At 39.1% G+C, this 144179-nt stretch overlaps 1 long non-coding RNA gene and 2 pseudogenes across 2 annotated transcripts; 1 reads left to right on the top strand and 2 right to left on the bottom strand.

The window, feature by feature from the left end:
* Window positions 1-34605: 34605 nt before the first annotated feature.
* LOC112136016 (small nucleolar RNA U13) lies at window positions 34606-34701 on the top strand (annotated as a pseudogene).
* A 13287-nt stretch (window positions 34702-47988) lies between these two features.
* On the bottom strand, window positions 47989-49164 carry LOC100435563 (mitochondrial carrier homolog 2-like; annotated as a pseudogene).
* An 18084-nt stretch (window positions 49165-67248) lies between these two features.
* On the bottom strand, window positions 67249-113259 carry LOC100936134 (uncharacterized). 2 transcript variants are annotated; one of them, XR_008512042.1, is made up of 6 exons: window positions 112731-113259; window positions 90175-97770; window positions 83530-83623; window positions 71458-71673; window positions 69153-69258; window positions 67251-68265 (listed from the first exon to the last, which is right to left on the bottom strand). It is a non-coding gene; the product is annotated as an uncharacterized LOC100936134 (long non-coding RNA). The 2 variants fall into 2 exon arrangements; XR_150774.5 differs by having other exon boundaries at window positions 67249-69258.
* Window positions 113260-144179: the final 30920 nt, after the last annotated feature.

The raw sequence follows: 144179 nt of genomic DNA, 5'->3' as shown, positions 1-144179 counted from the left end.
CTATTGTTAAATTGAAGATAAGTTATAGAATCAAAGTGTCTTAGAATTGAGGAAACACAGGTACTATTTTTAAAATTTCTTCAGAAAAATGTTTTGTATAGAATCGAGTCTTAATCTGGGATCAAAAAAAGAAATGTTTAAAGTTGTTACAGAGAAGTATTATAAATGTTTTAAGGCATATATAAAAGGAGACTGTCTTGGGGAAGCTTTCCAGAAACTGGTAGGTTATGAGATTGGGAAGCTTTGTGTGTCTCCTATTTAGTCTCTTGTACAATAATTTTTTTTTTTTTTGAGATGGAGTCTTGCTCTGTTGCCCTGGCTGGAGTGCAGTGGTGCAATCTCCGGCTCACTGCAAGCTCCATCTCCAGGGTTCACACCATTCTCCTGCCTCAGCCTCCTGAGTAGCTGGGACTACAGGTGCCCGCCACCACGCCCGGATAATTTTTTTTTGTATTTTTAGTAGAGACGGGGTTTCACCGTGTTAGCCAGGATGGTCTCGATCTCCTGTCCTCATGATCTGCCTGCCTCGGCCTCCCAAAGTGCAGGGATTACAAGCGTGAGCCACCACGCCTGGCTGTCTCTTGTACAACAATTTTTTAAGAAACATGAGATGCGTTTCAGGCCATAGGCATGGGCAAGGACCTCATGACTAAAACACCAAAAGCAATGGCAACAAAAGCCAAAATTGACAAATGGGATCTAATTAAACTAAAGAACTTCTGCACAGCAAAAGAAATTACCATCAGAGTGAACAGGCAACCTACAGAATTGGAGAAAATTTTTACAATCTATCCATCTGACAAAGGGCTAATATCCAGAATCTACAAAGAACTTAAACAAATTTACAAGAAAAAATCAAACAACCCCATCAAAAAGTGGGCAAAGGATATGAACAGACACTTCTCAAAAGAAGACATTTATGCAGCCAACAGACACATGAAAAAATGCTCATCATCACTGGCCATCAGAGAAATGCAAATCAAAACCACAATGAGATACCATCTCACACCAGTTAGAATGGCGATCATTAAAAAGTCAGGAAACAATAGGTGCTGGAGAGGATGTGGAGAAATAGGAACACTTTTACACTGTTGGTGGGACTGTAAACTAACCATTGTGGAACACAGTGTGGCAATTCCTCAAGGATCTAGAACTAGAAATACCATTTGACCCAGCCATCCCATTACTGGGTATATATCCAAAGGATTATAAATCATGCTGCTATAAAGATACAAGCACACATGTGTTTATTGTGGCACTATTCACAATAGCAAAGACTTGGAACCAACCCAAATGTCCACCAATGATACACTGGATTAAGAAAATGTGGCACATATGCACCATGGAATACTATGCAGCCATAAAAAATGATGAGTTCATGTCCTTTGTAGGGACATAGATGAAGCTGAAAACCATCATTCTCAGCAAACTATCGCAAGGACAAAAAACCAAACGCTGCATGTTCTCACTCATACGTGGGAATTGAACAATGAGAACACATGGACATTGGAAGGGGAACATCACACACCAGGGACTGTTGTGGGGTGTAGGGAGGGGGGAGGGATAGCATTAGGAGATATACCTAATGCTAAATGACGAGTTAATGGGTGCAGCACACCAACGTGGCACATGTATACATATGTAACAAACCTGCAGGTTGTGCACATGTATCCTAAAACTTAAAGTATAATAATAATAAAAAAAAAGAAAGAAAGAAAAAAAAAAGAATCGAGGGAAAAACTTAAATCCAAATTTAAGTGTATTTTTCTGCTATATAATTTACTTGGTAGAAAACCATTTTACTGTTTAAAATTGTATATATTTCCCAGAAGATAGCTGGTTTAGGGATTATTTACTTTCTTATTGCAAATTCTTTTTCATCTATCTCTACTTAGCTCAAGGTAAATGTGTTACCCCAAAAATTACAAATACATTTCACCTGGAAAAAAAAAGAAAATGTGGCACATATACACCATGGAATACTATGCAGCCATAAAAAACGATGAGTTCATGTCCTGTACACGGACACGGATGAAGCTGGAAACCACCATTCTGAGCAAACTATCGTAAGGAAAGAAAACCAAACACTGCAGGTTCTCACTCATAGGTGGGAACTGAACAATGAGAACACTTGGACACAGGGTGGGGAACACCACACATTGGGGCCTGTCGTGGTGTGGGGGTAGGGGGAGGGATAGCATTAGGAGATATACCTAATGTAAATGACGAGTTAATGGGTGCAGCACACCAACATGGCACATGTATACATAGGTAACGAATCTGCACGTTGTGTACATGTACCCTAGAACTTAAAGTACAAAAAAAAAAGAAACATGAGATGCCTTAAGCTGTACGATGGCTGGAAACAAAAGAAAAAAGAAAAAAAAAATGATAAATGTACTTAAATAGCCCAGGAACCCATAGGCTGAAATTCTTTTTATAAAGTACCCGTCTTCAAGGAGTTCAAAGTGCTTGGCAGATAGTTTCTAAGAAACTTACAAAATCTGGTGCAATATTAGGCCAAGGGTGCAGGAGTGTAGAAATGCAGGGGTCATTTCTATTTCTCTGTTTTATGGAACACTTAAGTAACTCCTCAAAGGCCAGCAAATCAGTGACAAAGCTGGGAACAAACTCTAAATTTCCTAATGCCAAAGTTATTTGTCTGCTTACTGAATGCAATTATCATTTCATATAGTATTTTTAGATTTTTCTTTCCTTCTGTTTGCTTGGACAAATTTTCAGTTTTTGATTATTAATAATTTCTGATTTGTTAACTAGTGGGTGAGCAGCAAATATGATTGACAGTCTGTTTATCTCATGAGCTAGGTTAAAACCTAAGCATCAGACAGTCATATGTATATACACACACACACATATATATACATACATACATATATACACATACACACACACACATATACATATATACATATATATACACACACACACACATATATACACACATATATATATATATATATATTTTTTTTTTTTTTTAAGATGGAGTCTCACTCTGTTTCCCAGGCTGGAGTGCAGTGGTGCCATCTTGGCTCACTGCAACCTCCACCTCCCGGGTTCAAGCAATTCTCTGCCTCAGCCTCCCGAGTAGCTGGGATTACAGGCACCCACCACCGTGCCCGGCTAATTTTTTGTATTTTTAGTAGAGATAGGGTTTCACCATCTTGGCCAGGCTGGTCTTAAACCCCTGACCTCGTGATCCACCCACCTTTGCCTCCCAAAGTGTTGGGATTACAGGCGTGAGCCACCGTGCCCGGCCCCAGACAGTCATATTAATATCAACTTTTATTATTAAAAACCTATTTTATAAATCTAAAATTGGACACTAATCATAATGTATTCTCAGATATAATTTTTAGACCAGTATTTTCAAAGTGTCTATGTTAACCAATGTTATAAATACAGAAAAAATTTAGTTAGCAATTAGCAGAATTATGTGGGTTATTTAAACCATGAATGTTTCCTTTGAAATATTTAAAAATAACACCATGCATCATTTCCACTATTAAAGGTTACAGTTACACAGTGTCGGTCAAAAGAAGAGTCACTCTTATCCTCATATAGAACCTGGAACATAGAAATGCTTATAGTCATTCTGGAAGGTAATGTGGCAATGTGCATATTGTTGCAAATGTAAAAACTATTTGATCTAGTGATACCATTTTTAGAAATCTATCATAGGTAAGTAATCATGAATGTACTTTAAGTTTTAGCTAAGGATGTTCATTGCAACATTGTTTACAATAGCATGAAAGGTAGCCTATCTGTGCCAATGCATGTGAGGGATAGAGGGAAGTCTTCCCTTGGCCACTGGTAGCCGCCTCCGTACTCCGGGTCTCAGCCCAATACCTGGCTGAACTGGGAGTACCAAAGGCCAGTCGCCTTATCTCCAGGTGGGGCTAACTGCAGGGTAATTTATGCTTCAGAGTTTCCTTGCCTGACCTTTTTTTTTTTCTCCCCTAACCTGCTCTCCCCATTCCTCTTCTCCCAAGGGCACTCCCCCAGTAATTCATTTGAACAAAAAATCCCCATCTCAGGCTCTGCTCCTGGGGAACCTGACAAAACACCTCTTATTTTACAAATGAAGAATCTGGAGCTCAAAATGATTGTACAAATCACACATCAGAGGAGGAACAAAAAGTTCAGTTCTCCCTGACTCTGTCCAGTTATTACCCAATAGTTCCTCCCAATGCTAATCTTGATTGAGTTTGCCCCCTCAAAATGGGTGTGGAATTCTGTCAAGATGGGCAGGTAGCTGAGTTCAAGTCCAGAGTGCAGAGTAGGAAGGAGTCACCCAACTAAGGAGCAACCCAGGATGAATGGGAGCAGTCTTTATAAAGCAGGGCTTCTCCACCGGGGATCTTCCTCCCATGACCATAGAAAAGTCTTAACCTTTAATGAGCATGGCCAGAGATGTTAAAAAGTCCTGCAACACATAGGGCAGTTCAGCTTCACTAAGAATTGTTCTGCACCAATGCCCCTGTTGAGAAACACTGCAAAGCGCTCAGGGTCAAAAAGTAAGCGAGCCAAATGCAGTCAGCAGGTCCAAAGGGCAAGGGGGTGATGGGAAGAAGACAAAGCCAAAGAACAGGGAAGCCAGGCAGCTCTGGGGCTCTGGCCAAGCAATCAGGCTGGAGAAGGGGTTCGAGTGTGGCTGGTGTGCCTACAGCGTGCTGTTCTCAGCATCCACTCTGTGGGGCTGAGCAAGTCTAAGTCTGGGCGCTTTAGAAGTTTAGGACAACGCGGAGAATCAAAGTGGATGTCATGGGACCCAGAGGAAAAGAAACTCAGTGGCATTAGATTCACTGTTGTTTTTTTTAATTCTAATTCCAACAAACAGATATTGAGCACTGTCATTTTTAGCTGCTGTAGTGAGCCCTAAGAAAACCAAATATCACACAGTTTGGACTCCAGTCAATGCTCAGAAGTAGGTATAGTAATGATTGGCTGTGTGATAATTCTGGTTGCCCAGCATTTGAACCCTGTCGCATGGAGAAACTCTTTACCTTGTAAGTCTTTCTGGGCAAGAGGCCATCTCCTGGTAGAAGCTGATAGTGCTAGATATCCACATTTCCATTTTCCCTTGCAGGTAGGCCTGGGCACATGCCCTGGATTTTTAATTGGGAGGTAGGTAGTACAGAGCAGAGGGGGAAGAGAAAAGGCTGTTTCTTGCAGCAGCAACAGCTGGCTCTTGAGGACAGTCAAGGCAGCTGAGGAGGTGACGGTGGTGTTGGTGGTGCTAGGGCAGCATCTGTTGTGCAGGGGTGACCCCAGTCGGCGCTATTTGGGGCCTTGTTTTTGGCCACAGAGATCTAACTTCCTGGAGACTCTGGGAATCACCCAACATCCTTTGAATAAATTCCTGTCTGATAAATCAGCCACAAATAGTCCCTTTTGTGGGCAGATACAAGCAAGCATCTTCTATGTTCCAATTTCTGGGAAAACGAAGATAAATCTGACTATGGTTTTGTGTTCCCATGGTCAGGAAGACCAACAGGTACCCGGGTCAGACTCAGGGCATGCTGCCACATGGGTATAACTGAGAATTGTGGATGCTCTCCACTGGGAGCAATGGATGATTATCTGTATTGTGCTCAATTTGAGGGGGAGGCTAAGGGCTGGGGAAGCTGGTGTGAGGTCTCTGGGATCATGAAGACATTGGAAAAGAAAAAAGAAAATGGTGAAAGACGGGACTCATGGACATTTTGTTACAAAGTGGTCCAGATTTGTGTCACAGGATGAACCTGGTACCAACCTGATCTTAGAATGTAAATGCTGGAAACAGCCACTATGTGGTAGGTTAGTGACTATAGTTGGCTGGTTTCCCTGCCAGACTTCCAGAGAAGCACTACGGGTGAGGTCAGACTTCTCCTTGCTTTTCGGTGGAAGGAGAGGACAAACGGTTGTATATAATGGGTAAATTTCTGGCCCAGTTTATCCGTGATCCTAAATGTCTCAAAGATGGTCTCATTTCTTCCATAATAAGTTTGAAATCTTATGATTTACAGTATACAACCCAGCCTGCGGTGGTTTGTACTATTCTGTGTGGACTAAATAGAATTTTATTTGGGGGAAGTGGTGGTGGGCAATGAGTTCAATGCTCAAATCCCCCTTGGTTATGCAGGTATCATTCATCGAGCACCTCTTCCATGTGCCAGGCTCTCTTCCACACACTCTCTTCCATCTTGAAAAAAACCCTCCCAGCAGGTTTTATGAGCCTAGTTTTACCTGCAAGGCCTAATGATTTGGCCAAGACTACAGAGCTGAGGTGACAAAAAACATGAGCCCAGGTGAGCCTGGCTCCAATGCCGTGACTCACACCTAGTGCCTCCTTCCCAGACATCCTACGTCGGAGAATCACATGGTTTACCTCAGGGATAATATGCCGATTGTTCTATCTTAGTTTGTAACTCTCTCTTGGCAGGTTGTGGGGCCTAAGATAAATATTCCATGTTATTAGGGGATTGATTTAGATCACTTACACACTCAGGAAAGATATCGGTGGTGAATAAATCTTTCTGACTTAAAAAAAAATTCTATGATTAAAACACTGGATTGTAAGACCTCTTCCAGGCCTGATTTCCTGAATACAGAGTCCAGATATTCATGTCTAGTTATTAGTTGGGAGAATGCTCTTCTGACGTCAAAAGCATGGAAATGGGACTATTATTTCAGATCTGTCAAACTCTCACCACTGGGACCAGATGGGATGTGGGCGAGTCAATGTGAGTAGACTATTAATATTAAAGGTAATGATAATAATAATAATTAGCATTTATTGAACAACTACTAGGTGTTAGTACTGTAAAAGTATTTAGGTATGTCCTCAGCACAAATCTGAGGTCCATTTTTTTTAGATGAGGAGACAAATTCTGGGAGGGTCAGCAACTTACTCAGACAGTAAGTAGGCTGTTTAAGATTCAAACTCAGACCTTCCCACCTCCACTGCCCAAATCTAAGGGTTCCTGTGATATTAACCACAGATGAATAGCTCCAGATATGCGTGTGAAGAGCTACTTTAAAGTTATTAACCATTCATTTAGCAATTATTTACCAATACCTCCTTTATTATAGGCAATGTGCTGCTAAACAACAGAGACATGGCCTCTGACCTCATGGTGGAGGAGAAAAAAAATCAAATTATACAAATAAACATATAATTACAAACTGTGCTATGTGCTATGATGAAAAGATGCAGAAAAGTGGGAGATCATATCACAAGGGGGCCTAACCTAATCTAGCAAATCAGAAAAGACTTCCTGGAGGCAGTGGCAATTGAGTCAATACCAGAGGGATGAGTGTAGTTAACTAGGAGGAAGGCAGGGGGAATGAGAGAAGAAAATTACTGGAAGAATAATGAGCATGTACAAAGGTCCTGAGGCAGAAAGAAAGAACTTTGAGTCTGTGGTAGTTGGACACTGCTGGCCCATGGGATAAGTTTAGTTTGTAAATATTTTTCTGTTTTGGCTCACAGACTCTTTTGTGAAGATTTGAGCCCCAAAGAGTAAATATTCTGATTTTAAGCTCCTCTTGAATCATCAAATGATGTGGCAACCCTGGGCCCTGTGGGCTTCATGGCTGCAATGACAAGTGCTAAGTATCTGGCCAGTTTTTTTGTTTGTTTTGGTTTTGAGACGGAGTCTCACTCTGTTGCCAGGCTGGAGTACAGTGGCGTGATCTCGGCTCACTGCAACCTCTGCCTCTCGGGTTCAAGCAATTCTCCTGCCTCAGCCTCTTGAGTAGCTGAGACTACAGGCATATGCCACCACGCCCAGCTAATTCTTTGTATTTTTACTAGAGACGAGGTTTCACCATGTTAGCCAGGATAGTCTTGATCTCCTGACCTCAAGTGATCCGCCCACCTCAGCCTCCCAAATTGCTGGGATTACAGACGTGAGCTACCACATCCGGCGGTATCTGGGCAGTTTAAGTGAGGCACACACTCTCCATTTCATCAGTCTTCCTACTCCTAATTGTCTCCCTAACATCAAAGCAAGGCTTCAGTTATTGTTTATCATCATATTTGCACTGTTGCTTTTCTTATAGTGGATAATTGTTTCTTGATATTGTTGTCTCCATCAAAAATTAAAGATAGACCAAGAGGATCATGTGCTTTTCCTCAAACTCAGTGTGTGCCATTCATGTACTTTATGGCTTGGTGACTGTGGGCATTTAAATTTCCCCCGCTCTTACTTTGGAGGAAACAGAATAAAGGCCTGTAGGGTGTCTCACTGTGTAACTGTCTAAAATCTGTTGACTGTTTTCTCTGCTACCAACGCTTAGTGAGAATGGGAAGTGAACTCCACCCCCTGGGTAGGCAGGGAGAGCTGAATATCTAATTGATTTTTAGTCAAAGATATAAAAAAATCCTAGCTCTACTCTTCTAAAATGTAAGACTGCACCTGTTTTTAATTGCTACTCAATATGTTAAGAATTTATACTATATTAAGCAAAACAGATCTCCAGATCCCCTGCCCTGGAGAACATATGTTACTCATTTTTTTCTTTGTTGGAGAAATTAATCTCGCCATCTCCAAACCCTTGTTTCTTACATATTAGCAAGACATTAAAAATTAATTTTGAATGTTTCCTAAACACTTATAAACACGTCACGTAAGTGCAGGTATCTCTGGTATCATGAAGAGCCCTGGTCTGTGACCTAAGAAACAGTTTGCAGTTAGTTTTGCACAGTTAATATGTTACCCAAAGATAAAGTGTAAGTCATGCCACATATTCGGAGCACTAGAGGAACTCACAGGGGGAACTTGTGAATTATTCTGTAAAGAACTTGAAGGTAATATGCAAAGTCACTCAATACATTCTTTTTGTAAGAACGGAGTATTCTATTAGGAATTAATACAGTGCCTTTGCATTATATATGTGCTATGATGCCTAAAATATCAGTTTCCTTATATGTAACCAAAATTACTGATGGAGTTCTATTTATGTTTGCCTTATGCATCCTGGTCTACAGTTTTTCCCTCTCTTTCTTTTCTTCTTTCTGCCATGTGTCACTAAGTCCTGCTACACATCAAATCTTCAGCTTAAGCTCAACCAGCAGAGGGTACTGTTTGAGCACTTTAAATGGACTCCTCATCTTTGTCTTTCTTTTCCAAAGAGAACAATATCAGAATAATAGGCTGGGATGATATTCAATAGGCAAGATGCTGGCAAGAGAGTATGCATCAGTGATCAGGTTTCAGTATCACTTTGCAGCAAAATCCCTTTGTTCTCTGCTGCACAAAAGGACATTCTTTGCAAAATGCACATACAGTTTCTGGTGATAAACGCCATGTGTTTAAAGGTAAATGGTGATAAATGCATGTGTTTAAAGGTAGATGAAGGGGGTGCTGGTGGTAGAGTGGAATTGGCTTCTAAATTTACTAAGTACTTATATCCCTTTTAGGCTTGGTGTTCTGAATCAAGATATCAGCCCCACGTGTTCTCAGCTTGCTGGTAAATGATCATGAATAATTCCTGTAGTAGCAAATGACATAATAAAATAATCAGGCATTCCCTGCCCTTTGTAGATCAATGAGCACAGATGTCTCCAAATGGAAGGCGATACTGGAGAACACTTTACATCTTGTTGGGTTTGAACATTAGAGAATTAATGGCTGTTTATCAAAATAAAGTGAGCATCTCCCTGTTCTGAAATCATGTTCAGCATTAAATATATTGCAGAGGAATACTTTGTGGCTTAAGTTTTACATAAATTTGATCAAGTGTGTCTCACAGTGGTTTGCACATGTCTTAGCAACGTTTGTATACTTGAGTTTTTATATTAACTATTTAAAAATTTTATCAAAAAGAGAAAATTCCATATAATAACAACAATAACAAAAGACAAAAGCACTCCAGCTGAAGAGTAATCATTCCTGTCCCACTCCTCTTATCCTCAATGTCTCTCCACACATATAACTTTTAATTTTTATAGCATTTTTTGGTTAGTAACCTCTCTATCTCTGAATAATATGCTTACATTGATAACTCTTGAGTTATTAGTTTTATATATGATATTTGTTTTCCTACACTGACAGATGAGAATGTAACTTAAGTCACTCAATATCTCCCGTTAGTCATATTTCTATTTTAGATCTTTATTGGTTATCTAAGGAAAACATTTGTTCCTTTAACAGTAAGCAATTTATTGTGAGTCCTCATCTTTTCAGTCCTTTTCTTCCACTTCCATCTCCCAATAAAAAGGCATTCTTCCTTTTTCTTGAGCATCTAGTATTGCTGATGTGAAATTTAATGCCAGCTTGATCCTCATTCTTTGGCAGATAATCTGCTTTTCCTTTCTGCTTTTTTCTTGAAGCCATGATCCAAGATGGAAGTCTTCTTACAGCCACTGGCGAGCTCTTCTGATCTGAAATCTTGTATTTCAGCTATACAAACTCCCCTGTATCATTCAAATTAACAATTTGCTTCCCTCCGTTTTTGCTGTTCCTACACAATGTTGAGATTAATAAGATTTGCCTTCTGCTCTCTAATTGTAATTCCATCATCTTTGTCTGTAGCTTTGTAAATCAAGAAATAGTGTTTACATGGGGACTCAAAACAGTATTGTTTATCACAGTGTCAAGAAGTGTGCTGTTATATTTCCTGTCTTGTACAGCTTTTAATTTTTCTGAAGTTGCTAACTGGCTTTTTAAAAGTACTATTTGCCTTTGTTACGTGCTCAACTTTTTTGTCCATTGCATCAGAGATTTGGTTAAAATTTTTCCAGAAACTTCCTTCTTCTGAAGCTACTTCAGGAAGAGTGCTTCATCCTGTTACTCTTGTCTGTACCTGTTGTCTAGGCCTCCTATACAACTGTCTCTTCTTTGTTGGGTTGCTTTCCTCATTTGTGGAACTCCAGCCTTTTATTGAAAGACACACTCAACACAATTCCTAAGAAACTGTATGTGAGATGCAGCTTTTCTGATTCTTTGAATGTGTGAAAATCAGTACATGCAAATGTGATCTATGTTCACACCTGTATAGTAATTTAATTCGGTATAGAGAATATAGTTTAAAAATATGTTTTCCTCAGAATTTTAAAGGCATTATTCCTTTTTCCTGAGCATTTAGTATTGCTGATGTGAAATTTAATGCCAGCTTGATTCTCATTCTTTTGCAGATGATATGATCTGCTTTTTCCTTTCTGCTTTTTTCTTTGAGCCGTGATCATAAGTAGAAGTCATTTTACAGCCATTGGTGGGCTCTTCCCATCTGAAATCTTAAGGCTTTCAATTGAACAGAATCTCTTGTATCATTCAAATTAGCAATTTGCTTTCCTCCAGTTTTGTTACTTATTTTTCATAATTCCTATTAATTATCTGTTAGTCTTCCTGGTTTGATCTTTTTTTTTTAACAGTAAAATAGTAACCAATATTATCTATTTTTTAAAAAATACTTTAAGTTCTAGGATACACGGGCAGAACATGCAAGTTTGTTACATAGGTATACACATGCCATGGTGGTTGGCTGCACCCACCAACATGTCCTCTACATTAGGTATTTCTCCTAATGCTATCCCTCCCCCAGACCCCCACACCTCGGCAGGCTCCGGTGTGTGATGTTACCCACCCTATGTCCATGTGTTCTCATTGTTCACCTCCCACTTATGAGTGAGAACATGTGGTATTTGGTTTTCTGTTCCCGTGTTAGTTTACTGAGAATGATGGTTTCCAGCTTCATCCATGTCCCTGTACAGGACATGTACTCATCGTTTTTTATGGCTGCATAGTATTCCATGGTATATATGTAAAACATTTTCTTTATCCAATCTATCATTGATGGGCATTTGGGTTGGTTCCAAGTCTTTGCTACTGTGAACAGTGCCTCAATAAACATATGTGTGCATGTGTCTTAATGGTAGAATAATTTATAATCCTTTAGATATATACCCAGTAATGGGATTGCTGGGTCAAATGGTATTTCTAGTTCTAGATCCTTGAGGAATCGCCACACTGTCTTCCACAATGGTTGAACTAATTTACACTCCCACCAACAGTGTAAAAGCGTTCCTATTTCTCCTTATCCTCTTTAGCATCTGTTGTTTCCTGACTTTTTAATGATCGCCATTCTAACTGTTGTGAGATGGTATTTCATTGTGGTTTTGATTTGCATTTATCCAATGACCAGTGATGATGAGCTTCTTTTCATATGTTTGTTGGCCACCTTAATGTCCTTTTGAGAAGTGTCTGTTCATATCCTTCACCCACTTTTTGATTTTTTATTTTTGGGAATTTGTTTCAGTTCTTTATAGATTCTGGATATTAGTCCTTTGTCAGATGGATAGATTGCAAAAATTTTCTCCCATTCTGTAGGTTGCTTGTTCACTCTGATGATAGTTTCTTTTGCTGTGTAGAAGCTCTTTAATTAGATCCCATTTGTCAATTTTGGCTTTTGTTGCCATTGCTTTTCATTCAGGACATAGGCATGGGCAAAGACTTCATGACTGGTTTGATCTTTTTGTCTATTTTTATTTCATCTTCTGGGAGACTTTTCTGAATTTTTAAAATGTATTTATCTTTTTTATGTTGGCAATCATATTTTTAAAATCAAACCTTTTAAATTTCAGTTTGTTCATTTTTCATAGTATCCAGTTCTTGCCTAATGAAAGCATTATATTCTTGAATCTTTCTAAGGATGTTAATTTCTGCAAAAATGTCTGTTTTTTTAAATAATATGGCTTTCTATTTTGTAATCAGGTTTTCTTGTTTATTTTGATTAGAGTGTCTCATATTCAGAAGTTTTTCCAAGTGTATGGGAATATTTGGTTTTCTGTTGATATTTTAGGGCAAAGAAAATGCCATGACTGGGGTTGTAACTTATATTGTGGTGAAATCAGCTGTTTCATAAGTAGACTTTTGATGGATTTCCTCTGCATTTTAGCCTTTATGTCTCACTCCCACTTCTGTGGTATTTCAGTTTTCAGATTTCTGAGCATCTCAATGGTTCTCCTAGGCAACCTATATCCATTGCTGTCAGTAACCCTCCATCCCCTTTATTTTGCTCTAAGCTAACCCCTTTGGATGCTTTTCACCTGTTAGCATGTTTTCACTTTTCATCTGGGGTTGTTTGTTGAAAAAACAATTGTTGAAATCTTTTATCAGTTTATGTCCATTTCATTTTCTTATTTTAGTTTACAAATTTGTACCTATTTGTATTCCTTTACTAACATTTTAATAGGCTTTTGGATGGAAGAGAATATAAATACATTTGCATAATCTGCCATCTTTATCTAGAAGTCCCTGTTAATTTTTAAATATACATTTGTCTGACCTGAAATTTGTAGACACATATTTAGTATTTATTTATAGTCTACATCATTTGTAAACACGTCTTTTTAGTGCATATGTGTAAAGTGACTTTTGGCATGTACCATTTCTCTGACAATTTTCTCAATATTTTAAGGTATAAACAGGTCAAACGTTTAAAAAAATCCTTTCCAGGTTGTAACTTACCTCAATTATATTTTTTCTAAAAACAACTCTGTAAAACAGGCATTGCCACCATCTCATTTTACAGATGAGAAATGGAGATTCCAAGAGAGTCGAATGATAAGCTTAAGATAATAAAGCTGGTAAATGTTGACCTGGTTAGATCCAAACTTAGGTTCAGCGGTACATGTGCAGATTTGTTACCTAGGTAAATTGCATATGTCATGGGGGTTTGGTGTATAGATTGTTTCATCACCCAGGTAATAGGCATGGTACCTAATAGGTAGTTTTCAGTCCTGATCCTCTTCCCACCTTCCCCTCTCAAGTAGCCCCAGTGTCTATTGTTCCCTTCTTTGTGTCCATGCGTAGTCGATGTTTAGCTCCCACTTATAAGGGAGAATATATGGTATTTAGTTTTCTGTTCCTGTGTTAGTTCACTTAGAATACCAGCCTCCATCCATGTTGCTGCAAAGGACATGATCTTGTTCTTTTTTTATGACTACATAGTATTCCATGGAATACTATGTATATACATGGTATATGTACCATATTCTCTTTATCCAGTCTACCACTGATGGGCATCTAGGTTGATTCCATGTCTTTGCTATTGTGAATAGTGCTGTGATAAACATTTGTGCATGTGTCTTTATGGTAGAACGATTTATATTCCTTTGGGTATGTACCCAATAATGGGATTTTTGAGTTGCATGGTAGTTCTGTTTTAAGTTCTTTGAGAAATCACTAAACTGCTTTCTACAGTGGCTGAACTAATTTACATTCCCACCAGCACTGTATACATATTCCCTTTTCTCTGCAGCCTTACCAGCATCTGTTATTTTTTGACTTTTTAATAATAGCCATTCTGACTGGTGTGAGACAATATCTCATTGTGGTTTTAATTAGAATTTATCTAATGATCAGTGATGTTGAACATTTTTTCATATGCTTGTTGGCCACATGTATGTCTTCTTTTGAAAAGTGTCTGTTTACCTTCTTTGCCCACCTTTTAATGGGGTTGTTTGTTTTTTGCTTGTAAATTTATCTCTCATGCTACACTATGTCTCTTAGACAACACTTGATAAAACCAAATAAATACAACAGCATAAATAAATAAGTTAATCTGTTTAAAGAATAAATTTCTACTTTCACAGGGCATCATGTGCACTGCTTTAGTTTTCAGCTTGGTTTTACTTTTTAATAATATTTAAAACTGGTCCTGAATATTTGATAAGGATATGGCAGTCCTAATTTCTCTCATCAAACTCTACAGATAACTTATACTGATAAAATAAATCATGTTTCATAAAAGAAAAGCTGTTGTTTCAAAAGTAATGGAGGCAAGGCCAAGGTACAATCAGACAATTTTAATTGTCTTCAACTATTATATATCTTACTATATTTTAGGTCAGATAATTTGGCTCATAATATTCAAAACTGTATTAATTATGGGATTTTACAACAAGGTTATGTAGTGTATGTTTGCCAATTGGGAAAGAAAGATAATTATGCTTGAATGTAGGTCACATTTAAGAAACCCTCTTAGGCCTATGGGAACCATGTTTCCTTAAAAATCAAGAGTTAATGATATTAAAGAGAATGGTGCCACCTCTCATCCTGTGACCCAGTTCTTTTGGTCAGAGATGATTTTTACTTTTTTTGGTGGGTGTGCATAATTTCCCGTAGGGCAGCTTGGATCAGTTGTGGTAGCTACTGAATTGGATCATGTTGGTTATAAGAAACTGGTGGATGAAGCATTACAAATGTGGATATTTACAGGCACATTTCTAGGGCTGATGTCATAAGCAGTTAGTTCTCTTAACTCCCCCCAGAGTTGGATACAAATATTGATTTTTATCTGTGCAGATCTTTGTCTACTGTGCAGTTGTTTTATTCTTTGTCCATGAAAAATTGTTGATATGTTCAAGCTCACAGTGTTCTGTTTTGTTTTCCTGAGCTTTTTATTTTGGTTTAAGCATTACCAAATGTTAAGTCTAAAGAATTTAGATTTAAAACAAGAGTGAACTAGGAGTTCATATAAGGATCTGATATAATTTTGTAGCATCTGAGAACTCTGTTGTGACTACTTGACCATTTGAATTGAGCTCTTAAAAAATGCTCTGCTCACAAATTTCCCAACCTCTGTTTCACCTCACTCAATCCCACTGCTCACCACCAGTAAAAAAAAAGGCTGCAATGGAAAAACAGACTGTTTAAAATTCATTGCACGATACAAAAAGAAACATAAGGTTTTCTAATGCTGTAGCTCTATGTCCTGAAATTGGAGATAATTTTACAAGATATGTAGCAAAATAGATCTCAGCTCCCAATATTCAGAGCAAAGCTTTGATTTTGTCACTGCAATTTAGGTGGTTCAACTTATGTTGGGGTTGAGGCAAATTGCTTTTTAAAATACAGAGAGATAGTGAGATATAAAATTTTAATTTATAATTTTAATTGGGCTGGGATTTTTTTGTCTGAAATATGTGCGTTTTCAGTTATTATTTTCATCTTTGCCTTATCTTATTACTAATGAAATACTGTAGTTAACTAGTGAGCTGATGAAACGTTCTGAGGATGAAATTTGTAGCCTATATTTCTCTTTGTCTCTTTTCCAGTTTTAAAGAATTAAGATACTTGAATAAGCTGCTGTAAGGAACCACCAACACTAGAAGACATACTGTGCTTTAAGATGATTGGGCATTGTGCAGTGCAGACACCAATCCTTGGAAGGACATACAACACACTAAGGATATTTGGGGCCATGGAAAAATCTAGGTCCTGAAGTAACTGATGAGGGTCCCCCTTTTCCCAGCAAATACTTGGCCTGCAGGACTAATGCTTAACTAGCCATGTAGTTTAATATATATTTCTCTATTCCCCTCGTTCCCTTGACTTTTGTCAAACTAGCTTTCTCGGACTAGTATGATTATAAGCCTCTTAAAGGGAAGGAAGCCTTGTATCTTTCTCTCCATTGGCATCTCTATGAAATTCGCATGCTGGTTACTGAAGATAGCAAAGGCTCACAGCAAGCTATAGATGTCCTGGATAATGGCTTTGGTGAGTCTTACAAATTTAGACCAAAAAAAGAATACTGGAATCTAGAACTAATTATATATATATATATATATATATATATAAAATATATATTTTAATTAAAAATATATTTTAATAACATATGTATTTTAATAAAATACATATATTATATATATATATTTTTAGTCCTATACAGGTCCATTTAGCTGTTGATTTCCACTTCAGAATTCTCTTGTGATGATGTCTGAGTGGCATATGAGTTCCTCTGGGCTTTAAGGTTTATATGAGTAAGAACTCTAAGATCAACATTTACCAACAGGTGAGCTGTAGGACGGTAATCCAGCTGCTGCTTGTGTTTTGGGTGTAGTACATTTAGCTAATCCTATTGACTATAATTCTAACTGGGTGGCTCTTGCTAGAACTTTGGGGAAAAGATGCAATCTTCAGGCCAAGGGTGCATGGAGTACTCCAGCTATTCTTGAAATGACCCAGATCTCAAAGCAAGAAGTTGATTTATTTTTTAAAACGAGATTTATAAGTTGCCCAGACTGTTCTCTACTCAAAGACTATGGTTGGAACCCAACCAAGGTAGTAGAAACACTGCCTTCATCAAGCCAGACATTGCTCAAGTTTATAATGGAAGATAAAGAAGAAGTAATACATGTCCTGTTTTAAAGACATGTCTAATTGCTAGGAGAGCACTCAGGTAGCAACACAATAGATCTGCCCCAGTGGTCTAAGCAAAGGCCTTCTCAAATGTTGAGAAGAGTAAGACTTAGAATAGGGAAAGGATTGTGTTTGGCTCAGTCATCTGTAAGTCTTTTTAAAGACCTAGGATGACTTTTAGGGTGTGTACATGACAGGATAAATGCAAGTGTTTCTGAGACTTGAAGACTCTGTAAATAAGGGGATTGAGGGTAGATCTAAGAGAGTTTGAGGTAGCAGAAATGTTGGGAATTGGATAAAGAATATCACAGAATGAAAGTCTAATTCTGGTGAAATTAAGTTAAGAATTCTACCTTTTCCTGTTTGAATAACATTCACTGGCTTTAAATGATAATTGTGGAACATCTTAGAGAAAACCTCAGACTCCTGAGCAAGGTGTCTGTTTTAATAACCAACATAGCAATTTATTTCTGTGGGGAGATGAGAAAATTTTGAATGATTCTTGATTTTTAGAGCACTGCATTTGGTAACCCTATTACAAAATTTTGGATATATATTGCACCCCATAAAACAGCTACAACAGTTTAGATTTTTTAAATGGCCAGAGCCATTATGTGCTGCAGCACTTGGATTTGGTCCATAATGCTTCGCAATCCAACAGCAATCTCTAAAGCCCAGAACCCTGGGACTGTTTCCAACAAAACAGTAGGTCAGCACTGAAAGAGAAAGAAGTGGTTGCCTACATTGCCACAAATGGAAATGAGAGAAGAGACGTGCTTATCAGGGTAAATAAACTCAGTCTTATTATTAGAAAAGAGGTGGCAAGTGGGTGGAGGGAAAATAGGCACAGCACTGACATTTACTAAGCATCTACTCATTGTCTCACACATTATTAGATGCCTTAATTCATTACTTCATTTAGTCCTGGCAAAATTCTAAAGGTTTGATTATTGTCATTATTACAGATAAAGAAACTGAAGAGAGAGTGTATTAGGTCATTCTTGCATTTCTATAAAGAAATATCTGAGACTGGGTGGTTTATAAAGAAAAGATATTTAACTGCCTCACGGCTCTACAGGCTTTATGGGAAGCATGGTGCAGGCATCTGCTTGGCTTCTGGGGAGGCCTCAGGAAGCTTATAATGATGGTGGAAGGTGAAGGGGAACAGGTAAGTCACATGGCCAGAGCAGGAGCGAGAGAGAGAGTGGGGGTGAGAGGCACCACACACTTTTAAATGACCAGATCTGTGAACTTAGAGCGTGAGCTCACTTAACACCAAAGAGATGGCCCAACCCATTCATGAGGGACCGGCCCCCATGATCCAAACACCTCCCACCAGGCCCCACCCCCAGCATTGGAGATTACAATTCAACATGAGATCTGGGCAGGAACAAATATTCAAATTATATCAGAGACGTTAAGAAAATTGACCAAGGTCACACAGCAAGCATGTGGTGAATATTTTTTGTTAACCCAGGTAACTGACTCTAAAATTTATGCTCTTTTTAATCTGTCACAGTTGAGTTTTACTTTGATGACTTGTTATTAGTGACTGCTGTAAATCTATAACTGTTTAGGTCATCTCTACTGTACAATGGTCATTGGTGATTGAACCACTAATTAATCATGTGTCTTTGGGTTTATTCACTCATTAAACTATGACTTGTTGAGCCCCAATTATGTGACAGCTACTGAGTAAGGTAATTGCACTGCAGCAGGGAATAAGAGAGATGCAATTCCTGTCTTTATGAGCTTACATTATGGACACAGTAAGCAAGTAAAGAGATTAACATGTTGAAGTCTGTGAAGGGATTACTTCAGTGAGTAGAACCTTAATGCAATCCAATACTCCAGATTGCTACAGGAATGAGATGTACCAGTAAACTGAATAGTCTGGTTATTTATGTAGACTTTATCAAGAAGTGGATCTGGACTCACTTCATGGCAAATCTCCAGGCGACAATGCCCATATTGTTTCACCTACAGATTAGTTTCCATAAAACAGTGCCCCTCATTCTTCTGTGTATATGCCACTCAAACTCCTTTAATTTTTTTTCTAGTTTTTTCCTTTGGAAGACTTGCTAGGTTTCACTGTTACTAAAAGGGAAGTAGTAGACCACTTCAATAGGGTTATGCCATCTCTATTTTGGAGTGAGGGTGCTTTTAAAAAATGGGACTGGGTTTTTCTTCTTTTAAAGGTCACACAGTTCTGATTTAGAATGCTCTCAAAGACATATAGATAAATTTAAAACATGAAATTTGAACATGAGTGCTATAATAACATTTATTTTTTAAAAAATCTATCAAACTTGGCTAAAGAAAATGTGGTACCTATACAGCATGGAATACTATGCAGCCATGAAAACGAGATCATGTCCTTTTCAGGAACCTGGGTGGAGCTGGAGGCCATTATCCTTAGCAAAGTAACTCGGGGACAGAAAACCAAATGCCACATGCTCTCACTTATAAGTGGGAGCTAAATGATGAGAACACACGGATACATAGAGGGGAATAACACACACTGAGGCCTTTCAGAGAACAGAGGGTGGGAGGAGGAAGAGGGTCATGAAAAGTAACTAATGGGTACGAGGCTTAATATTTGGGTGATGAAATAATCTGTACAACAAACCTCCGTGATGCAATTCTACCTATATAACAAACTTGCACATGTACCCCTGAACTTAAAATAAAAGTCTAAAGAACTATCAAACAATACTGTATATATTTTAAAGGTACATAGATATACAGAAAAAGATCTAGGAGTAGACATACCTGATCCTGGGGAGGAACCTGGAATTGCAGCTGGTGGCCAAATGGGATTTTATCTAATTTATACTATTATTGTATTTTACAGGGAGAATGTATTCATATATTATTTTTATAATAAAAAATAATGTGAGAAGAAGTAAGATGAATGGAGACCAGCTAGGAGTCTATTGTAGTATTCCAGGAGAGATGGTCCTGACCTGAAATAAGCATGGAGGCAGTACAGCCTAGTGACTGGGAACAAAAGGCTCTGATTCCAGACTGCTTGGGCTTGAATTTCTGCTCTTACTCTCACCATCTGTGTGCCAATTGGAAACATTACTTAACCTCTTTTTGTCATGGCCATTTCATCTGTAAATGGCTATGAGCAGAATATCACCTACCTAATAGGGTTGTTGTGATAATTAAGTGATTTAGGACTTGAGAAGTGCTTAGAACAATGCTTGGTACATAGTAAGGCCTCTATAAATATTAGCTACTATTTTAGGAGGCATAAACAGCATTGGGTGGGGGGAAATGGGAAGAGTGATGAATAACTGAAGACAGTAATACAGTGGACACCAAATTGATGCTGAATATCTTGAGGGGCCTTGTGAGTCATCAGTCATCATACTTTTGACCATCTCTATGCCCTGAGGTCACAGGGTATAGAACATTATGATGACTCTACTAATTCTATGACAGATACTGGATTCCAGATACGTGAATTCCAATCTGGAATGAGATGGTCACATCCTTAGCCTCGCTGTATAGTTCTTTAATGAGTACGTTGGTAACCATGCTACTTATCTTTAGTGCTTAGATTTCTTTTGTAATTAATAAGGTGACTGTACACATTTCAGCAGATATAAAATGCCTCCTGTCCTCTTTGCTTTACTTAACTCTATTGCATTTTCAGTCACTGCTAAGTCTGCTTGTCTGAATGATGTTACGGAAAACAAGAAGAGTCAAAGGAAAAACTTACTACCTCTCGGGGTCTGTTTGTGTGAAAACACAAAGATAAATATCACTCTGGGTGAGGTGGGGAAAGGCCCTAGCAAACTGCCTCCTTCTCTGAATTATTTTAAGGATCCACTGAGGGAAAGTGTGCTTTGAGGAAATGTCCAGCACTGCACACATCAGTATTTAGTCTGCTGGCTTTCTTTCTATTTGTCCTTTAAAAAATTCCATGTGAAAACACTGGAGAAAAATTTCTAGATGGCTGCTTTCTGAATAAACAGCTTTCACCAAGTTAATATTTCTCTTAGTTTTGTCTACTTATCTTATCTTTGAATCTACTGACTATTGAGTAATTGTTGAAACCTTGGCATTTTATTCACTTCAATTTTGAGAGCACTGGTAAGACAATAGCTGAACCTTTGGAAAAAGGACAAATATTTTTAAAAAGGAAAAATATTTAATTTAGATGTTCATCTCCCTTCTCTATGAATTGTCTCACTATGCATTTTTCCCCATTATGGCCCTAAATGAAGTTTTTGTGACATCATCTTTTCAGGAAACTCTTTGGGTTTAACTGGAGGCTTTAATTTGGTTTCAGTTCACCTTAGTTTGGGTCCTAACCTAGAACAATGTGGAGCCTCTTAGGTAAATAGTCAGTAATCTACAAATGATAACCCGAATTCCATAATTCTGCCCTTTCCCTATGCTGGCCCATATTCCAGATGATCATGCCTTCCTGCTTTCTACCACAGGAAAAAGAGTCCTTTTGATACTATTCATATTCTTTTCATTTTTTATAAACAAGGAATATGACTTTACATATTTCTGTTTTTTTTTAATCTGGACTTTTCTCATTCAGATATCAGGTAATACCTTAATATGTTATAATACATTTGAAATGAAAAGTTACTGATATTTTGTGAAATTCTAAACCATGCTTTTTGAAAACATTTGTTGAGATAGAATTGGCACACAGTAAACCACACATATTTCAAGTGTACAATTTAAAATCTACTTTTGAGTAATAAACCCAATTCATTTTCTTCAGCAACTCTTATTTAGGTACCAGTGTGTCTTTCTTCTTGTCTTCAAAGCTAAGCTTCTTGAGGGCATTGTCTTAATTTGCTTTGTTTAATTACTCACCTTCCAGTAAAGTCCGTTCTTAATCCCTCTCAGCCAGGCTTCTGTTCTCATTACTTAGCTGAAATTGCTGTGGCAAGGCTCACCTGCCAAATCCTGTGGACATGTTTCTGGTCTTCCCTTACTTGGATTCTTTGTGACACTGGCCGCCATTGACCATTCTCTCTCATCTTGAAAATTTCAACTTTCTTGGCATCCTCAGTGACACACTTACCTGGTCCTCCTCCGACCACTGACAAGCTTCCTTCCTGCCTGCATCTTCTATCTGACCTTTCTTCACTCATCTGCCCTTCTTCGCTCATCTCCTCAAGCTTTCTTCCTACTTTCCCTGAGTGAGCGCATTTTCTCAACTTGTTACTCATAGTGAGCACATGTTGATGAGTTACAAATGAATGATTTTAGCTTAGACCTCTTTGCCGACATTCAGAATTATGTACATGAACTGCTTACTGGACACTTCTACCTGCATATCCTATAGACGTAAAATTCAGTATCTTAAAAACTCACTTTGTTATCATCCCCACCCCGCCTCCCGCAAAACCTTCTCTTCCTTCTCTATTTCCTGGCTTAAGACACATGCCTTCCCTGTGGGAAGCTTACAGTGTTGTCTGGGGAAACAAAATACCAATGGATAAAATAATCACAAACAAGCTTGTGTTGTTTAGGTCTGTTTGGTGTCATGAAGCAGCCAAGGGCTCAATGGTGCTACATATATGTCCAAGAACAGAACTTTAGAGAATAAAGTCTTGCAATGGAGCAGAACTGACAGGTGCAGAGTGTTCAGAAAGGCAAGAACATCAAAGTTAGAAAGGAGTGGTCAAAAAAACCTTCACAGAGCCGATGCCGCTTCATTTCTTCATCTACTCAACCGCTGCTTGTTGGGGCTTTCCACGTGCCAGGAACTCTAGGTTCTGGAGAACGATCAGTGGATGAAAGGCATGGCTCTTGCTCCCACGAGCTTATATTCTACCAGGAAGAATCAGACAGAGAATATGGAAAACATTCATAGAAATATACATTTAGATAGAAATAAATACTATGAAGAAAATAATAGAACGTAATGAACTAAAAAGTGATAGGAGGCTGGGAAGACTGTTGTAGACATCATGGTGAGGGAAAACTCTCAGAAAAGTGACATTTGAGCTGTTTGTTGAATAAATAAACGAATCTTCCTCTCTTCTGCAGCTCTGGAGAGAAAAGGTTTAACAACCAGATCAAACCATTCAAAGGATTCCACAGAACAGGTGGGCACTGAGTTTATTAGAACCTCCACAAGGCATAAGAAACAAATCTTTGTTTCACTTTCTTTCTTCAACATTTGCAATAAGATGCAGACTCAAAGAACTTTTCTTTCTGACCCAAATACTGTGGGTATGCTTGCAACACCGAGAAAATAAAAAATACTCTGAGTGAAGAAACTCCTCTCTGTAGTTTCTAATGTCAAAAATCCTTAGCAATGAAAAATAATTGATGGTATCCTCAAATCCTATGGCTTTTTCAACATATGAGGGAAAAATAGAACAGAATTGTCTTGTGAGTGGCATTCTGAAAGTTTATTCAGGGAACTGAATTCAGCATGTTGGGAATGCTACAATAACTAAGACAAATTTCATAAAGGTCTTATCTTCTAGTTGGAGGAAATAGATAATAAATTAGTAAACAGGAAAATAAAAAAGGTGTATGAGAGTGATAATTACTATTTATAAAGTAAAGGCGGCAGGGTAAGGGGATAGAAAATAGAGAAGGAGGAGCAAATTTAGAAAAAGAATCACCTCCTAGGAAGTGATTTTTTAATTTTTATTTTTTGAGATGGAGTCTTGCTTTGTCACCCAGGCTGGAGTGCAGTGGTGCGATCTCGGCTCACTGCAACCTCTGCTTCCTGGGTTCAAGAGATTCTCGTGCCTCAGCCTCTCGAGTAGCTGGGATTACAGGCACGTGTCACCATGCGTGGCTAATTTTTGTATTTTGAGTAAAGACGGGGTTTCACCATGTTGGCCAGTCTGTTCTCAAACCCCTGACCTCAGGTGATCCACTCACTTAAGCCCCCCAAAGTGCTGGGATTACAGGCATGAGCCACTGCTCCAGGTCCACGAGGTGATATCTGAGTGGAGACCTGAGAGGTGAGGAGATGCCAGTCCCATGAGGGAGGAGCCTCGGGGAGAGTGCCCCTGCAGTGGCCGCAGCATGTAGGAGAACACTGAGTTGAAAACGAGCCTGGTGGGAAGGCCATTGTGGCTGGGGTGGGGTACAGTGTGAAGGAAGTGAGTGATGAGGCCACCTGAGAAGACAGGGCCTTGTACATGGCAGGAAGGAGTTGGAAGTTGTTCTAAGTGCAGAGGGAAACCAGTGAGAGTTTGGAGCAGGAGACTGATGTGGTATAATGAAATTAACCTTTCAGCAGGATCACTGACCCTGATGCAGAAAATGGAAGCAAGGGTATATTTGGATCCTGGAATGGTTCTCGACACAAAGAAGGCATTAGAGAAATATTTCTTGAAAGAATTCATCAACCAATAATCCATTAAAAACTAAGACAGTTCTGACCTTTAAAAAGGTTGTTTTCTTATTCCCCAAGATCAATGTTATCCAGCATTTTCAATGGATCCAGCTTGTTGTTCACAAGATATAGGAACAAATGTTTCTTCACTTTGAAGAAGCAGGGAGTCAGTCGACCGGGAGTGTGGTTTATTCAGCAGAGGCATAATTTCTCACTTCTATACTTTGCTATTTACAGCACACCATTTTTATAAACACAGCATTTAGGCCAGAAAAGGAAGTCCATTTGGCCTATACAGCTCTTATATCAAGAGAAAAATTTCTCCCAAATTTTCTCATCATTCTGAATGAACTAAGGTCCTCAAAAAGTGCACACTCAGTTCTCTTGTTGGAGACAAGATTTATAAACAGTTTATGTACCACACATTTAATTTTGCCACAGTGGCAGCAGCAGGATAAATAAAACTAGGCCTTTTTGTTCAGTGATTTAAAATGTAAGAAAATGAATGTGCACTTGCATTGTTATAGGGGAGGAAGGAGAATGTCATTCCTGAAGAGTGCTGAGCAAAGTTTCATTTCCTAAGCTCATATCCCTTTGCTCCTCTTTTGGAAAGCCCATAACTCCCCTTGGGAGATATAATTTTTCTTGTGGAGTAAGGAAAAAGAACTAAGACTTACTCTCATTAGAGAAGCTGGAAGTCTTGGTTCCTGGTTTTCGTTATTTTGGGTTTCTGTTTGAAGATGTGTAATCTTGGAAAACATTTAATGGTGACCTTGGGACTTTCTGCTTGAAGTTTTCAAATGATCCAGATGACCATGTGAGACAGAAATCCTCTCTTTAAAGAGCATTTTAGGAAGACAATAGGACTTAATGTCAGAGCCTGGGAGTTGAGTCTTGTCACCATTATACTTATTGTGTGGGTTTTAGCAAGTCACAGAAGTCATCCTACAGGACAGTGAAGAGCCGATGAATCTGGTGTTTGGTGATTTCCAGGCACTTTGACAATAGTGATTACTGATCATTGTTCTGATTATCATTGTTTTTACTCTCCTGGTAGATTTATTCTTTGGGGGACTCGTTTTCCCCAACAGACTTACTTATTTGAGGTTTTTGTACCATTCTCATTTTGGAGGAGAATGTTCTAGTTACTGAATTCAATATAACAAATATTTAAATTTTAAAATAAAGAAGATTACATATTAGAAGGGGTTAACAAGATAGGTTGGTATTAACTTAATCTCACATAAATTGAGGAAAGATGCAGAAAGAGAGTGCATGCCATGAGTTAACAAAGAGTATGCAGCACGAATTCTGTCAGGGAGAGCCATGGAAAAGACTCCGTGGGGAAGTGGTGGCAGAGAAAAGAGCTCTGTTACCTGCACGGGGGTGAGACAGGCTGGAAAGGCCCTGGCCAGGAAGTAGACTGACCCCCTATGAAGGGGCGGCACAGGACACGTAGGGGTCAGGCAGGAAGTCCAGACCAGCACGTACAATATGCCTCTGGTAAGTGCGGCAGTGGCCAGCATGGGATTTTCCAGCATAGCTGTCAGCATTGGAGACCGAGAGCAGAAGGAAGGGCAAGTTTCCACAAGCCCAGTGACAGGAGCATGGGAGTGAGTGATAATAACAGCTTCTGGCAGCCAGGCAGTAGCTAATCAGGACCAGAAAATCTGGCATGAGTAGCAGGGTCTCAGAAAGCTCCCTCACCACTATCTTCTACCCCTACATACACACACACACACACACATACACACAAACCCACACACACTCGTCTCCACTCTCTCTTCTGTTATAACTATTTATTGAGCAAAGGATCTAAAATCAGAATGCCTGTTTGAGTTCTGGTTCCACCATGGAATGGCTGTGTGTCCTTGGAAGAGTTCCTCAAACCTTCTGTAGCATGAGTCTGCTGACTATGTAGGGCTCTCCAGCATCGCCGTGCTGTTAGCGGGAGGGGAATCATGTGTAGGAGGTGTGTGCCAGAGCCTGGCCCATCATACATGCTCAACAAATAGGATGAATAGGAATGAAACTAAGAGACCAGTCTTAGAGCCAAAACTGGGCTCACACATGAGAATCAAGATGGTTCTCACAACAGAGATGTAACGTGGAGCAATGGCAAGCCTTGGCTAGTCGTGGATCTCAGAGGGTGGAGTTGGTTACCTTGACATCTCTTTTGTCTGAATTGGGGTTCATTCTATAGATTGGCGTGGGTTGGGGCTTCAGATGAGGATCAAGGAGAGGGATGCAGCATCTAGAGGCCTGGCAGGTACACAGTCCCACAGTGGGTAGGGGTGTGACAGAACAGCATTCTGGGGTGGTGGCAGGGGCTGCAACAGGGAAAAAACACATAGGCAGGCTGGAAAGTCAGATGATAAAGGCTGAGGAGTGAGTGGGTCACTAGAAGGTAAAAACAGCCATCCAATCACCTCCAAGAAGTCCTGAGGTCAAATTCCAGAGAGTTGGAGGTTGGCCAAAAAGATAAGCAGGATTGAGTGAGGACTCTTGAGAAGCAGGCAGACTTCAGTAGACTGTTGGTTTAGAAATAGATGGTGGTAGTGAGGGAGAAATTAAATAAACAAGCATGATTTGTGGTACAAGTTACAGAAGAGAAAGGAAGACAGGGATCAAGTGCTGGTGTGGAGTTATTTATGGAATGAAGGAATAATGATTCTTTGATCAGGTTGGTAGTTAATGTTTGAGTATAGATAGGTGTAGGAAGGTTGCAGGAGGAAGGAAGTGTTCCTCTCCCAAAAACGGAAGGTGAAGATCTAGAGAAAGAAAGAGGTGGAAAAGGGAGAAATGAGGAAGGCTTTCTCTGATGGCCTCATTCTCAGTGAAGAATGACACAAAGTCATTCTGGAGGGGGCAGGGGAGGTGCGAGGTGGAGTCCTGAGGAAAAGGTGTCAGATAGTGACTGTGGGGAATTTTTGAGGGAGCTAACTGGAGATGAATCACTCCATGGTCGTGATTTCTGCATATCTGGAATGCACCTACTCCAGGCTCAGGCTCAAATGGAAACTGAAAGTCGCCCCAACTAATGGCCTGACATAGCAAAACCAAGCTCATCCTCCCCCACTCCAGCTCAGAGAAATCACCTGCATTGCTTATCCCCACTTCCTGCCATAAGCTGTCTCCTTAACACTCTTCTGTCGGTCTCACTCCCACTTCGCCCTAGACAGGGCTCTCAGAGGTTGCCCAGGCAACCTGGAGGCCTGTGATCTTTTCTTAGTTGCTTTTCTGGCCATCTTTGGGGAATAAACAACAACGCTTCTTTTTGAAATGTTCTTCTTCCTTACCCTCTCTCCCTACATTTTGTGTGACAGATTCCTTCTCATTTTGCAGGTCTCATTTTAAAAGTCACCAACCCCGGCTTTCATGAGACCCTAACAGAAGGTTCATTCCTGTCCTATGTTCTCACAGCATTCACCCCATCTACCCCTCTGATATGTAAACAGGAAGAAAGAGGCAATTGCTTTGCTCATTTTCTGGGTCCCAACTGTCATGTAAGCTCCTTGAAGCCAAAATCTGCCCCAGAGGGTAGCACACAGTAGGTGCTCCATATATATTTGTAGAATGAATGAATGGGCAAATAAATGAATTACCATTCATTACCCTTGTTCTTTTCCATATCTCTTACTGTGTGTATCCTTCACTGGTGTCTCTTCTTCCTCCTATGGTGAAATGTGCTACCTCAGCCTTTTCCACACAGGAGCTAAGGCCTCCACAGTCGACTTGGCTTCCCAGACCTAGAAGACTGGGACCGTCTTCTCTCCATCTGAAAAAGACAACCGAACACAGCTTCACATTAAACATCCAAATACAACCTTCATGCTGGTCAGTTCTGTTTCTTCATGGGCTCTCTTTCCTTTGGGCCCCTTTGGTGTCCTTGGTTGTCCTATGTAATCATGCCATCCAATTTAATTCTTCTTTTTTCTGGCTGACCCATTTTAAGAACCTTCCTTCACTGATGCATGCATTATCTCTTCATGAATGGTTATTCTGATGGACAAAAAAAATTCTTATAATTTCAAATTAGTTCCTGGAATAAACTCTCCAGTTTCCTGACAAACACAAATATGGGGCATAATAAAGTCTAGAAAAAGGACCTTATCCAGAGGCCAGCTCTGAAAATTGCAATCATGAAACCCAAGGCAGGAAATAATCTTAGTTGTATTTGTCAAAGTGATGAGCACTAGGTATCAGTGAAGTGGGTGGGTCATATCACAGAGAATGGTCACTGCTCATGAGTCAGGTGGTTGCTTTCTGGAACTCTTTCTCCCAGCCTCTCACTAAGCGGATAAAAAAGCTTCCTAGAGAAACATCTGCTTAATAGTGTGGACTCTGGAGCCAACTGCATGGATTCAAATCCCAACATCACCCCTTACTAGTGGAGTGAGTGGAGTGACCTCAATTAAGGCATTTGATCTCTGTGTAGCTTAGTTTTCTTGTCTGTGGACTGGTGGTAATAATCGTACTGAAATAATAGGGTGGTTGTGGCTCTTAATGACTTAGGATATAAAGCATGTAGCCATGTCCCTGGCAGATTGTAAGTGCTATCATAATTGATCTATTAGTTATGGAGGCAGAGTCCAATCATAAAGCAGAAGACTGGCAAAAGTGAAATTGGGTACAAAGCTCTGAGCTCCAGATAGTGTTGCACCTGGGGCAGGAGACTGGAGCTCTGTGAAGAAGAGTGTCTGAAATTGACACACCCAGAGCTAATTGTCTGGAGTACAGGGTCAAGGCCCTGAACATATGTATATTCTTAGAGCTAAGGTTCCCACTAATCTTTGCATGCATTCCCTGTGTATATTGATGAGTTTCCACTTGGTTTCTTCTTCTTCTTCTTCTTTTTTTTTTTGAGAGAGAGTCTTGCTTTTTTACCCAGGCTGGCCTGCAGTGGCGCAATCTTGGCTCTCTGCAACCTCTGCCTCCCGGGTTCAAGCGATTCTCCTGTCTCAGCCTCTTGAGTAGCTGGAATTGCAGGCGCCCACCACCACACCCGGCCAATTTTTTTTTTTTTTTAAGTAGAGACCAGGTTTTAGCATGTTGGTCAGGCTGGTTTCAGACTCCTGACCTCAAGTGATCCGCCTGCCTCAGCCTCTCAAAGTGTTAGGATTACAGGCATGAGCCACCGCGCCCAGCCTCCACCTAGTTTCTGATGTGCATTCTCTTTCATTCTCCCTCAGGGTTGGAGCCCTTCTTGGAGTCCTCATCCCATTGGCTGTCTACATCTTTTTTATCAAGACCATACACATAATGATAACACATGAGCCTCCTAAGGGCTTTGACAGGGTAAAGAAGGAACTTGAGTTGGGACTGAAGTCTGAACAATTCTATGGAGAAGTTAAACATTATTTTTTGCCATTTAAAATTTTCTCATGTCCTTTTGATTGCACATCTTTGTGTAATTAGGAAATCAGAAATTAGGGTTATTCTGGAACTCAGCCCACATCTACCTTTCTAGAATTTTTTTCCCATGACCATTCTACCAGTATCTTAAATGTGTCTAAAACCAGTCCATTTGCCATCCCCCAAGCATACTTAAGAAAACTGTGGGCCGGGCGCAGTGGCTCACGCGGGCGGATCATGAGGTCAGGAGATCAAGACCATCATGGCTAACACGGTGAAACCCCGTCTCTACTAAAAATACAAAAAATTAGCCACGCCTGGTGGCAGGCGCCTGTAGTCCCAGCTACTTGGGAGGCTGAGGCAGGAGAATCGCGTGAACCTGGGAGGCGGAGCTTGCAGTGAGCCGAGATCGCGCCACTGCACTCCAGCCTGGGCAACAGAGCGAGACTCCCTCTCAAAAAAAAAAAAAAAAAAAAAAAAAAAAGAAAAGAAGAAAAGAAAACCGTGGAATGATTCTCTCCTGAACTTTTGGCCATTCCTCTTCCTCTGCTCTCACATATCTCATAGTGAGACCTTAACTATCTCTGAAGCTTTCTTGTAATGTGTTAGAGGGCCTCCACGAACATGCCATTTTTGTTGTTGTTGTTTAGACCAGTGTTTCTCAAAGGTGCACACAAATCACCTACGGAATCATGGTCGAATGCACATTACGATTCTGAGGATCCTGTACAGGGCCCTACAATCTACATTTTATATCACTCCCAGCTGGTGTTGATGCTGTGGGTCCTTGTGCCAATTCCACGACTTTCCTAAATTGATCCTATATCACAGTTATCCCTAAGCCATTTCTCCAATTATGTCTTGAGCTAGTTGATAGTGGCATTAGTACATATATACATGTTTATATTCTCCCAAATGCCTGGCACGTCTTCTCCCATATTGCTGGTGCTCAGTAAATATTTGAGGAATTTGCAATAAATGCTTGAATGTTCTGTTTCGTATCAGAGTGGGCTTATAGACAGAACTTGTCTTCTCCTTTACCTCTCACCTCAACCCTGGACCCCATCTGTCACTAGAAGGATTCTCCTTCAGATTAAAATGTTAATGATTTGAAGTGTTACCCGTATCAATAATATTTGCGTAGAAAAAAAGATCACCTGAGAGGTCAGTATTCACACATATGATACACCACAGTCTTTGCAATGCTTCTCTTGTTCCCCTAGGTAATTAATTTCATAGCATCTTGCTGAGAGGCATAGCTCTCCTGGGTATATCTGAGCCAAGGGAGATGTGCTCCTACCACAGAGTGCTATTTAGAAGTCTCATAGACTAAAAATTCTTTACTATCTGGATATCAGAATTATATAGAGATTTATAATTCTTTAGCTGCCTTGGCTTCTGAGTAACCCTTCACCCCATCTGGTAACCTGGAGGTGGTATTACTTTGCAGTACGGATTTCACAATTTCCTGCTTGTCCTGGAACTTCAGTGGGCATGCTGATTTTAATCATCTCCATGTTGCACATAGCATCACATGATGTGCTCAGTCTTGGAAAAGGAAAAAAAAATCCTTCCTAATCCTTCTTGGTGGAATTGCCATCTCTGTCCTCCCTGTGCTTCTCACGAAGCTTGTGCTGTGTTCTGCTGCAGTTGCTGCTTTTGAGACCTTGTAGTCATTGCACAACCAGCTCTCTATCCATGGCTCTATGTCAGTTAATTCTGATATTGCTGGGAAGAGAGGGATGAATCAGTTCACTTTCCACAGAAGGTCACCGATTTTAATTTTCTTTATTATCTGAACTATGGCTTGCTGGAGAGATCTTTCTGGCACACCGGGGACCTTTTTCATCCAATTATCTTTCTGACCACTCAGCTCTCCAGCCTGTACTCCTCTCTGTGGTACATGGCTCTGTTACAGTCTAAACATACAAAGGAACTGGACTCTTATGATAGGATTCTGGGACCTTTAACACTTAAGCAGTAAAGACATATTTGAACAGAGGAGTCTTCCCAGGCTCTTCAGCTTACTCCATGTGGCCAAGTGTTCCCTACACCTATGACTAAGTTGCACCCTGACCAGATGAGGCCATCTGATTGAATAAATCATAACTTTGGGAGCTACTTTGTTGAGTAGCCTCATGTAGAAACATTTCCAAATGTAGTTTTTTCTCAGGTTACTTAGAGGGTCTCACCTGGAGCCACAGACCTTTAGAGCTACATGTGATACAGCATGTAGGGCAGTTTGCAAATAGACTATTACAGAGTGAGACATAGGCCTTCGGTGCACTCTTCTTTAGAGATCCCTTGCCCATCATCTCAATCCTCCTGTGTCAACCTTAGTTTTTATTCTGGCTACTTTAGTAATTATTTGCCCTCATACAAAACACATGCATTTTTGTGTTTGTGGATGAGTGGATCAATATTACACTTCGTTCTATTTTGTGGGGTAGCATTAGGCTGTCACTCAGAGTCATTTACAATGACCTGTCTTTAAAAAGGACGTGTTCAGGTTATGGGCAAAGGCTCATCTGAAACCCTAGAAATTGTAGGTGGAGACTATTTCACAGGATGTTTGAGAGAGGACACCCTGGGGTAATTATTAGAAGTCTGGAGCAATAGCTATCATGTAGGGTGTTTCAGAAATTAACTTAATGTGAGAATAGAGGTCACCTGATTGCTGAAGTGTAAGGACAGGTGGCATATGGGCCCAAATTTGGCTTCAATTTCCCTTCAAAGTTAATGAGTGTTGCAGGTGCTTATCTAATCATGTCATTTGGACCAGTATGTTTTGCACATTCAGGGCTTTGTAATGAGATGCAATGTTTATTTTCTGTACTCTTCCCCACAGACTGCAAAAATACCCTTTGCTCAACCCTGTCTAATCATTGCAAGTGTCAACAGTCAAAGCTAATGACAGAAGGTAGGTTTATGGGGCAGTAACCCTGCCTACTTGGCATAAAAGATCCATTCCCAGGAAAAAGTTTTAAGCAATCACGTGAACTTCAGTCTAACTAAAGGAGCTTCAGTGGGTTGGTGATTTTAAAATAATGATTTTTTGATCAGGTTTTGTAGTTAATGTTTGAGCGTAGATAGGTGGAGGGAGGTTGCAGTTGATGGCTATTTAATTAAGTGTATAGAACATGAGTCTTAGCCTTATCTCTTTCAAGATTAAGCATAAACCTCCTGTGTGTGTCTCTCTCCACCGAAACACTCAATGGTCAGGTTAAATTAAGTTTTCTTTATTAAACGTTTACCAAATATCTGCTAAGTTCCAGGTGGTGCATTACACCTTTGAGAGTCAAAGATAAAGAGGTATGAAATGGACCTTAACACTACTCTATTGGATTCTGAATTCCTGCATCATAGTTGGCCTTGAGCATGATTCACATACCTGGCTACTCAATGCAGGCTGTTGCAGAGTTGTCTGCATAAGAATTATCTTGAGAACTCATTAAATATACAGGTTTGGGGGCCACAATCCCAGATATTCTGGTGTAACATACCTGGAAAGAAATACAGGCATCAATATGTTTTTTTAAAAAAGGTTCAGTGGTATTTTTAAAAAATGTATTTATTTGTATCTTTATTTCATCTCCCTGGTCAGCTTGAACTATCCAAGGTCATAAGAGTTGTACTTAAATACCCTTCTAATATTATAGTTTTGTTCAATTTCCTTATTTTTTAAATAGCTTTTGCTTCACATATTTTTTTAATTTTTTTTGCAATTTTCAAGTGTACAATATACTATTATTAAATATAGTTACCATGACATAAAATAGATATCTTGAACTTACTCTTTCTGTCTAGATAAAAATTTGTATCTTTTGACCAACATTTCCCCAACCCCATCCCCACTTTCCCGAGCCTTTGGTAATCAACATTTTACTCTCTACTTCTATGAGCTCAACTTTTTTAGATTCCACATATAAGTGAGAACATACGGTATTTGTCTTTTTGTGCCTAGCTTATTTCACTTAACGTAATGTCCTTCAGGCTCATCCATGTTGTTGTAAGTGACAGGATTTTCTTATTTTTGAAGGCTGAATAGTATTCCATTGTGCATTTGGATCACATTTCTTTATCCATTCATCTGCTGAAGGACACTTAGGTTGACTCCATATCTTGGTATTATGTGTAAGCTTTTGTTAAATTAACCCTGAATGCAAGGTAGACTGTCTTTGGACAGTCTTTGGACAGTTTTTTTTTTTTTTCCTGAGACAGAGTCTCACTCTATCACCTAGGCTGGAGTGCAGTGGCATGATCTTGGCTCACTGCAACCTCTGCCTTCCAGGTTCAAGCAATTCTCCTGCCTCAGCCTCCTGAGTAGCTGGGACTGCAGGCATGTGCCACCACCCCTGGCTAATTTTTTTTTTTTTTGAGACATAGTCCCACTCTGTTGCCCAGGCTGGAGTGCAGATGTCAGCTCATTGCAACGTCCACCTCCCGGGTTCAAGTGATTCTCCTGCCTCAGCCTCCTGAGTAGCGGGGACTACAGGCATCTGCCACCATGCCTGGCTAATTGTTTTTGTATTTTTAATAGAGATGGGGTTTCACCATGTTGACCAGGCTGGTCTTGAACTCCTGGCCTCAAGTGATCCACCCGCCTCTTGGCCTCCTAAAACGCTGGGATTACAGGTGTGAGCCACCATGCCCAGCCTCTGGACAGTATTTAAAAACAGCTGATACCAGGTCTCCACTCCATAGCAATTAAATCAGAAACTGCAGACATTGGGTCCTGGGCATTGACATTTAAAAAAAAAAATTCTCCAAAGCATGATGATTGGGTTTTCATGCTAATGTGTGAAATGTGCCTCCCTCAAACCTTGTTATGACAAATAAAATTCTCCCCAGGTGATTCTAATATGAGTTGAGTTGAGAACCCCCCCCTTGGAGCAGGTGTTTGCTGTTGATGACATAAAGCAAGGGGAGCTGCTGTCTTCTGGGACCCAGCATGTGCTTTTTGACCATTTCTTCCATTTGTGTGATTATTTCAAATTTTCAAAGTGCTGTTATGTGTCTACATAACATCTTGCAAGCCCCTGGAAGAGACCTTAGAGACTGGCTACACCAGGAGTCAGGAACCCTGGAAAGGGCTAGATAGTAAATATTTTAGGCTTTGTGGACCATATGTCATAACTACCCAGCGGCCGTAGAGTGAGAGCAGCCATAGACAATATGTAAATGAATGGGCGTGGTGTGTTCCAGCAATCTTATTTACAAAACCGGTTGTGAGCTGGATTTTTACCCCTAGCTGTTGTTACTTGCTAACCCATGGTCTACACCAACACTCTGATCTCATCCATGAGGAAACTGCCGTTCACTGGGCGATGTGATTTGACTCAGATCTCAAGGCTAGGAAAGGGCAAACATGGGCTTGAAGTTCAGGTATTTCGACTTAAAACAAATAAAAAAACAACCTCTCCTCCCCTAAATCTACAATTGGTGAATAGTGTTCTTAAAAATTAAACCATTAAAAGGAGGGTCTTCTCATCTCTACCTTTTGGGTTTCTCTGGCTTTATGGTGCTGTGATGTGCTGTGTACGTTTCCAGTCTCTCCAAATTGTAAGCTCTTCCATATTAGAGCCTGGGCTTTCTTCAGTGCCACATTCCCACCAGTCTGGGGCAAAGCAGTGCCTGTACCTGTTAGCGTGCTGAATATACTGCAGCCTGAGCATGTGGAGCTCAGTTTCATGTGTTTATTTCAAGACAACAGGGCTGACTGGCTCATCGATTTCCGAAAGTATCTTTTGTTAATATCTAGCCCACTTGCTTGTGTTCTTTATAACTTCAAATAATGTTTATATAATGACAGAAAAAGTTTGGGGATTGTGGCAGTGGGGTAAAGCACAGATTAGATGTCTAATTACTTTTAAAAAGTTGACCTTCAAATTTGACCAAAAAAAAAAAAACAAAAAAAACAAAAAACTGTAAGAAATCGAGTTTGAACAGGATTCTTTGCAATATTATTTTCTCTTCACTTTTCTTCTGTGCAGGCTTGTGGGAAAGTATATATGCAATATGTTACTCTTGTCTGTCACATTCAGAAACCTGCCCCCCAACCCCCTCTTCTGTGCAGTCTCTTTAGTTTGACCTTGAGAGGTACTGTTTACAGTTCAGTGAAACTGGGTCTCTCCCTTCTTGCTTCAAGCTCAGCAAATGGACAAGAAAACCCACAGAACTCGTTCAGCAATTTCAGACTATAAACAAGCAATCCAGAGGGAATAAGGGAATGACTGCAATTAAAGTATTCTCTGCCAAGGTTGTCAACACTCTAGGTTGAGCAGTGGCCTGAGAAAGTTGCTCATTTCTCAGGCAGGCTTGCTTAATGCAAGGTGCAATGGGCTATTATCTAATGTACCTTGCTTTATCAGAACACACATTTCTCTCTGTGTCTCTGTCTCTCTGTCTCTCTGTCTCTCTCTCTCACACACACACACACACACACACACACACACACACCCCTTCCATATTCACATATAAACACACACAGTTGCTATTGTCTCAGTCTGGATATAGTGGAAGGTGGAATATTATGATCTTACAAGGGAAAAAAAGAGCTTTTAAAGGGCAATTCAGGGCCAGGCGCGGTGGCTTACGCCTGTAATCCCAGCACTTTGGGAGGCTGAGGCCGGCGGATCACAAGGTCAGGAGATCGAGACCATCCTGGCTAACACCGTGAAACCCTGTCTCTACTAAAAATACAAAAATTAGCCGGGCATGTTGGCGGAATTAGCCAGGCGTGGTGGCGGGGGCCTGTAGTCCCAGCTACCCGGGAGGCTGAGGCAGGAGAATGGGGTGAACCTGGGAGGCGGAGCTTGCAGTAAACCGAGATCACGCCACTGCACTCCAGCCTGGGCAACAGAGCGAGACTCCGTCTCAAAATAAATGAATAAATAGCAATTCAGGCCGAGCGCGGTGGCTCATGCCTGTAATCCCAGCACTTTGGGAGGCTGAGGCGGGCAGATCACAAGGTCAGGAGATCGAGGCCATCCTGGCTAACATGGTGAAACCCCATCTGTACTAAAAATACAAAATATTAGCCAGGTGTGGTGGCACTTGCCTGTAGTCCCAGCTACTTGGGAGGCTAAGTCTCAGGAGAATCACTTGAACCCGGGAGGTGGAGGTTGCAGTGAGCACACTAGCCTGGGTGACAGAGCGAGACTCCGTCTCAAAAAAAAAAAAAAAAGGCAAGGCAATTCAATCTGGGGGAGAGTGGCTCAAATGCTTGGGAAGTAAACAGAAAGGACAATTTAGTCAACAAATACAGGGTGGCTGTAATGTCATATGATATAATTTTCATATAGCACAGAGCTACATGATTTCATTTATAAATTTTGTACTATGATTCTTTCAGAGATACAAAAGAAATAGACAACATGATTTCTGCCTTCTAGTATTTGGCAATTATTTGAAGAGAAAGCACAATGAAAATGTATGTTATTGAAGGAATGGATAATGTACATATTTAAGGAAATGATGAAGACCCCAGATGGATGGAACAGATAACACCTTTTAAACTGATTCAGAGGACAGAACTTTCAGGGTAGAAGGCAATGGCGAGGAGAAGATAGTATTTGACTTAGGTCTTGAGGGATGGATTTGGATGGCAGAGTGAAAGGTGAAGACCATGCCAAGTTCAAGCCCGAACAGCAGAAGCGGGGATGAAGTGTACCAGCTGGCTGGGGTAGTGCCTTTTCCTGGGGCATGGTGGTGCCTTCATTGCAGAGTGACGTGAAAGTGTTTTGAGAAACTGAATGATGGCACGGTCAATTTTGTGGGCTTGGGTTCAAGACCTAGCTCTGCCAAGCTCTATCAGTAACTTGGGAAAATTAGCTTAATTTCCCTGAAACTCTGGTTCTTCTTCTATAAAATGGGGTAATAAAATTGTCCACCTCATAGTTATTTTGAAGATTAAACAAGATAATCCATGTTAATGTGCAATGCTTGTCACATAGTAAGCATCCAATAGGTAAGAACTATTAAATTATGGCAAATCCTGAATGTCAAAAGAAATGATAAATTTCCCAATGTATTAGCATTCATCTTTTCTAAGTATTTGCATGTCACATAAAAATTTCTTCTCAGCCTACCACTTTTTTCTCTCCTGTCCCTGGTCCAAGAAATATTGTCTACATCCTGAAGAACTGCTCCATGAGCCCACAGTAGGACACTCTGAGGCCTGGCTCACCAGACTGCATATCATGAGTGAGCACTTGGAAGTTCTAATCTGAGTGATGTGGATGACATGTTCTCTGTGCCTTTGAATATCTAGTTTCTCATCTATAACATGATCTTTGAAGCTATACAAGGAGAGAACCAATATCACCTGACCACCATCTTTTGCCCTTTGAAAGGCATAAAATTCTAAGTAAGAATACTACATATCACGCTGTGTATTTTACTGCATGCATGCTAAGGCTTTACCAAACATTTTTAAGGGAAAAGAAGAATAAATTAGGATAGGAGCATTCAAAGGAACCCATAAGATGTCCCCTTAAAGAAAGGATTTATGGATGAGGAAACAAAAGCCCAGGTGGCCGACGTGATATACTCGCGGTCACACAGAGGAGGAAGTCTCCTGAAGCAAACTCAAGGGCGCTTTGTACATCATACTAATCCTACCTGTTGATTTATAAAAGTATTAGCTACTTTATTTTCTCCTTAATTAGGACAGAGAGTAATTATCATTATTGGGTCCAGAAAGAATTATGCCAATGTTCCAAGATTATGCATGGAACATTTGTTATGCAAACTGCTGCCCTTCACACATAGAGAGGCCCCATAGGCTATGTCCTCCTCCCCGGGGCTGCCAATGTGTCTAAATTGCTGGGAGCATCTCCCCCAGGCCTATGAACACGAGCTGCTCCTTTGATGGGACTTTGATGGCCATTTGATGGCCATGAAATATGATTTAGGAGAGGGGTTAATGCCTTTTTTGTTGTTGATCTTTCACCTTCAGGGAGCATGAGCCTCTGAGAGATCTGCTTTCACGCCATATTCACAGAAAGGTTTTGCTCAGCCTGAGCCAGGCGGTTGCTGACTGCCAGGGCCAGCGTGTGCCGACTGCTGCTGTGTTTCCCAGCGCTGCCAGCAGGATCTTATTCTTCGTATCTGCACCTCCCAAGCAATTCTTCCGGGGCAGCTTTGTCTGTGCTCCTCTGCTGGGCTGAAGGGCTGGTGCTTAGGGATGCATGCTTCCCGCCCTTTGCCCTCATGTCTGAGCTGTTTGAATCTGATTTCCAGGGCAATTGCAGTTTGGCGGCTTCCCGGGGCATCCTCTTGAGTGGCTGCGCTGCTGTTACTGTTTGGGAGGCCTCGGAAACTCCCTTGGGAAGTTTGTCAGATGGTCTGATGAGAATAGCAGGAGGCTGTTTTCCATAGTCAGATTGTCATTTTCATCATCATTTTTGTTGTTGAGTTTCCCTTTTTAAAAAATAAAATCATAAAACAGACATACTCTTTTCTAAACAAGAGTAGACTTTTACCCTGAGGGCTGGAAGGGGCCTCACTGAGTAAATACCTCTTCTCTCACCCTCATGTGATGATGGCTTCTTTGTTTTGAACCTGGGTGCGCCCAAGTGGTTTTACAACCTCCCTTGGGTATCAACAGTCCTTATCTTCTCACCATCTCATCTGTCTTCCTGCTTCTGGTCCTCAGAGGGTGGTCAGACAGTGCTCCCAAGAATGGGTTGAGATTCTGAAGGTATGTGGGCACCTAAAGATCCTAAGCTGTCAAAATGACTGCTGTCCAGGAGAAACTGACCAGACCTAAGGTTCAGTCTGGGGAAACTTGACGCAATAACTATTAGCAAGTACTAGGCATTTTGCTGTGTATCGGGCCTGGAGATCAACAGTTTACATGAGTGATTTTCACACATTTCAAGAAATAGTTTCTTCCATTATTTCCATTTTACAGGTGAGAATATTGAGGCTCTGAAAGGCTAAATGACTTGGTTGAAGCCACATATTTAGTGGCAGAGTCAGAATTCAGTCTCTAAGGCTTTTGAATTCCAGAACTCATACTTTTAGCCATGATGGTATACAGATTTAGTTCTGAGGTCTGGAGACCATTGACAGTCTTGGAAATAAAATGTGTCTCAATATAAATAAAGCACAGATATGGTTGGGTTCAGTTCTTGGACACATTCCTTTTGAACTCCAAAGGACAAGGGGTTAACCTCATGACTTTGATAGGAAACAGAAGACAGGTTGTGAGGTTTCTTGGGTAATTCTGGGTATTTGGACACCTGTTCAGTTATTCTTGGATTCTGTGGTGGGGGTGGGGGGAATATGGGGAGGCTGAGGTCATTATTGCAAAAACCATTTCCTGAGCGCTTGACTTCAGGAAATGCTGTAGCATTAAAAATATCCATTGTGTGGGAGTGATAGAAGCATGACTCACGTTTAGCAATTGTGTCCATAGGTCACAAAGGATTTGGGGAACACAGGAGATATTCACACAAGACTGTGTCTGTGGGTGGTTCATTATGAAATTTTTAGTAGGTTGAGAAGCATGGTCGCATTTCAAAAGAAGTGACATTTAAGATTCTCCATGGAAGCTATGAGACTTGGCTCATCATTCATACATTGATTAACAAACATCAATTGTCCGCCTACTAAGTGCAGGGCCTTGCACTGGGTGCTTTGGGATTTTGCAAGAGGAATAAAGCGTGGCTCTTGCCCTTTAGTGCAGTGTTTATGAACTGGTGACAATGAAATAGGCTGCTTTTTAAATTTCCCTTTTTTTCCCCCATGACACTTTGACAAAAGGAAGACTATCCCTTAAAGAAAGACATTTTGTTTTATTTTCCAGGACAAATACTATAAAAAAATCAGGTTTGGTAACTCTCAGGCCTTGTGCCTAGGAAAATATGATTATCAGGATAAAAGATTCAGGGGCATGTCCTGGCTTAGGTATCTTTTGTTCACTGTAGGGCAGAGTACAGTGAACAGTGAATACAGGGTAGAGGGAATAGGATTTTTTTTTTTTTTTTTTTTTTGAGATGGAGTCTTGCCCTGTCGTCCAGGATGGAGTGCAGTGGTATGATCTCGGCTCACTGCAACCTCTCTCTCTCAGGTTTAGGCAATTCTCCGCCTCAGCCTCCTGAGTAGCTGGGATTACGGGCACCCACCACCACGCCTGGCTAATTTTTGTACTTTTAGTAGAGACGGGGTTTCACCGTCTTGGCCAGGCTGGTCTTGAACTCCTGATCTCGTGATCCACCCACCTCGGTCTCCCAAAGTGGTGAGATTACAGGTGTGAGCCACTGTGCCTGGTCAGGAATTGTTTATTAAATACTCATGGTCTTTTAAACTTGGCCAGAGGATTCTTTTTTTCGCTTTGTTTAATATTTTGTATAAAACTTGATGCATACTAAACATGACACTAAAATACATGTACATTATAAAGTCTGATAATATAATGATCACCTGTGAAACCACCACCCAACCTAAGTACCATAATAGTATCAATGACTTGCATTCCTTTTCATATTCTTCCTCTGTCCTCCCACCCCATCTCTGGCCTCCCCTCCTTAAAAATAGCCACTACCTTAGAATTTGCACTTATTGGATAGAATTTAGACATTTCTTTTTTTTTTTTTTGAGGCGGAGTCTCGCTGTGTCGCCCAGGCTAGAGTGCAATGGTGTGATCTCGGCTCACTGCAACCTCCGCCTCCCAGGTTCAAGTGATTCTCCTGCCTCAGCCTCCTGAGCAGCAGGGATTACAGGCGCCCACCAGTATGCCTGGCAATTTTGTTTTTTTTTTTTTTGTATTTTTAGTAGACACAGGATTTCACTGTGTTGGCCAGGCTGTCTAGACATGTATGGATTTCAAATCCGTACATGATGCTGTGCATGAAGGAAAGCTGGTATAGTCACAGAGAGGTAGCTTAGTTTTCAGGGTTTATTTTGTTGTGGCTAATAGACCTAGACATCTGTGGCTGTGTTTGTTTCCATACATGGGCATGGCCTACGCATAAATGGAATTCCTCCTGAAGAGGCTGCAGAGCACAGGGTTATGTGTGTGGGCCTGAAGTCAGGTAGATCTGGCTTTAAATCTCAACTCTTTTACTAGATAAAAGTAAAATGTATTGTGTCTGCCTTGAGTGCCAGGCCCTTTGCAAATGATATCTCAGTTATTCCTATGACACCATGAGATATATTAATATTCTCATCTTCATGGTGAAGAAACTGGGATTCAGGGAGGTTGTGGAATTTATTCTGGATTTCTAGCTTGTAAGAGACACCATCATCATTAAGCAACCTTCAAGTCTTATTCCAAAGCCTCCTTTTCTTCTTTCTGTTAGAAAGTTTCCCTTTCAAATCAGTAAGAAAACCAAGGTAACCATTCTCATATGGGTTTGATCAATGCATATATATATGACCACAACTTCGGAAGTTGTGGTCAATGCTAGAAAATATTTTAAAAACTCAGATGATTAATACTGGAAAACAAAATTAAAATATCATTTTTAGATGTTATGATTGTATACTTTTAAAAACTAAAAGAAATAATCTAAAAAATAAAATAACTATAGGCATCAATAAAATGGACAGATGAGTGCAATATATATAAATATATACCAGGAGTCCTTTTATTTATACCAGAATAATATAATATTATCTAAATTATTTAACAATAAGAATTCTTATGAAACAGTTGCATGTCTTATCTAACAGAAACAAAAGTATAAAACTTTACTGAATAATATTAGAGAAGAAGAATGGAAAGTTGTACTATTGTCCTTGAAAATAATGATCAATCAGAAAGCCTTCTATCTCATTCAACAAATTTATAGGTTGACTATAGTCCACCTCAAAAATCTCCATAGGATATTTGAACTTAACATAACTGTAATTTTTATTTGCAAAAATAGATATCATTTATTTAGCACTTACCACTCCCATGCTCACCTAAGAGCATTAACTAGTATTTTGCAAAGAGAACAGTAAGTGGAGGTGTATCTTCCCCCAATAAGCATATAGTTAAATGGAACAGTGCAGTTCAGAAGTAAACATATTGTATATAAGAATATAACAGATAACAAGAGGCATCTTTGAAAAAAATAAAATAAAGAATTATTTAAAACACATTGTTTAGTATTCTTATCTAGATCTCTCTTTGAAAAAATCAATTTAATACAGCAATTTAATACCTTATGATTAAAATAAATTTTATATGGCTAAAGTATTAGATAATAGAAAATATTGCAGGAAATATAAGTTATTGATTGTCAGATCTTTGGAGAAAACACTGTCTTTTTTTAAAAAAATTGTACTTTGAAGTGCCAGAAGAAATCACAAAGAAAAAGACTGACAAATGTGGCTACATAAAGGATTGCAAACATATGAGCAACAACAAGGAGAACAAAATAACTTAGGTCAGCAGATGGGAAAGAATCACATCAAACATGACAACCAGAGGCTATCATCTATGGTGAAAACTCCCACTGGAGAGCTGAAAGTAGTGGACCAGTTCTTCCCAAAGTGCAGGCTGTCGGAAGGACAGAGGAAGACCAGCTTCTAGGAGGAAGCAGGGCTGGCGTCTTGGGGACCTGCTTGGGCACAGGGAAAGGCAGGGCTGACTTCACTCCCACCTAGGTCTGGGGACTGGAGAATCACATTGATCCTAGGATATGGCAGGATGTGGTTACCCAGGACTTCTGTCTCTCTCTAGGAGGGTCCTCTACTCCAGGAGGTAGAAAGGAAGGAAACACTGAGGGAGGAAACAGCCCTGGATATAGAAAGAATTGCAAGAGTTGTCCTAGAAAATCAACCTTAGTGGCAAGGAGGGAAACTGCTTCTGCAGGTAATGGAGAAGATGGAGACAGTGTCTCCCAAAGAGCCATTGGAAAAGAGAAGGTCTCCTCATAGGGAAAACAGGATCCCATGGCAGGTGGATTTTTCTTGGCTGTGAGTACATTTTTTGCATGGTGCTTATAGAACATGGTGCTTAGGACCATCATCCTAGGACTCAGGAAGCCACATGGGAACTTGAGGGAAATATGCAGAGGAGTGTCTGGTCATAGTAGATAGTAGATACTCAATAAATATTGTTTAAATGCAAAAGATAAAACCTAGCTGTCCAATCTGTGACAAAATCTTGATAACTTTAGCTTTGCTGATGGCATGCTAAATTGCTTCAATGCTTTGGAAAAATAACATGACTATGTCTATTGTATCACTATACACAGGCAAATGTTCAAATCTTTTGAGCTTGTCAGTGTATGCTATTGGGAATTTAAGAAAATAATTGAGCATCAAAACAAAGCCATACATATGAAGTTCTGTAATAGTAGATGCTGTGGCCTGAATGTTTAGGCCCTGCCCTCTGAAATTCATCTGTTGAGATCCTAACCCCCAAGGTGATAGTATTAGGAGGTGAGGTCTTTGGGAGGTGATTAGGTGATGAGGGAGGAATCCTCATGAATGGGATTAGTGCTCTCAGAAGAGAGGTCTCAGAGGGTTCCTTGCCTCTTCCACCATGTGAGGACACAGAGAGAAGACAGCTGTCTATGAACCAAGAAGGGTGCCTTCACCAGACACTGAATCTGCCAGTACCTTGATTTTGGCTCTCCCAGTCTCCAGAACTATGAGAGATAAGTTTCTGTTGTTTATAAACCACTCAGTGTACGGTATTCTGTTATAGCAGTCCAAATTAACTCAAACAGTTAAAAAAAACAGATAAGAGGTTAATAAATATCTATACATATATCAATAAAATAGTATTTATTCATTAAAAATGACAGATAAGACCATAGAAATGGAGAGAAATGTGTAGTTTCAATGTCAAGTGAATAAAGCAGAATGTAGAGGGGCTTCCGTCTGCCTCCAACACGCTTTGCTGAGGCCCATTCCCCTGCTGAATGCCCCTGAAATCCCACCACGCTGGCACCCTCTTTAATGCCACACTTTACACAGGTCCCCGAATTGCTTTCTTGCCTCCTCAACATCTCAGAGATGTTTTTGTGTGGAGTCTATCAATTCAATTAATACAACTGTACCTGGTCCTAGAACTCAGGCATAGGGATTGGGTGGGAAAACATTAAATAGTAAGGATGTTTACCTTTTGTCTTTATGCTGTGCTTAAAATCATGCCACGCCTTTCAATACTGTTTGACCAAAAACATATGTCCAACTCTAACTAGTTTAAGATGAGATTTTCTTAGGAGGCTCCTTAGTCTTCCCTCATGCAAATCAACCCCCAGTGGGCCTGAACCCTTAGCCTCTACACGTGTCCAGACATGTCTGAATCCTATGGTGGCAGAAACTACTCAGGCGCAAATTGAGACCTCTGACATGAAAGTAATTCTTTTGTTAAGTAGTGAGATGTGATATGTGCTTTCATTTTAACAATGTTTCTATATATTATACTTATATGGAAAAATGAGAATGGATCATCGCCAATATCTGCTGCTTTCTTGACAGTTTGTGAATTATCATTTCATGCTTTAGTCTTGTATTTTTTATTCAATTTTTAAAAGTTATTAACGTGAAGCATGCTTTGAACCCAACCTAAAATTTATAGAGAAAAAGTTGACAATCTTCTCTTATCCCATCCAATCCATTTTTACTCCTTTCAAAAACAAATTTCCTGAAAGAAGATGGCAATATACAGTCCCATCAGCCATGGTTTGATCTATGGTCCTATGTCTATTTTTCTTCATGCTCATACAAAGAAACATAATTGCATGCTCCATATATGTGTGCTGATGAAATCACCCAACATACATACATTTGAAACTTGTTTTCTTTCACTTAATATTTCATCTGGATGTCTCTCCAGGTCAACTAATATAGAGCCTACCAATTATATTTATAGTAGCATAACGAAACTGCCTTTGCGAAAATTGTAACTGAGAAAATTATGATGGTAAAAGACATTTGACTTAACCGTCCCCATCTTGCTTCTAACCTCCAAGCTGTCCTTGTTCATTCTTGGGCATAGGCTGAACTAACTTTGGGAGGAACTTAGTTTATAGTTCAACTTTGAGACAAAGATAATAACAACCCTTTGCCAAAACTAACCTCCTTCCTCCCTGGGGACTAGACTGCCTTTGCAGGACTAATGAATTAGCCACAAGATGAGAAATTATGGTTTAGGAGTTACGCAGCTGGAGGCTGCAAGATTCTAAACTCCTCCAAGTGGCTCCTGGGGATAACATCACTATTGTAAAACCTAAAATCTGTGCTTGAGATATTTCGCAGACCCTGCACTCGATGGATCAGCTGGCACCACCCAGATCGCTGCGTGTGGCTCCCACCCAGAAACTGACTCAGCGCAAGAGGACAGCTTTGACTCCCTATGATTTCATCTCCGACCCAACTAATCAGTACTCCCACCCCCGGCACCCTACTCACCAAACTATCCTTAAAAACTCTGATCCCCGAATTTTCAGGGAGACTGATTTGAGTAACAGTAAAACTCTGGTCTCCTGTACAGTGGCTCTGCGTTGATTAAATGCTTTCTCTATTGCAATTTTTCTGTCTTGATAAATCGGCTCTGTCTAGGCAGTGGGCAAGGTGAACCCATTGGGTGGTCATAATAATATTCTGTTGTATAAATGTCTTGTAGCTAATTCAATTATTTCCCATTTTTGGACAATCAGACTATTTTTGTGATTTCTTTAAGAATGCTACAATAAAGATTCTTATATATATGCATTTATAAGTGTATACATACACACTTATACTTACACATACACACATAAATGCTGGTGCTTTTGTTTCTCTCAAATATGATATTGGCAATGTTTCCTCATATGTGTTTTACCCTTTAGTATATGTTGCTATTGATTTCCCAAAAGAGAATAGCAATATCCAATCCCTCACCTTCTCACTGAGATTGAACATATCCTTTAATTTTTGCCAATTTGATAGGCAAAAAATGGAATCTCATCAATATTTTAATTGGCATTTCTCTAGCTACTTGTTAGGTTGTGTATATTTTCATATATTTATTATCCTTTGAATTTCTCTTTGTGATGACATTGTTTATATGTTTGCCCATTTTCCACTGGGATGTTAGCACTTTGCTTATTGATTTGTGGGAGCTTTTTATCATATGCACTGTAGCCTGTGTTTTACCTTTTAACTTTGTTTAATGGTGTGATTTATTTGCTTTGAAAATTTTTTCAAAATGCACATAGTTACATAGTTAAATATAACTCTTTTTATGTATGATTTCTGGGCATCCTGTTTTACTTTAGGAAGACCTTTCTTCTCTAGATTATATAAATTATTTTATACATTTTCTATTTTTTTGTCTTATTGTTTAAGTCTTTAAACTGTGGAATAATAATATAATACATGTAATATAATAGTTATATACATTTTATATGTGATATGAGGTCATATTGCAGGTTTGTTCTTCCAGATGAGCATTTGGAGCCATCCATTTCCTAAAGATTCAGCTTTTCTTGGTGATATATGGTTGTCGTACCAGTTACTTGGGAGGCTGAGGTAGGAGGATTGCTTGAGTGTGGGAGGTCAAGCCTGCAGTAAGCTATGATTGTGCCATTGCACTCCAGCCCAGGCAACAAAGTGAGATCCTGTCTCAAAAAAACAAAAAAACATAAAAGCATAAAAAAAAACAAGATCCAACTTTCCCAAATCCTTAACTTTCCTGCTACATTGACTGCCCATCACACTCACCTGGCAAAAACCAATGTCTTGGTCAATCTGACTATTAATCTCCTGCATATCTGTTCCTGGGTTGCTGAAAACTGCTGGGGGGCAAAATGGCATAAGAGCATTTTTATCACTGACCATTCATGATCTCCAACTTCAACTGTGTTGTCAATGCCTCCTGAAAAGAATTATCTGGGCTCCAATCAGGGCCACTTAAAAACTTTCACTGTCATGGGGCCTTTGCCTTTCTACTTTCTTCTCACTCTCCAGATTCTTCCGTATTTCACAGAAACAATAAAGGCAAACAGAGGGAAATTATTTGAAAGTCCTGAGTCCCTCCCAACATTATAAAGCTATCCCTAAGGAAAACCTGTTCAGAAGATTCTCTGCACCCCATTCCCTCCTGTTTCCCTACAGACCTTGCTCCATCTGTTAGCCACTTTCAAATATAGGTTCTTTGTTGGATCTTCTTGTCATCATTTAAGCAAGTTCTAGCCTCTTTCATCTTTAAAAAAAAAAAAAAACCCAAATCCTCCATTAATCATACGTTCTCTTCTAGTTACTATCTCTCTCTCTCTCTCTCTCTATTTTTCCAGCTAAGCTGCTGACTTCACTTTGCACTACCGGCTCACTCATAACCCTTTGTGGTCCATTTTTTTCCCCAAGATTAAATGACAATTATAAAAGTGCATCACACTGTATGGAAATCAACATTTTCTGCCATAATTTTGTGCATCTAGGAGTATAGAAATGTCACTGTCCCTGCCCCACATCTTCAAATCACACGAATAAGTCTTCCCGAAGGGGATCTTCTGGAAAAACAAGCTATTTCCTGGGCTTATATTTCTCTGCTTTTGTAGCATGCATCAACAATCTATCCATGAAGTATATACTGGGGAGTAAGGAGGGCATCCACCAGCAAAACCACAGTTGTTGACAACCATAAGATTAGAGACAAGCACAAAGGGACAGGTCAACATGCCAGTAAAAATCTTGTGACAGCTTGAGAATAACTCTTTACTTCATTCATGGTAGAAACCCTGCCGTCCAGTGCATTAGTATTGATGAGGTAGGCCAGTGAGCTACACAGCCACAAAGAAATGATGTCACCTAGGAGGTGAGGAACCAGTCCAGGGAAAAACCCTAGGATTCCCTCTTTCTGATAGATGGTTATGAAGTCACATAATCCACAGTACTTAGGTCCTCTGCCAATGAATTGTATCACAGGTCTCAGAGTGATCACATGGAAGGGATGTGTGATGAGGACAGCAGCAGAACGAGTCATCATCTCTCAAGCTGTCTCCTTGATAACTCAGTCAAAGGAAGATAAGACTTCTTTCTGTACATTTCCAGGTCCTCATCACACTCCTGGGAATGCTGTAAAACTTTTCCATGGGCCACAGCTTGAAGGCCTCCCGAACACAGTCTTGGAGTTAAGCCTGTGAAAAACCCATACCTCTCATCAATACTGGCAATGTATTGAGTGTAACAAAAGAGACCAGGAAGCTGAAATACTTGCCATCCAAAAATATTGCATCCAATTTTGGAGGAAGAGGCTCATATGCCACGTGAGCAGCTGGGACAGGATGGTGAGACCAGAACCAAGGAGGACTTGACTGGCTGTGTCTGCCATGATGACACCTGCTGCAGTCTGGCTTTATTTTTAATCTTTCTACTGAAATTACTCTGGCCGGTGGTTCTCAACTTGGGGTGATTTGCTTTCCAAGGGACATTTGGCAATGTCTGGAGACATTTTAGGTTGGCACAAATGGGGGATGGACAGGGGAAATGGGGTTGGTCCTGTCATCTAATGTGTAGAGGCTAAGGATTTTGCTAATCATTCCATCATGCACAGGACAGCCCCCCATCATAAAGTTATTCAGCCTTATGGGTCAATGGTGCCAAGGTTGAGAAACTTGCTCTAGACAAAAAGTCACCATGGAGTTCCTCGTGGCTAAAGCCAAAGGACTGTTCCAGCTCTTATCTTCTTGACCTCTGTGAAGTGTGGGGCACCACTGTGACTCTGCCTTCTTAAAACCATATCCTCCTCTGGCTTCTCTATCACCGATTTTTTCTGGGTACCCTCTTACTTCTCTGACTGCTACTGTTCATCATCCTCATTTGTCTAAATTTTGAATATAACTGTTTTTTAGAGATCCAGCCTCAATTTTCTTCTTACCTTCCGCACTGTTCTTAGATGATTTTGTTTACTCCTATGACATTAACTTCTGAATATACACTGATGTCTTCTAAGTCCATATCAAAACTCACACAATCTCCTGCCTATTGAACATCTCACATATGCCAAACTGAACTCCTGGGTGGACTGCCCTTCCTCCCTAAACTGTATGTTTCTATTTCCCTAGCCAGGTATGGCACGACCACCAACCCAGCAGCCCACATCCAGAAACCTAGTGAGGACTCTTCAGTCCTCCTTTTCATTTAATCAGATGTTCAACAAATCTTCATCTCCTGTTATTTCTTTCTTGTTCATTTCTCTTAAATCTATCTGCTTATCTCTGTTCTCAATCCAACCATCTGTATTACTACAGCAGCCTCCCAACTACTTTTCTTAACAAATCTTTTTCCCATTCAATCTATCTTATAAGTTGTATTTATAATGATCTTTCCAAAATGCAAATCAAGTTAGATCTATATCGAAAATCCTTCAATCCTTTTACTCGTCTAAGAAAAGGCTAAATTTCTAGATGTGGCTTAAAAAGCCATTCATGATGACAACCTCTGGAGAGTTAGTCCACATCTTATTTATTTTGCTGTAGTACAGTGCTCAGTACATATTAGTGGGATACGTAAATAAATGAAAGAACAAATTTCTGGAGAAAATCTGTCACATACATGTATTTCCTTAGTGTCAAAAGCTAAAATTAATTTTATATGTCTCCTTTATAATTATGTGAGTACTTTTCTATTGAATCATAAATAAGAAACTGATGTTATACTGGATATCATGAGAAGTAGGCTCAAAATTGAGAAATGAAAATAAAATATATTTTAAACAAATGCTTACAAGTGAAATTATTATGCCAGTTTTACATCTTGAAGGTTGCGATGCATGTTTTCCAAATGGTTTTAAAAGATATGGTTCGTGTTTTAAACACCAACCATTGCAGGTTAAAATCTTTGAAGGTGAAGTATCATGATGTCTGCAACTAACTTTCAGGTGGTACAGCAAAAATGTTATATATATTTTACATATAAACACACATATTTGTATATACATAAACCCACAGATACACACACACATGCACACATGGAGTAAGGGAGAGAAAGAGAAAGAAAAGAGACAGAGAGAAAGAGAAAGAGAAAGCAAATATGACAAATATTTACAGTATAGACATATTAGGATTTGTCAGAGAAATAGAACCAATAGAATATGTATATATATACACACACATATGTGTGTGTATATTTATATTTATTTATATTTATATTTATATATATTTATATTTATTATGAGGAATTGGCTCATGCAATTATGGGGGCTAAGAGGTCTCATAATCTGCCATCTACAACCTGGAGACCCAGGAAAGCCCATGGTGTAATTCCAATCCAAGCCTGAAGGCTTGAGAACCAGAAGAGCTGATGGTGTCAATATAAGCCCAAGGGCAGAAGATCAGTGTGCAAATCAAGCAGGCAGGTAGGAAGCGAAAAGAATGAAATCCTCCTTCACTCTTTGTTCTATTCAGTAGAAAGGCAAAGGTCCTCAACTGGTTGGATGAGGCCCACCGCCACCAGGACGGGGGCAAGTCTTCTTTACTGAGGTCACTGATTCAAATATCAATCTCATCTGGAAGCCTGCTCATGGACAAACTCGGAAATAATGTTTAATCTGGGCTCCACTTGGCCCAGGGCAGTTGACACAGAATAGGTGAGGGATAGGTGGGTGTTCATTTTACTATATTTTTAGATTTTCTACTGGTTTAAAAATTATCAAAAGAAAATCTTAGTAAAAAGAACACCAACTGCGGTGTTTGAAGTTGTACAATTTTAAACAATCTCAACAACACTAACATTGTAATAATTTTGAAAAAACTTTTGCTGATTTAATAGAAAAAGTTATACATGATTTTTTGATTTCTTATGAAATTGAATCTTTTCACATTTGTTGGGGATTTTCTTTCTTTTTTTGTGAAGTCTTTGCCTATGTTTCGACTGGAGGGTTTATTTCTTAAGAGCCACATATATATAAAGTATATTTATACTTCGATTGATCAACAGGTAACCCTGAAGCATATATCTTTATGTAAGAATTTCAAATATGATAAAGAAAGTGCACAAACCAATGGAAAAGGGATGAATTGGAAAATCTGGCAAATTCTCTTTCACACACAAATATGTGAGTTTTTTTTTTACCATATTGTACACTAAGATAAATACCAAGGTTAATGTATACGATTAAAATATTGATTGCAAATAAGTGTGAAATCCTGAAAAAGTTAAAACAAATTAGATAATTATTCATTGATCTTGGGCTTGAAATCAGGACTTTGTAAAAAAAACAATGGAAGAAAAAGCAAAGAAAAAATTGGCAATATATTTGATTGCATACAAACTTAAAAAAATACATAACCATCAAAGAGTTAAAATCCTTATTATAAAGGGAACTCTTGAAATCAATACAAATAATAATGTCACAATAGAGAAATATTAAAATAAAAACCCCAAACCACAAGGAAGAGAATTCAGTAATGAAAGAAGAAATCTAAATGTCTTAAAAGCATATGAGCAGATACCTTTAAAAAGAGAATATAAGGTATCAGTTCAGCTGGCTCATGGCAGTTTGTGTGAGTGAGATTCAATCTTAGCTGTTGACAGTCCAGAAAACTGGCAATAATGCCTTCGGAAATATTAACATAATACAGATCAGTATCCCTCATCCAAAATGCTTGGGACCAGAAGTGTTTCAGACACTGGATATTTTTTCAGGTTTTGGGAATATTTTCATATGCATAATGAGATATCTTGGGCATGGGACCCAAGTCTGAACATGAAATTTATTACACACCTTATACACATAACCCGAAGGTAATTTCATACAATATTTTTTGATAATATTATGCAGAAAACAAAGTTTTGACATGAGGTTAGATGTGGAATTTTCTCCTTGTGGCATCATGTTGACCCTCAAAAAGCTTCACATTTTGGAGCATTTCAGATTTCGAATTTTCATATTAGGGATGCTCAACCTGTACTCAGCTTTCTGTTAGAAAGCACAGCCGGCAAGAACTGCAGATCATCCAGGCATACTTGGTACTGGTCAGGCCCTTAGTAGAGTAATGTGATCAATATGGGAATCCACCCTTTAAAATGCACACGTAGAAATTAAAGAGGGTTTCCTAAGGAGCACTACAAAAATAATTACGAAGAAAATCAAACCAGTGAGGGAAAATTAAGGAGATTATATTTATTTAGTCTAGAGAGGAAAAAGCTAAATCATGAATAAATAAATAGTTACCTTTAAGTATATAAGTATGTGAAAAAAGATTATCCTAAGGGAAGCTATGTCTCTATGATAGACAATAAACTAAGAGGGATGTAGTTAAATTGCACTAAGAGACTCTAATTAACTTTAGGTCTTGCAAAACTCCGGGGAAGACTAACAAAGACACAAAGGAATCCCTGTCTTTGTATATCTTTCTGAGCAATTTAGACAACTGCCTATCTTGTGGCTTCATTATAGAATAGCAGGTGGCTGGGCCCTTGATTACAATTATAGGTTTACAGAATCTTAGAGCTGAAAAATAGCCTCAGTAGATTAAAATTTCTCTTTTATATGTTTGTAGATTTCCGTTGCCACCCACCCACCAATAGTATATACAAAGGAAAGTATAAGATGTGAAGCTTTGCAGGTTAGAGTTCTATCATAGTTAAGTGACTGGAGCTTTTAAAAGTGTCTGCTCAAATAATGTGAACAGATCTTAGTTGTATGGCATGAAAAAACAAACTAGGGCAGTAAACTAGGGCAGAACAGTGTAGTATTGTTGTTCTTCAGTTGCTTTTTTCAGGTTACAGATGAAAACTAGTCTTTCATCCCAAGAAAAATGTGTATGAGTACGTGCAACCATTCATGATACCCAGATGCCCAAATTTAGCGATCAAGGTGGAGTCAGTGTGGTAGAGTTCTTAAGAGCTCTGCAGTTGGATTTCTTATATTTATATCTACACTGAAATCCTCCCTTTTCTACTTACTAGCCTGTGGTCTTAAGAATGTTAGTTAAATTCTCCAAGTCTGTTTACTCATTTCTAAAATGTGGATAGCTTATCTTATGCATGAGATTTTTCTTGGTGAAAATCAAGTGACAAGATAAAAATTTAAAGAAATTAAGAAGTAAATGACCTGACACATAGCAGAGGCTACACAAAAGTGTTTTTCCAATTGCAAGTTGTGATCCAGTGCAGGAGTTTGGTAGTAAAAATTGATTCAATAGGTCATAGTTGATGTTAAAAACTGAAATAGAATAGAAAATATTCATTGCACTTAGTAATCATAAATATTGCTTGGAATAATGTATTCTGTATGATATGTTTGTTTGTATGAGAGAGTTGTGGAACACTTCTGTACTTGGAAGCAATATAAAATACTTCTGGCTGGGCATAATGGGTCATGTGTATAATGCCAACATTTTGGGAGGCCAAGGTGGGAGAACTGCTTGAGGCCAGGAGTTCAAGACCAGTCTGGGCAGTGTAATGAGACCCCTGTCCCTACAGAACAATTAAAAATCAGCTGAGCAAGCATGATGGCTTCTGCCTGCAGTCCCAGCTACTAGGAGAGGTTGTGGCAGGAGGATTGCTTGAGCCCTGGAGTCCAAGGCTACAGTGATCTATGATCACATCACCTAAGTCCAGCCTGGGTGACAGAGCAACACTCTGTCTCCAATCAATCAATCAATCAAACAATAACTAACTAACTAAATAAAATATTTCTTGAGGATCATGGTAAAAAAAAGCTTATAGTTATTACAGTTTATTATTTTTGTGGTTTTTGTCCTAACCCTTTGTTTTATTTCCCTAGTGGTTGCTATAGGATCACAATATACATTCCACCCCTCCACTGTCTAGTCTGAAATAACATAACACTACCTCACAAAAAAGGCAACAATCCTACAACAATATGCCTCCATCCATCTTCTCTGGCCTTGGGTGCCATGATCTGCATACATTTTACTTCTGCATATATTTTACTTCTGCATACATTTTACTTCTGCATACATTTTACTTCTGCATACATTTTCCTGTTTCTACCAAATTTTGTCATCACTTTTGCTTTTAGAAGTTCACTTGCACCAAATAAGTTGAGAAAAAAGAAAAAGAAAACATTCACATTTACGATCTCTGGTGCTCATCAGTGTTTCTTCTAGGTCTGATCCTTTATCTTCCACCATCTTTACACAATCTAAAGTCCCTCTTTAACATCCTCTGCAGTATGGGTCTTCTGGCAATAAACTATCTCAGCCTTGATAATCAGAGAACATCTCTGTCTCATCCCCACAAACAAAGGGCAGCTTTTCTGGTTATAAAACTCCAGATTGACAATTTCCCTTCTTCAGCACGTCAAAGCTGTTGCTCCATTGCAGTCTGGCTTACTTTGCTTTTGATGAAAAGTCAGTGAACCTCCCCATCGTTGTTCCCTCTATGTAACGTCGCCTCTTCTCTTGTTGAACCTAAGATTTTATCTTTATACTGGGTTTTCAGCAGTTTGACCATAATGTACTTCATTGTTGTTTGGCTTGTGTTCATTCTGCTTGATTTTTATTGAGGTTTTTTCATCCTGGGGTGGCTATTTCTAATCAAATTTGAAAGTTTCTCAGCCATTACCTCTTCAAACATTTCTCTTTCTGCTTTCCTTTTGACACTTCAAATGCACTAGACTAGTTAATCTGATCCCTCAGGACATTGATCCTCCCTCCCTCCCGCTCTCCTTCCTTCCTTCTTTCCTTCCTTCCTTCCAGACAGGGTCTTGCTCTGTTGCCCAGGCTGGAGTGCAGTGGCATGTTTATAGCCCACTGCAGCCCTAAACTCCAGGATTCAAGCGATCCTCCTGCCTCAGCCTCTTGAGTAGCTATGACTACAGGTGTGCATCACCAAGCCTGGCTAATTTTCAAACTTTTTTTTTTTTGGTAGAAACGTGGTCTTGCTATGTTGCCCAGGCAGGTCTTGAACTCCTGGTCTCAAGTGATCCTCCCACCTTGGCCTACAAATGTGTTGGGATTATGGGAGTGAGCCACTGCACCTGGCCCCTTTTTTCCTTTCGATCATCTTCATCTCTGAGATTCAGGCTATAAAGTCTCTACTAATATATCTTCAAGTTCATTTTTACTGCCTTCTGTAGTGTACAATCTTCTTCTATTAGTTTGGATCCACTGAGAATCAGATGCAAAGATGGGGTTAGACTTCCAAAGGATATATTTGGGAAATGTCAGTGAAGGATAAAAGATGAGGAAACAGAAGAAAGCAGAGAGAACCTCAAGGCCATGATTAAAGTTTCATACCTATGAGAGAGAAGGGAAAGGAAGGAGGATTGTGTTGATAAAGTCTAGGAATGCTGCAAAGATCTAAAAACAGTTTTGCCAGACTGACGGGAATTTCTTAATCAAAGTCACCCACTGGCGACATCCAATAGTTCACAGGAATGGGCTTGCATTAATGGCTCTATCATCCTTAGCTACTGGCTGGATCAGCCTATAGAGGCTTGTCTTGGCGTGAATGCTACAGTAGATCCATAGAAATAATAGCTGAGCTATCAGTCAATTTTTCTCCCCAGAGTAGGAGATCTGAACAGTATGTATTTATGGCTAACCTACTGTTCTTAAGTTTCTTTAATAAATAATTTATTAGATATTGTATTCCTGTAGTCCTATAATTTTCCATTTGGCTCTTTTTTAGTGTTTCTATTTTTTTCCCCCTAAGAAAACTCTACTTCTTCATTCTTTGCATCTACTTTTCCTGTACATTTTAAAAAGATATTTATAAAAATTGTTTTAACATCTTTCTCTGCTAATTCCAACGTTGGATCATCTATTGGTTTTATTCTAGTGACCATATTTTCTCTTAAATGTAAGATCACATTTTCCTGTTTCTTTGCATGTCTTACACTTATTTAATGGTATTCTGGATATTGTATATAAAAGAATAACAGAGACTGAAGTACATTATTTTTTGTTTTGTTTATTATCCAGAGAGTGTAACTTCTGCTGAAGGAACTAATTGTTTAGCTATCTCCTAGAAGGGGGTTGAGCTGGTACTGAATCACAGCTTTAATTAAATTGAATTCAGCTGTGATTAACCACACTCCCAACCTCCTTTGCAGACTTTTTAACCATGTCAATATTTAAACTGGAAGGAGGCTGGGCTGTAGCTTCACTTCAGAATTCAATCTGACATATACCTGGAATCCAAGCATCATGAGAATGTGAGAGATGATGTGATTATGTTCTTTTTCCAGCCTGTCCTCTACTATCTCCTTCTCACTATAATTTGGAGGTTGGGGAAGAGGAGAGTACTGCTAGGCTGAGCAATTTGCTTTTCTTCTGGGACTCTATCAGACTCTAGTCTTCCCTGCCAGCATTCACTGTTGAATAAGGGCTGGTTGATTTCTCCTCCTGTATTAGTCTGTTCTTATGTTGCTAATAAAGACATACCTAACACTGGGTGATTTATAAAGGGAAGAGGTTTAATTGATTCACAGTTCCACACGGATAGGGAGGCTTCACAATTATGGTGGAAGGTAAATGAGGAGCAAAGTCATGTCTTACATGGTGGCAGGCAAAGAGGGTGTGTGTAGGGGAACTGCCCTTTATAAACCCTCAGATCTCATGAGACTTATTTACTATCATGAGAACAGCATGAGAAAAACCAGCCTCCATGATTCAATTACTTCCTACTGGGTCCCTCCCATGGCATGTGGGGATTATGGGAGCTAAAATTCAAGATGATATTTGGGTGGGGACACAGAGCCAAACAATATCACCTCCTTCACTGGAAATCTCCTGAACTACAAGAAGCTGGTTTCTCCATCCATCTAGATAGAGACTAGGTACTCACCTGCAGGAATGGGAACTTATGTACTCTTTCCTCATTTAGAAAGGGATTGATTGCTTGGCTCTGAAATTCAGTTCATCAAGGCTTACTTGCATCTGCCACTCCTTGCTATTCTCACAGAAACATATAATTTTTATTTTATGCAGGCTTTTCTTACTGGTACCATAGATGTAAAGATCTTTTGTATCTTTATATCTCTTACTCAAAAGCAGAAATTTATTACTCTTTGATACCTATTGTCAAATCTCAATGGAAAGCATTATGTTATAATCTTTGTCTTGGTTTGTTCAGGCTGCTATAACAGAATGTCATAAACTGGGTGGTTATAAACAACAGAAATTTGTTTCTCACAGTTCTAGAGGCTGGGACATCCACAATCAAGGTGCCAGCAGATTCAATGTCTGATGAGGGTCCACTTTTTGGATCATAGTTGGCTGTCTTTTTGCTGTTTTCTCCCATGGCAGAAGGGGTAAAGGAGTTCTGCTGAGTGTATTTTTTTTATAGGGGTACTAATCCCACTCATAAGGGTCCTCCTCTCATGACCTAATTACCTACCAAACACTCCACCTCCTAATACCATCACAGTGAGGATTAGGATTTCAACATAAGAATTTTGGAGTGACACAAACATTGTGTATAACAGTGTTACATCTTCAAATTTAGCTACTTTTTTTTTAGTTCATATGAAACTTTCAGTAGGTGGCAAGCCTTCAAAGTGATGACAAGAGTCTACTCTTTAGGAAATTTATTTTGTATTTGTAAAAATATTATTGCAAAATCTACAATAGGTAACATTACAAAGAACATCATCAAATGAAGAAAGTCACTTATGATTTTCTCAGAATAATTTCTTAGAACAGAAATTGCTGGGTCAAGGTTGTAGGCATTTCAAAGCCTTGATAAATACATGACCAACATACCTTCTAGAAGATTTGTACCAATATTCACCTTAACCAGTGCTGGAACAGATACGTTTTCCTCTAATCACACCCAATTAAAAAATCTTTTTAAGGTAAGTTTGATAGTTTAAAAAGATTCTTCCTTTGAACGTTTCTTTTTATAACTAGTGAGGCTGAGCATCAACGTGATGTCCACAAGTCCTTCTGTGAAAGGATTTTTCCCTCACTACTTCTTCAACCTCCTCATCCTCCACTCTTCCCTGACTTTTCAAAGCTGCAGCCACATGGGCCTTATTTCAGTGCTCAAATGGGCCAAACTCTTTCCTGCTTTGAAAATTTTACCTGTGCTCTTCCCTCTGCCTAGAACACTCCATCCCAAAATCTTTGCATAGCCAGATCCTTGTTATGATTCTAGCACAACTGCATATGTCACTTCCTGAGGTTTTCCCTGAGTTTCTATTCTAAAGAAGCCTGGTCTCTTTCTTCATGCCATTGATCAAAATTTGATAGTATCCTGCTCCATAATTTATCTGTTAATTTTCTGTCTCCTATCACTAAGAAGTAAGCCAAGGGAGAGAAGGAACCTTGTGTGTTTTGTCCACCATTGCACCCCCAAATTTAGAGGAGTGCCTGTCACATAAGAGATACTGAAAACATACATTGAATGAATAAATGTTTTTATGTTTACTGAAAGTTTGTATTTATACTTTGAGGAGCACTTTGGACTGAATTGTTTGTCTCCTAAATGTATAGGTTAAATCTCTAGCCTCCAGTGTGATCGCATTTGTTGGTGGGGCCTTTAGGAGATGATTAGATTAGACAAGATCATAAGGGTGGGCCTCATGACGGGATTAGTTCCCGCATAAGGAGAGAAAGAGACACCAGAGCTCCCTTTCTCCCTGCCAGGTGAGGATATAATGAAAAGGCGGCCATCTACAAGCCAAAATGAGAGCCCTCACCAGAAACCTTTCATGCTGGGACCCTAATCTCAGGCTTCCAGCCTCCAGGACTGTGAGAAAATCAATGTCTGTTGTTTAAGCCACCCAGTCTATAATATTTTAATATTTTGTTATGGCAGCCCAAGAAGACTAAGACATACATACATATAATGTATACATACATTATATATACATACATACATTATATATACATACATACATTATACATACATTACATACATTATACATACATTATACATACATACATACATACATACATGTATTATATATACATACATACATTATATATACATACATACATACATATAATGTATGTATAAGCACATACATTTTCCATGTTTGCTGTTGGGATCTATCTTTCTTTCTTTCTTTCTTTCTTTCTTTCTTTCTTTCTTTTCTTTCTTTCTTTCTTTCTTTCTTTCTTTCTTTCTTTCTTTCTTTCCTTCTCTTTCTTTCTTTTCTTTTTCTTCTTTCTCCTTCCTTTCTCTTTCTCTCTTTCTTTCTTTCTTTTTCTTTCTTTCCTTCTTTTTTGTAAGATACAGTTTACTCTTTTAGTTTTTCAACGGATTTTCAGAGAATTGACGAGTGAAGTCCAACTCAGAGCTGCACCTGCTGATGCATCTCCTGATTCACCAGGAAATCTTATTGCTCTATGCTGTGAAATGATGGATGAGTTTGTACTGTACATTTATCTATAGTTGAACTTGATGCTCTTTAGTGTTAATAGACTATTATTCATTAAAATTTAGCACTCAGACAGAATTAAAGGTCTGAAGTCAACAAGTTTGCTCGTTTCAAAGCATCTATGTCTGGTTCTTCCAGTTGCTCATTCCCAGTAATGCTTGGTGATCTGAGAGAGAGAGAATCACTGTCCCCTCTATATTTTCTCAGTACTGCTTGAGTAACTTTTAACATCACATGATTTTTGCTTGGCTATTGTTCTCCCTCTCCAGCATGTCGCCTTCTTCTTTTTCTACCACAGTGAACTCCACCAAAACCTACCTCATGTATCATCTCCTTTGAGAATCCTTTCCAAGACCTTTTAGACAGGAGTCAACAAACTTTTTCTGTAAAGGGCCAGATAGTAAATAATTTAGGCCTTGTGAGCCAGTGTAGTGTGAACGCTGCCATATAAGACGTAAATGAATTTGCATGGCTATGTTCTCATAAGCACTTAATTTACAAAAGCAGGTCAGATTGCAGTTTGCTGATCTCTCTTCAAAAGAATTAGTAGACCTAAATTATTGTGCTTTTGAAATTGTTAGGTATATGGTTGTTCATTTGGGCTACTTTGAACATAGTTACAGTGCATTTTGCTCTGTTTCTGGCACATGCATTGGACATGCAATAATTCTTTGCAGAAAAAAATGAAAGGAAGAAAATATAAGATAACTGTAGAAATGGAGAGACAGAAGCAAGTGAGAAAGTTACTATATTTGATAAAATACATAATGCTAATGACTATAACAGATAAAAGCCCAAACCTCCGTGTCTTAACACAACAAAGATTTATTTTTTGCTCATATCATAGTTCAGTGGTGAATGACAAGGTGAAATGATAGACTCTGCTCCACACAGTCATTCAGGAACCCAGGGCCTTCCATCTAATGGCTTTACCACATACTCTAAATCCTCGGTCCTCTCCATTCAGCTAGGGAAAGAGAACTAGGTTCACAGGTCCAAGGTTTTTATGGTCGAGGACTGGATATGGTACCCATCACTTTTGCCCACACTGTTGGTAAGATCTCAGCCACAGGTACCACCCAACCATAAGGGAGGCTGAAAAATATATTCTGGCTTGTGCCTAGGAAGAAGAGGGGAATATGGCTATTAGTAAGCCCTAGCAGTTTACTTTGGGCTGCTTTAAAAGACGGCAATGAAGGGTTAAAGCAGTCTGTATGAGAAAGCCATACCAAATTATTTGCTTCTCAGGGGGAGGAAGCAGGACTTTCAACAATGGCCTACTGGTTAATTTTCTCCATAGAACTTGGCAGCACTCGTAAGTGTTGTGATGTGCAGATAATAAACTATCTTAGATAAATACAGGTGTATGCTAACGTGGGAGGAAAAACACTGATTGGCCATACTCCAAGATACATCAAAACACTCCAGCAGATGTATGGGAATGCATCCGCTCTCAGACTGGGTGAGGTTACTGGCATAAGTTTAGTTATTTTAAAGCCCAAGGTACAATTATCAATCTCCTCAAAACAATTTAATCCTAATTTAGTTTCAATTACACTGAGTCTCTCAGTAGCTGCAATTATGTCCTTCAAAATAATCCCACTGGACATTTCTCAGAGTTATTGAGAGTAATTTCTTATTTCTCAGAGTTATTGAGAGTAATTTCTTAACAGAGTTGCTGGGAAGTAGGGGTAAGTTTGAGCAGGTAAAGATCTTATATATACTAAAGCAGTTTTAAAGTACTTCATGAAAGAAAGACATTGATAAGGCAATAGCGTGTGGTAATTATAATATTCTTATTATCATTCTTTTAGTTTATTTGTTGCAGTTGACTTGCTTATGGAGTTAAAATACCAGTAATGGTGCTTGCCTAAGGGAGATGAATCTACGAGACTTTTTCTTTATTAAGGGATTACAGGCAAGCTGTTTTCCTGGTGATGCAAAAAGGGATTGTGGGTTCCTTCCAAAATGCTACTTACTTTAAAAGTCTAGTTTTAAGTGGGCTTTCCAGTAGAGTAGATAATTTGGAGATTGATGAAATTTAGCACTCGTTCCTGGGCATTAATTCCTGTTGTCCCTGTGGTGGTTTGTGGTGCAAATTTCAGTATCTGGAATTAGACTTAGGCTCCTGAGCTGAGACTACTTGAAGAAAGCCAGAAAGAAGGTTGGAAACAAACAAACAAACAAAAAAACAACACTACCCTTTCACTTCAGAAGAAAGAAACATCTTAACCCAAGCCACATTCCTTAAATAGGCCCTCCACTTCTTCCACGACTGCTCCAGAAGTATCTAGCGCTGGTCCTACTCAATCTCCAGCAAAGTCATCAGCATTTCATAACTGCTGTCGTAACTCCGGGGAGGGTATACAATCCTCCCTATTGCCATACCATAGAGCATGTATATATTTAGCTCAATAACCAGGCTTAGAAGTTGGGCACAATGGGTTGTTATGACTTCTGGTTTCTGTCCTGTCTTTTCTCTTAAGACATGAGTTATCTTGGCTGACACTAAAAAACGAATAGAATGCAGGTGTAGTGAGAATGAGTGAGGGCTGTAAATTTGTTTTTATCATTGTTCGAGTTTTCATTTTCTTTATGTTTAAGGAATTTGTATATCTAAGAATGTAAAATTAACCATTACAAAAAATGAAAATTATGTACGTGTACTATTAAAGAATGATTGTGCTAACCAAAGAAAGAGAACACCGTCATTAAATAGCTAGTTGAGATTTGATTTTGGTTTGGAAAGTAGAAATTCACCGGAGAATTCCCAGGGAAGTGGGTGCTACATGAACTGGGCACTTGGAAACACAATAGCCTCTCAGTAAATGATAGTCATTGGTAATGACTGAGTGTTCACCATGTCCTGGGCACTGTTTTAATAACCCTACGACATGATAACTATAGTATAGGCACTATGATTCTCATTTTATAGATGAGAAAACTGAGGCACAGGGGATTTATGGATTTTGTCTAAGTTTGTAAAATAATCTCAGAGCCAGAATTCAAACCCATCCAGAATGGCTCCAGGATGCCACTCTGGATAACCTCGCTTACACTCTATTGTCACCAGCTTGGCATATGGGTCACCTTCCCTGGGTCTCTTTTCATTTTCCTGATTTTTTTTTTTTTGGTGTAGTTCTAAGAAAAGAAAGGACTATCCTTTTTCATGTAATACTCACAGCTTTTCCTCTCCTGTTCAGATAGCAGCCCCAGCTCCAGGTGGAAAGGACAGCTTACTCATCAAGGGGGTTACAGTGTCTGCAGCCTGTACTGAGTCAGAGTGTCTGAGAGAGGTTAGGAGACTCTAGCCCAGTGTCAAAAGGGGAAACAAAGGGCCTTCTCTCCTCTTCAAATGTCCCCAAAGGGCTTCAGAGCAGGTTAGCTGGGATGATTGCCTTGGAGCAGGTTGAAGAAACATTTTTATTGAGGACAATAAAACAGAGATAACTACTGTCCACCCCCTGTTCTCTCTTTCTCTCTCTCTCTGTCTTACACACACACACACACAGACACACACACACACACACAGAGTACATGATAGTCATATATGTTTGAATGTTCATAGTTCAGCATTAATAAATTGATACTTGCTAGCATTGTGGTTCCATGGAGCAAAAGAAAATTATTACAGCTTGATATGGTTTGGATCTGTGTCCCCACCCAAATCTCATGTCGAATGGTAACCCCCCAGTGTTGGAGGTGGGGCCTGGTGGGAGGTGATTGGATCATGGGCGTGGATTTCACCTTTGGTGATAGTAAGTTCTCTTGAGGTCTAGTCATTTAAAAGTGTGTGGCACCTCTCTGCCTCTCTCTCTTGGTCCTGCTCCTGCCATGTAAGATGCCTACTCCCACTTTGCCTTCTGCCATGAGTAAAAGCTCCCTGAGGATTTCCAGAAGCAGACACCACTATGTTTCCTGGAGCGAACCTGAACTTCCCCAGAAGCTGAAGCCCTAAGCTTCCTGTAGTGAAGCCTGTGAAACTGTGAGTCAATTAAACCTCTTTTCTTTATAAATTACCCAGTCTCAGGCATTTCTTTATAGCAGTGCAAGAACAGACTAATACACATCTTGAATATTTCTGCCCTTTTTGCACAAGAAATAAGAGAAGTAATAGCCTAGGACATGTAGCAGGAATTCTTTCACCTTTGGTGTCAAACCACCCTATAAGAAATGTTTAGAAATACACCTGTGGAAACATAAGTTATATGTTATAGATTATTCAAGTCAAAAAGACTGATGTATAAGAAGTGTGCCAGACGTGTTCATACTGATGAAAGTAGTCTCTTCCTGTAGTAAAGATTGGAAGGCTTTTTCCAATCTTTTTGCTTTTACCAATGTTCATGTGCTTTTTCCAATGTTCTTGCCCATAGCTAATCAAATTTTCTTTGAAATAAGAGAAAAAAATGATAAATGTTTGAGCTGATGGATATCTTAATTACCCTAATTTGATCATTACACATTGTGTGTATGTATCAAAACATCACACGTACTCCATAAATATGTACAATTACTGTGTATCAATTTTAAAAATGTAAAAAAAACTTTATTTTTTTTTCTTCTTTTTTGAGACTCTCGCTAGGTTGCCAGGCTGGAGTGCAGTGGTGCAATCTTGGCTCACTGCAACATCCGCCTCCCAGGTTCAAGCAATTCTCCTGCCTCAGCCTCCCAAGTAGCTGGGACTACAGGTGTGCACCACCACACCCAGCTAAGTTTTGTATTTTTCGTAGGGATGAGGTTTCACCATGTTGGCCAGGATGGTCTTAATCTCTTGATCTTGTGATCTACCCACCTCGGCCTCCCAAAGTGCTGGGATTACAGGTGCACCTGGCCTTCTTTGAAATATTTTATAGAGCCTGATTAATAGTATTTCCAAGTGATCTTCATTGGTAACAGATCATTGCCCTTTTAAGGTAAATTTTGTTTCTTTAATAGGAAGACATAATCAGGAGTTGAGATTAAACAAAAATATGGGCGACAAAAGTGATAAGACTTTTGGTGAAACACAGGGTGTGGCTATAATTAAATCAAATTTAATTGTGTAAACTCATTGCTCAAAAGGCAGTTTCCGAAAAGCAAATAATACATGAACAACAAACATTGTGTGGAACTGTGGCAGCACTGAGTCTGTGGCCCCTTGAGGTGGTCACTTGACCAAAAGGCAATTTTTTGTGTGTCTGAATTATTTCAAGGGCATTTATAAGAGTCAGTTTTGTGTACATATCATATACACATAAGCAATAGTTCCAGCATAATGCAGATTTTATAATAGGAAAATGAATGTATTAAAATTGATAAAAGAAAAGTCAAACGAAGTCAGCAACTCTGGTTTAGAGAAAATTTTACTATAAAGTTCTGTCTTTCTATTTTGTACCTCATGTATAATCCTTTGGCTTTAAGGATATTTTGAATGAGTGAGAGTAATACAAGGTTACTCTGAGTAGAAAATGAACTATGGAGTTCTCTTAATATTAAGCTTACTACATGAGTAGCAAGTCTTTTTTCCCCATAGCACGCGGGGAAAAAGAGCATACTTTAGGGATTTCTAGTAAGATTTCACTTTTTAAATTGCTACTAGATTGGAAACTTCAAAGGTTTATTCTGTAGTTTTGAATCTTAATTGAAAGGTTCACATTTTATGCTTGTTACTCCTGTGTTTGGTTTTGGAAAATGGTATTTATTTTCCAAGTGACATGGCAGAAAGGAAAGCTCTGGACTAGGAACCAACAGATGAGGGCAAAGTCCTTTCTATATGTTTGTTATTGCTAGATTTGTGATGTTGAACAAGTTCCTCTGTCTATCTGGTCCTCAGTGTTCATATCATTAAAATGAAAGTAATGAAATACAAGATGTCTAAAATTCCACTTAGTTCTAACCTTCAGTGACTTGGTCATCTAAAGTTACAAATTGGGTATTTGAGGTTTTTAATAGCACAGATATTCTAAGACATTGACATCTGGCTTTCAAGAAAAGAGCCAGCTCCATAATTCCATTATTTTCCCATTAATGTTTAAGCTGGGAGAGAGAATGACCTAGCCAAGCACTCACACAATCATTATTCTTATGATGAAGCAACTTAACAACCAGCTTGTGTGTTTCCTGGTTGACATACACAGGAAAATTGTCATCATTACATGCTTAGTGTATTGCTTAATTGATGAACTGTAGTATTTATGGAGGGGTACATTTTGCAATACTCCCTTTTTTGATGATTTTAAACTACAGAGCCATTATGGAAAGTCAGCTCTCTTCTGTATGTACACATAATTGACTTTGAATTTCTGTGCAGATCAACCTAATTATAAACATTTTACACTGGACTAGAGCAATTCAGAACAAAGAGTCATTCATTATATTCATAGTCATGACATTGTTAACTGTTTATATTTTTTGTTAGATTTCAAAAATATTGTATATAAAACCCTTTTAGCAATCCCTAAGTTCCTAACTCCTCACCCAGGGCTCTTTTACTATATTACAAAGCTACAAAAATAAAGTAAAATAGTTGCTGAGAGTAACTCAATACAACTCTTTAGATTACCAGAAAACCTTTGCAAATTCAGACATCATGGTACATAAATCTAACTGCTCCTACTTCTGGTTTAAATATGTTTCAGGGACTGAGCACTGATGTTTCTGCATTGTGTATCAGTGCTCAGCTTCCCAAAGGTAACTTTAGTGATTAAATAGTAAAGCTAGCTTTGCATATACACTTTTCATTGAATATTTTAGATTGAGCACATTTAGGAGGATGGCAATATTGCCTGAAAATATGGAGTAATCCTTGGTAATGTGCACCACAATTCAAATTCAAGAATATTGGGGAAGGAGGGAGCGTTTAACTGGGATTCACCTTGGAATACAAAGCTCATAGCAGAAAGGCTCTTTAGGAAGATAATTCATACCTTTAAACTGCAAATTGTACATGAAGGTGGAATTATGGTCCTAGCAAGCATCAAGGAAAGCTTATGAAACTGAATTGCAGTTGTTCATGGCCAGCTAACCCTGGGGGAAATGGAAATGCACTTTGGTATTCTTAAAAGTAAGTGTCAAAGCCCCTCAAATTTCAAGTGGTTTTCAAAGAATTTTTAAAGCTTTAGAGGTTTTCAGTTAAGCAAGTTGTTTTACTATTGTAGAGGTATGGAATGAACTCCTAGAAACATGTGTATGTTTAATTTATATTTTGCTTTGAAAATGTAAAAATTATTTATAAATATACATAAAAGAATATATTTATTTATTATACCCATATCTATCATCCTTGCATCTTCCAAAATGGCCTTGAGTAGATTTTGGGTAAGGACAAGGAAAAAAGACAAAAAAAGGAAATGAAACAGGAATGGAGAAGGTAGACTGGAGGAGGAAGGAATGTTATGCATTCAACTTTATATGCATAGCAAAAAGTTTGTATAAACTATTTTTGTCTTTAATAAGTTTCTTTTATGTTTCTCTATGAGATGTTACTATTAAAAATGATATGATGATGAGCTCTGACTATTCTTGTTTCAGTACAAATCACCAGATATAGATCTTTTTTTTTCCTTCCCAGGAAAAGAAATCCCCTTTTAGTTGGCGGGAATCTATTGTTGGTTTTCCTTCTCTAAAATAGAGCCCTCTTGGCACATCCAGCAGAGAACTGCAAGGCAAACAGACTTCGGCATGTTTCATGTCGGTGAATGCAGAAGTTAGCCCACTGGCTTCAATAGTTGAGAACTCCACTTTCTCCCTTCATGACTGCATGTGTGCCTTCCTGAAGCTGTGAACTTATAAAAATGAGGGTTGACCTATCGAAATGGGAACGGACCATTCTTTCATTCAGTGTATAGTTCAGAGTTTGAGTTCAATTAGACAGAGGTTTTGTGAAGAAAAGTGTATCGGTCATTCTTTGCTGGGCTATGCTGCAAGAACAATTGACCCTCAAATCTCAGTGCTTTTCAAGAGTAAAGCTGATATTTTCCTCATCTTCCACGATGGCTGTCCATCAGTTGTGACTTTGTCCTTCATCCTTTTCACTTTGCGATCCAGATTGACAGAATACCTCTATCTGGGGTTGTGGTGTGCCTTGTGTCAGAAGGGAAATGATGGGATCTCACCACGGCTCTCAAATCTTCTGGGCATGTCACTTCCACTCCCATGTCATTTGCCAAATGAAATCACATGGCCAACACTGACAAGAGGGTAAAATTCTCCTAAATGGAGAGACAGTGGATATTTTGAAAAATAATACAATCTATTAGAGGAAATATGAAACACAATTGTTTAATATCTTGTTCTCTGCTGGAGGACTACAATGCCAGCTTGACCCAAGTCTTGCCAGTCTTTCTCATAATTTATAGCTTTATCTTTGTGACAACAAACCAGAAAAACTGAGGAGCAAGATTTGTGGGAAAATATTTTGTTGGCACTCAGGGTATCAAATATAGTTCAAAAAAGAGGTGTCATGAAGAGACCTTCAGATTATATGTAACTCAAAGACTATCTCTTCCAGGAAGCCTCCCTGTATTGACCCAATAGTATACTACTTACTAATAAATAGCATATTGCTTACCATAAAAAGAATTGTCTTTTTATGACACTCCCTCTCAACTGCCCTTACTCCATCAATAAGCTGTTCCTCTGGTGCCGATATGAAATGATGAACACAGATTTTACTGTTTTTTTTTTTCTTTAATTAGTTTGGAAGATATCTAAGAGCAGAGGTTACAATGGAGTAGAGTAAAAGTCATTGCTTAACTGTGAAGTTCTTTAAAATTATGCCAAACACTGACTTGGTTATTCTATTCACTTCTCAGAATGAGAAGATAATTTGGTTTCAAGACCCTTTATCACTTATCTTCCCTCTCTCCAAGATATAGTAGAAAGCATGCGCAACATTCATTCATTCATTCATTCACTCAACAAAATATTGAGTGCCATTATTTTCCACGCACTAAGCCAGGTGCTGAGCTGTGTCATTAGGTGCTGAAAGTTTCTGCCCTCATGGAGCTTACCTTTTAGTGACAGTGACCCATGCAAATTAAATAATCACACAAGCATATTGGTATAAACCATGATCAACACCAGGAGAAAAACTTACAGTGCTCTAAGACCATATAGGAGATCTGACTTCTTCTGTGTCTCTGTAAAGACTTCTCTGGGAAAAGGACAGTTGAGCTGAGATCTCAAGGAAGAGTGGCAGCTAACTATATAAAAGAATAAAGGGAAGACAATTCAAAGGAGGTACAAGGCATGTTCAGAGACCCTGAGGTGGGAGGAAGGGAAAGAAAGGCCAATTGGGTAGAAGCATAAAAAGCAAAGGCACACACAGTGTGAGAAGTAGGTTGGGTTAGTGTACTCAAGGCCTTGTATGCCATGTCAAGGGTTTGGGTCTTCATGTTCTGAAAGATTTTTAGAAGAGAATGACATGAAAAAATTTTAATTTTTAGATGTCACTCTGGTTGTCATGTGAAATGGATTGGAGAGCAGCAAATGGATGGCAGGATACCAACGAAAGTCTTTTGCAGTAGTAGCGATAAGGATTTCTGCTCACTGCAAAATTGGCATCTGAAAGTTGGATGGCACACAACCGATATTCTGGATCTCGTTCATTCTAGCAATTAATTTTAAAAAATTAGACCTCAATCTAGCAGCAGATTTTAAAAAATCAGACTTAAATTGGCCCATGGTTTATGATTTATAAGACTGTTAAAAACAAATTTCTGAAATAAATAATTTCACCTACACCAAAAGTATAGGTCTATGACTCTCTAATGATCGTAACAGATGGGCTTCAGAGAATCCACGAAGCCTTTGAAATTCCATGAAGATTGTGAGTGCTTATGTTTATGTATTTTTCTAGGAAGGAGATCTGTACAGTTTTATCGGATTCATGATCCTTTAAAAGTTAAGAACCACTGATTTACATAATCACTTGACCAATTGTAGTTGCTCCATTACCGGAATGCAGCTCTGGGTAATACATTTTGAATTGGTGGAAAAGGATAGCTGACTTCCAAAGGTTTGGGCTCCTGTTTCCTCGGGAAGGGTGGTGCTGGTAAGTGCAGCCCAGCCACAGACTGTATTTCCTGGTCCTTGTGAATATATGGAAGGTCACGTGACCACTTCTGACCAATAGAATGTATGCAGATATTTTGATTGGCACTTGGTGTAAAGTTGGGTATGTGTCTGATATGACTTTTTCCATAATTTGCCACCTTCTTTAGTGACCTTGGAGACCATGTTGTAAAAATGGCAGCATCACAAGATGAAAGAATTACTGATTCGTGAGTCATGCAGGCAGCCAGGAGAGCTGTCCAACTATGAACACCTGCACTGGATTTTAGTGATTAAGAAATAAATTTTATTCTCTTACGCAATTGAAATTTATGGTTATTTGTTAGAGCAGTTAACCACCCTGGCATACAAAAATAATACCTCACACAGGAAGACAGCAAAATGGGTGTATTGGCCAGGGAAAATTTCTCTTTGGATGTCTTCCTGAAACCAAGGAACAACACTGTCTTGCAGGCCATAGTTTCTTTGTATTGTTTTTGCAATGTGGAATTTATTCTGAGCCCAAATTTCTCACAAATTCTGAGCTTGACTGCATCAGAGAATGATGACCATAGATAGCTAATGTAAACAGCTTTTAATCACATAAGAACACTTTTAATAAGGTCATAGAGAGACATGTTTTAAATGAGTGAAGATATTCATTCATTCATCTAACAGATTTTTAAAAATTGAGTTTCCTTAGTACGGTGTTTTTTTGTTTTTGTTTTGTTTTTTTGAGATAGAGTCTCGCTCCATCACCAAGGCTGGAGTGCAGTGGCACAATCTCAGTTCACTGCAACTTCCGCCTCCCGGTTCAAGTGATCCTTCTGCCTCAGCCTCCTGAGTAGCTGGGACTACAGGCGCTTGCCACCATGCCCAGATAATTTTTTTTTTTTTTTTTTTTTTTTTTTTTTTAGTAGAGATGGGGTTTTGCCATATTGGCCAGGCTGGTCTCAAACTCCTGACCTCGTGATCTGCCCACCTCAGCCTCCCAAAGTGCTGGGATTACAGGTGTGAGCCACCATGCCTGGCCCTTAATATGTTTTAAAATATACCTAGGAGTTTTGTTAAAACTAGGTATGGTAAGGTGATAGACACATAGACAACATCCTTGAAAGGAGAATTTGTTATTTATAGTTGCCAAGAGAATGGAGCACATGGGGAAGCACCAGGATTGCTTTGAGGGCAGAAAGATTGAGGGGAAAGCTTGGGCAACAGCCTTTATTTAGGGTTTTATGGGAAGGAATGGGGGAGGCAGGGTAAGCAGCTGAGCTGAGGTTTCGGATTGAAAAGTTTGGACCCTTTGGACAGGCTCTGAGCTACAAGAGTGGTCTCTAATTGTCCAGTACCTGGCTCTGGGTGCCTTAGAGCAGGAAGGTAATGTTCTGTGCTGGAGGAGCCTGATAAAAGGATGAGATGAGGGTATGGAGCCTGGATTTGTTGTCTTGCATATAAAAGGTGTGTTCTAAGCCAAGTTGTTTAGTATCTCCAGGAATTAGCCAAACCTGGGAGGGGCAGTCCATCCCTGGTCTGCAAGATGCCCCAAGATGTCAAAGCATCATGAACTATAGAAAATAAAAAAACATGGTTAATAGATAATGTACCAGACCTAAGCACAAAATGAAACACTAGGGTCTATGTAAATCAGATTGACCAAATTGTTACAAAGACACAGATCTATCCAACATTCAATAGCTTTTTCCCTATTACCCTACACCATAAAAGTCATTTTGAGCACTGCACATTTCTAATAAAATTTTTCATGTAAATATACACACTAAGTTACTTAAGATGAAAATAAAGCTATGGACGTTTCAAATTAGTAAAAAGAGGTTCTTAAAGACTTGTCCAAGTCTTCAGGATTGAAATTAGAGTTTATCTTGAAATATGAACCTGAAAACTATGCAGAGTCCGTTGCGGTTCTGGACAATAAATACAACCTCCCTTAATCAGTGTCTTTAGTCTCCCCTTCCGCAAAAGAACAACAGTACAAAATAGAGTCCAGTGCTTACACTTTTCAGAGATTCTCCACTGCCTACTGCCACTATTTTCAAGTTTCGGTCATTTACAGACCACCTTCTCGATTTTTGCTATATTTGTGTAGCACCTCTTTTGGTATATTCTTATTTTTTAAAAAAAGATCAACTCACCATGGTGCTTTTATATTAGCTTCTTCTTAAGCAATCTTCCTATCTGTGTAATTGCAGATTTCGTGTTAGTTACACATTTTTTCTAGTTTGTATAAAACTAGAAAATCAGTACATAACTACTACAAGTCTTTAAAACATTGTTTGTGTACCATGTAATGACACATTGGTTCTTACCAGTGGTACCCATGCTACCCTTGGGAAATCCCAGCTGGGAAGATGATGTTCAAGGCTCCTGAGGATGTAGCCCCTGACTCCCCCTTTTCTACCATCTTTTTCAATTGTCAGGGCATCTGTCAGGATGACTGTCAATTCCAGACTGTGGTATGCGTCCTCTTGCTTCCACTCTTGCCTGAACAGGTTCTGTGTCTTTAACACTGCAGTGCCCCACCCCAGATGGGCCTTATGCTACTTCTAAAAGTCCCTTATAGCTCTGTGCCAGGGCTTCTCCCTAACAGCTCCAGACTGCCCTCCTCACAGCTCCAAACTTGTGCTGCCTCCAGTTGCTGCATTTTTTTTTTCTTTTTACTTGGTGCCCTTAGGATGATGTGTAGGTGTTATTTTCCATTAGGGATTAAGTATATTTTTATCCCTGGATGTTGCCTTTTGGGGATCCTTGGTTTCAACTCTAAACTTCATGGGCCAATTCTATCCTATCCCACCTTTTTTTTTTTTTTTGTCCCAGGTTCCCAGAACCCTAGTCAGAGTAAAACACTGCAGACTGCTCGTTACCCAAAGTGAAAACAAGGTTTTTCCATGGCCACTCCCTCTGTCTGAAATGCCATTCCTCTTCCTGGACTTCTGGTTGTTCCTACTTAGCTCTCAAAAATCAATTCCAATACCACCACCTCCTGGAAGTCTTCGTTGCCCTTCCTAGGCAGAGTTATATGTTTCTTGCTCTTTGTTTTTCACAGTACTTACTGTAATTGCTGTAATTACTGTCCTAGAATCTGTCTCTCCTGTTTGTTTGAAGATGTACAAGACAGGGAATATATTTTAGTTATCTTTGTTTTCCCAGCGCTTAAAACAATGCCTAGTACATTGACAGTGCTTCGATGATGTTTATTGAATGCACGAATAAATTCGTACACTAGGAATGTATTAATTTATTCATGTACTTTGGAATAGAAGTTTGACATTTAGCTCTTTAGTATGGGAGGAGAAATGTTCCTAACAATAAAATAATGTGAGAAATGAATAGGCATTGAGTTTTCTCACATCCCCCACTCCACCCTCTCATCCCTCACCCCTACCCCCACTTCTGGGTACAGCCAGACCCACGGAATAGTAAGAGCTTTTACTTACAAGAAGAAGCAGGAAGTGACCCGTGACCCAGGGGTGAAAAGTCACGTTCACACCCAGTCTCTGGAGATTCACTAAACTAAGTCCTGTAAAAAATTTTGTTAGGGATAAAAACTAAGAAAAACACTGAATATTTACACAGTACATTTTTTCCCTAGTTTAAGCTGAAGGTTAAAAAAAAAAGTGAAAGGGGGAGTGGGGAGTCAAAATTAAATAAGCCAGCTGGTTTAACTTCTCTTTTTACGTATTTTCCATTGCAATCCTCTCTTAGTCATAAAGCCTTTCTCAACCACTTTATGCTTTTCATTTGGCTGAAATTTTTCAGCTTTTCCTACCTTAAAAAAAGGATTACAGGTTGAGTAGACTGTGACCTTATCTTCTCTTTCTCTTCTATCCCCCGCCCCCAAAACACACATGCATGCACGCACACACACACACACACACACTCTCTCTCTCTCTTACTTTCACTCTCCAACTGTATTTATTAAAATCAGTTTCTGATAACAGCTACCCAGAAACAGGATCTCTGTTCTTTTTTGAGAAACAAAGCCCATCTTTCTCGTGGTGCAAAAAATATTCAATGTTCCTCCCCACTTCCCCCAGCTGCCAGTGTCACACTGGTTCCCCAGCCCACTTGCAGGCAGGGCTTCCTAGGAAGCAAGAGGAACAGCTGCTGAGCAACAATAGCTCCTAACGGAGCCAATACATAGACAAGGCCTAATGTTCCTGCACTTTTCCACCCTTGCTCCATCCTAAGAATGAGTGTTTTGATGCTGGACTGCGAGGGGAAAGAGGAGGAGGATAAGGGAGGCTCCTTTCTCACTTCGTCTTTTTCTGCCCTTAAAAATAAAAGAGAGGGGCTGGGTGTGGTAGCTCATGCCTGTAATCCCAGCACTATGGGAGGCTGAGGTGGGCAGAGTCCAGGAGTTCAGGAGTTCAGGAGTTCAAGACCAGTCTGGACAACACACTGAAACCTCACCTCTACAAAAAACACAAAAATTAGCTGGGCATGGTGATGTGTGCTTGTAGTCCCAGCTACTTGGGAGGCCGAGGTGGGAGGATCAGGATCACTTGAGCTTGGGAGGCAGAGGTTGCAGTGAGCTGTGATTCTGCCACTGCACTCCAGCCCAGGTGACAGAACAGGACTCTGTCTCAAAATAATAATAATAATAATAATAATAAAATAAAGAGGGAAGTATTCATTGGGGAAATTTTGTTAGTAATTTCTTCCTGTCACAAACATCTACCAAAAAATTGCATGATGATGATGTGTGTACGTGTGTGTGTATGTGTGTGTGTGTGTTTAGCAATTCCATTTTAAGAGGAGTTGCTCACTGAAAGCAGCCTCTTCTTTCTTTTGGGGGCTGGGTGATTTGTTCAGCAGAGGAGACTCTGGCTGGAGTGGTTTCAGCAGGTCACTGGTCACTGCACTGGGACGAGCTGGCCAGTGAAGGGACTTTGGACCTTAGTAGCAGTTTGGCATTTCTAAGTGGGTAAAAATAATTAACTTCATAAAAATCAATAGGAATCCACATGCCCGGTTCAGCCCTAGACAGGGACCACCCAATAATGCCTTTCACTGTTTGATATTGAGGGGTTCCTTTCTACAGATGCCTCTTGCCCAGGCTGGGAATGTTTAATCTGCATGGAGCTTAAAGGTAACCGTGGCCTGGTGGCTGCAGATTGCATTCTGGAAACTCCAGTCCCCAAATCTATTGCCTTACAAGCTTCCAACAGAACAGCTTGATGCGGTGGATCCTTTCTTTTTGAAAATGTTAGCGAATGAGAAGTAAATCAAAGCTTTGAGCCTTGCCCATTAGGCTGCCCCTGTGTGTGGAGCTCAAAGGGGATACTTCTCTCCCCCTCCCCATCGGTGACAAAAAGTTCTCTAATCCTGATTTCCTTACAAAAAAACACAAAGTGTAAAACCAGCCTAGGGACTGGAAATAAAATGAATATTGGAGGAGCAGCTGGCACATTAATGCCCCTGAAAGCACTAGCTGGCACCTCACCCTGAAACCAAATCGCCCTGTCTCCATGGGGGCTGGGGACAGATTTAGTTTTGTAACAACACAATGAAGTATATTTTTAACAAATAAACACAATCTTGGCAGAAGCATAGGCATCTTTAGCCAGTAAATACTTCGTGCACTTGTGCTCAACTTTCCGTATCCCCTCCATCCCCCAGCCATCGCCCCACAAATTAAATGAAAGCTGGGAAAAGAAGTAAACTGTCACAAATTCATTAAATCAGAAAAGATGTCTGTGGCCTCACTTTACAACCAAATATTACCTCTCCTTCTGAGTGGCCACTATCTAAACAATGCTTGGCAATTTTATTTGCATTTTCTGGCCTTGACTCTTGCTTAATAGCTGGCGCTGTTTGTATTTAATCACTATTTTCTGAACTCTGTCTCTTGTCCATTTCACCTTTTCTCAAAACAAGCGCAGCCCGCGCTTCTGGGAAATTATAGTGCCAAATCTTCAAGGCAGGTTAAGTAAAGAGTCGAGCTTGGAAAAGCACAACTCTTTTTGGAATATCTTGGTGTCAGTGTCCAGGATTCTTGGGGACCAATGATGAGCAAGATTCAGGAACACAGCCAGTTTTTCTTAGTATTTTGTCCAGGCCCATGCTGGGAATTCACAGCTGCTGTGTGTCGGCTCAGGGGAGATTTATTGGGAAAGAGTGAGTTTTAGTTAATTCCAGCAGCTTGTGAAAGCCACATATAACTGTCACCCAAGGGTCCAGATTACTCTCTTCAAGGGAGAGAAAACTGTGAGGGAGAAGTGAGAAGAGGATGCTGAATGCAGGAAAAGAGAATGACGGAAGAGAAAGAACATTTACGTGGGATTCAGGCTGCAAACGGGGAAAATCCCAGAGAACGAACCCCTTCTCTTTTTCTGAATGCTACACCCCACTCCCTGTGGCTCCCAGCCTCTCATAATTGCGGTTTGGATTGGAGTGCTTCCCTTGGCTACTGAGTGTGATCACACTTAATTTCAAGTAGCAAAGTCCATTTCAACCCATATTTTCACACTGACAAGGTGAATCTGAATAATAGCTGTATTGAGGCTGGTTTTGGAATGACTTGCCCTGTCGATGTATTTCTCTTAAAAAAGAGAATGTGTTTAATAGTTCAGAAATAACCTTTTGCTGTCCCTAGAATCACCTCAGGAATCCCGTGAAGAGCAGCTCTTTTAATTTGCTGGTCAGAAAAGATTATTGCCTCCAAATGTTGCCTCCAAGGTCTCGTTCACTTTATCTCTGCTTGGGTATTTCACCCCAGCCTGTCCTAAGTCCTGTCAAAATCTCCAGCTTCTTTTCACTTTCCTGACACTTGGTTTAGAACCTAACTTAATTTTTTTTTGTCTTCCTAGCTTCTGACCAAGGCTTTTCTGTGTTTCATTGGTTTTTAGATGTTTGAAACTGATTTCAGAGGCTTGGTTGTTCTTGAGTAATTTCAGAGGCATGGTTCCTGATTGTATCAAGGGATGATTTTGCTCAATGAAGCCTGACTCTCAGAGGTGGAGGATGGCAGAGCAGTTCCAGGTTTTGAGTTAGGACAGAGATAGGACAATGTCCAGGGGAACAGGGGAGCCATCTGCCTCCTTAGGCTCTTTACTTCTGTCTCATTACCTAGTTTTGTGTCGTGTGCACATTCCTGAGAGAGATGGGATGGACCACTGTTGGCTTAGATTGCTCAGGATCCACTCTCTGTATCTGGAAACACCTTTGAGGGAAGCACATGGCTGAAGGGAGGTGGGGTATAGCTGAACCAAATGGGAATTTGGTTAGGGAGGTCAAGATGGGGAATGGATGTTGGAAACCAGTAGCATCTATAACACTGCTCTTTCGTGTCCTTCTTTAGAAACTTACACACTCTCAATATTTTATTTTTTTAAATTAATTTTTTTACTTTATTTTTTGAGACAGGATCTTACTCTGTCACTCAGGCTGGAATGCAGTGGTGCAATCACAGCTTGTTGTAGCCTTGACCTTCTGGACTCAAACAATCCTCCTGCCTTAGTCTCCCGAGTAGCTGGGACTATAGGCATATGCCACCATACCTGGCTAATTTTTTTGCATTTTTTGCAGAGTCAGGGTTTCACTATGTTGCCCAGGCTGGTCTTGAACTCCTGGGCTCAAGTGATCCTCCTGTCTCAGTCTCCCAAAGTGGTGGGATTCCACCACTCAGGATTTTAATTGCCTATTGCCTCTATGCAGATGAACCTCAAATCATTATTTTTGGCTAAGGCCCCTTCTGCTCTCTAGCTACACATTCACTTTCAATGTTGTTACCTCTAATCCAACTTATATGATTGATATTCATCTTCTTTCTTCTTACTCACTTCACTCAAACTTGGTCCTTCTGCTGACTTCCCTATTCTGTTTATTGTAGCACCTTTTTTTTTTTTTTTTTTTTTGAGATGGAGTCTTGCTCTGTCACCAGGCTGCAGCGCAATGGTGTGATCTCGGCTCACTGCAACCTCTGCCTCCCAGGTTGCAGTGATTCTCCTGCCTCAGCCTCCTGAGTAGCTGGGTTACAGGCACATGCCACCATGCCCAGCTAATTTTTGTATTTTTAATAGAGATGGGTTTCACCATGTTGGCCAGGATGGTCTCAAACTCCTGACCTCGTGATCCACCTGCCTCAGCCTCCCAATGTGCTGGGATTACAGGTATGAGACACTGCGCCCAGCCATATTGTAGCACCATTCTTATAATTATTTAGACTTACTCTTCATAACCTCACCTTCCCTATGCCTATATTAATCTAGTCACCAAACCCTAATGACTCCTTCCTAGAGGAATTACTCTCATTCCTCTCTTTCTTTCCATTTTTTTGTCACCACTCAGTTTAGACTCCTATCATCATATGCCTAAGCCAGCTTCTTGATAGGCCCTTCTTCCTTTGGTCTCTTCCCTGGTAATTCACATTGATGTAAACAGACACCTCATAAATCTTCCCAACAAGACTGCAATCATGTCAACTCTTTGCTCAAAAATCTTTACTTCTATTGTCTCAAGATTTAGTACAAACTCCTTAGCTTCATATTCAAAATAGCCTTCCTCAATCTGATTCCAACCTACCTTTGGAGTCAACCTACCCTCAGTGATTTCTCTCTCTACTACTACATATCAACCCTTCACCAACCATAAAGTTCCACTCAGTCTCTCTAAACACATCCTTTAGAGAGTGAATACAAGTTTGATTTCACAGCTTGCCACCTGCTAGCTGTGCATCTTTAGGCATAGTAACTTGCCTTTAGAAGCTTCAAATTTTGTATCTAAAATGTAGTTTTTAGGTGAATCATAAATGTGATCACATAATAAAGAATGCATGGAACACAGTAGTTTCTCAATAAAAATTTATGATTGAGCAGCGAGTGGCAATTCTTGACATTAAGTCTTAAAAGACCCTCTCCAAGCTAAACATTTGAAAGTCTTGACCTACCTCTGAAGCTTTATCTCTCTCCTCTCGCTTTTTCTCCGTGGACTCAGTAATATTAACTTGTTTCCCACTCCCTGGATAGTGCAAGCCCTGCCAAATATTCCATGCTCTTACATATATTTCTACTCTCTATGAGGTTCTTCTTTCTTTGTCTACCTAGGGAGCTCCACTCATCCTGTGAGATCCAGATTGAAAGTCTTCTCTTCTCTAGTCTTGCCATTACTCTCATGGAATAAATGGATTCATTTCTCTTCTGGACTCTCGCATATGTGGATTTTTGAGCCCCTATCTATTTCCACTCTTGGCCTGTGTGCCCACTCAACACCAGGGCACATCTCATGCCTCTTTAATTCCCATGCACACAGTTTAGGAGCTGTTCAATAAATTACTATGTATTTGATTCAATTTCATTTTGTTTTGAGCATAAGGAAAATAATATATCATTTCTGTACTTAATTCTTCAATAGACTCCAGATGCTTTTCAAACCAAATCCAAGCTCTTAACCATGCTTTACAAGACCTGCAGAGTGTGGGCTGAATTCCTCTTCGGCCTCATCCTATAGCTCTCTGTCTTGCTCACTGTGCTCCAGACCTATTGGTCATCTTTCAGTTTTTTTAAAGAATCCAAACTCATGTCTGCCTCAGAGGTTTTGCATGTGTTCCTCCCAGGAATACCTCATTCCCCAAGATCTTTATATTTCTGTTTTTAAAAAAATCCATCAGGACCATGTTCTCCTATAGCCCCCCTGCAATCCCCAACTGTCAACCAATCTATCCAGATTGGCAGCCCTAGTGTCTTCATTACTCTATCACACATTCTCAGTTAATTGCTCTCAAAGAACTCATCTCCAAAATTGTCTTGTCTCTGTGCTAATGTTCATCATTTGAATGTAAGTTTTTTAGAATAAAAACCAAACTTCATATCCTTGTCTTACAAGGTCTACCCTCTCCAGCCACATCTCTGATCACTCTTCCCTTTGCTCCTCACACAGTAGTGATACTAGCTTTTTTCTGCTTCTCAAACATGGTAGCTTCATTTCTACCCCAGGGTGTCACACTTACCATTTTCTTTCTTGGAAATCTCTGTCCAACTGCTGTTTTCATGGCTGTTCATTCCTTCATTTACTTCTTAGCACAAATACCTTTTCTCAGGAAGCCCTGCTTCCCCTGACCTCTCAAAAAAGAAGCCTAATTCTATATCATGCCTATCATGCCATTCTTTTTATTTTCTTGATAAGACCTATCCTTATCTTAAATTATCTTCTTACTCATACTTGATCTGTATCATTCACTTTGATATCTCCAATGTCTAAAACAATGCTGGTTTAGAGTAAATGTCTAAAAATATTGGTTGAACAAATAGAACAAATAAGCAAATATTCTTAGGCTGTTCACTACTTCAGTATAAGTAATGAAAATGTTTATCTCTGTACCCATCAAGCATGTTAATGAAAGAATTAGTTTTCTATTGCTTCATAACAAATTACCCTCAAAATTGAATGGCTAAAAACAACTTATCTCACTGTTTCTGTAGATAAAAAAACTGAACGTGGCTTCACTGGTGCTTTTGGCTGAAGATCTTTTATGAGGTTTCACTCATAAGACATAGTCTGGGATGGATGTCTCATCCAAAGGTTCAGCTGGGATGGGAGATCCATTTCAAGCTCGTTCACATGATATTGGAAGTTCTCAGTCCCTTGCCAAATGGGCCTCTACACAGTCTCACACCCTAGCAATGGCTTTCCCCAGGATGAAATGATCCAAGAGAGTGCATGTGAGAGTGCACCAATGGTGGGAGTCACAATTTTCTTATCACCTAATTTCAGAAGTGACATCCCATCGCTTCTGTGACAATCTATTGATTAGAAGTACGTCGGTCAGTTCAGTCCATACTCAAGGGCAGGAGGAGATTATCAAGGTCATGAATACCAGTAGGCAGTAGTCCCTGGGGGCCATCTTAGAGAGTGCCTACCACAGTCAACGACTCTTGGTTGACAAAACTCTAACGCAAATTACTTTTTTTAAAAAAAAAACAGGAAATGTATTGGGAGAATACTGAAGCAGCTCATAAAATTGAAAAAACATGCAGAAACAAAGCATCTCAGGGACTAAATATAGCACATCACCCCTTCCTTCTCTGACGTTTTTCTTCATGTTATTACAAGAACATCACAGTCCCGTTGATTTTCTCCCACCCACTTAGATAGTCCTTCTCAGACTCCTTTGCCAATTTCCTTCTTTTTCCTAATTTTTAAATGTTGAAGTGACTTAGGGCTCAGTCTTCATATCATTTCTTTTCCCTATCTAACTCCTCTCCCTAGGAGATGTCATATAACCTCATGCTTTAAATGGCATTTATACCCTAATTCCTTTACTAGTTAAAATAATGCTACCTGATATAACAAACAAATTCAAAAATGTATAATGATTAAGCATGATAGACTCATTTCCAGCTGATATGAAGTCCAAACTGAATGTTCTTGATTAGTCAACAACCCTCTCAATGGGGAGATGTAGGCTCCTTCTATTTTTTTAGTTCTTTTGTTTTCGACTCATAGCTTTCAAGGTTGTCATATTTGATTGTAACAAGTGAGTGAAAAGTGAAAGGATCAGGCACAAGAGATTTTTATGGGCCAGAGAATGGCATCCATCATTTTCACTCATATAATACTGGCTAGAATTTGGTCATATGACTAGATTTAAATTGCAAAGGTGGCTGGAAACTTTAATCTAGATGTGAACCCAGGAAAAGAAGCAAGTAGGCTTAGGGATAAGTCTTTCAGCACACTCATAAATTTTTACTTTTTGCCTCAACCTTTCTCTCTTTTTTTAACTCCTGACTTACATATCTATTTACCCAGTTGGCATCTGCCCAGGTGACAGCCTAAAAGCAATATGACAAGAAAGAAAAAGCAATATCTCCTTTGAAATATCAATGTAAGCCCAGGCATGGCAATTCATGCATGTAATCCCAGCACTTTGGAAGGCTGAGGCAGGTGGATCACTTGAGGTCGGGAGTTCAAGACCAGCCTGGCCAACATGGTGAAACCCTGTCTCTACTAAAATTACAAAAATTAGCTGGCTGTGGTGGCAGGCACCTGTAGTACCAGCTACTCAGAAGGCTGAGGCAGGAGGATTGCTTGAGCCTAGGAGGGTGCAGTGAGCCAATATTGTGCCATTGCACTCCAGCCTGGGTGATGGGAGTGAAATCCTGCTTTTTTTTTTTTTTTTTAAAGAAAGAAAAGAAAAAAGAAATTTCAATGTAAAATATCCAGGGAAGACTATTACTGGCCCTCCTTGGGTCATCTGACTGCCTCTTGGATCCATCACTGTGTACAGGAAATGGAATATTCTGATTGGTCTTGCCCACTCTGTGACCAAGAAGACTGAAATTTACTAAATGAATTGGAGGTAGCCATTGGAAGCATTCCTGTGAATGGAGCAGACATCACAATTTATACTTTCCTCACAAAATGCTGATGCTGATGTAAATAAAGCACAGAAGTTGAGGTAAATATTGCTAAGGTATAGACTTCAACTCAGCAAGTTCACTGGGCTGGTGTGACACCACATACAAGACATTGTAGTACTAATTTTTTTATATTCATTCATTCCCTCACTCATCCATTCATTCAGCCTTTATTAAGAATCTGATATATAACAAGGCCCTGTGCAAGATGCATTAGTATGTTTTACGCTAGGAACATGGTAGGCACACAGGAATGACAACTGAATCACTGTCATATTCTTATAACTCAGAGATGTTTTTATTCTGGGTCAGAAACTGCCCTGTGTGGCTTCACCTTAGTAATATGACTCAGCCTAATTAGTGCCACTACCTGATTCCTTGAGGGGTTTCTGCTGATGATTCTTAGAAACCACTAATGGGAAGAGAAACAAAACTAAGATTTCTGTGAGTGTGGAAGTTAGAAGAAAATCATGTAGTTTCTGACTCTTTTTCAATGAAGACTGCTGAGGAGAATATGATTTCAAGCCTATCTCCTCCAAAAGGGTGCTAAGCAAGTTGCATGCATTTATAATTGCTTGAAACAGTGTCTCTTGCATCTCAACCTTGTCAGCATTCCCCTCCACCCCCAAAAGCAGGAGAGCTAGAAGGTGGATAGAGTAAGGGTGTAATCTAGAGTTTGACTGCAAATTGATCCTCTTGCCCTCCTAAAAATTTCAGGTTCAGACATTGAACTGATCAAGTAGAGCACTCACATTCTTTGTTATGATATTATTTTTGTTATGAAATTATCTTTGTTATGAAATTATTCTCAAAGTGAGGTTCCCCAAACCAACAGTATCAGTACCACCTGTACACCTGTGAGAAATAAAAATTCTTGGACCCCCACCCCACCTTGAGAAATCAGAAATGCTGGAGTTAAGCCCCAGCAGCCTGTGTTTTAACAAGCCCCCTTAGAGACTGTTATACCAGATCACACTTAGAACCACTGATTTTCAGTGTTCTGTTCCACCAAAGTGATTTTTCTGATGATGAATAAAATAAAAACTTTACCTTTTGTTGGCTCTACATTTCCGATGGTGTTTTATCCAAGAGTCAGAATGGTCTTAGCCTAGTTGTCATGCTACTTTTAATAATGACTCCCTTCCTATATAAGGAATGAAGAAAAGAAAATCTGGTCATTGGCTGTGGTTTATATTTTGCCTGGCTTTTTCAGCCCCATAAGAATATAGGCATGGCCTTCAAACAAACTCATTCCAGTCCCAGTTGTTTTGAGTGGGACATAAGTAGAGAGGAAAAGATGTGTTTTTTTCCTCTGTTTCCTTCCAAAAGCAGAGTTAGATTGAAATCCAACCATATTGAAATGCAGATTTTGACTATAGCTAATAGGTTTTTTTTTTTTTTTTTTTTTTTGAGACAGATTCTTGCTGTGTTACACAGGCTAGAGTGCAGTGGTGTGATCTCGGCTCACTGTAGCCTTGACTTTCCAGGGTCAAACCATCCTCCCATCTCAGCTTCCTGAGGAGCTAGAACTGCTAATTTTTATATGTTTTGTAGAGAGGAGGTCTCTTCATGTTACCCAGGCTTGTCCAGAACTCCTAAGCTCGAGCTATCCGTCCACCTTGGCCTCCCAAAGTTCTGGGATTACAGGTGTGAGCCACCACGCCCCACCCATAGCTAATGTTATAGTTACTAGTTCTCCATATGGATTAAAGGAACAGCAACAGTAACCTCTACCCTTTTGAATAAAAGATAATGAGACTATTATAATTTCAGGCCCTCAGATGATGACTTAGATTTTCAAAATTGCATTTGACTATGCATGAAGGGAGAAAGAAAAGAAAGAAAGCAAAAGGGATATCATCTCAGATAATGGAATCTGCTAAAATCATGGAAGATGTTGGGAATGGTGTTGTTCCCAGGAATGTTGCTCTAGAACCTGATCAAGAATCTCAACGAAGAATTTGCCTTTGGCTAGTATTTTAATTCCTTCTGTTTCCACAAAGCTGTCACTGCCAGCAGAGACTCTGAGTGATAAGCCTCTAGCACTTTTTCTATTTATGGCTATGTTATGACTGAGAATAGAAAGCTGGTGTGTTCTAGTGTACATTAAGACTTAAAAGACAGGAACCAAATGTGAGCAACTCCTTATGAGTTTTGGACTGTTTAGGGAATTTGTTCAAAAGGATTTTGCATACACACACCCCTGCAGTATTTAACCCAAATGTCATAATTCAAAGACAGAACGGAAGGGAATCTTGGTCATCATCTAGTCCAATCCCTTTGTTTCATAGGAAATAGAGCCAAAAGCTTGCACAACTTGCAGAGTTGCTTAGAGGATTCGCCTAATTTCCATACCTATTACATATTTTAAATTGAATGACAATATCTTGAAACTTTTTGTCTAAAAAAGTAAATATTTCTCCAGATAACCTCTTTCCAAATCTTAGCTCATTTTGACATATTATTGGTGTTCCTTACCCAAGCATTTACTCTCTGCTATTGCATAATAACCAATAAATATTTCTGCAAAGCAGAATTGTTTTCTTTTTGTATTAGTCTCTTTCTTAAAGGCAAAGTTTTGGTGGACCAAGTAGTGGTCATAAGACATGAAAAGCACAGCACTGGAATGACTCTGAGGAAGTGAGAGAACTGCTGGCCACTTGTAATTGTACTAAAGAACTTTAAAAACAATGTCAGGTACAAAGCTATAAATTCTCTTTTTAAGTCATGGTAATAAACCATAGCATTTCAATGATTACCTTCAAGGAATCTCATCTCTAGCAGCCAAGTATCAGTGGAAGAGACGAATCCAGTGGGTTGCTGGATTACAATGTAAGTAGAATTCTCAGCTTCTTCAGATCTCCCAAGTGAAAATAATCAATTATAATTATTGAGCTATTTTACAATTTTTTGTACTGAGTCTAAAGTATAATGTGTATTTTATACCTCCATCACATCTCAATTTAGACAAGCCAGGTTCAAGTGCTTAGGGGCCACATGTGCCTAGTTACTGGCTGCTGAATTGGACAGTAGAGGTGTGGGCCATGAAGCCAAGCAGGCCAATCACCACCCCACAGGTTTAAGGAGAGCTGGAAGCCCTCCTTGGGTAAGTGGCTGAGCAGATAACTCACTCCCTCCTTTTCCATCAGCTCTACCTCAACCCATTTCTAAAAATGTATTGCATGCTCTCCATGACAAGTTGACCGGTGGGGAGGAAGAAAGTTCTGTCTGGTTTCCAGATGACTCAATACACTATGTGGGCTGGTGGCAGCTGCAGGTCTAGAGCTTCAAGAAAATGGAAAAGAAAGAAGCTCATTGAGCAGAATCACAAGTGACACATCTGATTTCCTACTTTCCCTGAAAGGAGACGTATTGCTTTAGGACTGACAACTGGCAAAACTCAATATGCTGGTGTATGTTGCCTGTTCTATAAGTGAGAGTTGTCCTCAGGCTAGAGTCAGCCACTCTATAGAAGAGATAAAAAGAAATGCCATGATATTCATGTAGACCTACTTTGCCTGAAGCCTGTAATTTATGTCTACATTCAATAATTTTGAGTTTTGTTGGGTTGGAAGTCAACTGCATTTGTACCTCAGTCCAAAGCAGGCTAGCTGGTAACATCCTTAGCAGGAGATGGCCAGTGTGGTGGGTCACTGGCAAGGTGGGATTTATGTTGTTGTCTTGTCACTAGAGACCACTGTTTGTATTCAAGGTAACCACCCTTCTTTTGAGGACTTGCAGATGGACAGAGTACGGAGGCTAGTAGGTGAAATAAGTCTTCAGGTTTAAAACAAAATAAGATATTTTACTGCAGTCACCTGCACAGACACTTACTAACAGCACATGGATTAAAATCTACTAAATTTTTGAGAGAACTTTACAGCTGATGAAACCCCAAGCCTGTCCTGAAATAGCTTGTGACTATAAAAATCCTTAAGTTTCCAGGCTGCTAAACATATACCACCTGGAAGGGGACTGCTAAAGGCAGGTAACCCCAAGGAAAGAAATACTCTCCAATGTGATGTCAGATGTGGTTGTGAAAGACAATGGAGAAAGAAGAACCTCCTGGGGCAACCAGTATGAGAGGCTGTGGGAGACAATGGCCACGGGAAATTGTCCCAGGGACAAGAGCTGTGAGCTGCCAGCTGGGTCAGCAAGAAACCTTCCCATTGCCACAATCCTTTCATGGGTGTGCTGTTTCCGACCTGAAGAACTGGATCATTGCTGGAGAACTGGGTCATTGCTGCGGAACTGGATCATTGCTGGGAAACTGTAACAGCTATAGATTTTCTCCCTCCTCCCAACCCCAACACAAGGATTTTTTAAATGTAGTTTTCCTATTCCCTTCACTATCATTTTATATTTCATCTAGTGGAAGTAATAACTTGTCTTTTGGTCTTATAGAAACCACAGCTGAACCCTATTGAAAGGAATGCATGCCGAGGGATTATGTGCTTTGAGCTATATACAGTAAATGAATAAAACTTCTTCCATGCATAGAAATAAGTATATACACACACACACACACACACACACACACACACACACACACTCATTGTTGAGTTGTTGTCTTATAACTAGGGACCACTGTTTGTACTCAAGGTAAGTGCCCTTCTTTTGAGGGCTTGCAGATAGACTATGGAGGCTATATATATATATATATATATATATATATCTGAAAGGACACAGTTTGCTACTCACTACTCACTTCCCAATAATCATTCTCTCCTTCTTCCCTAGTAACAGAACCCTGGGCAATGGCCAAGCTGAAAAACTACATTTCTGAGATTTCTGTGCAGGTAGATGGGACTGTATGTCTATATCTGGCCAGTGAGATGTAAGCAGAAGTGATATAAATAGAAAAAAAAGTACAAGCTCTTCTTCTACTTGTTTTTCTTTCTGCTCTTTGGAAAGCTGTTGTAAAAACAATCAATTGTGGACCATTAGGGGCCGTGTAGACAGAAGTCACTTGTGATATAAGAGAAAGATAGATGAAGCCTCACCCCAGATGACTTTGTGGACCCTATTCCAACCCCAGACTGCTACTCTGCACTTTTTTTTTGTTAGTGTGACAGGATAAACCCTTGTGCGTTTAAGCCATTGAGCTGGGTCTCTGTTACCAATGTAGAAAACCATTCTGATATACTAGTTCAGATTATGACATAGAGTGTTTTTCTCAGTTCTATTGGTTGCAAATAACAGAAGCCCAAATTACCATGTTTAAGGGGAAAAAATACTTTATTTGAAGGCAACAAGATATCTGGTGCAGTGCAGTGTGCTAAATATCAGAATTGACTAAAAGAAGGAACTGGAAATCCAAGAGAAACTACGGCCTTATTAAATTATCTCTGCTCTTGTGTCTGGTGCCTTTATGTCTCTGTTTCTATGTCTGTGTTCTCTCCTTCTCTCTCTCACTGCATTGTCTCTTTATCTCAACCTTTCTACCCCTGTGTTCTGCTCTGTCTCTATAGACCAGCTTCTCACTTTTTCTGCTCCCATTTGTAATATCTCCACTAGAGTTCTGGAGCAGCAGCAGCAGCAGCAGCAGCAGCAGCAGCAGCACAGACTTCAATACCACCAACCAATTTCATAGAATCTTAATATCTCAATTTTACCTTCCCAAGAAACTAACAATAAGTAATTTGTAAGGTGAAAGGATGTGGACTGAGCTGTAAAACATAGTTTCTAGGGCACATTTCTACTGGTTGGTTGGTTGGGATATCAGAAAGAGGAGAAGAGAGAAATTCTCAAAAGAGTGCTGGACACAGGGCAAATACTCTTGTGTGTGTTTGTTATGTGTCGTCAAAGGGAGTCTGAACTAAAGAATGTAAATGTGTCCATGTAAATCCCTCATTACTACACTCATAATTTACCAATACAGACATATATTATTTCCATCTATTCTGGACGTTTTAGAGTGATTTCACATATTTATCTCATTTGGAATACCTCCTACCACAACGCTTGTAAGAGGTAGGAATCATTATTCCCATTTTACAGAAAAAGAAAGTTAATCAATTAAAAAGAAGCCACAGCTAGTAAAGTTGCAGATTCAAGACTCCAGTTCAGGTTGCTCTTGAAAGTCCAAATCCATATTTGTTCCACAACGCTTCATTCATCGCCTACATAAAAACTCTATCCTTAGTTCTCAAATACTGGCCTGAAAAGCTGCTTTATTTCAAAACAGTTTTTACTGGCTCTGACAATGCTAATGGTTAATGGTAGTTTGATGTTATTTTGTTGCATATTTTGTCTTCTTGTCTAATGGAACATTTAGGAAGCCTAAGTCTAGAAACCACTAAATTACATAAACCCAGCTTACATTGAGTTTAGCATTAAAGCCCTAACAAGCACATTAAAAAACTGAGCAGATGAAAACGCTAGGCCTATGACAAAAAATATAAAAAAGAATATATTCAGGCCCTTTCTATTCACCTGGATGACACAAAACAGTTGAGTCTATTTGGTTCATTCTCAGATGATTGAAGGCAGATTGAGCTCACAAGAGCTCAAGGGTTACAAACTTGCTGAATTCACTTAGACTTCAACTCATTCATCCAATATACTTTTAAAAAAATGCATTGGTGCTTATATCCATAACTTAATCTAGTCTTTTAAAAAGCTATATGATAACATTCAAAGATTCAGATTTATTTTTTTTGAGACCGAGTCTCATTCTGTCTCTCAGGCTGGAGTGCAGTGGCATGATCTCAGCTCACTGCAACCTCTGCCTCCCGGGTTCAAGTGATTCTTCTGCCTCAGTCTCCTGAGTAGCTGGGACTACAGGCATGTGCCACCATGTCCAGCTAATTTTTGTGTTTTTAGTAGAGACGGGGTTTCACCATATTGGCCAGGCTGGTCTCGAACTCCTGACCCTGTGATCTGACTGCTTTGGCCTCCCAAAGTGCTGGGATTACAGGCGTGAGCCTCCATGCCTGGCCAAAGATTCAGATTTTTATATAATTTGTCCAAGACTGTATGCGTCTCATTAACAAGCAGCAGAAAAAACAACCGGCACAGGCTAAAACACTAGCAGGGTATTTGTTGGCTTACAGAGCTGAAAAAACCAAGTAGATTAGGATTCAGCTGATCAACTAAAGTGGCTCATCAATGTCACCACAAACTCAGTTTATTTCCATAGATCTGCCCTGCCTTTCAAGGTAGCATCCTCTTTCTAAGGCTAGCTCACCTCACATTAGCAGTATGACAGCCAACAGTTCCTAATATAATAATCTTTATCTTTCACTATCAGTGATTGTGCCTTGCCTTGTAGTTCTGTCAGAAGAGAAATGATTTTCTATTCCAGAGACCCTCACAAAATACCACCTGAGCCTCATTGGTCCAAAGCGGTCATGTGTTCACCTTCAAATCAATCAAAGGCCAGAAAATTGGGCAGTGATGATTGGTTTAAAGCAAACAAGATCCATGGTTGTAGCTGAGAACGGGGTGAATTCCATTCAAACTGCATGGCTAAGCAAGGGGAAAATCAGTCTACTAATCCCATGAAGAAGAAGCAGATGAGCCAGGACTTAGATAAAGATCTCTCTGGCTCCTAAGCCCATGATTTTGCAAGTAAACAATACAGTTTCTGATCTCTAGAAGCTTTGAGTCTTAAGGGAGACAGGGAAACCTACCATAGTAATATGACAATTGCTCTGAGCAAGTTCTAAGGCAGTGTTGTGGAGTGCAGCGTACCTTCAAATGGCAAACCAGAGTCTTTAAGAGTCCAGTCAAATCCTAGTTCTGTCACTGGCTGTGTGATCTTGTGTGAGCTACTTAGCCTTTTCATGACTCAGTGTCTTATCTGCAAAATGGAGCCAATAATAGTATTCACTTTACAGGGATTAAATGAGGACAATATTTGTAAAGTGCATTAAAAATGCATAGTGTATATTATAATAGGTTATTGTTAAATAAAAGAAACAGGAAGTAACCTCTATTTAGGTACAACGATGATGAGGATGATGACGATAAGATGATAAAATCATCTATCCCCACTCTGTATCAGGCACTCTTCCAATCTCTGGGGATACAAATGCCAATAAATCACAGTTTCTGTCTGTCCTCAAAGAACTTGTAGTTTATTGGCAGAAGGAGGTAATTTGTAATGCGATGAACCCGTTATGACATTTGAGGTAATCCAGGGCCTTCTGGGTGACTGGGAGCCCAGGGAAGGAAACCATGAGCAGTGGAAATTCAGTGTCTACATGTCCAATTATCCTCTCGTTAGCTATTTTGAAATGGCAAATAGAGGAGACTATTTTGGGGGCCCAGGGAATTGAGGGATTAACATAATTGTCAGTTTTAGATGTATTTCCTTATTCTCCCCCGTCGAGTTTCAGTTCCTCTTTTAATCATAGAAGATGTTATGTACAAATGTGAAGCATCTCAACTACCATGTAAAGGTGACACGATGGCTTGTCTTCCTCCTTCTGGGGTGTGCAAAAAGCCACACTAGGTAATGAAATACTTTCCCTAGAAAAGAGAAAGACCTCATCTTTTCATGACTTGGAGACTGAGGTTAACCTTCGCTTTCTGACATACTTCTAGCAGAGTTAAGGAAGAAGACTCATTCAAGGAAACGTCTCCTGTATTCCTTCTTCTTGTCTCCAAAGCTGAGTCTTGTTTGCTAGCTATAAAAGAACAGCATGCTATTTATTCATCACTCCAAAATACTGTAAAATCTAGAATTTAAAGGACACAGATTAGTAATAAACCTTGTAGAAAGTATTGTGTTTATAATAGTTATTCATGTACTAGTGAGATTATACTTACTCATTTTTCTTTTCAGTGAAGCGATGTCCATGAAATTGTCCAAGGGAAGATGGCTAGTAGTAGTAGAATGAGCTTTAGAGTTAGCTATCAACAAATTTAGTGAAAAACCAAGTGAAGCTTCTAAATCTCCAGTAGTATCTGACCAATTGTTTGTTATATCTATAAATACTCTTTCACTTCTACAGAAAGATATATAATAAATATTCCTCAATGGTGTGATGTTTGGCTCCACTGCATCTCACAGATGGAATCTGGGTATAGTCTGTGGTTAGTCCAGGTAGCAGGATCTTAGAGGAAGTCTGCTTCAGTGTTGCGATTAGAATTCAACAGAATTCTGTATTTGGTACCTCAGCTCACTGATATATTTAGAGAACTGTGTGAATATTCTTTCCCCCACAATGTTCATGAAATATTGAAGTAATTAGGCAGAAAATAACTTTTTTTTAAAGAAAATATATATTTTTTGGCTAGTTGTGGTGGCTCATGCCTATAATCCCAGCACTGTGGGATGCTGAGGCAGGCGGATCACTTGAGGTCAGGAGTTTGAAACCAGCCTGGCCAATGTGGTGAAACCCCATCTCTACTAAAAATACAAAAATTAGCCGGGCATGGTGGCGGGTGCCTGTAATCCCAGCTACTCAGGAGGTCGAAGTGGGAGAACTGCTTGAACCTGGGAGGCGGAGGTTGCAGTGAGCCAAGATGGCGCCACTGCACTCCAGCCTTGGCGATAGAGTGAGACTCCGTCTTAATAATAAAAAAAATAAATTTTTTTGTCACTCTTTAATCTCAAAAAAAAAAGGATAATGGAGGCATACCATCTTAATGACGGTACTCTCTTCCTCTTATTGAAAGAATCCACTAATAATCTCGGTTAAGCAGGCTATTGTCACAAAAATGGAGTATGAAAACATTCACACAGATGATTTGCTTTGAATTTTCTTAATTTTAAATATTAGATTTGAAACATACTGAACAAAAAAACCCCAACTGCATTGTAATAGTAGAGTTTCTCTTCTGTTTTTTACATAGCTATCCATTTAAGAAAGACATTTATCCAAGAAATTCCTGTGCTGAGTATAGGGCTTAATCTCACACACAGACTTTCCCACATTTGATCCTGAATAGGCTGCTGAATGCTAAGGTGATAAGATGAACAAAGCAACACCAGCAGACTGTTTTTCTTTTTTTTTCCTCTCTCCTTTTTAAAGGAACAATAGGTTTTTTGTGTGGGTCTCCAAATGACAAAATAGCTTACTAAAAAATGCAGGTTTGAAGCTAGTTGAGGTTTCATTGCAGTTTAAAAGTCCTTTCCAAGCTTAGATTAATGCATTGATAATTGAAAACTATCTGGACACGTTATATGTTCTAGATATTAATCTGAGGCTTTCATGAGTATCTACACCTTCAGACCTCCACATTACCTAAGCTCCCTAAATCCTTTCTGGAAGAAGGCAGGGAATAAATACACCCATTGGTTAAATTAAATTAAATTTAATACAGTTGTTTCACATTTGTTGAGATGGCTTTCAATCTAGAGTATCTGTTCCTCTTACCTACTCAGCCTCATTAAAGATGCAACTGCCTAACACAGCTTCATAAGAGCTGTGTTATAATCTGAATTCAAAGATTTCTTAGGGCAGTGTGAAATAACTTCAAGGATAATTTTACAACACAATGAGCCAAAGACATTAATTTCATTTTGCTGCTGTTTTTTTTTTTCTATTTAAAAAGATGGAATTTGCTTTTTCTGGAGAGATGTTTACCATAAGATGGTTTGCTTACAGTTATTTTCATGTGAACATAAACATCTCCCAGCCACAGAATTTCACACAGAAATCAAACAAAGGAAGGCTCTGCTGTTAAGGCTAATGTTTGTCATCACATAAACTACCAGAGACATCAGCCAATACCAATGGCAATGGGTTTTCTGTGACTTAATACCATTTTATTGACCACTGAGGGCAGAGTTTAGGCACTTCCAGTACATGAGTGAACTGGGGATATACAATTGTCCTGAACACTTTAATTGAGTGTCTTTCCCCAGAGTTTGTTTGAAGTGAGTCTCCAAGGCTCAAAACTTCTGGGCCTAGCTCTCGTGTGCTTATGAGACTGGGTGTGCTTTATGAAAAGATATAGCCAGCCTCTGGCTTGTCTTTTTTCCTATCCTGCTTCTTTTTAAATCTTCTTTATTCTGCTGTAGTTTTTTTTTTTCCCCTTGCATTAAGGTTTATGAGAACCATTATCATGGAATATAATTTTAAATTTCAAAGAAGACTTGGATTTGAAAATAGCTTTATGATTTCCCCCACACTTTGGTCTGGGTGGTGATTGTATTCAATTGGGCTTTCATGGAAATACTATCATTAAAAACTCACGATCTCTAGAGACAGGATTTGGAAATTCAACTCAAGCCTTTCTGATTAAGGTTATGAGAACTCCCACTTATTTACAATAGCTTTGTTTTGCTTTTGATTTGTAAGAACTCCCAGCTAATGATCCTGATTTGGAGCTAAAGAAATTCTAAATTAAAATCTAGTTAGATGAGTCTCAAAAAACATTCACATAGCAAATAAATTTATGTCCTCACCCCTGCCGGTGCACAATCTCTCAAACCTTCCTCCATATTTTTCTAGTAGAGACAGGGTTTCGCCATGTTGGTCAGGGTGGTCTCAAATTCCTGGCCTCATGTGATCCGCCTTCCTCAACCTCCCAAAGTGCTGGGATTACAGGTGACAGCCACTGTGCCCTGGCTTGTTTCTCTGTATTTTTCTATCCTTCTTTGATTTGATTCACTGCTTCCTCTTTCTCTCCCTCTTTACCCTCAGGGGGCCTGGCTATTCAGCTGGGCTCTAGAATCTTCATCTGCTTCCTTTCATTCTTTCTTTCAGGATCCTGCAGGTCTTTAATTCTTTTCCTCTGTCCTGCCACTAATTTATCTTGACTTTTCTGTCACGTGATCCTCCTCTGGGCCACTCCATCATCCTTCTGTTCATTTCCTTTGACCTGAATCTTGGGGGACTTATTTTTTTCCCCTGCCTTCTTGTTCATTCTGTGAGTCAGAAGTCACCTCTTAACCTTGGATGGTTTTTTGTTTTTGTTTTGTTTTTCTGAAATTAGTTCAAATCTGGACAAATCTTTTTTTCTGGAACTCTCAGAGCAAGAATTTCCTGGCCTCTGCAAACATCAGAGCATAGCATCCTATTTTTCAAGAAGAGATTGTTTTGGTTTAAGGATAATAACTAAACATGCCCCTCCCCACTATAAGCTGTGAAAAATAGATCAATAGGTATAGGAGGCAGATAAGATATCAAAATAGCATCTAGTGATAAATATTGATGTTTATGGATAGATCCAGACTAGACACCCTGGCTTGGCCTATGGTCAGGGCCAAGTTTCCATCTTAACATCTCCCTGCTACACCTACTATGTGCTTTGCTGAAGTGGTGCAAGGGTGAATGGAGCACTAGCATAGGGAAACCAATCACTGGAAACAGTGGTCCCTGCTTTCAAAAATGTCGCTAGACTTTCCAGTTGGTTCTTTTTCATTAAAATAACAATAGTTTTTTCGTTTACTGTTAAAAAATAAAATAAAATAAAATAATAAAATAAAATCTTCCTTCTAGTCATGGGTAGAGTAGCTGAAAAACCAAATGTGGAGAACTTTCCCCAGGTGTCTCACAGCATGCAGAAAGAAAGAATATTGGTCTGCTGGGAACTCTTGTTTTTCAGCTTATGCAGTATTCTTCATATATTATTCCCTCTGGGGAACATCAGGGCTAATGCAAGTACACAGTTCAGGCTAATGCTCAGTCCCTTACTTTATCCGTTAAATCAAATCATGTGTAGGAATTAATTTAATCTATCTTTAAATCTAGTTCATCAATATATTTTAAATAAAATTCTGACTGAACATCTGGTAACTTTCTGAGCACCAAGGATGCAAAAAATAAATTGGACATGGACACTGACTATGGTCAACATGATATAGGTGCATGAAAATTATTCATACATAACTATATGCGGAAATATTATTACTTATATGTGGAAATATTATTATCTAAGGGTCTGATATGAAAAGTCCTCATGAGGCAGGGCCATCTTTGGTACGTGCTATGATAAATCTAGTTAGGCAGAATAGACAAGTTTTGTAGAGCCTGAAGCTTATAGAATTTGGAGAATTCTCTTTTTGAGAGAATACAAAATTCTGAATTCAAAATCAGTCTCAAAAGCAAATATCTCGAGTGAGGATAGAAACCACAAGAAAACTGCCAGAGGCTTGGAGATGCAGGCCCCTGGCTTCTGAGATTTCTTGAGGTATTTTCACCTTGTGTCCCAATTCTACCTAGAAGACTCTATAGCTCCCAGTGACCTGCAGAACTCACAGGAATGCGAAGCTGGGGCCTGAAACTTAAGCTTCAATGGCTTCAGGGTAAAATTATTTTGGGGCAAATTTCCAGAGCTTTGGGGTTGGTTGGACCATTCCTTCAAATAATAGAGGTGACTGCAAAAAGGGGGCAGGCCATGGAAGAGCTTTATACAGGGTGCTGGGACTGCTTCCTATACCACCAAAAATCTTCAGGGAAAACAACAAAAACCACATTAGGCCCATTGTAATTGTGTTTTTTATGGAAATGGGTGAAAAAATTAGTTTTGCACTTTGGTTGGTGTGGGATCAAAACAATTAAGAAGTGTATTAGTTAACTATATTGCAATATCTTAAGTGCATGATAGACATAAAGCCATGTGTCACTTAATGTCGGGCATACAGTCTGAGAAATGCATCACTAGGCAACTTCATAATTATGTGAACATCATAGAGTGTACTTCGCAAACATAGATGGTGTAGCCTACTACACACCCAGACTGTATGGTATAGTCTATTGCTTCTGGGCTACAAACCTGTACAGCATGTTACAGTACTGAAGACAGTAGGCAATTGTAACACAGTGGCAAGTATTTGTGTATCTATAAATAGAGAATGCATAATAGAAACACAGTATTACAATCTTATGGGCCCACCATCATATATGTGGTCTGTTGTTGACCAAAACATCATTATGTGGCACATGTGCAAAACAACATAGCTACATAACATATTTTCCCAACATTTAGCACCTTAGAACAACAAACTTTTGTAATCTTCTAGTTTTGTGAGTCAGGAATCTGCACACGGCTTAACTGGGTCCTCTGGTTCAGGGTCCCTTGCAAGGCTGCAGTCAATTAGTTAATTAGTTTTCTGGGATTGCCATAACAAACCACCACAGACTGGGTGGCTTAAATAACAAAAATGTATTTTCATACAATTCTGGAGGCCTAGATCAAGGTATCTGCAGGGTTGGCTTGTTCTGAGGCCTCTCTCCTTGGATTGTAGATGGCCGTTTCCTCTCTGTGTCTTCTTCACATGGTCTTTCCTCTATATGTGTCTGTGTTCAAATTTCCTCTTCATATAAGAACACCAGTCCTATTGGGTTAGGACTCATCCTAATGACCTCATTTTAACTTCGTTACCTCTTTAATGACTATGTCTCCAAATAAAACCATGTTCTGAAGTGCTGGGAGTTAAGACTCAAACATATAAATTTGGGCAGGATGCAGTTTAGCCGATAACAGCCAGGTTGTAGGTACCTTAAGTCTCCACTGGGGAGAATCAGATTCCAGGCTCACTCATGTAGTTGTTGGTAGGATTTAGTTCCTTGTGGACTATTGGACTGTAGAGACTTATTTCCTCACTAGTTGTTGGACAGAAGCCAGTCTCAGTTCCTCGCCACATGAGCCTCTCCACTAGGCACCTCTCAACATGGCAGCTGTCTTCCCACAGCAACAAGAAACTCTGACACTGCTGGTAATTCATTCTTTGCCATTGTGGTTGAAATACTCCATCCATCACCGTGAAGTGTTTTAAAAAAAGCTAACATTTAAAAATACATATTTAAACTGTCAATGAAACCTTCACTTTTATTTCCCTTGAGGCTTTCCTCTTCTCTTTGTGTTGGTCCAGGATCCCAGGAACCAAACAAAGGACAGGTAAGTCTTGCTTGGAAATCCCAGGTAGTAAGAGAGCTGGAACTCATCCACTGGTAATGGATTGTGGTTTTCACAATGTCTCAGTGGAAAACCTTCTGTGAAGTTGGTGGCTATGTATTTACTGCTGTGATGGTGGTCTTACTGGACCAGGGTCTTGGTAGTTTTTAAGGTGAAGGTAATCTGGGTCTCTCTAAAGGCCAAGCTATTTTCCCAATGCTGCCATATTTATGTTAGAAGATGCTTCTAGTCTTAGCCACTTTGAGCCAGACTCCCAAGCCTTGATGCTGAGGCTTTATTACTAGTTCATATCCTTTGCCAAAGAGGCCAAAGAGGTAACCTCTTTTTTTTCTTTTTTAAATGGGTATCATCCCAACCCACTGCAGATCTTAAAAATGAATGGGATTGCAATCTCTTTCCTTCTAAGGCAGTGATTTGGTCCAATGCAAAACTTTTCCTCTCTCCATTGTGGACCAGCTCTACACAGTGGGGATACTGGAAAGAGATAAAAGACACATTTATACCTTCCCCAGAGAAATAGGTGCCAATTTCCCTTATCTTACATGATTGCCTAGCAATAGGAATAGGAAATTACTATAGACCCAATATTCCATATTATGGGAATAGACAACTTGACTGCAGTGGGTTGTCAGTAAAAGAACAAAATGTTTGAGAGAGTTAAACAGCTGAGTAGCATCCTCAGGCAGAGGGGTACGGACCACATATGGTCCTGATCACTTCCGTAAATTTAGGTCAGGTTATTGCCACAGGTCCCAGCTGGACTATAGCTGGGCTTGTCTCCTTCAAGTTTTTCTGCTGTTAGAAAAAGGGAATTGGTGGAATTGCCATTCCATAAGTGTTGCAGTCTCTCCATAAGAAGATGACTGCCAAGAGCTCTATTTGAAGTGATCTTTTGGCAATTGGAAAACTAACTCGTATGCTGTTATCTCCCTTACTATTACTTTCTGCTTTTTAGAAATATGTCAACTGTTTGAGGTGCCTTGGTTCCATTAAATATTTCCTGTTATTCTGGTTTATTTTTTTATTTGACATATTTTTTAAGTTTGGGCTCTAATGACAAGAAAGAACAAATCTATTTTTATATGATCACCAACATCCAACCTTGTTCTAAATTTCTATCCCAGGCTTTCATCAAGGCAAAAACTAAACAACCATTCAAATAAACAAAAACCTTACACATTTTAAGAAAATTTATTGTGCTTGTTCTGCCTTCCAGGCACTGTGCCAGGTGCCAAAAATAGAAAAATAAATTAAATCTAGTCCCTGCTGTAGAGAAGCTCCCAGTTTAATGGTGGGAAAAAACACACAATCATGGTAAAGTGCATAACGACTCAATTAATATTTGAGTTCCTCCTCTGTTCAAGTTTCTGTGGCTTCAAAAATGAACACAACAGACATGAAGCCTGCCTACATGTAGATTAGAGTTTGTCAGAGAGAGCAACCATTGCACTATTTATTACAAGCATGATCAGTGTCTCCATGGGGAAAAAAATGAAGCATTATGAAAACGTTTAACAGGGGCACCACTTCTAATTTGAAAGGCAGAACAAATATTCATTTGGAAATAGTAGTGGCAATTGGGGATGGGGTGGAGAAAGAGGGTAGGCAGAAGAGTTCCAAAATAGCATGTGCAAAAGATCCTTGAGGCTGGAAAGAGAAAGATGTGTCCTGAAACCACAGGTAAGCTATCATGGCAGGAGTAAAAATGAGGCAGGACAGCGGGCATGGCTGCATGGGTTAAAATCTTAAGAGTAGCTGAGTTCTCTCAAGTATAAAGATATGTCAATGTCAATAACATTTTTTTTTCTTTTTTTTTTTTAGATGGAGTCTCACTCTGTTGCCCAGGCTGGAGTGCAGTGACGTGATCTCAGCTCACTGCAACCTCTCCCTCTCAGGTTCAAGTAATTCTCCTGCTGCAGTCACCTGAGTAGCTGTGACCGCAGGTGCACACCACCATGCCCAGCTACCTTTTTTTTGTATTTTTAATAGAGATGAGGTTTCACCATGTTGGCCAGGCTGGTCTCGAACTCCTGAGCTTAAGAGATCCACCTGTCTTGGCCTCCTAAAGTGCTGGGATACAGGCATGAACCACTGTGCCCGGCCAGGAACTTCTTTAAACGATGAAACAATTGTACAGTTTGCCTGTGTTGCTGGAGGTATTTATTTCTTCAATAAACACTTATTGAATGTTATTTATGTGTGGATTCTCCGGTACACACTGAGAATAAAAAGATGAGTAAGGCAGAATCTATGTACATCAAGTGGTTTGTACTGCAATGGAGGAAGATAGAAGATGTAATAAAAACAGAGATGAGAAAACAATTCTATGTTCATATTGTTTAAAGAAGAAGTGTACTTCTTAGTTAGCTATTATAAGATTTATGGCCCAAATCAAGTCTAAAAAATAATAAGGAAGCACTAACTAGCTGTGGAACTCCAATCTGGTGATGCATCAGAATGTTCTGGGCAACTTTGTAAATTGCAAATTCCTGAGTTCCTCCTTAGAGCCAGTGGATTTTAATTTGTGGAGGTGAGACCCAAGAATCTATAATTCTTTTTTTTCTTTTTTGACAGGTTTCACTCTTGTTGCCCAGGCTGGAGTGCAGTGGAGGATCATGGGCTCATGGCTCATTGCAGCCTAACCTTCTCAAGTGGCTGGGGCTGCAGGTGCATGCCACAACACCTAGCTAATTTTTTGTATTTTTAGTAGGGATGGGGTTTCACCATGTTGCCCAGGCTGGTCTCGAACTCCTGGGCTCAAGCGATCTGCCTGCCTTGGTCTCCCAAAATACTGGGATTACAGGTGTTAGCCACCATGCCTGGCAGATTTAGAATTCTAAAAAGCACTCCCAGTGATTCTGCATATATTCTGCAAATGGCATTTGGGAACCATTGAGGAAGAACATGGTATCTGTGAAGCCACAGTAACATCTCTCTAAACGTGTTCTTCAGGCTGTTAATAGATGACATGGGAAAAAAAGGATTCAGTGGTATAATCAGTTGAATTACATCTCCCTCCTCAAATTCAGATGTAAGTTCTAAACCTCAGTACCTCAGAATGTGACCTTATTTGGAGATAGGGTCTTTACAGAGGTAATCAAGTTAAAATGAAGTCGTTAGATGGACTCTAATCCACTATGACTGGTGTCTTTGTAAACAGGTGGAATTTGGAGATAGACACCTATATGGGGAGGATGCCCTGTGAACATGAAATCAGCCATCTACAAGCCAAGGAGGGAGGCTTAGGACAGGGCTGCCAACACTTTGACTTTGAACTTCTAGCCTCCGGAACTGTGAGACAATACATTTCTGTTGTCTAAACTACCCAGTTGTTACTTTTTCAAGGCAGCATTCAAAAATGAATACAAGTGACTAAGTTAAAGAGAGTTATGAATAAAATGATTTCTCTGCTGCAGGGGCTCCAGAAGCTTGGATGTGCTCTGTTGCCCTCTGAGAGCTGATAGCATGTGAATCTCATCCCAAATCTGAGTGCAGAGTGCTTTTTGTTTGGCATAGAGCATTTCATGAGACTATTGTTCTGTGGTTCTGACTCAGAGAAACATCGAGTTTATTTCCCCTAAGGAAGCAGCTATGCCATGGGTCTCACAGCTGCAGAAAGTTCAGCTTCATGGGACTGAGCTACTTTCAGGAAATAAGGATGCAGGTGAAAATTTTTGATTACATTTAGTTCAAATCCATTACACCTCCTGGGGGCAGAGCGGAACAGCTCCAAGGAAATAACCTACTGGAAATGATCAGGAGTCATTTTTCTTGATCCATGAATCCTTTGATTCCTGTTATTTCACATCTGTGACTCAGAAGCAGCCATGTGAAGAGAAAAAAACCAAGAAGTACTAGGTTGTCTCCCTTAGTGTAGTAGTTCAGGAAATGTAGGAGAAAAATATGCAAGCGGGATTTTATCAAATTGAACACACCACTACAGATTTGCCTTCGGATCACTCAATTTATTCCTACTGTTTGCTCAGACCTTGACAAACTGATCCATCTGTCTTGAAATGGAACATTGGGAGAGAAATGGATGCTAGTCATTGTCAGTGGTTAAAAAAGTAAGACTAAAGATTTAACTTGTGTATTTCAGTTATCAAACATGCACACGTAGAGTGAAGGAAATGTGAACTGGATGAACACAAGCTTCCTAAACCTTTGCAAAATCGCAATACTTCAACTTCTTATTTATCTGATGTGTTTATATTATTTAAGGCTAAACTTATAAAAATTTTAGACTTGCTATTTGATCTACGGTTGTGACAAGTATTTGTGTCTACATCTGGTGAAAACTTGGGATCATGCAGACAAAACATTCATCAATCCTTGTTTCATATTTTTAGGTCACTATCAATAAACTCTACCCACCTCTCATGCTCATTTCAGTTCTCATCTCTCTCCCGCAGTCCTTACAACCATCCCTGCAGACCCGGTGATCTCTCACCCTGATAACTCATTCAACGTGTACTGCCAGTTTCCACAGCCCCCATAACCAGTGCCCCAAACCAGTGGCCACTTCCAACCAAAATGCAGTTTCATTGGCTCGACTTCCAGAGTTCCTGATTTATTAGGGCTGGGTAAGTTGAAATAGTCTGTGTTTTTAACAGGTGAGTCTAATGTTCAATTCCACCTGAGAATCAAAACGACTCATTTGGTATTTACCCTATAATGTCATATATTGCAAGTGAGTCTGTCTCATCCTAGGCCATCCTTTCATTAATGGAATTGATGTTTTTAATCGAAAAACCATGTTTTCGAATGCTGGAAAGTTATTTTAATGCTATTTTTCAATTTTTGTAAGTATACTTCTGATTCTTTGTTAAAGTTGTCATCTGTCTCTTCTAAGGGAAGTTCTATTTTACTAGTAGAATGTTCATCTTGGGGCATGGGTTGTTGTTATTCCTCAATCTGGCTGCTGGGTTCCCTTTGGGTGTTTATGATTTTAACTGCCTGCCCCTGGCTCTAGTTACCTGGATTAGATCTGAGGACACTTGAGTCACTGGAATGGAGGGAGATAGAACAGTTTCAGGTCCGGTTAGCAAATCATCTGTACAAGTACAAGGAGAAGACACTTCTCTACAAAGCTGCAACATGTTTGACCAGCCTCAAGGGCAGAGAGGATCTGAGCCTATCTGTTCCCCTCCCTTCATGCCCCTCTGAAGCCAAAGAGACTAGCAGGTACCCCCAAGATCATCTCATCAATCTGGCACATTGCCCTTTAGAGATTTCACCAATCTGTCTCTCAGGGCCACACTCTCTGGGTCCTGGGAGATAGCATGGTGCTCTGATTCCTGCCCCAGGTTCATGACTACTGCTGCACAGGAATCAACTCATTGTCAGCTCTCTCCAACTAAACCTCCACAGATGGGAGGCCTTGCATGTGACCTCTAGGCTCCCCCTATCATCCTGTCCTAAAAGGTACTCTGCTTAAGATAGATAGCTGGAAGTTGATTAGAATTAGAATGGAAGACTCACGGGGAGCTGCAGCATAGGCACTCAGGACGCAATTAGCACAAAATACCCTCATTGCCTAACCCAGGCAACTAGAACCAGGGGCAGGCAGTTAAAATCATAAACACCCAAAGGGGAGTCAGCAGCCAGATTGAGGAATGACAACCCATGCACTAAGATGAATACTCTACTAGTAAAATAGAACTGCCAGGAGAGCAACTTTCACAAAGAATCTCATTGTTATTGAACTTTCCATGCGTGTATGTCTGGTTTCTCCAGCTGAGGGGCTTTGGATATATCGTCTATCTTAGTCTACTGTAAGAAAACACCTATAATTTATAAACAACAGAAATTTATTGCTTATGGTCCTGGAGGCTGGGAAGTCCAAAATCAATGTATTGACAGATTCAATGTCTGATGAGAGCTCACTCTCTTCTTCAAAGATGGTACTTTGTTGCTACATCCTCACACAGTAGAAGGGACAAATGAGCTCCCCCAGTCCTCTCTTATAAGGGTACTAATTATTATTATTATAACAGCATTCATGAAGGTAGAGTTTTCATGACCTAATCAACCCCCAAAGACCCTACCTTTATGGAGCCTCACGATTACTTTTGTGATTAGGTTCCAACATATAAATTTTGTGGGGATAAAAACATTCAGTTTATAGCATCACATAGCCTCACCATGCCTCACTTTCTTTAATTTGAAAACAGATAATAACCTCCACATAAAACTGGCATTTAAATCACAGCTATCACTTATTGTACATTCTTTCTGTGATAGGCACCTTGTTATGTACTTTACATGCATTAGTGCCAAATGAGATAATTTGAATAATTCACCTAGCATGTTACCTGGTACAGGTGGATGCACTGTACATGCCCATTGTTCTCTTTTGTTGTTGCTCTTAGCTGCTGACCTATATGGGAATAGGTGTTGTCTTGCACTTTTTACTGCTCCCTTCTCCCCACTGCTCTTCATACCCTACCTTGCATTGGAGCACTCGACATATTTCTTGGTTGACTAGCTGAATAGATCATGCCCTTCTAAATGACAATTTCCTATTTTTTCTATACTTGGTAAACTCAATTAATTTTACATGTTTCTAAAAGGCCTAGCTAAAAGTTTATTTGTTTTGCAAAACTATAGGTAATATCTCTTGTCTGATAGAATATCATCTATACATTTCATAGGTTATTTACCCCCAATTCTACCTCATATTCAAGTCACTTATGCCCATGAACTATTTTCTTTAGTGGAATACATCTCTATTCTGCTCCAAGTTGAGAAGTGCCTAGAATTCCTCTTTTAAAACTCTTCCCCTAAAACTTAGGATAATTACCATAGAAAACAAGAACTGGAGGAATCCTCCCTTCATTTCTTTCAGAGAAAACCCCATCAAATTAGATGGGAAGAGAGCATGTGAAGCAAGACAGATTTGCAAGTTAGAAGGTGTATGTGCAGAAAGAAAATGATAGAACATTCTGGTTAAAGTGTTGTGTTAATCTATCTTGGGCATCTTGCTCTCTCTTGTACTTTTTTAGGTGAGTTTTTCCACTAATGCTCATATGCGCATCTACTCAAATTAGCATTTGCATCTCAATTGACTCAGATTTAAAAAAATCAATATTTATAGTACAGGCAACTCATATCTTTAAAAAGCTTTCTTTTATGGTGAATTGTATTTTGGAGTACAGCTTTTTATGAGTTGGAATTGAGCTCTAATTTATTGCCAGCAGTTACCTATACAGTAGGTGCTAGGGTTTTGTTTAGTATAATCCACATTCCTTCACTGTCTGGTGTGGGCTCTGCCCTGTGGTAGGAACTTCTAAGAGAACCAGACTTGAGTCTCTTGCCTTAAGTGATTAGAAGTCTACGGAGGGCAGGAGGCAAGAGCATGAATTTGGACAGTGCAGATACCAGGGTTTGAGTCCTGAAATACCACCCACACACCCTCTGGTCCAATAATGAGCCTGATACATAACAAATTTTATATATATATTAACTATTATTATTGGTAAGGGAATAAATTCCTTGCAAAAAATTGCTAAAGTGCATGCTCCTGGAAGACAAGGTCCCAGTTTTGTTTCTTTTAGAAAATTCCACAATGTCCAGCACAGTATTGTTACAGGTGTTGCAGCTGACCCCTTTCAGAGTGTGAAGTTATCACTGGAAGGTGGTTGTCCCATCAGGAAATACATTTCTCAACCACTTTGCACTTAGGTATGGTTGTGTGATTTGTTAATTCCAAGAGCAAGTGAGTAGAAGATGGCTAAAAACAGGTACACCTCAAATTTCTTTTATCTTGGATAAATGCAGAAGACTTTGAAGCTCTAGAAGATGATGGAAACACAGGATGAAAGAATTCTGGCTGCCTGAATCCTGTAGTTGCTTACATTGCACTGCTTCCATGAATAAAAATTGCACCTTTAAGGTTTTAGGCCATTGTGATTTGGGGGTTTATTTATGACATCAGCTTGCAGTGCCTTAACTAATACTGCTGTTCAACAAATTTGTTGAAGAAATAAATGAGCTATATAACTAAATCACCCCAAGTACAACGCTATTTAGTATCTAAATTTATTTCATCAATCTGTCTGTGGTCTCATTACAGTCAATCAGAATTTAAAGTGAGGCAGTGAGATGGAGTAGCTCTGAGGCAATATAGTGGCTTTTTCTTTTTATATTTTAAAAAATACATCAAACCTTTGTTGTAAAAAAGAAGTAACCAAAAGAACCTCAGAGTGAAGTGGGGGTGGGGAGGCTATTGTATATGTTGGAGTGTTTCATCTTAGTCATGAACTAACAAATTAAATAGAAAGCGTTCGTATGTTTTCTGTTCAATGTACTATGTTTTTTGTCTTTTAAAAACACGTGGGATTGCAAAATACAGTCAATAATTCCCTTACTGAACTAAAAGAGAATTAGAAAAGGCTCCTAATAGCTTTCGTGTTTAGAAATGTAATGTCTTCCAGTGAGTTATTTCATGGATGAAGTGTCTGGAATTGCTTCTGAATACTGGATTATAGATATTTTTCTTTCTTTTTTCTTCTTTTTTTCCCTTTCTCTTTTTTAACTAAGAGAACTTAAACATGATATTAAAAAAACATTTTATCTTGTGGTAGAAATGTCAGCCACATTTCAATTCACTCTTAGGCTTCCCCTAAAAGGAATGACTTTTATGCATAACAATAGCCTTGTTTTTATAAGTGGTTGGTAATATCTGCAAATGTGTAAGGCGTTCATTTTCCAGGAGCTCTTTTCTCCCTGGTAACACACCAGGAAATATCAGAGTGTTGTTATTTGAATTCTTTCTTGTGCTCTGACTCCCAGATGAATTGAAATTCAACTTCACAGTCAAATGAGTAGCCATTTAAAGCTCAGGTGTGTATTTCTTAAGACCCTCTCAAAGGATATATAACTGCTTATGTCTTTCCAAAAGACAGCAAACTGAATTTTAATTGGATCTTGCCTCTCCCAAGAGATCATTATACTTCTACTCTAAGGCCATATATTATAAAGCTTCAGTATGAATTGGAACATGTAGCCCATGTTTCGGTTTAGTGTTTAAAGCTGAAGTTATAACAGCTGACACTATTGTCCTTTCAGCAACACCCCCAATCAAAATTTTATTTAGTTTGAGTCTCTTTAAAAAAATGAACATACACACAAGCATGCACACGTACACACACACGTATATAACTTGCATGTCAAAATTATGTAAACTTTCAGATTATTAAAAAACAGTTCCTTTTTTAAGGAAATAAGTCTCAAATGGGACTAGTTCCAAATTTTTCTTGTCTCAACCCCACCTTGACCTTGTCAGATGGATTTAAAAAAATGAAGCAGTGGAAAAATTTATATATATATATACCAAAGACCTGCTGACTCAGAACTGGATCTGGAATATCCTTTTGAGACACAGAATGAATCTTTTCATCAGATGGTATGGAAAACCACTGATGCATGCATGAGCACTCCTGGAGCTGGTCTCCCTCTGATCTTAGAAACTGACAAGACAACATCTAAAAGGAAACCAACAGACTTGCAGACCTAATTCACTAACTCTAAATAACACAGCCATGTGCTTCTCTGTTCTTCATAGTTCAAGCATCCATGGAAATTTCCAGATGTAAATTAAGACTATGAGGACCAATGTTAAAAATACTGTGAAAACATCCCAGAGCATACTGACGTGTGGAATGCATACTTTAAAACTCCTAAGGGGCAATCTTATGCCTCATAAGGAGGCATAAGACCTCCTTACGGTCTTGCCTTATACCATAACAAAGTGGACCTTTGTGTATTATATGTAGTTAAGACTAGTTTTTTATATATATATTTTCTTCCTGAAAAATACATAGGTTTATTCCAGATTTGAATGTTTTAGAAATTTTTTTTTCCTTAAATTTGCAGACAGAGACGTGAATCGGGAACCAGGCCCCAGAACACAAAATATGTCTCTTAGTTTTTCTGAGACATGATTTCTTCAGTTGTAACATTAGGAGACTGAAGTAAGTAGTCTCTAGAACAGTTAGTGTTATAGCATTTTATGGTTTTAAAGTTCAAGTGGCTTTAAAAATATTATTTATATAAGACTCATTTACTAGTCAGCATATATCCCTAGATTTCAGCATTTTTCTGCCATGATGTAAAAGAATATTTGAATTACGTACTCAGTACACTCAGTACTGGAATCTTAGACAGGCTTCAGTTTGCCTATTTATTTCTACTTAATTATCTTCCACTACATTTGCTGCTCTTTTATTAAAGTTTTTTTAAATTGTATCAACATCTTAGTTACAAGGCTCAAAACCTTGAAGTTTTCTTCAATTGTTTATGTTCATTCACCCCTAACATTAAATCAATCACACAGTTCTCTTGGGTGCACCTCTGTGAAGGGTAAGACTACTTTTACAAAACAGAATTGTAGAATTGGAAGTGATTTCCTTTCACTGCCTCACCAATATTGTAGAATTGCTTTGAGGATCTGAAGAAATATATCCACCATTTCCCAAGAAAAAAAATACATATATAATTTTTCATATAATTTCCAAGGATTCAAAGACTTCCTAAAGTTCTTCCATGGATATCAGATTAAGAATCCCTCATATTGGCCAAATGTTTTCAAAGTCAGAATTTCACTCAATAACAACCCTGGCAGGTGGCTCTCTGATTCTGCATCTAGTGACTGAAAATGCTCATTTTGGGCACTTTCTCTTCCCTTATTTGTAATGAAACTGTTATTGTTGAAGAACTTATTTAGGGTTAAAATATTTTCCCCAGTTGACCACAGGTCTTCATTATTTGAAGGTATCTCCTATACTCCACACAAATCTTCTATTTTTCATGTTAAATATTTACCATCTCTTTGTGTCTTTTCTTGCATGGCTTCCAGACTCTTTCCTATCCTGGTCATTTTCCTCTAGACAGTCCTTAAGTGTCTTGACTTAATTTTGGTTCATTGAGATGAATAACATTTTTTATACTTGATATGAATAACCAATGCAAAATTCCCGGAAAATTTCTTTCATTTCAGGCACAGAGGAAAGGACTTGAGCTGCCTAACATTGGCTAACATGTTGGTTTTGATCTTTGCTAGCCATTTTGACTTAGTGCTGGTTACTTAACCTCCTCCATTTTTTTCATCTGTAAAATGGGAATAGTTACACCTTCATTGTAAATTTGTTATTTTAGCAGATACTAAGTACTCAATAAATGGTAGATATTATTTCTACTATTAATTCAGATTATTTGGGATATTTTGAAAGAAACATCATATTGAAGACAGACAAATATAATCTCCAAACTCTTTTTAACCGACATTAAACTTGGCCTTTCCAACCGCAAAGTCATGATATTAAATTTTTTTATTGAAGTACAAAATGTGATAATTACTTAATATTGCTAAATTGTTTTGTATTGGGTTTGGCTCATATGACAGACTTTTGAGATATTGCTAAACTCTGATCCTGTCATTCAGTGTGTGTTACCTGTCCCTCTTACTCTTGTGATCTTCAGGCAGGTGTACAGGCAAGGACCAAACTCCCCAAGACACATTAGCCACTTTTTCCAGAGTTGACATTAATTCACTAAATGACTTTCTATTGTGACCAGAGTTGTCATGTACCTTGCTGACAAAATGATACTAAGCATGTGGGATTTCTCTGACCGAATTATTTAAATAAAAAAGTTGGGGCGGTGGGGGGAAAGAAAGAAAGAAAATGACATTGGTGTGAAATGATTTGTTTTGTGTGAGCTCATGCTGACTCAGTTGTTGAACTAAATCCTTTTCAAGTCCCCTAGTGATAAGAAAACTATAGGAAGAAGGCAGGGACTGTACCTTATTTGCACAGAGTCAAACAGATTTTGAGGTCCCTAAATGTATAATAGATCACTTCTTTGACTTGCAGATCAGAGTGAAAACAATTTCAAGAGCAAGTAAAAGGAGAAAGTCTGGCTCTTCAAAGCATGGTCTCATTCCCTCACACATAAAGTGGCTCTCATGTTCTTCCAGAGAACTTGTACAGAGCATGGCATGGCGGTGGGGCTTGTCAGAAGGAAAAGTGTGGGTGGCTGGGTGTGAGGCTCCTCTCCTTGCCCAGACCCTCTAATCCTCTCCGAGGTCAGGGACAGGAAGGAAAAATAATAAAGTAGACATTTATTCCTTCCAAAAGACTTGCTAAAAGGAAACTCTCTGAGAACCCCCTTGGCTATTTTTATGAATGAAATTTTTAAAAAAAGGTTTTTAGATGAATTTTCCAAATACCTTTTAGTCTGAGAGAAAGAGGGGGAAAAAAAAGACTCAATGCCAATACCCTTTGTATGAGCTCTAGTTTGCTCTTGCCTCCAGCTGTTGAATGAGTTAGGGTCATATTTGGAAGAACAGCTCATTCTGTTTGGAAGGTCATGCAAGGGAGTCCGGAAGAGGAGGGCCGTGGAGATGCCAGACAGAAGGGCGAGCCAGCAGACACACGTGGACAGGGCTGCAGCCAGCTCCTCTTACTCTCGGTGTGTCACTGCCTGCAATGGAATCCAAGCGTCTGCCATCAGGAGTGCAGGAGTACTGTGACCTCTCTTGGAACCTGGCGGCGAAGTCTCCTAGAAAGCATGTTTATTCAGGGTCCCTGATCCACAACAGGAGCCTTCGCTTTGAATTTAGATTAATTGAGAGCTCTGTTAGTATAATTGAGTGCGCTTTCCCATCCCTGCCCTCTATAAGTAAAGGGACAGTTAAAACATTTTCTTTTTATTAGAGTCTGTTCTAAAGTTGTAAGGTATGATGAGATGTAGGATGTGAAAGGTTTTACGTTCTCCAGAGGAAGATGTAATATCCAATCAATATATTTCTCTTATCTTAACCTGATATCTTATTTAAAGCAAATAACAAGTGTCCAAAAACATCTGGCTCTATTTTCCTGGATAAAATGCAGGAATAAATTAAATTCCCACAATACATAAACTCTCTATACAAATTAGCACATGGAAAAAGGCAACGATCCTTTCAAATAAGTGTTTAGTACATAAAATGAAGCTAACCCCCATGAGAACACTTATAAATGGTATCCTAAGACATAGCAAGGAATTAATTTAGCTCTCTAAAAACTTACTACCTAGGAATGTATTAAATTAAGGAAGAATTTGACTCATTTGGAAAGGTGGCCCTTTTATGTCATCTATACTATGTATATTTTTTAAAGATGTTGCCCAGGCTGATCTCGAACTCCTGGGCTCAAGCAGTCCTCCTGTCTCAGCCTCCTAAATAGCTGGGAGTACAGGTGCATGTGCCACCATGCACGGCCTTATAGTCTTATGTTTTTTAAATGATGCCTATCAAATAGTGTGGCCAAAAGCGTACTATTTTTTATTCTTTTATCAATAAAATTTATTTTATTTTATTTTTAATTGACATATGATAGTTGTACATATTTATGGGGTACAACGTGATGCTTTGAAACTGGCATACCATATGTAATAATCAAAACAGAGTATTTAGCATATCCATTACCTCATACATTTATCATATCCTTGTGGTGAGAACATTCAAAAGCCTCTCTTCTAGCTATTTTGAAATAGACAATGGAATGTTGTCAACCACAGGCACCCTACTGTGCAATAGAGCACCAGGGTTTATTCCTATTTAAGTGCAACTTCGTACTCGTTGCCCAATCTCTCCCTATCTCCCCCTGCTCCCCTTCTCAGTCTATCTTCCATTCTCAGATTCCTAATCTGAAAAAAATGCACCTAGCTTCTATCTTGCATACTTGTGAGTCTTAGCGATACCATCCGTATATGCACACAGTTCTTAGTGCAGGAGATGCCCTCAGCAAATGGCAACTAGCCATTACTCTATTTGAAAGACAGTGAGACACAATGGCCTGGGGTACTTGCTTTGTGGATGTTCTGCCGTTTCTAAGCAATTCTGCTGCAGAAGCACTACTGGGGGACACCCCCTCTTCAGGTGAAACTGCGTTGTAATGAATGCCTTTTAATACTTCGGTCATCAATTTCCCTTCAGTTGGTCCCACATTGAACCTGTCATAGGCTCACATCTGTTCATCTTAAGAAATACTGTTTGTTGAATTTTAGAGATCATGGAAATGATCATTTCAAAGTAGTTTTCCTCCTGTTTCATCTGGGATTTATAAAGAACTTCAGCCATTCCTAAATATGAGACAAAAAGGTCTGACAGCAAGTGACTTCAGAGAGATATCTGGCTCAGAAAAGACTACCAGAGCCCAGGAGATGGTTGGAAAGATGGGCCCATATGAGAATTCTGTGTTTATTTTCTCCTTAGGTGAATGCCTTTGCTGATAATGTTTCCAGGCACCACTGGGCAGTGAGTCATTTTTGGCCCTACCCACTTCACTTAAGAGATACGAACTGAATTTAAAACCCAGATATCTGAGGAAGGCCATCTCATGTTCCTTCAGGGCACCCACAGCCCCAGCAGCAACAAAAGGTGGTGATAATGGAGGGAAGTAGAGAAGGAGACCCAGAAAATCACTTGCATTAACTAGAGTTTTCATTAACAGAGCTGAAAAAAGAAGACATTTCAAATTTTAAATTCTGCTCTCAACTCCTGTACCTGGCTCTTTAAGGTTATAAAAATCAGAGGATTCCACTGGGGGGGATAAATGTTTTGAAGAAGTAATCTATTGATCACTTCCTCTCACTTGACATGTTTAACTAGATGGAATCAATACTTCTTAGCCTAGCAATGGGTTTGTAAAAAAAAAACAAAAACAAAACGGTAACACAATTGGATGTTGTAAGGCATCTTAGGATAAAAGGATCCTGTAGACAAATTCCTTCTTTATCCCTTACCCCACCTGTGAGCACCTTTGATTAAAAGTCAGATCTGTATAGATATATTAAGTCACCGAATTCATAGAGGTCAGGGCACAAAGAATTCTTTTTTTTCATTTTTCAGTGCATTTACTTGTCATCCAACACCTGCCCTAATGACACACACGGAAACAAAGAATCTTGAGTTTTAAACTGAGCACAAGAAATTGAAAATATAACTATGTAAAACATCAAAAGTCCCACCCACTTTTTAAAAGAACTTGCTTAATTCAAGCATATTTAAGAAATAGTGCCCCTGTCTAACACATTTCTATTACATTAGCACAGTGCCTACTTGCAGGTTTTATTTCTTGCAGTTCAATGAGTACAGTATTTCAACTGGAGAACTCAAAACAGACACAAAGGCTTTTTTTTTTTTTGTTAACCCTTCAGAGAAAACACGCAGGGACAATCACCACTTCTTCATTTTCACTGTCACCTGGATTCACAACCGTGCAGCCAGAGACAGTTTCAGATGGGCAGATGGCCCTAGCGGTTAACAGAGATGAGAGCGGGAAAAGAAATAAATGAATACTCTGTTTTCTGTGTAAGCAAATAAAAAGGCAGAGGAAACAAAAGGAATGAGCCAGCCATGGGGTTGAATCATCGAGTCCCTCTAAACATACCTTGACTTTCCCATGCAGGGATCTACTTCCCCGATAGCCAGTTCAGCGTGGATACTCATGCCGATGAGCCTCAGAATGTTTGCCTGTCAGAGATAAACACTGCATTTCTGCCTGCTGCACACAGAGTTGCTGGAACCTGACAATGCCGCGTGCGAGTAATAAGCCCATCTAGGGCAATGTTTGGCCAAGTGAACAGGGCATGCAAAGACCTTGCTTCCTCTCTGTGCTGTGGGGAACTGAGACTGTGCCGGGCCTACAAACTCGGTGAGGAAAAATCCATTTGAATGCTTACTGCTGAATGGTGCTGGGCATTGTCAGCTTTTGTTTACTTCATCTTACATGCGAAGATCGCAGCTGTTCCTTTCAGTAAAAAGAAGTAGGAGAATGTAGCAACCAACCTCACATTTTCCCCTCCTCCAAATGTTTGTGGAGCCCAACAGCTGTCTTTGCAAATCCTGTCACTCAGGACTGGAATGGTTCTACATAATCAAGAATGGAGTGGTGAGGCTGAGATTGCTGGCTGGCTGGAGGTGGCAGGTGGGAATGAACTGTTCTCTTAATGGGCTCACTTGGTCTGTTCCTGCAGGGATTGACTCAAAAAAGAAAAAAGTTTAAAGGAGGCGATGCAGGAAAGTTGAACACATACGTCTTGTATTTCATACGTATAGATGTGAATGGCTGTGAAGCATGAATTCACTGGTTGTTAGAATTGTAAGGGATTTGAAAGGTCTTCTTGTCTAGGAGTTTTCAAATTATTTTTAGCAGCAGAGGTTTTTTTTTTTTCCTCAAATGAAATCTTAGACTAGGGATATCGTGTGATAAATGAAAATACCTACAGAGAATAAGCGGGAGCATCAATGGAAAACTGGGCTGGGTATAAGAAAAGCAACTTCAATAACAAATGAGCTCAGTTCTGGGAACAGGGTAGGAGTCATGAGGACTGAGGCAAATTGGATGTGCTTGGAGAGGATGAGTACTCCTCCTTCTCAGCGCAGCCACGCACGGCATAAGGATGTTTTGGTCAAGAAAGACTGCGTGTATGATAGTGGTCCCATATTATAATACTGTATTTTTATTGTACTTTCTCAATGTTTAGATACAGAAATGCTGACCATTGCAATGCACAGGAATGCCCTAGGATGGCAGCCAAAGCCTTCCATCTCCCACCCAGCCCATTTTCCTAAAAAATGTGCGCATTTAACATTGTTTTTCATCCCCAAGAATGGGGTATCAATAGAATCTACAGGATCAAGACTTAAATGAAATGAATCAACAGTAACACAAACAGTAGCAATTTTCAATCAGAAATTTAAGGAAAGCTTCACAAAATGTTCATAGAATTCTGTCCCAATTCACCTAGCCCATTTCAACTGAAGCGTAGAAGTCTGTTGTTAACAGCCTTAACATCTTTTTTGGGCTTTTTGCAAATATGAGTACAGTTTACATCATTTACTCCCACCCAATAGATTAAATTCCAGGAGTCTGGAATACAGAGCAAAAAGAAAAAAAAAACTTATAAAGAGAACAAAAAACAAATCAGCTAAGTCTGGGCAGTTTCAAGAGACATGCTGATTTTTTAAAAATATGCGGAGACTATCCAGTTATCTCAGATTCCTGGTTCGTTTTCCACTCAAAAGTTAGGTCAGCCAGCATCTGACATAACGGTCCTTGATTATCTCTGGTTTTGAAAAACAAGAATACAACAGATTGCTTCTGCTCAGTCAACCAAGTTCTTGTGTTTTAGTTACCCTGACATCAACTTCAGGTGAAGGAAGAATGTTTACATATCAAAGTGGATAACATTTCATCCTGGTGGAAGGCGCTTCTTCCTCTGTTTTTCTGGCTGTGCAGGCTGCAGCCAGAACCAGGCTGGCCTCTGCCTGTTTTAAAGGAATTTGACTTATGGACTGGCTCCAACACAAAAATGCATATTCATCTTCCAGAACAGGTACAAAACATCCCCTGTTATTAATAACCTACAGCACCTCTCTTTTCATTTCATACATACAAGCAGAACTTAACTTTCACTCATATTATAGTTGGTTTTTTTAACACAATAAAAAGTGGAGAATGACAGAATTTTGCTCAAAGAATCTTTTTTGTATTTAGTTTTTTTTCATTCAGTGGTTATGAAAAGCAGAATTATGTCTTACTCATTGAAATCTTTTGAAATGCTTTTAGACTTTCCTCAAATCTTTTAAATCACAATAAAGGAAATCGATAGCCATCTTTCCAGGTGAAAGGAGTTGAACCAGCTAATGCATCACTCATTCTGATTAACCAATTCAAAGGCAGGCAGGCAGTTAAATATTTGCAGTAATTCATTCTTGAGTGGTTATATATGCTTCAGTGGCAGATTTTATTTAATAAATATCAATAACCATGGCAATGCTTAAGGAGGAAAAACAAAAGCAAACTATGAAATTATAATTTAGGTGTCTCTTTTATTAAAAGTACAGTGGAAAATTATCTCAAGATAACCGTGGCACATGAATTAGACATGTCTCAGGAATATGTTTGTTTGTTCTCTTTGTGCCTTGGGATGATTTCAATTACTTAAATCTATAAATTATTTTATTACACATTACTCCAATTTAGTAGGTGTCTACAGTGTGGGAAGGTAGGACACTGTGGGTACAATTTAAATATCTTACTTGATGGCCTACAGCCTCATAGAGATTGCACTAACTAACCCATGAAATCATACAAGTGTCATTAAGTACAAAATTTGTGCTATAAAAATTCTTATGGGCTAAAATTACTGGGGCAGGGATCATAGAAAATTAGAGTTGAATTAGGTAGGAAATCATGGGTACAATCTGGATCTGTGTAGGGAAATGAAACCTGGCAAACAGACAAGCAACGGCAGAGACACAAAGCAGCAATGAGCATGTCCTATATAGAGAGAGGACTGCAGGGATGGTGATGAGACCAGAGCGGAGGTGTATTCATAAGGCATGCCCATATCATGAAGAAACTTGAATCCCAGGAGGATAATCTGGGCCTTGTTCTGAGAGGTGCTGGAGAAGCATTGCTGGATGCTTTGAGATTACACTGATGATGGTATGCAGAAAAAATCTGAGGGAGGCAGGACCAAAATGTCAAGAATTACCAAGGAAGTTTATGATATGCCTGCAATAATGGTCCAAAAAACAATGGTAGCAAAAAGAAAAAAGATCTAAAGAAAAATGTATAGAATGATGGTTGATTCCATCATATATTTATGAACAGATAAGAATTGGATGCCTCTAGACGTCTGTGGACACAAGTATCTAGTACTGTCCCTGCCCTCATGGAGCATAGACCCTAGGAGATCAACCAGGACTGAGTTTGAGACCTACATGTGGATTTCTTAGCAAGGCGTCATGTCAAATGACTCTTGCAACAAGTGAGACAGAGTCCAGAACAATAAATTAAAACACTTTACAAGTGTCTACATTGCTTTTTTTAATCACTAGAAAGCCTAGCCAACCTATGGAAAAACAAACAAAGAATAAGATATGTTTAGTGATCCTGCATCTCTATCAGCTTCAGCAGTGGCTAAAGGGTCACCTCTGAACTCCCAAAGCCCCTCCCCAAAATCTCAGCCATCTTTGACATCAAAACAGGTGGGAAAAAGCTCTTGATTAGTAGTCAGAAGTCCTCTGATTTGAGTCTTGACCCTACCACTTGTTTAGTCATATGACCTTGGGAGTCATTTATATTCTTTGAGTCTCATTCACCTTCTTCATTTATGAGACTAATACCACCTGCCTGGCAAACTCAGAGGATTATTATAAAGATCAAAGGAGAAAATATCTATTAAGGCCACTAGGACATAATGATGTTGGTAGGAGAGTAAAGGAGAATGAAGAACTCTGCTTGGGTAACTCTTTGTCTTGACCTAATTATCAGAGTCTAATTTTTAAAGAAGATACATAAGAATCAAGCCTTGATCTAAAAAAAGCCCCAATCTAAAGAGGCAGATCTTGACTAGTTAAGTACTAGTTAAACGTTTCTGCTGAAAAATGTCTTTTTTAGCTCCAAATGAAAATTTACATGAAACTTTAAATATATACAACAGAAAAAGTGAGTCATTTTCATATAAAGGCTTTAAAAACAATTTATAACATTTACTTATTGTAAAGCCAATCAATGGGAATAATAAAGTTTTTCTGATTAACACAATATTAGAGATGAGAATCTTATGTCCACCTCAGCCTCCAATTTTAGATTGTTTTTACTTCAGTTGCACAGCATCAAGACAATTCTGATTCACACAGCTAAGTGGTTACAATGGTAAGAATTATTTTTATCAGCTTACCTTGAATTCTCTGCAAAATTTTTAAATAAACAGAAAGAACAGGAAAAGCTTTGCTTCAATGTCTGTGTAAAAGTTAACTGACAACACAAGTTAACATATAGAGTGAGAATATGTGTTAAATTTGGTATACGTTGCATGAATATATGTTTCTTTTTATTAAGGTATTTTAAGTAGTGAAAAATATTTTTTAACAGTATTTAAATCAAACATTTGTGGAACTTCTGAAAGAACTCTCTGGAACCTGAAGTGTCTGCAGAATTGTGGTCAAAGCCAGCCACATGCATTGAGCAGAGAACACTGTTCTAAGCGAGTGCTGTTTGTGGTGTATTTCTTAATCCTCCTAGCCACTCCATGAGATAGGGAAGATTCTGAGACACACAGAGGTCTAGTAATTTTCCATACAGCACACCATCAGTAAATAGCTGAGCAAGATTCAAACCTAGGTTGTTTTTGACTCTGTGGCATGTGTGCTTAAGGGCTGAACCTGACGGAAGAGAATGGGTTCGTGGTCTGGCCACACAGCTTAATAACCATGCTGTTTCAGTTTTCACACCTACTGAATACAGATCAGTTGTGAAGCTTATTTATGACACTGTCTGGAAACCTTGGAGTTTAGTGGGTGTTTAATAAATGTTAAAATGGCTGACTCCCCATCACAAATACATCTAGGTATTGTGCTCTTATCCTCTTTTTGCCATGTGAGGATACAAGAAAAGGACAATAGTCTATATCTGGGAAGAGGGACTCTCTGACTTAGGACTCCCTAGTTTCCAGAACTGTGAGAAACATATTTGTAAGCCACCCAGTCTATGGTACTTTGTTATAGCAGCCTGAACTAAGACACAATGCATATTCATTTACATGTTATAGTGATCACCTAATTCAAAGGTTGTCAAACTATGGTCTGCAAGCCATGTCTGGCCTACAGTATACTTTTGTAAATCAAGTTTTATTATAGCACACTGCAGTGGACTGAATGTTTATGTTCTTCCCCAAATTCATATGTTGAAAGTTTAGCACCCAGTGTGATCTTATTAGGTGGTGGAGCCTTTGGGAGATGATTAGGGTATGAGGGTGGAGCCCTCATGAATGGGATTAATGTCCTCATGAAAGGGACTCCAGAGAGCTCTCTTGTCCTCTTCTTGCCATGTAAGGATACAAGAAGACAGCAGTCTGTAACTGGGAAGAGAGACACTCTGACCTAGGACTCCTCAGCTTCCAGAACGGTGAGAAATATGTTTGTAAGCCACCCAGTCTATGGTACTTTGTGACAGCAGCCTGAAGTAAGGCACCTACTTATGCATATTCACCTATATATTGTCTGTGGTTGCTTTCCCCCTAAGCTGGCTTAGTTGTGTCATTGTGACAGCGAGTACATGTCTCACAAAGTCTGAAATATTCACTTTACAGGAAAAGTTTGTCAACCTTTGACCTAATATAATACTGCATTTTCTGTCTGTCAACTTCCCATAACACAGAACCATCTAAGGTAGCAATTCCGATATATGCTGAAGGAGAAGGCAAGGAACTTGTGTAAAATCAGAACTGGTCGGGTTGTTTTTGTCTCCCTGTCATATCCTGACTGCTCAGGGTCAGCATACCTGACCAAAATTTATTTTGGTTTGGATTGAAAATATTTTAGCGTGTTTTATACATCATAAAACATGGCTAAGTTTGTTGAGAGGAACTTAAGAAAGGATGAATAAACTCAATCTACGGATGGCTCAGAAATGATTAATACTTTAACAACGGTTTCTAAAATTCAAGAATGAATTAAAAAATGTTTGGGTTATTTTCTGTCTGTTAATACTAAAAGACATAGTATTAACTTGTATGTTACCTACAGTAATTACTTCCTTTGAGTTTTCATTGTAGTTTGTGGAATTCCTTTTCTGTAACTTAAAGAATAAGTAATTTGGGGGAAGTAAGGAAGTGTTACAAGTACTATATTTCATTTTACCAAGAGGACACGGGCTTTTTGTTAATCCATTGAGAATTTCAGGCCTCATCTGCCATTCTGATGTGAAAAGCTATTAACAGTCAATTATTTGCTTCCCAAAGATCTGGGAACATAGATTCAGGAAGTCATTAGAAAGTGACCAGAATAGATTCTAAATTCGAAAAAGTTCAGTTATCTTTCTCCTGCTTACAATCTTAGTGTGCTATTTCTGTGGGTAAAGTTTCTCCTATTTATAGAAATATGTATGAGTTTAGAGTATAAGGATATAATATAAAGTTGTAAGTATAAAAGGTAGCAGCAGAAAATTTGAGTAGGAATTTTTGTCATTGATTCATTCATTCATTCATTCAACAAAAAGATATTGAGCAATGACGTACCAGGCATGGAACTAGCCACTGGTTATACATGACATCCAACACAGATGTGGTAGCAGCTCTGATAGAGCTGGCAAGAGAGATAAGAAGTAACACTTTTTGGTTTTTGTAAATTGTAATAAGGAAATGAATAGGGTGAAGTGATAGAGAAAAAACTGGGAGGATCCAGCTCAAATGGACCATGGTGGTAATAAGGAGTGAGCAGAAGGAGATATCTGGATATGCAAAGGCCCTGAGGCATGAATGAGCTTGGAGTGTTCAGTGAACTGAAAGAGGACAGTGTAGTTGGAGAAAGGGGAAGGAGGTGAGGTTAGAGAATGCATGCAAGACCTCCTAAGCTGTATCAAGAAAGAAGAACAAGTTAAGGTTTTATATTTCTTAAAAATGAAAACATGTAGCTTCATTTATTAAATAAAAATCAATACAGGGATAGTTTTCTGGATAAACTTTTGTGGTCTTTTTTGAGGGACATAATTTCTCATCTATTTATTTTTGAAATCTCCAAGGAAAAGGTAGTGATTGTGTAACAAGAACACACCTTTTTGTGAATAATTACATAATAATACTACCAGAGTAAAGCATTTAGAGAGAGGAGGTGATTTTATTCTTTTCAACCTGGAATTTTTAGTAGATAAAGATAAAACATTTCAAATTTTCTCCAAATACATTGCTATCTCTGCAGGGATTCAAATTTCTGTTCTTTCTCCCTTTTACAAAAGAGTCATATCCTAATAATTTATTACACTAAAGAAAGACATATAAACTTTGCATATTACATTCCTGAGATACCACAAGAATCAAAATAAAGTCATTAATGCAGAAATATACATATATAATATTTAACTTTCTAAAAATCTACAGAGTGTAGCAATATAACAGAGAACTTGACAGAGAATTACAGCTTCTGAAATAGTATTTTGCAGATGGTAATTTATGACACTATCACTTAATACCTATAAGAATATGATCTCAGCAGGTATTCTAGGCCAGATTCAAATGCAGGGAACTCTTAGTAGAAATGATAAAATAATGGTATGGTTTGGCTCTGTGTCCCCACTCAAATCTCATGTTGAATTGTAATCCGCAGTGTTGGAGGTGGGACCTGGTGGGAGGTGATTCAATCATGGGGGTGGTTTCTAGTAGTTTAGCACCATCTCCCTGGTGCGGTCTCATTATAGAGTTCTCATGAGATCTGGTTGTTTATACATATACACATATACATACACACACAAATAAATAAATAAATGTGTGTGTGTGTGTGTGTGTGTATAGTGGAAACAGAGAGTCTCACCCTGTTGCCCAGGCTGGAGTGCAATGGCACAATGTCAACGCACTGCAACCTCTGTCTCCTGGGTTCAAGCAATTCTTGTTCCTCAGCATCCTGAGTAGCTGGGATAACAGGTTTGTGCCACCACTCTCAGCTAATTTTTTGTATTTTAGTAGACACGGGGTTTTACCATGTTGCCCAGGCTGGTCTCAGACTCCTGAGCTGAGGCAATCCGCCCACCTTGGCCTCCCAAAGTGCTAGGATTGCAGGTGTAAGCCACTGCACCCGGCTGAGATCTGGTTGTTTAAAAGTGTCAACTTTCCCTTCACTCTGTCTCTCTTGCTCTGCCATGTGAAGATGTGCCTACTTCCCCTTCACCTTCCACCATGATTGTAAGTTTCCTGATGCCTCCATATCCATGCTCCCTGTACAGCCTGTGGAACTGTGAGTCAATTAAATCTCTTTTCTTTGTAAATTACCCAGTCTCAGGTAGTTCTTTATAGCAATGCGAGAACAGACTAATACAAACAATAATGATGATGATTAAAACAGAAGCCACTCCTAAGCAGCTAGACAGAAGAAAAAGCTTGGATTTAATGACTCTCTAGAGCCAAGAAGGTAACTAAGCACTTTTTATGTTGTGGGTTACTCTACTTTGAAGGGCTTGGTTTTGAAACACTAGATGATAGTCTTGTATTCCCTTAATATCACAAACCATCAAATAGGATCAATACATAAATGTGGAAGATAGTGTTTCAAGTTCTATAGTTTCCTCTTGCAATTTCACTGGTAAGTGGAAAGCCTGAGTTGATTACTTAGAAGATTAAATTCCTATTACCATAAAACTGTTATGAGGAACAGATTATATGTCCTTTCTAAGTAAGCTGTTCTGGAAGATCCTCTGTGATATCTTGGAAAAAGCAGGATTAAGAGTCAGAAGACTTAATCTTGCTTACTCAAGACTAAGTATGACCTGGGACAAGTCATTTAACCTCTTTAATCATCAGCTTCCTCATCAGTGAAATGAAAACAAACAAAAAAAAAGGTCTCCTTTGCTTACTTAACTAGGTTTTTGAGGTCAAAAGATGCCTCTGAACTTAAAATAAAAGTTAGAAAAAGTAAATTGTTTAGTGTAAACTATACCTCAATAAATCTGACTTTAAGAAAAAAATAAAAAAAGAAATCGCCTGCTACTCTGTGAAGCATTGTATATTTGCATTATATTTTGTTTCCCAGTGGGAGCAGCAAAGTACTATGTGGTCACTTTAGTGTGGTCAACATTTGTGCCACATCACACTTAGTCACCACTCACATTTTTGGGATACAGGGGACATCTACATCTTAGGAGGTGCTGCAATGAATGGGGGCTGAGTGGGGTTGAGGATATGCTATATCTTTTTAGTTATACTCGATCTCATATAAAAGCAACTCCAAATAAAAGCATTCTTCCCTTTGCCTAAGATTACAAGGTGTGATGAGAAAAATAGTACTCTTGCAAGAAGAAGAAGGCAATTAAATAGGCCCCAATCAATGGGAACTTTTCTTGTCCCTGACAAAATGTATAAAAATACCTGTTCACTGGACAGCTCTTATGGAAGTTTCACTACTCTCAATGTGTCTGCAAGTTAATCTGTTTCTCTTCCTTCTCATAATGAATAATATCATCATCTCTTTCTTTGCCAAACCCAGAAAACTGGGATTTATTTTAGAGTTTTCTTCTCGTTCAATTCTCATGTTTAAACCCAGCACCAATTCTATAGATTCAATTTCCTTACTGTGTCATATAGCCATACCTTCCATTATACTTGTGTTGCCTCTGCTCTTGTTCTAGTCCTCATTTCTTCATAGAAGAATTACTACAGTAACTCCCTACCTGTCCTCCTTCATCCAGAACTCACTCTTATATGTCACCGTCTTCAATGATGGAATACTAAACGTTCTAAATTGGAGACCTGACCAAATGATTCCCTTGTTAAGAATTTTTAAATGCTCCCTGGACCTTTCAAGATAAATTATCTTAGCACACATGATTTTTATTCTCTAGCCTTCTATCAATCAAGCCCCATTATCTCACACTTCTCTACATGCCCTTTACGCTAAACGTATCATACTGTTTCATGCTTCCATACTTTCATGCATGATGCTAACACAGTCTAGAAAATTCTCTTCCCCTCTGTATACCTGGCTAAGCTTCTCATTTTTCAAACTTTAGCTCTATTACCAACTCTTTCCAGACAACTTCCTGATATTCTTTCATGTAAATGTTCCTTTTTTGGGCTCTGATGATACTCTGTGTATACCATTACTGAATTCATTAGTCTTCATTAATCCTAACCCTAATATTTTCCTGTGTATTTCCAGATACTAACGATGACTGGCACATAAACTGGCATTCAATACATTTCTTTTGAATGGGTGATTCAGCACCATCCAATATGGTGGCCACATCAGAAATGAAGATATTATAAAAACCTGAAACTGAGTTGAATAAAACAAGGGAAGCCAAACTGTAAAGCTGTTATCTGTTAAAGTTAATACTTAAGGAAGCCAAAGGGAACAAATTAAAAGAGAGGAGCAAGGAAGCCAAAAAAAAATAAATTTGGGGATAAATCTTACAAACATAGGGTTCTGGCCATGGGTTGACATGTGCATTAGGTTATGAAAAAGTCCTTAAAACTACGAGATTGCAGCAAACATGATCGTTCTTTGCAGTGGCACAGGGAGAAGGAATAGCCAGTGCAAAAGCCTTGAGACAAGAGTGTGTTTGAAGACTATGCAGAAGACCAGTTTAGCTGGAACACAGTAAGTGAGGGTATTATGGGCTGAATTATGTCCCTCCCCTTATCAAATTCACACATTGAAGCCCTAACCTCTAGTATATCTAAATGTCCTTGGAGATTGGGCCTTTTACCATGTGATTAAGTTAAAATGAGGCCTTTAGGTTGGGCCCTCATTCAATCTGACTGATGTGCTTATAAGAAGAGGGAATTTGGGCATGCACAGAGATACCAGGCATGTGTGTGCACAGAGGAAAGACCATGTAAGGACACATCAAGAAGGCAGTTACCTACAAGTCAAGGAGAGAGGCGTCAGAAGAAATGAAATCTGCTGACACCTTGATTTTAGACTTCCAGCCTCTAGGACTGTGAGAAAATAAATTTGTGGCCAGGTGCAGCGGCTCACGCCTGTAATCCCAGCACTTTGGGAGGCCAAGGCGGGCGGATCATGAGATCAGGAGTTCAAGACCAGCCTGGCCAACATACAGAAACCCCACCTCTACTAAAAATACAAAAATTAGCCGGGCATGGTGGTGCATGCCTGTAGTCCCAGCTACTCGGGAGGCTGAGGTAAGAGAATCGCTTGAACCTGGGAGATGGAGGTTGCAGTGAGCCAAGATTGTGCCACTGCACTCCAGCTTGAGCAACGGGGTGAGACTTCATCTCAAAAATAAAATAAAATAAAATAAAATAAAATAAAATAAAATAAATAAATACATTTGTGTTGTTGAAGCTCCTCAGTCAGTGGTATTTCATCACGGGAACCCAGCTGACTAATATGGAGGGAAGGAGTAATAGATAAAGCCAAAGAAATAATAGGCTGTACAGAGGGATGGGAGAAACTATGTTGTGAGGACATCGTAAGGACTTACGTTTTTATTTTAGTGAAATGGGACGCCATTGGAGGATTTGAAGTGGATAAATAATAATATCTGACTTTTACCTTCATGGATATTGGGAACTGATTCTTCAGTAGTTATACCGATAAGGCAGTTAAAATTGTCAATTTTGTAGGAGAGAAGATGCAGAAAACAGCAAACAAGGAGAGGACATTGAAGAGATCTTTTTGCTTGCATTTTACAACAGAGAAAACTGAGGATTTAGAAAATCAAGTCCCTTGCCCAAGACACACAATAATTGCCTAGCAGTTCTACAAATAGAAATCAGATGTCCAGCACTCTTTACTACTTTGTGCTTGGAGAAAGATGAATTTGGCTTCTCATGTAAAGAACATGAGCTTGATTTTGTTTTAGGGAGGCTGGGTTTATCCTTGCGAGAAGATACTAAGACTTGAGTGAGTTATGGTGGCCATGGAGAGCACTGTGACACTCAGCTGCTCACCCATATCTCCATGACTCAAGGGCACGTAGCTTGAAAGACTGGCAGGAACAAGTGCAAATTATTCATGGGCTGCTGTCACAGACTTCCCAGTGACATCCTTCATGGTAGGTCATTTCACTGATGCCACAGTTTTCAGAGATTATAATAGCAATGTCTGGTCTCTAGACATTCTCCAGCATGCTAGGAGAAGGTCATTTTGGTTCTAGGTAAATGAAGAATTCGTGTATGTATGTGTATATAGTATTTATATATATGTATAATATATATGCAACAAAGAAATATCAAACCTGAAGATAATAAAATATGCTTAACAGTATAAACACACTCAATCTGTAGGATGTTGAAGTTACAACAGCATAGAGACCTGAGTTCAAATAATAACTCTGGCTCTTGGTTAACTACATGAACTTGGAAGTTACAGAAGTTCAGCAAGATTCAATTTCCTCATCTGAAATGTGGGATATTAATCATGACTAACTCATAATGTTATGACCAGATTAGAAAAGACACTTAGCATAAATCACTTAAGATAATGCCTGGTAAGTGTTCAATAAAGGTAGCTTTTATTTTTATTTTTAACTTTTGCTTAATATTCTCTTTTTCTAGTTTTCTAAGGTGGAAGCTGAGATCATTGATTTAAGAAAGCCTTCTTTTCTAACATAAATATTTAATGCTATAAATTCTCTAAGCACTGCTTTAGTTGCATTCCACAATTTTTGATATATTGTGTTTTATTTGCATTCAGGTGAAAATCTTTTCTGATATCATTTGTGATTTCCTCATTGACCTATGGTTTGGTTTCCAAATATTTGGAGTTTTCTGCAGATATATTTGTGTTATTGAGTTCTAGTTTAATTCTCCTGTGGTCAGAGAATATACTTTGTATTACATTAATTCTCTTAAATTGATTGAGACTTGTTTTATGACCCAGGATATTGTCTATCTTACTGAATAAACTTGAAAAGAATGTAGATTTTCCTCTTGTTGTATGGAGTGTTCTATAAATGTTAATTAGGTCAAGGAGATTGACAGTGTTATTCAAGTCTTCTATATCTTCACTGATTTTTCTGTCTACTTTTGCTATCAATTAGTGAGATTGAGGTGTCAATTTTCCAACTGTAAGTATTGGAACTATAAGATGTCATATATTAATATAGTTACTCCAGCTTTCTTTTGGTTAGTGTTTGCATGGTATATCTTTTGCCATTCTTTTATTATTAATTTTAAAAATCCACTTGGTAAGTACTATATTTCAGGCAGTATATAGTTGGGTATTGCCTTTTAATCCAACCCCGCCAGTATCTGCCATTTAATTCAAGTGTCTAGACTGTTAACATGCAGTGTAGCTATTGATACTGTTGGTTTTAAATCTTCTATATTGGTTATTTGTTTTCTATTTACTTGCCTTCTTTTTGTTTTTTATTTCTCTCTCCCTGTTATTATTTTTACTAGTTATTTATATTATTTTATTTTATTTTTATTATTGTCTTGTTAGACATAACTATTTTTAGTGGTTCTTCTGAGGTTTACAGTACATATGCATTTTAAATTTATCACAGTTCACCTTCATGTAATATTATACAACTTCACTCATGGTATATGGACCTTGCATCAGTATCCATCCATTTCCTCTTTAATCTTTTGTGCTATGTTGCCATGCTTTTTACTTCTACGTATGATACAAAGTCCAGAATTTGTTCTTTTTTGTTTTTAACTTTAAAGAGTTATTCATCTCTTAAAGAGGCTGGAAAAGAATAAAAAATCTGTTCTACATTTATCCACATATTATTCATTTCTCTCTTCATTCCTTTGTGTAGGCCCAAATTTTCCACCTGTTATCATTTTTCATCTGCCTAGAGAATTTATTTTAATATTTGTTTAAGTGCACACTTGGTGATTATGAGTCATCTCCTCCTTTTGTTGTCTGAAAATCTGTCTTTGACTTGATTTTTGAAATATATTTTCATTGTATAAACAATTCTTGATTAACTTTTTTTTTCATTTTTATATTTTAAAGATGTCTCTCTATTATTATTTGGCTTAAATAGTTTCTGACAAAAAGGATGGCTTTATTCTCACCTTTATTCCTTGCCATGTAACCTATCTTTTTTCTCTGGTTGCTCTTAAAAAATGTTTTTTTCACTGTTCTTCCCACTCTCCTGCCAATTTTACTATGATTTTTCTTAGCTTCCTTTATTACTTAAAAGCCTTTCTTCTGCTTGAGGTTCATTGAAATTCTTGAGTCTTTGGGTCATCATTTTCATCAAATTTTGGAACTTTTAGTCATCATTATTTCAAAATATTCTGTTCTCCACTTCTCCTGAACTTCAATTATGTGTAGGTTATAACAATGATATTTTCCCATATCTCACTGATTTTCTGTTATTTTTTGTCTTTTTTTTTACTCTCAGTGTTTATTTGGGGTCATTTTCTTTTGCTTGATGTTCAAGTTCACCAGTATTTCTTTTACAGTGTCCAATTTTCTATAAATCCCTATAGTTTATTTTTTGATCACTCAATTATAATTGTTTTCTCTAGAAGTTCCATTTGAGTATTTTTTATATCTTCAATTTTTCTCTTTATTATGCTCATCTTTTCCTCTACCTTACTGGACACATAGGGAATATTTATAATAGTTTTAGATTTTTGTCTGTTAGTTCCAGCATCTCCATCATTTCTGATTCTTTTTCTATTTCTTGACTTGCTCCTTGTTTTATGGATTTTGTTATATTTCTTTAAGTAATGTTAGTTTTTTTTTTGTTTGTTTTTTGTTTTTCTGAAACACAGTTATTTGGAAGCAATTGGATCCTATCCTGTAAGCTTTGTTAGGATGGGCCCAGAACAGTCTTTAGCCTAAGGCTAATTTATCCTCACTACTAATACAGGGCTCCTCTGAATATTCTACCCAGTGTTTATTGGATTATGGCAATTTCCTTCCTTTCTTTTGGGATCACAAACTAATTGCAGCCCTCTGTGAGGGTCCAAGGGTTTTTCATGTACTTTTTTCTGATATTTCTTTCCCCAGTCTCAGATAGTTGCCTCTTGCTATGGTTTGAGTGTCTCCTCCACAACTCATGTTGAAACCTTAATTCCCAGTGCAGCAATGCTGGGAGGTGGAACTTTATAAGATGTGGGATCTAATGGGAGACATTTGGGTCATGAGGGTTCTGCCTTCATGGGAAGCTTGGTGCTATTCTCATGGTGGTCAGTGGGTTCTTACTCTCACAAGATTGTGAGAAGTGCCATCTTGCTCTCAAAAGATTGAATGAGCTCTCACAGGGATGGATTAGTTCTTAGGAGAGTGGGGTGCCTCTTGTGTTTGATCTCTGTCTGCTTCCCCTTCTACTTCTTGTCACGTTCTGTTGCAGCACAGGCCCTCAACAGAAGCCAAGTGGATTCTGGTGCCATGCTTTGTGGACTTCCCAACCTCCAGAATCATGATCCAAATAAACCTCTTTTCTTGATAAATTACCCAGTCTCAGCTATTCCATTATAGAAACACAAAACAGACTAAGACACCTCTTATGAATGGTCAGATCAGAACTCAATTAACTGAAAGGGACCCTTCTGCATATCTGTAGTATACTGTCTCACTCTTTGTGCAGCTTTCTTCCTTTTACTACTCACCCTTCAAATTCTAGCCTCCTTGTCTCTCTAAACTTTTGCTTCTATGTCCTCAACTCAAGCCTGGCAAGCTATATAGGGGTCTCTCCTTCCTGGGCTACAGACTGGAAACTTTCTACAAGCTGCCAATTGGTAAAAACACAGGACTTTCAGATGAACAACTTATCCTGGTTTGGCCAGGACATTTTCAGTGGTAGCACTGAAAGTCTCATGTTCTGGGAACTCCCTCAGTCCCAGGCAAACTAGGAGAATGGGGGTGGTTGGCTACTCACAATCACTCAATGTCACGTCATTGCTTTCCCTTATTTTAGCATCACAGTGCTATACTACCTTTAGTCAAACACCTGAGACCTCCATTTTGGTCAGAAGTAAAAACCCTGATTTATTTTTCAATTGCAGAGGACAAAAGTGGGAAGATAAGTTGGTACCTATTATTGTGGTCTTAGATGATGGTGGCCTAGACGTAAATGGTGATATGTATGATGATAGCAAAAGGTAGAAGGAATTGAGATACATTTGAGAAATATATTGAACAAGTCAAGGCCCTAAAACAACTTATAAACTACTTTTTAAAATTATAATTTTGCCTATATTTTTGTATTTTGACCACAAGAAATCATGTATGAGATCCCCAGACACTCAGGACCCACACCCACTAGACAGAGAATCCATTGAGAAATTTGAAAGAATTGAATTAACAATTCACAGAGGGAGTAGAGCAAGAGACTGCTTTTCAGAGTATAGAGGCTAGAATATTTGGGTCCCTTTCTGTAGTAAAAATTCCTTTTGAGCCTGTGGCAACCAGTAGAGAAGGGGAACCTACTTAGAACCTACCACTTCTTTTGCCATCTGCTATCTTCACAGCTATTCAGGCACGATCAAAGGCCCTGCCAGTCCACATTATGCATAAAACTGGACATTATCAAGCTGTACCCATGGTACTCATTTGTATCCACCATGTTTTCCTTCACACCATTGTCAGGATTCAGCTGCCATAGTTAAGTTAATCGGATATAGATCTTCTTGGGAATCAAGGAAAGCCATGCATAGAAAACTCCCAGGTGAGGACATTCTCTGGGATACTGTAGCCCAGAAGGTAAAGGAATTCTGTCACTTAACACAGGTCTCCTACTTCACCTGCAAGAAGGAGACAGGATGTTGGATTTGGCCTGTTTTGAAGGAAGGTAAGTGTGCACGTGTGTATATGTACACGTGTAAACACCTGTGTGGTCATGTGTAGTAGGCTGGTGAAGGGGAAGAAAATTGCCAAAAACTGTTCAGTGCTAACACATAAAGAAAACCTTTGTCAAAATGTCTCACAGGAAGCCTAAACCAATCCAAATGACTGATGTCAGATCTTTTCTGAGGGAGCAGAAAGAGTAAAATGTGGGGATTTGACATCCAATACAGGGAAAGGAGTCAGACCTAAGGGAGAAAAAAGAGGTGGATGACTTTATAACTTTATCAAGAATTTTCCATACTCAGCTGAAATCGATCAAGGATAGAAAGGAAAGGTGACCAAAGCATTTTCGTTATGCTTGGTTGTGAATGCACTTTTAAATTTTGTTTTATAAAAACACATATATTTTATAACATAACTTCTTCCTCAGGTGATTCGTATTTTTGTGTTAACAAATAGTTTTGCAGTGGCAGAAGTCTGAAAAATGGCATAGAACAGATCTCTCCAAAGAGATTTTCAAACCAAGATGAGGACTAAAATAAGCAATCCATTAGATCATAAGATCTTTGAGCAAGAGGAGCCCATTTGATATATTTAATTAAACCCCAACACCCATCCCCCATGCCTGCACATGGTAGATGTTCAGCAAATATTTAATAAATGGAAGCCTAAATATTTGGGAATAATAACAGTCTTTGAACAAATGAGCTTGAAAATGCCACACCAGATATTCTTTCTTACAGAATTGTTCCCTTACAACACACATTAAAACATTCCAGAAGACCTACAGTTAAAAATAAAACAAAACAAAACAAAAAAAACACAAAAAACAAAAACAAAAACAAAAAAACCCTATTTACTTATTTATTTATTTTATTTTTTGAGGTAGGGTCTTGCTCTGTCACCCAGGCTGGAGTGCAATGGAGCCTTCATAGTTCACAGCAGCTTTAAATTCCTGGACTCAGGTGATTGTCACACCTCAGCCTCCCAAGTAGCTGGGACTACAGGCACATGCCACCACTTTCAGCTATTTCTTTTTTAGAGAGAGGGTCTTGCTATATTGTCTAGGCTGGTTTCCAACTCTGGGGCTCAAGTGATCCTCCTGCCTCGTCCTGCCAAGGTTCTGGGATTACAGGCATGAGCCACCATGGCTGGCCCTTATTTATTTTTTGAGTGAACAAGTTTGTCACCAATATCTTTGATCATGGAACTCTTTTAAAGGAATACCTATTAGCTTCCTGCAGAAATGTTGCTGTAACCCAATATATCTTTAAGGTACCAAAGCTGAATCCTAAAGATGAGAATTTTGAAAGATGACTGTGTTATCATGTTGTGCCCTTGTTAAATTGAATCCACATCATGAAAACATTTTATGTGTTCGTTAAATTGGTTTATTTTGTATTATTGTATAAACTGGACTTGATAGGTTGCAAGTATAAAGAATTTTTTAAATTTTGCTTCTGCCCCACCAAACCTGACATTTTGAGTACTCACCTTCAATCTCCAGGTTCCTCTAACTAATAAAACTCTGAGTAGTTCTCTGTTGGCCTTTCTGATTACCAACAGGTAATAAATTTTTTAAAAAAGCTTTTTTCCAAGGTAGTAAAAAGTCTAGTCAAAAGTCTTATCCATGTAAACTTAAGCTCTGTCTTTTCTCAAAACTCTGTTATCAGATTGGAAATCCAGGAGTAGGAGGAGAGGCCAGGTTGGTTTCCCCATCTTCTCCTCTCTCTATCTCCTCCTCTTTTCCTGTCTGTGATTTCTGGCTTCTCCAAAGACAAAGTATTCAAAACAAATTATAAAATACTTTTTATAGATGTATTTCAATAATCCAAATAATTATAAATTCAACTACTATGTTATGATTTTGCCTATATTTTTGCATTCTGACCACAAGAAATCATATATGAGATCCCCAGACACCCAGGACTCACACCCACTAGACAGAGAATGCAGTGAGAAATTCGAAATAATTGAATTAACAATTCACAGAGGGAGCAGAGCAAGAGACTGCTTCTCAGAGTATGGAGGCTGTGGGAGAGCAAGGGGAAGAGTATAGAGGAGTGTTGGGGAGCAAGAGGAAGGTCGTAAGATGGAATAAGAAGTTCTAACTTGACTGGCGCTCTTATAATCTGTCATTGTGATCCTCTGAGTATAGTGAACATCCCAACTGATGTGTGTTTCATAGAGGATTGTGTTGAGTTTGGGGAAGCTCCCTCTTTTTCCCTACATTGCAGGACATCTCTCTCAGTAACTGTTCCCCTGACTCCAGTTATGCCTTCTCAAGCTAGTCATCCATGACTTCTTTATTCTCTTGGCTTCAAATGGTACGTTCCCCCTAATGGAGTCATGACACCCTGCCAGGCAATTTATTTCAAGATGCCTCAATCTGCCTTCTTTGAACAGGGTCCTTATTTGCTTCAAATTTTGGAAGTCCTGTTTAGCCTCCACATAGCTGTTTCAGACATTAAAAAAAAAAAAAGAGAGAGAGAGAGAGCATTTCTAGTTATAGTGTTTTCAGGTGTGAGTCAGACCTCAATGATATCTGTCTGTCAAAATCCAGAGGACATATGTCAAGTTCTCCAAGTGGTCCCATCAAAGTGTCTCTCATTTTGTTTGCATTAAGGAAGAAACAATCTTATCTGGAAAGGTGAGGCATGCAGATGAAGATGCTTCCTAAATTGACAATGCCCTCTGGAAAGATCCCCACTGCCAAGTTCTTTAAAGTCTCTCTTGATAAGCTGGAGGCTGCCAGTGTGATAACTTGGGTAGAACCTCTTAGCGTGTCCTTTTATAGGCAAGCTACCATCTGGTTTTAGAAGGTGAGCTTCCTTGGCACCAAGTGTATTGGGCCTCTTCTGATATACCTAGACAAGAGGGAATGCCCCATTTAACATTCCATTGTACATGATTTCATATACTCAATCCACACTAACATCTTTTATGAGAAACATAGTAAATAGCAAGAGGAACCAAAGCTGAAATAAGAACTAGCCATGGATACAACCGCTGAGACTTAGTCGTGTTATTTATAATGCATAAGACCTGTGAAATAAGGAAGAAAAAACTGAAAGTATTACTTTTATGCACCATTTGCTGGCTTCATGGTGAGTTTTACAGCCATTAGAATGTGGACAAAGATTGAATTGCTCTTGCAAAAGGCTCCCTTTGCTCTACTGTCCACTTTGCTTCATGGCCATCAGAAAAAAAGTTAATTTTCCCTGTAAATACTTATCTGTGCTTAGGGCTTGCACTTGTCCTTTGGCTTTCGTTGTGTTTGATCTCTACAACTATACCCTTGTTTTGCCAATGGGTGTCTGTTGTTAGCTGATTCCTAATGAGCCCAAAGATATTAATTACGGCCATCAGCAATGATGCTAGAGAACTGGAACTCTCAAAAGAGTCTAAAAAAAGAAAAGAAAATGTCACTTATATTGAGTGTCAATTCTCTGATCCATGTTCAGAGATTACCTGTATCTTGATAAGACTGTGTATCTTATTAAGTTAAAACCCAACTTTCTGTAATGCTTAAACTTTCTCGCAATACCCTAACATAGTGGTTCTTATTCATGGTTGCATGCTAGAATCACTTGAGAAGCATTTATAAAATCCCAATGCTCAGGCTGCAGTTCCAGGTAACACCCAGGTATTCCAAAGTGCAGCTAAAGTTGAGTCACTGCTAATCACTTTTGTCTGGAATCTAGCCTCTATTCATTCACAGAACATACAATTAAAGCCCTTAAGGAACCACACCCCATCTACATATAGAAGAGACATGGGGAGTACATTGCTTAGGCTATATGTTTGATCTTTCCTGCTCAGTGCCCCTTTAAAAGTTTAAAAATGATGATTAGATTTCATCATGTAAAAAAATCAGGGGTTCTAATGACAAAAATCTAAATGTTCAGTTTCTCTTGAAAATTCAGCTGTTCTGGCAAGAGTAACTTCCTTCTTCCATGACAAGCATCTGGTATCACTAGCAGCAGACCATTTCACAGGTGGCCTGGGCTTTCCAGTTTGCCCACAGGCCTTAACCTGCCTGAGTTCCCCGCCTGGTCCCTACAGGCAGAGTTCTGAGTATCTGCTATCGTCCTAGTTTGAAAAAGTCTCTCAAAGCTTCCTCCTCTTTGCCTCTTCCATTTTCAAATGCCAGAGACTCCAACTTGTGCCAAAGAGACTTCTTTGATCTGAATGACCCAAGCAATCCCTTAACTCCTGGATTGTTTAAAATGTTATTAGGTTTCTCTCTTCCATTCTCTACCAGCCCATTTTCCCCCTAGAGAGTTTGTTTTGTTCTTTTGCTTTAAAAATGAAAACAAAGTGTGACTACACATGTATTCTCCAAAGACCAGCTCCTCAAGGCTGAGAGCCAGATGCCTAATTTGTTTTCCATCTAGAGCTGTACATGCAGAGAAAGTCGTCAACGCAAGGCCATTCTGCTTTTGACCTTCCTAGGGCTGAATGCGCAGCTAGTCAACAGAGGAGCTGAAAATAGAACCCAGGACTTTCAAATCATTGTTCTGCTCACTGGGCTGTGCTTCCTCCCATAAGGACTTGGTTAAACAATGTCCTGTTTGGCAAAAGCAGAAATCATAATCTACGTATGAGAAACTGGATGGTGAAGAAACGTGAGCCCCACCCTCGGGAAAGATGGCGCTGTAGTGTAAAAGGAGTGTGAATTTGTTTCTAGCACTGCAGCTTATAAGCTGGATGCACTAAGAAAAAAAAATGTGTTTAGAATCATTGACTCTGTAATGTGTGGCATTTTGAACAAGGAGTTCTTACTGACTGCCAAGAATGAATTTGCTTGACAACCCACAGAAAGGAAATTTAGAACATTAGAAAGGTTATCATGAAAATGACAGAACCTGTAAATAAGACATTCAGGGATGTGAAATCCGGGGGCTGGTTTTTAGCATAGAGTAGCCAGTGTCACGGGAAGGAGCCAGAAGATGGGTAACTCTGTCATTCTTCACTCGCAGTATGTGTGTGACCCATAGAGAGGGCAGAAAGCAGGGCTAAACAACTTCCCCAAACTCTGAGGAAGAGTTCAGAACTCGTGCGTCTGTGCTGTCATTTTGCAAAGGATGTACTTCTCTTTTAGGGATCATCTCCCTGGGCTGATTTATAGTGATCTCCTTGAGAGCAGGAACCCTATGGGCCTCATTGCTGGTGCCCCAATGCTTAGCATGTGGCCAATCCCGGGAGACAGCAGAGCAGAGCCTATAGCCAGGTTTTCTGAGTTTGAGTCCCACCTCTACTGTTTCCCAGATGCTAGGCTTTGAACAAGTGACTTTACGTCTCTATGCCTCAATTTCCTCATCTGTAAATCACAGATGGTAATAATAGTTCTTACCTCAAAGAGTCATTATAAAAATGAAATGAGTTACTACTTGTGATGTGCTTCGAATAGTACGTGGTATGTAATAAGCATTCCTCAAGTTTAGTTATTATAGGCAGTCAGTGCATAAGTTGTGAACGGATAAATGTTCTAGCTAACAATAATGGCTAGTTATAATAGGCCAGGTGACTTGCTAAGCACTTTACATGAATTATCCCACTTAATTCTAAACACAGGCATGTGAGATCCCCTATCAGTCCATATTACAGAGGAGGCCACTGAGGCAGAAAAGAACTGGGTAACTTAAGCTCGCACAGCTGGCTGAAGTAAATTTATTGTATGACATCACATCTTTCACCACGACTCTGCCAATGAAATATCTATTTTCTAGGAGGAATACTAAGGAAAAAGCTGCTTTATGATATTTGTATGAGGCTCAAGTATAATCATTTATTGATACTTTGAAAGCATTAAAACATATATACACATATGTAAGATGGTGTTGATGACTAATAAACCCATGAGAAATCCCATTTTAGTCTCATTAGCCTGGTTTAGCATATCAAAAGGTGTTAAAAATAATAATTAGCTTTAGGAACCAACAAACAAGTAAAACCAGTCACTTTGACACGCCAAAATGCAATTTGATATGCAAGAATCACCTACTCAAGATAACAGCCACTAAATAAATGAACAAAAGAGAGTGTTGAGAACTGAGGCACCATAGTCTTTTGCTTATTTCTTTGCTAAGATGTACTCAGCTGTGATATACATTTTTTATTTATTCACGTACTTTATCTCTTTGAATAGTTCCCTCAGCCAGAAATATGAGTAGAAAGGATGAGATGCTTTTTTACTTCTCAGATATTAGTTGGAATATTCTAGGATGTCATGGAAAGCAAACCAAACTTGAGGCTGAGAAATGAGGTTTCTGATTCCAGCTTCACTACTAAGTAATTCCCTCGAGAATTTGAAGCAAATTTCTCAGTCTACCTGTGCCTTGGATTTCTCTGTCTAAAAATACAGCTTTGGATCCCATTGACTATAAAATTCCTAGTACCTCTAAAAACATTTCATTTTCCTCCTGGGGATTTTTTTTTTTTTTTATTATACAGCATACTTTTCCCACCTCTACCCCAACACACAGATTTTAACGTTTTTGAAATCAGATTGTTTCACAATTAGAACACAAATTAAATTTAATCATTTTTTCTCTTTTTCCCCTTCTTCTCCTCCTCCTCCCCTTTCTCTTCCTCTCCTTCTTTCTCCTCCTCCTTTTTTATCCTGCAAAGTTGTCATTAAATTGATAATGTATCTCAGAATTAAAGAAAAACACAAAACTCAAACATAAACAACACAACCACTACTACCACAAACAATAACTAACCTGTCCCAAAGGCTTGGTTGATGTATAAATAGATTTGCATACTGAAATTGGAGAAAGAGAATTTCAAGTGTTATTACTACTTAATTTCTTTTGAGTTCAGGCCCTCTTCCAAGGAATAAATTATAATTTATCTGTAGCAGCTATGATCCCTGGGTTTCCCTGGCCAAGGGTGATAGCACTGTATCAGAGACAAAACACTTACTTTTTGGTACTAAAATGTCTCAATACATTTGACTATGTCATCATCTGCATGTACATATGACTAATCTACATGACACCAATCATTTCTCTGTAGTCAGCTGAGAATACTTAGGGGCCCCTCTTTACTCCAGGCACATCCAAGTGGGAGAACAGATGTTCTTTGTTTCAGGAAAGGATAGGGTGAAGGTTAGCTCATGGGTAGAGTTTCCTGTTTGTAATGTTTGAAGCCAGGGAGGTGCCAACAATTTTAAAGGTCTTATTAAAGGGAGATAGTTCTGCTGGGGCAAGATGCAATGAAAGTAAAATTTGCTCCCCAACTGATGTCTTGGTACTTCAGAGGTACATAATACTGACCATATTATTTCCTTGCTAACAATCCTTCAATGACTCTCCTTTTGCCTGCCAGAGACAGGCTAAATGCTTTAGCATTTAGCACTCTCTAAACTGTACCCAAAATTACAGGCAGTTCTATGAACTCATCTTGTTCCTCTGCCCTTGAAATGACTTTCCCACATCTTCACTTGGGCAACTCATTTGTCAAGACTTAGCTCAGGGCCGGGTGCGGTGGCTCACGCCCATAATCCCAGCACTTTGGGAGGCCATGGTGGGTAGATTACCTGAGGTCAGGAGTTTGAGACCAGCCTGGTCAACGTGGTGAAACCCCATCTGTACTAAAATACAAAAAATTAGCCAATCATGGTGGCGGGTGCATGTAATCCCAGCCACTGGGGCAGCTGAGGCAGGAGAATTGCTTGAACCCAGGAGTCGGAGGTTGCAGTGAGCCAAGATTGTGCCACTGCACTTCAGCCTGGGTGACAGAGAAAGACTCTGTCTCAAAAAAAAAAAAAAAAAAAAAAAACTTAGCTCAGATGTCATCTTCCCTTTGCAGCCTTTAGCACCTTACCAATTAGAGTAGGGACCTCTTAATTGTGGTCTCAAGGCAGCCCATACTTCCCTCTATCCAAGGGATTCTCAAACCTCACTGCAGAATGGAATCACCTGGAAAGCTATCAAAACACAGCAATGCCCAGGTCCTACTCACAGGGATTTTGATTTCATTGGTCTGAGTCGGAGTCAAGCATCACTATATAATATAGCCAGGTGGTTCTATTATTCAGCCAATGCTGAGAACCACTGCTTTATTGTAAATCTTGCAACATATTGTATTATAAGTTTTTGTTTATCCTTCCCAAGATTAAGTTTCTTGAGAACTGAAATTATTTTGTATTGATATGCATATCACTTGAGATTTTTAAAAAAATTCCAAGCACTAGGAAGTGTTCAATAAGTAGTTTATAAATAATAAATGTATGACTGACTGAATGAATAACATGTACACATCCCAACCACCCACCCATCTATGTTTAGAAGCTTGCTTACATTCATGCAGCTGTTCAGGGTTAGAAATTGTGGAAAATAAAAGAATCAATGTGGATCCCAGGTGTCTGGAGATAAAGGATGTAGTCTAAGAGGAGTTTCTGAGGAAACAAATAAAATATGGCCTGAAAGAAAACCTGCAAAAGTTTGAGCAAATTAAGAACAGGTGCTGAAAAAGCAGGACTATGAAATCTGACCTCAGCAAGAACTTTGGGAGAGAAGTTAATACAAGAAGAGATTCTGGGGCTTGAGATGGGGAGAAGGGAGCAACCAGCCCTAATGCAGATCAGCTTCTACCTATATAAAATAGAAATACAAGGACCAGTCTTAGCTTTCCCTTAAGACCCAGAGTCCAGACCCTGAAAGTCAAGATGTCCTAGTAGCTGGGGGGAGAATCAGCAGAATGGTAGTCAAGCTTGATATTCAAGCTTGAGTATCATGAGACACAGCAGTGCTCCATCTGCTCTGTGAATCTGTATCTTTTGGGGTCATAGCATGTGCTAAGTGCTTTATATATGTTATCCCATTTAATATGCAGAATTAGGTTTACGAAATAGGCTTTATTATCTCCAGTTTCACAGATGAGGACTGAGATTCTGGGGAGTTGAGTAAGCCTCCTAAGTCACCTAATTATAATTGATAAATGTCACTTTCTAAATGGCCAGTAGGGATTACTGACCTGACAACCCTGTATGGAGGAGATGTATGGGAGAAGATGGAAAGATAGGTTGGATCTCCAACATCTCTATCAAGAAGAGGGCTTTCCCCGCCAAGTCCTGCCAATGGACTAGAAGACAGCAGATGAAGGAACCTTTGTGGATAGTTGCCTTTAATTTTAGAAAGCTCCTACTTGTTTGGGCCAGGAACCACTACGTGACCTTGAACAGTGAAAACACGATACTCTCCACTTCTGGACTCCCAGTAAATGTGTTTGTGGAGGCACTTACCCTTTCTCAGAGAAGGAGACATGAACAAGAACACTTCGAATTCAGTCATGCTATAAGATAGAAGAATGTGTATAAATATTGGATTGCCATTTTTTAAAAGAATGAGTTCTTTTTATTTCATAACATGAAAACTTCTTATATTCCATCTAATATGTCATTAAAATTTAAATATTTGATCTGCTATGTTAAGGGGAATTCCCTCTTCCTCGACCTCCCTCTTGACTATTCATAGTCTATGTTTAAGAAATCTTGTCTTCTCTCTTGTCTTAATAGACATTTAGGTTCCAAAACAAAGTCTGATCTTATTAGTCTAGCCAATCAGTTTTGTCTGTCTACATTAAGGAGTGATGAAGATGTCTGCAGATTTTATTCTGCTAAAAGATATCTTCTCTTTTCAATCACCTGTGATGACTAGTTTGCCTGGAATAGTTCATGCAGTCACAGCCTTGATGCCAAGCATGTTGGAGCTACTGTTCTTTCACCCAACTCTGTACACAATTTCTGTCTGTGGAAACTATAATCACTTTTGCTGATAAAGATGCCAGGAATAGGTAGGCATTGGAAATTTCTTTGGCTTATTGGGAAATAACCTGAGCTTTAAACTCAGCTGGAACTGGGTTCAAATCCTAACTCTGCCATTTACAAACACTTCTAAGGCCAAGGAAATGTCAGCAAATGTCAATTTCATTTTTTGTCCTCTTCTGTTGAGGAATAGTATATACTTCTTTGACCATCTCTATGATCCAATCATATGTACATTCAGTCCAACACACCTACACAAAAAGCACACAGTCATGGATTTTACTCTCCTCCACCTTTAGTTTTTTGACAAGAAGCCAAGATTTCAAAACAGCTCATGAGCAGTCTGTATTTTATGGCAATTTATTATTTGACCTTTCTCTAGAATGTGAATGTTATATTACCCCTGGTTCCTTGACATGTGAAAAAATACATCCCTTCCCTCTCAGCCTGTGTCTTCTGATAACAAGTTCCAATGATCATTTTCTAAATAATAAAAAAGAAGGTAGCTACTATAGGCACTTATAACTGACCTTATTTCAAGAATTTGGTTGGGCAACTCTTTACTCATTTTCAAGAGACAGGCAATGTGTGAGTCATGAGAAGATCTCCCTAGAGGTAGTCAAAACAATTGGCAGTGCCTGATCTTGGCATCTTCATCCGCTGCTCTGGTCCTGGTTTTCCCCTATGTGAAAGGAAAATTATGCCACAGAACATCTAAGGTCCATTTCTCCTCCTAAATATCTGTGTCTAGTTACTGCTTATTTGTAAGAAAATAAGTTGGCTTGCCCAAAGATAAAAAGATATTAAATGGCAAATATTTCACAAGAGAACTGGTCTTTCTCTGCTCTTTCTCTTTTATGTCTGGGTTGTAAAATATTATAATGATTACTCTTCATCACCCACCTAATCCCATAAAACATCTCTGACTATGTAAACACACATGATCTGTTTCCCTTTAGCAATTACTCACTTTACCCATGGGAATTAGGTTTTCGCTAAAGTCCAGTAAGGGAAAGTGCCAGCTTTCTGTTAGGAGACTTAATTTTTCTCTCTGGGCAAAAGGTTTCCCGTAGCTGAGACCAATTCAGCATCACTCTATTGTCTTCTACTAAGGGAGAGTTAACAGCTAGTATTTAGTACCAAACACTGGTAATATGCCATAAAAATGAGGGAGAAGAAGGAAAGGAACATCTATTAATAGGTATCTCAGTTCAAACTGCTACACTGAAATACCGTAGACTGGGTGGCTTGAACAACCAACATTTATTTTTCATGCTCCTGGAGGCTGGAATTCTGAGGTCAGAGTGCCAGCACAGTCAGGTTCTTGGGAGGGCTCTGGTTATGTCCTCACATGTCCTTTCTTTTGCGGCTGCATGGCGATGGGGATGAAGGGAAAAGGAAAGGGGAAAAGAGAAAGACAGAGAGAGAGATTTCATGCTGTCTTCCTTTGTGTTGTTGTTGTTTCTGATTTTTGTTAAATAAGGACATTCATCTCATCACGGGGGCTCCACCTTCATGAGTTCATCTAAACCTAGTTCCCTCACAAATGCCCCACCTCCAAATACCTTTACAATGTGGATTAGAGCATCATCATATGAATTTGCAGTGGGCAGGGGACACACACATTCAGTTTATAGCAGTGGGAATAAATGAAACATAATAGATTCCCTTTATTGTGCCTTTTTATATGGCTTGGTGCTAAACTAATGCATATTACATAGTTATCTCATTTATCCTATTTTATGCTCATCATTATTCTTCAGAGCAATTCTTATGCCTCTTTCAAAGCTGAGAAAATAGACTCAGAGATATTAATGAATTACACAGGTCGCCTAGGTCTCTGACTGTAAAGCCTATATTAATTTCATTTTGTTATCATGGGCCTTGCCAGTAAATGTGTCTGTAGCCGGTAAAAAAAAAAATTATTCTAGAATGTGGAGAACCCCTGAAATGACCTGCACTACTGAAGAAAGCCTGCCTGAATGGTGTATTGCACATTTGTAAACTTCAGGGAAAGACCCCTCCAATGAATTTGGAAATAAGTATTAAAATGTTTGACACCCCAACGGCAAGAGGATTTTGCATCCTTTTCTCCAGTAGAATCACAGAAGTCAGAAGTGATTTGACATGTAGTAATAATGGATATCACTGATTGAACACGTTATGCTCTTGGCTGCGTGCTGCATACTTCATAAGTATTATCTCATTTATCCAATGCCCCATGAGATGGTTACCACTTTCTTATGCAGTTGCAGGCATTGAGGCTTATAAAGAGTTGTAACAGCCAAGTCACATGGATTGGGAAGATGGGAATCTGGGTATATCTGAATGTAAAGCAAATTACTCAACAATGCATCTTCACGGCAGAGCAAAATAGAATGCAGGGAGTCCTATTCTTTCTTTCTGTTGGGTTTGCACTTCCAAAAAACTTAAAGAACTTGTGAGAATCACTCTGATGAGTAAAGAATGGCCACAAGTGGCAATCATAGTTACAGGAAAGGTCAACACTGTCAGTTCTGACTACATTTACATTAATTAAAGACAGAAGTTAAAAGGGAAGAAGGCAAAGGGGAAAGTCCCACTTCCAAATGAGGTCATTTAAACAATAAGCTAGTCTCAGTAATTATTTAAAGGGAGCAGAACTGATTAGATATCAGAAATAGAACTAGGCCTTTTGGAGAAGAGGCATTCTCTAGAAGCCACTTCTCTTGCAGAATTTCCCTGAAAGATCACTTATTGTTCAGTTTAATATTTTCAAAAATAAGGAGTAACAAGATCTACTAAATTAGATTTGTTAGAAGATAAAGGATTATCAACAGTGGAATGTTTTCAGTTGATTGCAGCATAAAGAGGCCAAATCTAACAGGTCATCATGAAGGAAAAGCATGTAAATACTGCCCTTTGATTTCATAGTGACAATATTTAAGGGGTCCTGGCCTAATTCAAGTTTGTTTTCCACTAAGTGCTAGACTTTCTTATCACAGCTTTCATTCCTTAGCTGAGAAATGATTATGAAAGCAGATATTTTCTTGGGAACTGAGTGAATTTCAAATATATGGTGACTTGATATCAATGGATTAGGATTGTTGCAGCTGTGTGGGATAAAGGGTAGCCAACACACTCCCTGGAGTCCTGTAGAATGCACTTGTTATGAACTGAATGTTTGTGTCCCTCCGAAGTTTATATGTGGAAACCCTAACCTTCAGTGTGATGGTATTTGGAGCTGGAGCCTTTAAGAAGTAACTAGGTTTAGATGAGGTCATGAGCATGAGGCCTCCATAATGGGATTATTGTCCTTTAAGAAGAGAAAGAGAGACTAGAGAGTTTACTCTCTCTTCCATGTGAGGACATGGCAAGAAGGTGATCATCTGCATTCCAGAAAGCCCTCATCAGAATCCAGCCATGTTGGCTTCTTGATCTTGGACTTCCCATTTTCCAGAACTGTGAGAAGTAAATGTCCATTGTTTAAGCCACTCAGTCCATGGTTTTTTATTGTAGCATCCCAGCTGACTAAGACAGACTGGTCCTAAAGTTTCTACCAGCCCATTACTGATAGTCACCAATATTCACATGACTTTCATAAAGTGGCAGAAATAAGAGCTCCTGTGCTTGTACTAATTTAGAAACTTTACCATCTCCAACTTCTAACTTAGTCCTAAGGTATACAGATAGTCACTGACTGCTGATGATTCGACTTTATGATGGGTTTATTGGAGCATTAAATGCATTTTTGAGCTAGGTGCAGTAGTTGATGCCTGTAATCTCAGCGCTTTGGCAGAGCAAGGCAGGAGAATTGCTTTTAACCCAGGAGTTCAAGACCAGCCTAGGCAATATAGTGAGACATTGTCTCTACTAAAAGAAAGATGAAAGGAAAGAAAGAAGAAAGAAAGAAAGAAAGATTAAAAAATAAAAAATACAATAAAATGCATTTCTGACATAATATCTTCTACTTATGATGAGCTTTTCAGAATGAACTCTATCATAAGTGGAGGAACATCAGTATAGGCATTTCAAAAGGTACTGAGAAAACAAATTCATTCACTTTCCAAGTTGGTATTGGGCACCTACCAATATGCCAGACATTCAGAGTAAGTGGCATAGATGGTGGACTACGACAAAGCCACTGAAACACAAATAGCAGTGCAATCGGGTCCACACTGCATACCAAAAAGAGGCAGAGCCCAAATATGCAAACATATGAAATGACCACTGACAGCAGAAGGCTTAACAACAAAATGACAACACTAACAACAATGCCATGAACAGTTCCAGACACTGGGTTCATCACAGTCTAGTGGAGAAGGCCATGGGAAGGGCTGTGAGAGGGCCAAGGGCACTGAGGGAGGCCTTCTTAGTAAGGATGTCATACGGACTGCCACAGAAGGGGGAATCCCTTGGGTGCAGAGGCAATAGCACGGGCAAGAGCAGAGTGGTGAAAATGGGTGTGCCTGGGTATCAGTGAATGGTCTAATTTGGTGTGTGGCCCTTTCCCATATAAGTGGGTCTGCTCAGTGACAGAAAGCTGGCCTTAATCTGAAACAAAAATCAGATAATCGACAGAGTGAGACTCCATCTCAAAAAAAAAAAAAAAATCAAATAATCATAGAGGAATAGAAAAAAGAGAAAAGACGATCCAATCCTCTCATTCCTGTACTATCACTCTTTCCTATAGCTCATTCTATAACCTCAGGGAAGACCATTACTGGAGATGTTATTAGGGGCACTAAGATAAACTTTAGGCCAGATAGTTTAGGCCAATCCTAATTTCATACATTCTATCCAATTATCCCCAGTATTCCCATTAATACACTCACACATGTAGGCTGAGAAACACTTAGAAACTTCCCT

This window comes from Pongo abelii, chromosome 10, assembly GCF_028885655.2.
Source record: "Pongo abelii isolate AG06213 chromosome 10, NHGRI_mPonAbe1-v2.0_pri, whole genome shotgun sequence".
In the NCBI taxonomy this organism is placed as follows: Eukaryota; Metazoa; Chordata; class Mammalia; order Primates; family Hominidae; genus Pongo; species Pongo abelii.
This window is presented reverse-complemented; position numbering and strand designations above follow the sequence as displayed.